Source organism: Engraulis encrasicolus, chromosome 16, assembly GCF_034702125.1.
Source record: "Engraulis encrasicolus isolate BLACKSEA-1 chromosome 16, IST_EnEncr_1.0, whole genome shotgun sequence".
Classification (NCBI taxonomy): Eukaryota; Metazoa; Chordata; class Actinopteri; order Clupeiformes; family Engraulidae; genus Engraulis; species Engraulis encrasicolus.
Genome location: NC_085872.1, coordinates 10,720,196 through 10,864,374, shown reverse-complemented (window position 1 = coordinate 10,864,374; position 144,179 = coordinate 10,720,196). Strand labels below are relative to the sequence as shown.

General features: G+C 43.3%; 7 protein-coding genes and 1 long non-coding RNA gene across 11 annotated transcripts in view; 5 read left to right on the top strand and 3 right to left on the bottom strand.

Annotated features, from left to right (window-relative positions):
• Window positions 1–1,730, top strand: part of LOC134466278 (uncharacterized) — a 1,928-nt gene extending 198 nt beyond the window's left edge. The window contains exons 1-2 of one of the 2 annotated variants that reach the window (XM_063220179.1): window positions 1–729; window positions 1,084–1,730. The exon at window positions 1–729 is cut by the window's left edge and continues 198 nt beyond it. In XM_063220179.1, coding sequence (XP_063076249.1) covers window positions 1–729; window positions 1,084–1,416 — 1,062 coding nt within the window. In that variant the 3' untranslated portion in view covers window positions 1,417–1,730. Of the gene's footprint in view, window positions 730–1,080 lie in introns of both variants that reach the window. The other variant, XM_063220178.1, reaches the window with a different exon arrangement.
• A 235-nt stretch (window positions 1,731–1,965) lies between these two features.
• On the bottom strand, window positions 1,966–8,399 carry LOC134465975 (uncharacterized). Its single transcript, XM_063219873.1, has 2 exons — window positions 8,255–8,399; window positions 1,966–4,364 (listed from the first exon to the last, which is right to left on the bottom strand). Exons 1-2 carry the CDS (start codon window positions 8,342–8,344, stop codon window positions 2,421–2,423), a joined length of 2,034 nt encoding a protein of 677 aa, XP_063075943.1. The 5' UTR covers window positions 8,345–8,399; the 3' UTR covers window positions 1,966–2,420.
• Window positions 8,400–53,036: 44,637 nt separating this feature from the next.
• On the bottom strand, window positions 53,037–54,028 carry LOC134466276 (C-C motif chemokine 3-like 1). The gene is made up of 4 exons (XM_063220177.1): window positions 53,903–54,028; window positions 53,555–53,651; window positions 53,240–53,317; window positions 53,037–53,117 (listed from the first exon to the last, which is right to left on the bottom strand). Exons 1-4 carry the CDS (start codon window positions 53,985–53,987, stop codon window positions 53,075–53,077), a joined length of 303 nt encoding a protein of 100 aa, XP_063076247.1. The 5' UTR covers window positions 53,988–54,028; the 3' UTR covers window positions 53,037–53,074.
• Window positions 54,029–63,969: 9,941 nt separating this feature from the next.
• Window positions 63,970–65,079, top strand: LOC134466275 (uncharacterized). The gene is made up of 3 exons (XR_010038253.1): window positions 63,970–64,217; window positions 64,617–64,694; window positions 64,827–65,079. It is a non-coding gene; the product is annotated as an uncharacterized LOC134466275 (long non-coding RNA).
• A 2,205-nt stretch (window positions 65,080–67,284) lies between these two features.
• Window positions 67,285–78,390, top strand: LOC134466274 (uncharacterized). The gene is made up of 4 exons (XM_063220176.1): window positions 67,285–67,475; window positions 67,582–67,701; window positions 68,024–68,727; window positions 77,544–78,390. The coding sequence occupies exons 1-3, from the start codon at window positions 67,338–67,340 to the stop codon at window positions 68,498–68,500; spliced, it is 735 nt and encodes a 244-aa protein (XP_063076246.1). The 5' UTR covers window positions 67,285–67,337; the 3' UTR covers window positions 68,501–68,727; window positions 77,544–78,390.
• Window positions 78,391–78,500: 110 nt separating this feature from the next.
• On the bottom strand, window positions 78,501–108,964 carry gpsm2 (G protein signaling modulator 2). 3 transcript variants are annotated; one of them, XM_063218583.1, is made up of 16 exons: window positions 108,691–108,964; window positions 108,046–108,077; window positions 104,206–104,630; window positions 95,479–95,700; window positions 93,488–93,623; window positions 92,573–92,712; window positions 92,065–92,188; window positions 91,064–91,179; window positions 88,094–88,249; window positions 85,017–85,125; window positions 84,295–84,424; window positions 83,412–83,494; window positions 82,786–82,962; window positions 81,823–81,985; window positions 81,294–81,511; window positions 78,501–79,714 (listed from the first exon to the last, which is right to left on the bottom strand). In XM_063218583.1, the coding sequence occupies exons 3-16, from the start codon at window positions 104,361–104,363 to the stop codon at window positions 79,550–79,552; spliced, it is 2,097 nt and encodes a 698-aa protein (XP_063074653.1). In that variant the 5' UTR covers window positions 104,364–104,630; window positions 108,046–108,077; window positions 108,691–108,964; the 3' UTR covers window positions 78,501–79,549. The 3 variants fall into 3 exon arrangements, with proteins under 3 accessions (XP_063074653.1, XP_063074655.1, XP_063074654.1); XM_063218585.1 differs by lacking the exon at window positions 104,206–104,630; XM_063218584.1 differs by lacking the exons at window positions 108,046–108,077; window positions 108,691–108,964 and adding an exon at window positions 106,258–108,035.
• A 1,015-nt stretch (window positions 108,965–109,979) lies between these two features.
• On the top strand, window positions 109,980–138,776 carry LOC134465974 (microtubule organization protein AKNA-like). Its single transcript, XM_063219872.1, has 21 exons — window positions 109,980–110,190; window positions 111,496–112,805; window positions 113,695–113,769; window positions 113,937–114,060; window positions 121,167–121,297; window positions 121,404–121,463; window positions 121,902–122,035; window positions 122,439–122,622; window positions 123,238–123,359; window positions 124,475–124,648; window positions 125,441–125,564; window positions 126,077–126,171; window positions 130,825–131,033; window positions 131,846–131,987; window positions 132,652–132,813; window positions 133,230–133,306; window positions 134,473–134,574; window positions 135,124–135,222; window positions 135,766–135,880; window positions 136,141–136,300; window positions 137,123–138,776. The coding sequence occupies exons 1-21, from the start codon at window positions 109,980–109,982 to the stop codon at window positions 137,300–137,302; spliced, it is 3,990 nt and encodes a 1,329-aa protein (XP_063075942.1). The 3' UTR covers window positions 137,303–138,776.
• Window positions 138,777–143,318: 4,542 nt separating this feature from the next.
• fndc7a (fibronectin type III domain containing 7a) overlaps window positions 143,319–144,179 on the top strand; it is a 19,208-nt gene continuing 18,347 nt past the window's right edge. Inside the window, exon 1 of the mRNA XM_063219871.1 lies at window positions 143,319–143,353. Within this exon, the coding sequence (XP_063075941.1) occupies window positions 143,319–143,353 (35 nt within the window). The remainder of the gene's footprint in view (window positions 143,354–144,179) is intronic.

Sequence of the window (144,179 nt, the reverse complement as noted above, 5' to 3'; positions counted from 1 at the left end):
ATGCGCACTCTCCGAAGGATTTTGAAAAGCATGGGGTTGTACCGAAGAAAGAATGAATCTGACCCACTTGACGTTGCATCATTTCTCATTGATCAACTGCGTGGACACGGGAGGCTACATGGATACAAGTTCCACCATCTCAACTGCATCCAAGCTGGATATGTTGTCACCCAAAGTACGGTGAGACATTTGTTAAAGTTCCTCGACCCCAGTGGTGTTGAAAGAAGACGAAGAAATCGCTTGATGCGACGTGTGTACATGAACCCTGGCCCTAATTATCTATGGCACGTTGATTCTTATGATAAATTGAAGCCGTATGGTGTGTGCATAAATGGAGCTATTGATGGCTTTTCCAGACTCATTGTGTGGCTTCATGCCTATTCAACAAACAGCAATCCCAAAATCATTGCTGGTTATTTCATGAGGGAAGTTGAGAGGAGGATGGGGACGCCGTCCAGAATTCGCGCAGATCTGGGAACAGAAAATGTAACAATGGCCGAGATGCAGAGGTTCCTACGGTGGAGTACCAATCGCAGCATCGTCAGAAACTGCTATATCGCTGGGTCCAGTAATCACAATCAGCGGATTGAAAGCTGGTGGGCTTTTTTAAGAAGTCACCATGCCCAGTACTGGATGAATCGTTTTCAGGAACTTAAGGATAAAGACTGTTTCACTGGAGACTTCTTGGACAAGCAGCTTATCTTGTTTACTTGCCTATCCATCATCCAGGTGTGTTTGGCTTAGGCCTATTTTATGTTCAACTTCTCTTAAAGGCCTATAATAATAATAATAATAATAATAATAATAATAATAATAATAATAATAATAATAATAAAATGTGTCATATTGCTACCATTATTCCCTATTAGGCCTATGAATCAAGCCTATAACACAGGCCTATCAATTACAAGGCCTGCATGGGCTTTAGAAAGAGAAAAGATCAAATATATTTAAACTACACATTTATTTAACCAGTAATGATTTTGGGATTGTGCTGTGTTGAATAGAAAAGTCATGGGTTTTCAAAATGCTGTCAATATTACACTGCAAGTAACAATTTCCATATTGTTTTTCCAATAGGAGGAACTGCAGCAAGTTGCACAATTGTGGAATACCCATGTCGTCCGAAAGAGCAGGAATGCAGTAGCTCCAAGTGGACGTCCGATCCTCATGTACACCCTGCCTCATCTATTTGGAGGACAAGATTACTTGAAACAGGTCCCTCAGGAAGCAGTGGAGGCTTGCAAAGAAGAGTGCCAACAGAGAGGACCATGTCCTTGTGATGAAACAGTGTTTGACATGTGTTGCCTTATAATGGCAGAGAACTTCTTACACTCACCTACCACAGCAGATGAAGCTATAGAGCTGTATCTTTTCCTGAGAGCATGCATTCTTAAAGACTTGGGCATACAGTAATCCCATGATAGCTGTATCTTAAGTACTCAGGATAATGAATGGTGGACATCTAAAGCACAATGACCATGTTTTTGTTTTGTTCTACTTGATCATTTTTTCATGAATTCCTGTCCTAAATCCACAGTTAAAATACCCGACATGTCTCTCGTAATATTCCGGAGCATACAATGTAGTGGGCATGCAGTGCTGTCACCTGAATACCCTCAATAAATAAGTGTTATTAAGACAGGTAAATACAGTAAAATGTATAGGGTATTGTTTAACAAGGTAGTGTTCAAATCAAGGAGTGGTTATGTTACTCAACACAAGGGGGCACACAACAACCTTAAGTTTATTATTGTGCTGGTTTCCTTCAACCTCTTTGCTTCTGTTTTCGTAAAAGTGAAATAAACCTAGACACAAAAAGCTGTTGTGTTTCTCAGCATAATATTATGGTCTATCTGAAATCAATGAAAGAATGGGACGTACAAGTGTGTACAAGTCAGTTAAATTTAATTATGTAGTAACATAAGAGTAGAGAACCTGGTTCTCAGAACCACAATGCTCTTCCTCTGAGCTCAAAATGCATACATATTACATAGAAGTTGTCACAACAGGACTAAAGCCCATGGTTGTTGACACAACAGGACTAAAGCACATTGTGCTTTCTGGGAACATATCAACAGTTAAGAATTCAATTTATCTCTTGAGCTGACTGGACTTCAAAACTCATGAACACATGAAAACAGGCTTGCTTTGTTTTAATTTGACAGATCATAAAATGCTGCGCTCCGATTGTCTAAAATATATTCGGCAACAGCTCTCAAGCCAACAAGATACTATGACTGGCGTCACTATAACAGGTAAAACGAGTTACAGGTAAAACAAGCTTTTAAAAAAAAAAGTTAAAACATACAGTAAATGCTGATAGAACTGTTAACTTTCAAACCATTCCTTTCAGATGTTCAAATATACATACCCATAATCCTCCACTATCAGATGAGATAAACTATATCATGGTAAACTTACGCAAAGCCAAATTCATACGAAGCATTGTTGGTCAGTATGTTGTCAAATTCGGTGCGTAGCTCAGGATAGGAGGCATATGTCCACGGCAGTTCCAGAACTGGGCCGCAGGTGTGTGCTACAGGCCGCCGTGCAACTCCATCTGAAGGTGTAAACATGATGTCAATATTGTCAACGCAGACAACATCCGACCCTGTCAAGAACCTTAGCATCCTTCTCAGACCAACATCATCCAATGCCCTGATGTACTGTTTCAGGAAACGAAAACTCTGGTTTTCTGCTTGAGTGGAAGGGGAAGCTTCTAGTAATTTCAAAAGCTTTTTGGTTGTTGGCTTTTTGTCTTCGTACATAAGCAGAACTTGTTGTGTGTTCCCGAATGCTTCTTTCATTGAGGCACCAGCAATTAAGGACATCTTCTCGCATGCATATCTTGGCTTTTGGATCAGCTGTTTGTGTGCCACCTTTAGAAGGAGGCCTTTCAAATTGTCTCGGGTTGGAAGGGCTGTCACATCCAAACGGTCCAGCAGGTCAATCAGCTCATCCCTGTCGTCCTCTGAAAGATCTTCTTTTAAGGCAGTAGTGATTAACTTCCTATCTGACTGATTAACAAACAGAAGAAGACTTTCAAAAAGCACATCATCTGAGACCTCATTCTCACCAAAAATGAGTGAAACTGCGAAAGCAGGGGATAAGCGACAGGGAAAATAGCTATGGTCTTGAAATCCTTTGAGTAGGATTCTGCCAATGGATTTCCATTCCTCCTCTTGCCATTTAGGACACAGAGATGGAACCCTCAGGTCCTCCCCTTCAGCTGTGTGGTCCAGAAGTTGGGTCCAAAATGCAGCATACACGTCTCTTGAGACACCATTGTGGTCGGCTCCTCTCTCATCAATGTACGTGTATCGAAGGGAGTGCTTGAGAAGAACTGAATCCTTGAATTGGGCTATCATCTCTTCCAGAAGATTGACCCTGTGTAGTTTAATTGTTATAACACATGAATCTGTAGAGGTGCCTGCTACATCATCTATAGCTGTTGACTCGGGAGCAATGTTTGCTGCACTTGTGGAGCTAGACATGCTGGGTGAGTTGTGACTTGCAGTGTCTGGAATGGTGAGTGCTGAGCTTGCACTGGGAAGTAGGACTGATATGACTGCAGTGTCCTCATTGACTTGCAGGTCAGGTTGATACAACAAAGTGTCATCTAGTTGGCCAGCCATGGCTTCCCCGAAAAAAGGGCCAATCATCACCTCAGATGTGTTTAGAAATGCTTCTGTATCGACAGGATGAAGAAGCAGCTCATCCTCTTCATGCATGCTATTCTGTATGTCTTCGTTCATCTTTGATTCTTCCCCGACACATTCTTCAGCATCCTGATCTTTTGGAATCTTTGTGCACAGGTAGAATCTCAAAACTCCCATTCTTAGTACGCTGTAGAGTTCCCCAACTGTAATAGCATCATCAAAAATAGCTTCTTCCTGATAATCTACTATGTCATGGCTAAATGTTTCAAACTTTCCAAGCTTGTTTTTTCCATCTGGGAAGAAAATGTCTTTGGCATACTGCAGTATGTCCGCCTTCTTTGATTCTTTGGGTACATCAAGGGTCCTTGTCCCTCCACCTTTGCGTTTTCTGACTTGTTTGCCTTCGTGAATCCATCCCAACTCCACTTTTCTTGTCTTCTTTTCTGCAGATTTGTTATGCGGTGCATAATGTCTTTTCTGTCTTCCGGTGGACGTCTCCTGGTTGTTGTTTTCATCATCACTCACAGCAATGCCCATTTTTTTCTTCAGTTTTTCCAACATTGAATGTTTTGCCGATTCCTTGGTTTTGGCAGTGGCACTGTGTTGCAAACAGAAGCGTCTTGCCGCAATCCTGTCTCCATACGTCGGGATGTAGTCAGCCAGAGTGTTGTCATCCAGATAATCAAGGACTGTGGCATCAATCTGTGAAGACATAATAATAATTACAACTCATATACAAGACCACATAACTTACTGTATGTACTAAGGCTGTAACGATATTGCATCGAACCGAGGGATCGCGGTACGCAGACCCACGAACCCCTATCGCGAACCTTCCTCGCAGAATCGCGATGCGCCCTTTTAAAGTTCTTACCCCTCAGTCTAGAAAACAGCAGGATACAGGCAAATGCTTGCATATGCGCTTAATGCTTGCATATGCACTCAAAGACAATTAGAAATGGGGCGCACATGAGCGAGTAACACTTCCCTTCTCCCCTCTCTCCTGTAAAATGTTCCGTCCAACCAGCACGTGCATTGGTTATATTCATTGCCGCCCACAGCAACCTCCGCGAGGCAAAAAACTTCGGCAAACGTCGGAAGGTAAAGCACAGAAATGAACAACAGACCAAGAAGGCTTTATCAAACGTGTGAAGATGTTTTTTGATTCATGCATGCGCCGATATATGTTGAGTGGAGATGGACGGTGAGCGGAGAGGGAGAGAAGGAGAGCGAGAGAGCGAGATGCTCCGCCTGACCAAATTTTAAATCGCTACGCTCATAAGGGAGTGTCTGAAGTCGGGCGAACGTTTAGGTCGATGTCATGTGGATATTAGGCAGCATTATTTCCTCCCCACATTGACCGCCTGCCTAGCGAAAGCATGCTCCATTTCAGCCACTGCATCTATTCCCGCTCTTGACAAAATGTCAAATCACAAAACCAAACAATGGACAACGTGCGTGTTGCATACTGAGAACATAACTGAGGTTCATTTCGAGTTTTGTTTGTATAAACGTGTGCGCGATGCTGCACGATCAAAACAGTTACAAAAATATTAAACATCAAAATTAAGTGTTGCATTTCTGTAAGTAACTTCATACAACATGTTTCCTGACGAAATATGACCAGTGTTGTTTTCAGTTGGCCTAATGTTTGGATAGGCCTATTACTTGGATAATGTTTGATAATGTGAGACAGTTGTTATAGGCTACCTATACTGGAACCCTGACCCTTCTCTCTCCATCTCTGTCTCTCACACATGGTCAGCATCTCAGCATGATTATGATCTAAGCCTATTAGTAATAGCCTAAGCCTATTTTTCCTTGTTGAATTAATATCCCTTATTTCTCTGTGCTGTGCTTTGATGTGAACACCTGGGGAACAGGTTGGAGTGGTAGGCCTAATATCTGCAACATCATTTAGTAGACCTACAAAATTAATGTAGGCAGGTAAATGCAAAAAGAAAGCATAGGCCTATATATAAATATAGCCTATAATTTATTTTCTTCTTATTTTTTCCCTTTAAAAATAATAAAATCGTGGGGCGTATCGAACCGTGGGTCAAATATCGAGATACAAACCGAATCGTGGGTTGGGTGTATCGTTACAGCCTTAGTATGTACACACAGAGAAATCAAAGAGGGGGCGTAGTATGATACCATTATCTTTATGAACTGAGACAAAGTGCTTATAACAAGTAAACAATTACAGTAATTACATGAACTACTTTTTGGTAATTAAATACAGTCTAATTCAATCATTTTATCTGAAATGATGGCTGAACTCTTCTATTTTTGCTCAGTGTGTTTTAAAAGTAATTGAACAAAGTCTGTTCTACTTTGATGAAGGCCTACATTTTGAATATGAATATGTTATGTAGGTGGGATATTGCATTGCTTTACGTTTAGCCTGTCTTTGCAGAGGCGAGCCAAGGTCTTTTTTTAACCACATAGCCTATTTAAGATGATTTGGATATGGATTTGGATATTCAATCCTCAAATTTCAGAAAAAAATTAATAGGCCTACAAAATATTGCAGCACACGTGTTTCAAATATCTCTATTCATCTACTGTAGTATCCAAGCCTTTGGCCTCCCTGGAGAAATTAATTCTCCAACATCTCCAACTTTGACGGTTCAAAAGAGACGTTTTTAATAAATATAAATATGTAGGTTTTTCTAATGTTATTTGGATATACCTAGGAAAACACAAAACTGGGAATGATTACCATTGCTATTTGTACCGTGTCAGACGCTAGACTGGAACCGTCACCACCAGTCTGTGCCGTCAGCTGAATCAGTTTAATTTACACGTTTTTGAGCAATGCTGTGCATGATGCGCCAAAAAGTTGTGTGGCAAAAAGAGCTGACGGCATTCTCTTTTTGGGTACCTGGCATGAAACCACACATCTTCGCAGAAACTTAACCAGAAATACCACATGACGTGTTACAACATAGGCTATTGGTTAGGTCAGGTTGGTTATGGTCTCAATTTATTTAGCTAATTGAGAATTTGGCCAGATATTAAATGTGCTTAAAAACACTGAATGTCTTTATCCCATGTTCAGACGAGACATTTTATCAACTGAAACAAAAACATTAGTGTGTAGTTGGTCATACAAATACACAGTATAATAGTGTTTCATGTCACAAAAGCACCCAGATAAGCCTCATGACGGGAATGTTTGGGCAGTGAAAGTTCTATAGAATTCTGGGTGTCATTCAATACAATATGGAATTGTAGAATCTTGCATTGCTATAGAACACATTTTTTATATATATAGAATGCTGAAAAACCCACACTCTTTAAAGGTTAAAGAACTGTGCAATAGTTCCTCACAACACCCAACATTCCAGTGTATTCCACTTGTCATAAAAGCGAGCTGTTACACCAAACAGATGAACAGTTTATACTACTCTAGGTTGCCTAAACATTGTGAATAACGGTCTTTACTTTGTGTTGACGTGATGTACCTTGAGTGTGTGCAACTCGGAACCAGCTAGGTTTCTGATGGCTACGAGTCTTTCCCCAAGTTTTAAAAATAGGATGGAGATAATAATTATACCGGGTGTGATGTGGAACTAGATTTCATTGCACAGTTCTTTAATCAGCCATAAGGCTTAACTTCTGAGTGTGTTTGTAGTGTTCACAAAAACAAGGCGAAGTGACCAAGCTCTGTCTTGCCACACGGAAGATGAGAAATGTAAACAGTGACGTCATGCACTGGTTCATATCATTCATCAGAGCCGTATATAAAGAATCTGTCATTCATTTGAGAGGGGTCTGGCTGTAGGCTTGCAGCCGGTCCACTGGTGACGTCACCACTGACCTGCTCCGGGCCAGTGTCAGTTCATTTATCGATACGGCTCTATCATTCATTTCATACTAGCGTCATCTAGTGGGCGATTAACGGCGTAGCAGGCATTGGCTATTCTTTTTACCCTACAGTATTACCGAGACGTTTCATGTTCAATGTATTGCATTCTGCATTAAAGTACACACGGGGTTATCATGTGTAGCAGTTAGTGTCCAAAATATTGCTTTTACAGCCTCCTCTAGTAAATACATTAGTGTCGCAGTGATGCCAAAAACTAGCTCTGAAACAACGCAGGATCCCCCCAAACCGTGTGCTAACAGCCTAGTAGGCCTACTTTGTAGCGATCGGTGGGCTACTGAAGTTCAGTAGTGTGCAGCCTCATGATGTGTCCGAAGTGTTGGGTCATTTTGGGGCTTGTAGAGAGCGTTTACCGAATTTACCGGGGAGAGTGCCCACAGTCCAAAAAGGACAGCGCTGGAAGCAGATCAGGCTCTGGAGGGGCCAGTCAAATAGCTAGCAACTACCCCCGTTTTTTTTATTAGCCGGTCCTTGCGGTTTAGTCATGGATTGTAGGCTATATTACTAATAATCTATGGGTTTAGTGCATGTACTTCACGTGTCAAAGCGCTGATGTAAAGGTGAACTATATTTGTCCAATTTTAGCAGGGATGCGCATTTCCACTGCCTATTGCTCGCTACACACACCTAGCGAATGGCCAGTAGTCCTTTGGCAAAAACTATAATTTCAGGACGTTTCTAAACAGTAAAATACACTTACATGGTCTTTCTCCATTCGACTGAGACAGTCCTCTGGAACACCCCGACTCCGAAGAAACCTCCAGAGAGGAGAATCCATGTTTTCAGCCATTCTCAAAACGGCTAGAGATGGAACATGGCGTGCAGTGAAAAGGGAAGCGCGTTGGTAGACTGGCTTGGCCGCCTGCTCAAAGTGATGTTTTCACGTTATAACGTTAAATATTATGAAATAACGTGATAATGTTGTATTATGAAATAACGTGATAGATTAATTTCTCAGAATAACGTGATAATTTCATACAACGAAATAACGTGATATTTTCACATTATAACGTGAAAATATTATATCATGAAATAACATGATAGTTCATGATCACAAAATAACGTGGTAAATAACACGTTATAACGTAAAACATACCACGTTATAACGTAAAACATTTCACGTTATTACATGTTACTGCGTCAAACTTTTTTTTACGTGACTGGCAGCAATACGTCGCCGTAGATTCGTACGGCGACGTATTGCTGCCAAGCATGTAAATATAGTTTGACGCAGTAACATGTAATAACGTGAAATGTTTTACGTTATAACGTGGTATCTATTACGTTATAACGTGGTATTTATCACGTTATTTTGTGATAGGAAATGATCATGTTATTTCATGATATGGTATTTACACGTTATAATGTGAAATTATCATGTTATTTCGTTATACGACATTATCACGTTATTCTGAGATATTGATCTATCACGTTATTTCATAATAAAACATTATCACGTTATTTCGTATTATGAAATTATTACGTTATTTTGTGATGAGCATTTACCACGTTATAACGTGAAAACATCAAATATGGCTGTGCTTTGACACACAGCCAAGCCAGCCGGCGCGCTTCCCTTTCACTTCATGTCATCTTCAATCCAGCCTTTACTTGAGAATGGCTGAAAACATGGATTCTCCTCTCTGGGGATTTCTTCGAGGTCGGCGTGTTCCAGAGGACTGTCTGCTTCGAATGGATCAAGATCATGTAAGTGTATTTTACTGTGTTTAGAAACGTCCTCAAATTGTAGCTTCCCTCAGTAGGGCTATGGCAGGACATCTAGTGTACAGCGAGCAATTGGACATTGCTGGCAATGCGCAGCCCTGCCAAAAATACGCAAATATGTGACCTTATATCATATATTTGACGATGTGTTTTTCGAGTTTGATCGCGGTTAAAATACAATAGAGGCATGCACTACCGCAAGGGTAAGCTCATCTGAAATGGGTGCTAGCTAGCTCCTCCAGTAAAGGGGAGCGCATGCTTCCAAGTTCGAAGACTTGGCACTTTCCCCGGTAACATCGCTCCGGTAAACGCTCTCTTATGAGCCCCAAAATGGGCCAACACCTCGGACACATAGTCATCAGAGCCCCTACACATGAACTTCAGTACCGATAGCCTATTGCAAGCGTAAACATGGATTGGGGGACCCTACGTTGTTTCAGCAATGTTTTGGCATCACTGTAGGCTAATTCTGCAGTATTTACTAGTGCCTTTAAATATAGTGTTTTGGTCACTAAAACTGCTACACGAATAGGCTAACCATCTGTTCTTCAATGCAGAATGCAATATGGAACATGAAACGTCTTGGTAATCCTAACTGGCAGGGTAAAAGAATAGAGAGACTGGATAAGATACTCCTATCGAATCTCTGATAATAGCTTGTGTCTGCCACGCCATCAATCGACCACCAGATGACGCTAGGTTCATAGTGCTCAGAGCTCTGATAGTGCTATCTCGGGCTGTATCATGCTTGTAAACTCTGATTCTGAATCTCTGACCAAAATCTTTGACCAAAGAGATATTTGGAACGTCCACAGGTGTTTAATTCACATTAGGCAACTCTATTTTGTAGGCCTAGTAGGCCTAAAGTCTGAAATATGAGGATTACCAAATGAGTTATCATCTTAAATAGTATGTCGTTTAAAAAGACCTAGGCCTTGCAACAAGACAACAGGCAAAACTTAAAGGATAACGTTTAGGTTAAATGTATAACTAAATTTATAGGCCTGCTGGATGTTGTCAGAAGAGGTATTTTGAAGCATACGTAGGCTATGTGAAATTCACAGTCAATAACAAAGCCAAACTGCAATATTTTTATGAAAATGTATCAGTTGAAAGCTACTTCTGAAATATTGGGCTTCTTGCTGGCAGAGTCCAACCAGTTTTGGTTGTAGTAGGCTAGAGAGGCTGGAAAAGTGGAAAGTTATATTGTATTTGGGCTATTGAAAATGGTCTATTACTGTGTTTGTGCATGGCGTATGAAAAAAGATGGATCAGCAGGTCGTTTAGCCTATCTAGAATATCAAACTGTTCTGGGTGCAGTTTGTCTAGGTGATGAGGGCAATGTTAACCCCCCTTCTTGCTAAGTGGACTTCGGAAGTTGGCTCTTTGAAAAAAATGCATATTCGTGACTCTTGCCCTCCACAAGATTAGAACAAAATGAAAAATATATCAGTCTAAATCAGTCTCATATTAGACCATTAAGGCTACTTAGAAATGGCGGCTATTTAAATATTTTTCCTGAAAACGACATGCCCGTGGAGAGACCTTCATGTCCGCCACCTACATGGACTGACGCCCTCTGTCCATGGTGCTGAAATCGCTGCACTACTCTATGTGAAGCACGTTACAGTTTCATGAAGGGATACAGGCTACAAAAAGACCAAACTACAATAGGCTATAATGAAGACAGACGGGGCTACTTCTCATTGACTAGACTCAGGGATGGCCAGAGCACACAGCATACTTTCAGAGGTTTTTAATTTTTTGGTGCACAAAGTGACTGAAGTTTCGACGCACCTGCGTCTTCTTCAGAGTCTTCACACTCATGCAACTTCAATAAAGCTCATTCACATGCACGACACAAAACAATAACCCAGGCGGTGGGACTATTTCGATTATATTCCTTCCAAAAATGTCTGAATGTCATAAAAATCAGTTATTTGCATTGTCTGTAATTATACCAAACGAAAAAAGTAGGCTACCCACACAGAAGAAATCAAGTCTTCAGTTGCATTAATCCTATTAATTCTTGCAAAAGGTGTATTTTAAAACACACTGAGCAACAATTGAAGTGTGCAGTCATCATTTCAGATAAAATTATTGAATTAGAATGTATTTAATTTCCCAAAGAATTATAGTTAATTTCATTACTGTATGCATTGTGTACTTATAAGCACTTAGTCTCAGTTCATAAAAATAATGGTATCATACTACGCCCTTGGTTATATGGATGACAACACTCTGGCTGACTACATCCCAACTTATGGAGACAGGATCTGTTTGCAACACAGTGCCACTGCCAAAACAAAGGAATCTGCAAAACATTCAATGCTGGAAAAACTGAAGAAAAAATGGGCATTGCTGTGAGTGATGATGAGAACAACAACCAGGAGATGTCCACCGGAAGACAGAAAATACATAATGCACCGCATAACAAATCTGCAGAAAAGAAGACAAGAAAAGTGGAGTTAGGATGGATTCCCGACGGCAAATAAGTCAGAAAAAGCAAAGGAGGGGGGAAAGGGACCCTTGATGTACCCAAAGAATCAAAGAAGGCGGACATACTGCAGGATGCCAAAGACATGTTCTTCCCAAATGGAAAAAACCACAGCATTTTATGATCTGTCAAATTAAAACAAATCAGGCCTTTTTTCATGTGTTCATGAGTTTTGAAGTCCAGTCAGCTCAAGAGATAAATTGAATTCTTAGCAGTTGATAGATTCCCAGAGAGCACAATGTGCTTTAGTCCTGTTGTGTCAATAATAAAGTGCTTTAGTCCTATCGTGACAACTTGTATGTAATGTGTATGCATTCTGAGCTCAGATGGAGAGCATTGTGGCATTATATGGTTTGAGAACTAGGTTCTCATGGTACTGTTATGTTACTACAAAATGAAATTTAACTGACTTGTACACACTTGTATTTCCCAATTTTTAATTGATTGCAGATATACCCTAATATTGTGCTGAGAAACACAACACCTATTTGTCTATTTAACTTTTATGAAAACAGAAGCGAAGAGGTTGAAGGAAACAAGCACAATAATAAACCTAAGGTTGTTGTGTGCCCCCTTGTGTTGAGAAACATAACCACTCCTTGATTCTAACACCACCATGTTAAACAACACCCTATTACATTTTACTGTACAGTATTTATCTGTCTTAACAACACTTATTTATTAAGGTATTCAGGTGACAGCACTGCATGCCCACTACATTGTATGCACCAGAATATTACGAGACATGTCGGGTATTTTAACTGTGGATTTAGGGCAGGAATTCATGAAAAAATGATCAATTAGAGCAAAACAAAAACATGGTCATTGTGCTTTAGATGTCCACCATTCATTATCCTTAGCACTTAAGATACAGCTATCATGGGATTACTGTATGCCCAAGTCTTTAAGAATGCATGCTCTCAGGAAAAGATACAGCTCTATAGCTTCATCAGCTGTGGTAGGTGAGTGTAAGAAGTTCTCTGCCATTACAAGGCAACATATGTCAAACACTGTTTCATCACAAGGACATGGTCCTCTCTGTTGGCACTCCTCTTTGCAAGCCTCCACTGCTTCCTGAGGGACCTGTTTCAAGTAATCTTGTCCTCCAAATAGATGAGGCAGGGTGTACATGAGGATCGGACGTCCACTTGGAGCTACTGCATTCCTGCTCTTTCGGACGACATGGGTATTCCACAATTGTGCAACTTGCTGCAGTTCCTCCTATTGGAAAAACAATATGGAAATTGTTACTTGCAGTGTAATATTGACAGCATTTTGAAAACTCATGACTTTTCTATTCAACACGGCACAATCCCAAAATCATTACTGGTTAAATAAATGTGTAGTTTAAATATATTTGATCTTTTCTCTTTCTAAAGCCCATGCAGGCCTTGTAATTGATAGGCCTGTGTTATAGGCTTGATTCATAGGCCTAATAGGGAATAATGGTAGCAATATGACACATTTTATTATTATTATTATTAGTAGTAGTATTAGTATTATTAGTATTATTATTATTATAGGCCTTTAAGAGAAGTTGAACATAAAATAGGCCTAAGCCAAACACACCTGGATGATGGATAGGCAAGTAAACAAGATAAGCTGCTTGTCCAAGAAGTCTCCAGTGAAACAGTCTTTATCCTTAAGTTCCTGAAAACGATTCATCCAGTACTGGGCATGGTGACTTCTTAAAAAAGCCCACCAGCTTTCAATACGCTGATTGTGATTACTGGACCCAGCGATATAGCAGTTTCTGACGATGCTGCGGTTGGTACTCCACCGTAGGAACCTCTGCATCTCGGCCATTGTTACATTTTCTGTTCCCAGATCTGCGCGAATTCTGGACGGCGTCCCCATCCTCCTCTCAACTTCCCTCATGAAATAACCAGCAATGATTTTGGGATTGCTGTTTGTTGAATAGGCATGAAGCCACACAATGAGTCTGGAAAAGCCATCAATAGCTCCATTTATGCACACACCATACGGCTTCAATTTATCATAAGAATCAACGTGCCATAGATAATTAGGGCCAGGGTTCATGTACACACGTCGCATCAAGCGATTTCTTCGTCTTCTTTCAACACCACTGGGGTCGAGGAACTTTAACAAATGTCTCACCGTACTTTGGGTGACAACATATCCAGCTTGGATGCAGTTCAGATGGTGGAACTTATCCGTGCAGCATCCCGTGTCTACCCAGTTGATCAATGAGAAGTGATGCAACGTCAAGTGGGTCAGATTCATTCTTTCTTCGGTACAACCCCATGCTTTTCAAAATCCTTCGGAGAGTGCGCATACTGACAACAATACCATCCACAGTGCTCAACAACTGAAGAATTTCACCATGCCTTAGACCAAGCTTGAAATAGAACTGAATTAAGTCCTGTAGACGAGCCATGTTCCTTGACTGAACCGGGAAGTGTTGAAGTGCTGAATGGCCAAATGTTGCATATCTCAAAATAACGTGATAATTTCTTATCTCAGAATAACGTGATAGTTGCATATCTCAGAATAACGTGGATTAGAAATTCTGAGAAGCGGTTGCGGATGAAATAATACGTCAACCGCGCACCTCAGACATTGCTGAAATGGGCCTGTACTGCTGCTGCTTAAATGAGCCTGAAGTGTTACCGCTGCTAGATGGCACTGTTGCTTATGTTGCTGGGACAACAAATAGACACGCACTTAATTTTTTTTCCCGGTTTCCCGTCATGGCTTTCCCGGGAAACGGGAAATTGTTTTGATCAGATTTCCCGGGAATCCCGGGTCCCGGGATTAAACCCTAATCAACACGTTTCAACTTTCACGTTGTGCGATGGGTGGAGACAAGTTGGGAATCGCTATAAGTTAGAGATTTTTTTTAAACATGGGCTGGCAAGATGTAAATTACCTGCACTGCTTGAAAAAGACGATCGACTATGTGCCTCAGGCATCTTAAATACTAAAAACTAATAGGCGGATGGCGGGCGGATTCGGTTTTGGAAATTGGAGAAAAAACATTAGGGCGGGTGGATTAGAAATTCTGAGAAGCGGTTGCGGATGAAATAATACGTCAACCGCGCACCTCAGACATTGCTGAAATGGGCCTGTACTGCTGCTGCTTAAATGAGCCTGAAGTGTTACCGCTGCTAGATGGCACTGTTGCTTATGTTGCTGGGACAACAAATAGACACGCACTTAATTTTTTTTCCCGGTTTCCCGTCATGGCTTTCCCGGGGAAATGGGGAAATTGTTTTGATCAGATTTCCCGGGAATCCCGGGTCCCGGGATTAAACCCTATTTTACACCATGTGACATGTCACCTCGTCAACGCAACGTCAACGAAATTTCGAAGTTTGACAGGAAATCTAACCGTCATGCAGCATTTTCCATCCAGGGTGCATTGCTGTCTAAATGCGCATATATGCGTTGACACATATCGAATGCACCTACTCACTGGCTGCATGTTTGAAGGCTTGAAGCCCGCGCGGAACCGGTGTTGATAAATAAAATCTCAATAAGAGGAGGAGCGCGGATTACTTCGGTTTTGTAGGTTTTCAACGGGTGATAAAGAATGTGGCAGTGGTTAATGCAAGGCTAGGTGTCGGTGAATGCAAGTAATAACTGTAGTGACGCTGAATGAAGTGGTGGTGGTGGAGCGAAAACGGCTTGGGCTGGACAGAGTAGGACAGCGTTGGGAGAATAATGTCAGCGTAGCTGTCAGATTCCTCGTCTGACATTTGCCAAGTCCTCGCAAATGCATAGCCTACGATGGAGTTGCCGTTTCCTAATAACGCCCACGCGATCGCAAATACCCTGCATGGATTTGACATGGATGTGCGAGTAAGTGAAAAACAATAACAAACAAAACAAAAAACTACCGACGTTATGAAAGTAAGTTCTCCGTGATGTTATTGCTTGTTTATTTTCGACATAGTGTAGGCTAGTTGCCTACTTGTCATTCCTAGCGCATGGTAGGCCTAGTATATAATCCTGGAGGAGTTTAAAGTCCTAAACTAAAGCAACAGCATAACAAGATAAGACATCATACACGTTATTGCACACGTGTGTCTGTGTCTGAGTGTGTTCTCTCCTGTCCTCCTCTCCCTTCATCTCTTCTCCTCTCCTCCCTCTCTTCTGTGCATTATCCATGGTATTTGACTTATGCTGTGTGTGAAGTTTGAATGATGCTGTGTGGAGGATGTTAAGTTTTGTAGTGTGGTTATGTGTTTTAGTGTAGCCTATGTTAAAGGTGTAGTTTGTGTGACGTGTGTTGAAGGCATGCTGTGTTTGTGTGAGGTGTAGGCCTATAGGCCCTACTGTATGTGAGGTTTGAGTGATGGCGTGTGAGGTTTTGTAGTGTTTGGGTGTCTGTCTGTGTTTGGCTGTATGCTAAATGTCTGTGTATGTATGTGGCATGTGTGTGATGCGATTCGCTGTTTTCAGAGGAAATGGAATAAAAAGTAATATAATTGAATACAATGAAATATAATAAAAACTACATTGCAAATAATGAAAATAATGGGGGGGGGTAATGAAATGGAATAAATAGAACTGGGGTGGAAATGTTTAAAATGGATGATGTGAAATGTTGAGAGGTAGACACTAGACAGGAGGTTGTGTGCTCATGTCAGTGGAGCTGGAATAGACAGGTCATCAGCTGGGAAAATTAGGCCTTTCGTCCTACCGCACTTTTCTCTGTGGATTACTGACCAGAAGGCCTATTGGAAGAAATTAAAACATGGGGCCACGTCAATTTTTGCTCAGAATTCAATATGGCCACCATTTCCAAAATTACTTGTTCTGTTTCACTCAAGAAAGGCTGCCAGACGGCTAGCCCAAGGGGCTGGAATATAATCCGCGCATGCGCGAGTTCTGAGGTACACTTATATCAAAACTTCATCACGTGAGTATGCCGCGCTACTGTACACAGTATATAAGTCCCAGCGCGGCATACTTCGTCCTCTTTAATCCCTCACGCGATCTGATAAGGTACGAATTGATACTGGTAACGAGGTGCCTACTGGCAGTTAGCTGTCCGAGAGCTGGTGACTATTGTTGCCCCTCTCCAGGCTATCGTTATCAGGCTATTATCCCCACCTTATTAAGGTGTGCTATCGCCGCTTATAGTAACGGTGGCTTCTCCCTGTAGCTTGTGCTTTCGCATGTGAAGCTACTCTCGTGGAATCCCCGAGGCGCATATCCACCTGGAATTCAACTTGAGGTAAGTAATCTGTTGTTGTGGTTTGCTCTAGGGAGGAAAGAGATTACAGGGACATCTCTCTAGCTATATCTCTAATGTTGCTACGGGCACCTTCGGCGCCGTTCAGTAGCTCACTGTGATTCTGCCGCCACTCTCCCTCTTCTATCGAGTTGCTTGCGTGCATGAACTCTCCTGCAGGACGGCCGCGACTCTTCCTCTGTCGAGGAAGTTACTCGCTGGGCTCGTTGGTTCCGCAGTGGAATAATTATCCTGTGTAACAAACTGCCGCCACTCTCCCTCTATCGAGTTGCTTGCGTGCATGTTATACTCCAGCTGCCTCATCTGACGTGATCTCGTGCTGCGCAACTCTCGGCACCGACAATCTCATTCTCGGTACCGGTGAGAGATCAACGCTGGTACCAGAATTCCACTTGAAATTCAACTTGAAATTCAACTTGAGGTAAGTAATCTGTTGTTGTGGTTTGCTCTAGGGAGGAAAGAGATTACAGAGACATCTCTCTAGCTAATCAACGCTGCCTGCCGCCGCTCTCCCTCTGTCGAAGGAGTTGCTTGCGAGCATGTTATAGGCTACTCCAGCAGCCTCACATGACGTGATCTCGTGCTGCGCAACTCTTGGTACCAACAATCTCATTCTCGGTACCGATGAGTGATCAACGCTGGTACCAGGGTCGGTACCTAGGGTGATTAGTGCTGCTACTGGAGTGTGAGACACTTAGTGCCCACCATCTCTTGCACCTCTGCTGGAACCATATCTGGTACCAGGCAGTAACAGTGCTATCAGGTTCATGCCTAAAGTCAAGGTGTGACTGAAATAATAATGATACTTAATGATGAAGTAATAATAATATTAATAATAACATTTATATATTTTAATATAGGTTAAAAAAAAAAAACGATGCCTGGATTCCAGAACTGTTTTAATTGCAACAGTAGAATGCCAGTGAAAGATGGACATACACTGTGTGTGACATGTCTGAGCCCTGATCATGCACTAGCTTTAAGGGCAGGGAGAGCGGTCTCCCCTTCTCATCACATACTCTACTGAGTAAGGTGAATAGGGCTACATGAGATAATACACCATCCTCCCAGGCGTCCACGGACTCAGGTTCGATACCAGCTACTCAACCCTCTCCTCAGCAACTGTCTGAGACCTATGATGTTCTAGCAATAAAATGGCGTCTCTGGTGAAGGGGAATTTGTCCTTGGCATCCGGTCAACAGTGGTTGATGCACCAGCTGGCTGAGCGCCATACAGCGCCACTAGGGCCTGGGCACCAGGCAGCCCCATTAGGGCCCGAGCACCAGGCTGCGCCATCAGGCACAGAGCGCCAGATGGCCCCTTCAGTGCAGCCTGCAAGGGTGTCACCACAGCAGCTGTCCCCACAAGGTGCTGATAATAGTGTGGAGCTGCTATGAGTGCAGGCATCCGATAACCTTGATGCTGGATACATAGATGGCTTAACATCTCCCCATCATTCTGATTTGAGCTCAGACCTCTTCCCCCGGACTTTGTCAGGGAAATGACGACTGTGTGGGAGCAACCAGAGGCGGCTACCCCTATGTAGTGGGCACAGTTTGCCAACATCCACGGAGCAGATAACGTTGGTTTTTGGCAACTATTTTGCGATGGATGACTATTGCTGCTCTCGTCCTCCCTCCTACAGCTCTTGTGGGGAAGGTGGCCCTGCCGCACGTTTTCTCCCACACTCAATTGGAGGTGTGGGAAATGTGTTCTCCCAGTTCTTGGGTTGTTTCAACGGTAAGGTTTGGTTACCGGCTACAGTTCAGGCGCCGCCCACCCATGTTCAAGGGTGTTCTTGTTTCTCATCAGCCAGACCCAGAGCGGCAGCTGGCCTTACAGAGGAGATAAATACTCTGTTAAGGAAAGGAGCAATAAGGGAGTTAAGTCGCAACGAACGGCGGAGTGGCTTTTATTTGAGCTACTTCCTAGTTCCGAAACTAGATGGTGGATTCCGTGCAATACTGGACCTAAGGCCACTAAACCAGTATTAAGCCCGTTGCCTTTCAAATGCTGTCACTGACCCAAATCTGTCAATCGATTCAGTGCGGGGATTGGTTCACGAGTATAGGCTTCAGAGGTGCCTATTTCCACATTGCAGTCCACCCTGCTCATCGCCAGTTTCTCCGATTGCGTTGGAGGACAGAACTTTCGAGTTCAACGTCCTTCCCTTCGGCCTATCCCATTCACAAAATACATGGACACAGCCTTGAGCCCGCTGTGTCAGAGGGGCGTCAGAGTCAATTATCTATCTCAATTACGACTGGTTAAAATGTTCCCAGTAGAGTCAGCAGGCAGGGCAGGACACAGCAATGGTAATGGAATACTTACAAATGTTGGGCCTGTCTCTCAATTCAGACAAGAGCCAACTGCCTCCCTCACAACAAATCACCTTCCTTGGAGTGAAACTGGACTCTGACGATTGTGGCATGTCTCTCGGATCAGGAGGTTATTGCCCTGAAACAATGCCGGTCACAGTTCATGGGACGGAGGAATGTGCATGCTCACCAGTGTCAGAGGCTGCTGGGCCTCATGGCTGCTGCATCCTAGGTGGTACGCCTTGGCCTTCTAGATATGGGTCCAGTGCAAAGTGGTACCTGCCCAAGTACACCCAGTACTGGACAGGGGAAAATCTGTCCCTCTGCCACCTGTGTGCCTATGAGCCCTCCAATAGTGGGCCATACCCCAGAATTTGTGCAGAGGTGTACGACTAGGCAGAATCTACCAGCGCAAAGTTCTGACCACAGACGCATCGCTGTCAGGCTGGAGGGCAGTCTTGAATGATGTGGGAGCCAGAGGAGTGTTGGAAAACTGTCCACATAAATATTCTCGAGTTGAGACTGATATATCTTGCCCTCCGGCACTTTTTGCCAGTACTCCAGAACAAGAGTGTCTTTAAGCCTGTCACGATATCCGATAAGTCAATAAATCGGACGGTAACTTTTTACAAGGACGATCACTTTTCTGGCCCCGATAAGTAACGATAAGTTATTTGCGTGGTGTTTTGTTTCCCCTCTCTCCCTTTCTCTACCGTAGCCGTAAGACTAGGCTACTGATGGCGCGTTATAGGCCAACGCAGCGCAATGACGCTTAAATGTTGGTGTAATTTTAAGTTTCAGTGCAGTTCTGGTTGAAAAAGGTGCATTGATCTGGCTACTTGCGTCTTTGAAAAAGAACGCTGGTGTTCCCGCGCGTCGCTTATAAGCCTCGACAAAGAATCAGCGCTAGAGACTAGGAGCGCAATATTCTTCCAGTCTCTGTCAGCGCATCTGCAACGTTCCTCAGAGAGGGGAATGAACAGCTCCAACACGGAGGCAAATGTTCATTTTGAAACATGCGCAGCAACCCAATATCCACGACGAAGACGTGTTTGTGCAAACATGAAATAGTGGTACCGTCGCGACAAACTTGCTCTGAGGCTGTTATTTTAAACCTCGCCGAGTTTCCCCTATTATTTCAATGCGCCTCCTACCCCGACGTTCGTTGTCTGTTCTTTTTGTAATTTTCGCTATATTTCTTGTTTATTTAGACCTAACAATATGAGTAGGCATTGTTGGATTCCAGCTATTCTACTCAAAATCTTGAATATTATCTTATAAACCATCCTTAAAACTTACTATGTGCTAACCGGAATCCTGTGTGTTCATTTTAAAAAGAATCGGAGAGCGCGGTGTCCAATTTTCGAATTAAGCCGGTTTATTGTTCCAATATAAAAAATACAAGGTCATACATTAATGTTTAAATGATTAAAGCATTGCCAGAGTTCTGTAGTTTCCATCTTACCCTAACCACCAACAGATCAGAACTCTCTATCTTTCCCTGTGCTCTTGCTTAAAACTGCTTCCTTGGGTGTGTCTGAGTGTCTGGCCCAGCCCTTGGGCCTTTGTCCATTGTAGTCATCCTGATGTTCGCTTGGTGGGGTCTGGTTCTTGGTCCATCTTCCTTTTTAACGCTTACACATACTGAAAAACAGATGCCCAAACCTCTAAGACCAATTGCCTATTCATCACGTAGAGCTTGACAGTTCCTTGTGACCTTTCTGACCTTTGAGGTGGTCAGTGTGGGGGCATACCAGTAAAGGCACTCATTAAGTATTTAGTATCAAGTTTTCACATCCCACAAACTTAAAGATATCCAAAAGTCTACAAGTCATCAGATTAATCACATATAGCTATAAAACAAAAGTATCTTATTACAACACACAAACACACAGTAGTTTTAAACATCCTGGGACACAGAGACACATATACTTAAACAAGCACACACCCACACACACAGTGGGGGCAGCGAAACTCTGGACATACACTCAAGCACACAGATAAGAACACATGCTCTCTTCTCTTACACACTCTGAAACTTAGCGAAGCATTCAATTTCTCTTAAATTCTTATCCTGTCTAAGACCATACTCCTTAGTCCAATACAAAGTATTCTATTACCCAAATAATACTTCTGATATATTTTGACTATATGACTATTATGTGTACATATTCAGTGAATTGATTTACTAGGAACATATTTTTCAAATGAGCACTTATTATTATGTCACTACATTGATTTCATTGCTAAATTATGACTCATATATCTACAACTCCCCCTTTTGGTCTGATTTAACATCAGACCATAACATAATGTCTTAAAATTTGCTCTTTCTGAAATGCAAATAGCTTATTTAATGATTGGAGTTATGTAGGCAGATGTGCATGGGTAATATATGGTAGCTATTCCATTAATTGTCACATTATTCCCTTTAAAAAATAAAAAATAAATAAATAATAATAATAAAAAAAAACAACAACAATCAAAGCTAAAACCTCATAATAAACCAACAAAAAAAACTGTCATGGATTTTGTATTTATCTTTTCGTTGTTTGAACTTTCTTTTCACCGCCTTATTCATTCTGCTATCTGTCCATCGTTCTGCTCCCCTACTTGTCACAATCGTTTTCCTTGTACCTTTAATCTTAAGTGTATGGACCAATGCACGTAATATCTTTTTGATGTGTCCCCCTCTTCAAATGAAAATAACATGACATAAAATCATAAACAATTCTGACATAAATAATTCCAGCATTCCTCATTCTGCATCCTAGAGATGAACAAAATCATATATTTAATTCCATCATGACAACATTGCAAACCAGGACGTTCTGTGAATTTGTCTTCCAGTAATGTGAAGTCCTTCAAATGTATCTGCATACGTTTCATTTGGCAACCTCATAAAATCTGCTGTGGTGCAATATTTTCTTGTGAATATGTGTTAAAATTATCCGATGTAAGTCACACTCAAAAAGAAAATGATGTGAATGAAAAAAATATATAAAATATTTGAAAAATAATTGTCTAAGCAATGTGTCAAAAACCTTTCACTTCTCATTGCAGGCAAAATACAGCCCATAACAAGCACCCTGTCCATCCCCCATCAAAGTAACCCATTATTGTCAGCTCTAGTCAATTATAATTAACTCTGCCCCTTTTCATCTGTGTGTGTACCCACACAGATTAATACTAGGAATAAAGGTGAGACTTGCAGGGGTGTGCCAAGGCGTAATTGTCCCCAAGACACACAGTGTACCAACTTGTTAGGAATGGTGGACTTTCTTGTCGCACTTCATAGAATCAGCGAAAGTGCTCTGTCCACTCATGGACAACACATACATTGCTCTATCTCTTTAAGATCTGACTGTGTCTCAGACATATGCCATAGGTTTCCCAAAAGTAGTTGGACCTCTCAGACAATAGAGCATTCCAGGCTGTTCACCTGGTTTTCCTCAAAGCAAACCGCTGTTCACACTTACAAGTCACTGGTCACACTAGTTGGAGAAGATTCAGCATGTCCTAAGGCCATGGCACACAACTGCTCCTGAGAAAAAGAAAATAATTCACCACTGTTTAAAACCCCTGTCTTGGAATACAAATGTTAAAATACATCAGGGGATGAACTTGGAGAGTGACATGGACTGTACCCTAGCCATTAAATTGAAGTGTTCGGCTTAAACTGCAATGTAAAAACTATCAAACTTTAAGTTTCCAATTTACCTCCTGCCATATAACCAGAATGAACAGTCCTTTCCCTAAAAGAATATCATGGGAAAAACTAAATTAAACAAATGATACCACAAATAAAAAAGCGTGAAATGTTAAACCCGAAGACCTGGTCAAAAATGTATCTACTTGCAGCTCTCATGGGCAGTCACTGTATAATTCTATAACCCAATGCCTTTCATTTCCACGTTTGTTCATCACAACAAAACAAATAAAACTAGATACATCAAAATAATGCTTGGTAAGGAAAGCAACAGAGAGAATGAGAATGCCTACAAAAGAGTAAAGAATAAATTAAACTTCAACTACTCGCAAACTTTGTATACTTCACACAGTCATACAGAACAACAAAAAATAAATACAAATCTAATTCAATTGCCTTATCTAAACTCATCCTTGCAATCTGAACTCAGAAATCAACTTAAAATCACACAATAATGAAAAGCAAAAGAAAACAAAACAAATTATTTCACGTATCAATGTATTGTCCTTTAAATTGAATAGGAGGAAGATTAAACTCTTTTTAAAAGAAAGAAAAACAAATTGGTTGTTGTTGAAAAGCAAAACATTCTTACCAAAGGTATGATAACAGATGGTCTGTTTTCAAACAAAAAGTAAATAAAATAAACATGAGATAAAAACATATGAAACCAAAACAAATAAATTAACAAGCTTTATGAGAAAGAAATCAGTTATGAGTTCATACTGCCCTCAAAAATCAGTATGTGGTAAATGAAAATTGCCCCACTATTCACCTATTAAGTTCAGGCACAAGTACAAAAGTACACCTTCCTTCCTAAGAATTGAGAACCATAAAATAGCTTTCTGTCACCCCACACACAAAGAATGTGGACTCACACAGTCAATCATTTTCGTCAGACACACACAATCTCTCCCCCTCTCCCGTTCACTCAGCCATACACTTCAGACTCACAAAGACACAGGGAGAGATCCACATGAAGAACACACACTCACATACAATCTGGCCAGCACTCACACTTTTTGGGCCCTTTTACACAACACAAAGACAGACAAACAGGCAACATGGTTATTAGTAAACAGAAAGTGTTACTATATTTACGGTAAGACATTAACTGCTCAGTGACTAAATCGAAGGGATATTTTGAAATAGCATCCCTGCATCTTTTTTATTTTCATGGCCATGACTACTTCAATTTAATCAAGAGCAGTTGTCAAAAACACATTTATAAAATTAAACATGTTAATTTGTTCTATCAATTAAATCACTACAACACATGCATGAGTAGGGTGACACACAAACCATGAGCATGCTGAGGTGCTGGGGCTGCTTATTGTGGGGTTAGATGTGGCTTGGGCACTGCGTGGTACCCTGAAAGACGTCGCCTGATTCTTGAATGAGTCCTGGCAACCCAGTGCATAGGACCCCAGTGGGTCCTATCACGCCAATGGTTAAACATTGCTCCGGGGTGTGATAACGGTCGTGTTGGTGGATAAGGTGGTTGTTGTGCATACCCGTAACCTCCCCCATATTCATTCAGAGTCCATGGAATGCCCTGCCACTTCATGTGGGGGCACATTCTCCTCCAATGACCTCGCTGGCCACAGACATGGCACGTGTCCCACAACATACGCCAACCAGTCTCATGCCTCCTTCTCCATTCCCCTGGACCTCTTTTCACTTGGGGGAACGGCTGTTGAACCATTTGATCCTCTGATTTGTTTTCTATGTCATTAATTCTCTTCCGAGCCTCCTCTAACTGCAGTTTTAATAGCTCAGCACGTGCTGTCTCTGTATCCTCTTTATTATCCCTTTCCTTATCCCGGTGTCTTTTCATGTTGTGTTTCAAGTGGTTTTCCCATTGTTCTGTTGTACACCCTGGCATATCAGGGTTGTCCAGCATGGCTTCCTGAACTGTCTTGGGCATGCTTGCTATAATGGCCTTTCTAAATTGATAAGTCTGCCACTTTCCAGAGCCTGGATGACACCCGGTTATTTCAGCCCAAGTGTCCTTACACCTTTTCAGAAATTCCAATATATCCTCATTCTCTTTCATTGTAAATGAACATGCATCAATGGGAATGGGGAATCTGGCTCGCATAGCTCCTCCCAATTGGGTAGCGTGTGTGGTAAAAGGCTGAGAGTCTTCCAGGTTGATGGTACCCGCATTGGTCTCTATCTGCCTAATATCATAGGGGATCTGTTTTTCCAGTATTGCCCTCCAATCTCCCATAGCAAGCTTATTACCCTGGGTAAGTTGCAAAAACTTTGCCATCCATACCCCTCCCCCCTCTGAGGGATGGGGCATTTTATCCAAAATGCCATTCATATCAGTAAAAGAAAATGGCTGGTAAACCTCCTCTGCCTTGGGTCCTTTACATATCAATGGAAACATGTGCTGAGAGACAGGTTGTGGTTGCAAAATCTCTCTCATTCCACCAACTTTCAAGACATTTTTCTTATTTGAGGTCACACAATATGCTTCTTTCTCCTTCGTGTCTGACTCCAAAAGATTGCAAACAGTTTGCAGTTTGTTCCTTCCATCTAGACTACATGTCTCTTCTTCTGCAGCCTTTTGACACTGTTCTGCAATTTCAGTAGATGCTTGCTTTTCTTCCTCTGTCTCACTCACAAAGTATGATGGCGGGGCAGGGGGCAGAGTTATGGATGCTGGGCTATTTTGTGTCAACAGGATTCGATTCTCTGGGCAAGTCTCTGATTTTGTCTGGGCAAATTCTAATGCTGCGCTAGCTAATGACATATTGTAAAGACAACTCCTTTTATACTCTAATTGCTCCAACTCAATTTGGGTATGCTGTACTGCTGTGATAAGATGGGGCAGCAGTTGGTACTTTTCAGTATCTTCTGGCACCTGCTTTTGTCTCCTCAACTCTTCCCAAATTATGTCATATTTTTCTCCCATTGTTTTCCTTTCCTTTTCAATCAAGCCAGCCATAAGTTGTTGTTTAATGGCCTCCCATTGACCCTTCACAGTGGAAGTTAACAAAGGAGGGAAGCCCTCAAGGTTACGCTTTTCACCAAATATCATTATGTGTATTTCTCTACTCTTTTCAAAGAATTTACGTCAGTAGTCTTTAACACACGTTTCCACAAAATTGTTCCACAACACAAACTCATTGAGCCTTCCTTTAAGTTTAAATCAACTCTCCCAATGGCTAACAAATGGGCAATATATGGCGACGACCATTACATTTACATATACCTTTAGGTTAATTCCATAAGGTAAAAACATTCCGTTATTGACTTGACACACTAAAGATAGCCTACACAATCACAATTTACACCATACTACCCAAACATAAAAGGTCATGTACACAAATAGCAATGCAATAAACACCAAATATTACCACCATACTTCCATTAAACCATTCTACCCAGTCAGAATCTTTTTCAATTTCGTACACTTTAACCATAGTGCTTCAATCATTTTGTTAAGATGGATACAGTAGGGTGACAACTGTCCAATATGCCCAATAGCAGTACTTTGGTGAAACAGGCATTCTGCTTACCTCTTTCAATGTGCATTTTGCTGTTATCACACAACTACAAAGTATATCATCTTTCTTGAGTCATTGTTTTGTCCGCTGCTCTCCATCACCATCGTCTCCATCACGTCGGGGTATCACCAATTGTTGGATTCCAGCTATTCTACTCAAAATCTTGAATATTATCTTATAAACCATCCTTAAAACTTACTATGTGCTAACCGGAATCCTGTGTGTTCATTTTAAAAAGAATCGGAGAGCGCGGTGTCCAATTTTCGAATTAAGCCGGTTTATTGTTCCAATATAAAAAATACAAGGTCATACATTAATGTTTAAATGATTAAAGCATTGCCAGAGTTCTGTAGTTTCCATCTTACCCTAACCACCAACAGATCAGAACTCTCTATCTTTCCCTGTGCTCTTGCTTAAAACTGCTTCCTTGGGTGTGTCTGAGTGTCTGGCCCAGCCCTTGACCCTTTGTCCATTGTAGTCATCCTGATGTTCGCTTGGTGGGGTCTGGTTCTTGGTCCATCTTCCTGGTTAACGCTTACACATACTGAAAAACAGATGCCCAAACCTCTAAGACCAATTGCCTATTCATCATGTAGAGATTGACAGTTCCTTGTGACCTTTCTGACCTTTGAGGTGGTCAGTGTGGGGGCATACCAGTTAAGGCACTCATTAAGTATTTAGCATTCACATCCCACAAACTTAAAGATATCCAAAAGTCTACAAGTCATCAGATTAATCACATATAGCTATAAAACAAAAGTATCTTATTACAACACACAGTAGTTTTAAACATCCTGGGACACAGAGACACATATACTTAAACAAGCACACACACACACAGACAGTGGGGGTAGCGAAACTCTGGACACACACTCAAGCACACAGATAACAACACATGCTCTCTTCTCTTACACACTCTGAAACTTAGCGAAGCATTCAATTTCTCTTAAATTCTTATCCTGTCTAAGACCATACTCCTTAGTCCAATACAAAGTATTCTATTACCCAAATAATACTTCTGATATATTTTGACTATATGACTATTATGTGTACATATTCAGTGAATTGATTTACTAGGAACATATTTTTCAAATGAGCACTTATTATTATGTCACTACATTGATTTCATTGCTAAATTATGACTCATATATCTACAGCAGTCCGCAAGCAAATAATGAAGATAAGATTTCTGGATTTAAATCAGTCACACCAGGAGAATGTGAACGGTTGAGCGCGCTACAGGGGAAAACAGAGGCATGGCGACTCATAACTCATAAGAATCAATGTATGGGCGTTCATAAAGGACTTTAAAGTGCGCAGAATTGCAACTTGTTCCAGTCGAGGGTATCGGGGAGGGAGAGAGCGAGAGAGAGAGAGCGCTGCCTGCACCTGGAACTTGTGCATCTGTTCGCTCTTTTGCTTTTTGCTGATGTTGAAATGCCTTTAACAGGGCTGATTTGGGTTTTGACTGACAATTAGCTAGTAACAACGTGCATTTTGGTGAAATAAGCTGTCTAAGTAATAATTTGTGAATTAACAATACCCCACCAGTAGGTTATTTTACATCACCCCATGGATAGGCCTATAAGCCATTCAGTGTGCTTGAGAAAGATAAATAACAGAAAATATTAAAGTAAGACTATAACTTACCCTAATAATAAATACAAAAAAGCCTATTTAGAGCCTATTGTGCTCCATGAGGATGTAATTAAAAACACATATATACATCCCGCCGTGATGCTTTACAAATGTGAAGGGGTGTAGGCACATTTTTATTGCATTTTTACGTCATTATATTGTTTGACACATTTCTTCTTGGAGCAGGCGTCAATCTTAATTATGCCTATTTAAACTTCTGAGGGTGCTGGCCCAAATGTTAAATTCAATGTTTCAAGAAGGAGGCCGCACCTTTCATAGCAGTGTTTTTTATTGCACATTATATTGTTTGAAAATGGCGAGAGGGACAATATTATCGATTATCGCAATAATTTCTTGTTATCGTTATCGTCTGGCAAAAATTGTTATCGTGACAGGCCTAAGTGTCTTAATTCGAACAGACAACATGTCGGCCATAGCATATGTGACCGCCAGGGAGGCCTGAGGTCCCAGGCGTTACGCAACATGGCCCGGGAACTCCTCCTCTAAGCAGGCACTCGACTCCACTCGATCAGAGCAGTGCACCTGCCGGGCACTCTGAACACAGCAGCATACCTGCTGTCAAGGGGTAAGCCACACCCAAGTGAATGGCGATTGCACCCGGAAACAATGCATCTGATCTGGGTACATTTTGGGAAGGGACACAGCGATCTTTTGCCTCAAGGGAGTCGACCCACTGTCCACTGTTTTCCTTAAACCAAGACGACGCACCACTGGGGGCGGACGATCTTCCCCCCTCTCTCCATGATTCCTGGAGAAGACCAGGAAGGAGAACCTGAGAGTTGTCTTAATGGCTCCATTTCGCCCCCATGTGCCATGGTTTGCAGAGATTCAGACCCTCCTCTCGAGCACCCCATGGCAACTCCCATTGCGCAAGGGGAGAGTTGTGGCACCTGACACCAGCCGCCCTAAATTTGTGGGTCTGGCCGTTAGAAGGGACACCCTCCTCGCTCGGGGGTTGTTATTCTCAGTTACAAGAACCTTGCAGTGTGCTAGGGCCCCATCGACAAGAGCTGTGTACTCTTAAAGATGGGCAGCCTTCAAAGCATGGTGCGAACAGTGGCATGAGTGCCCCCGGTCCTGCCCTCTAGCTTCAGTCCTGGAATTCTTGCAAAAGAAACTTGGTGAAGGCAAGTCCCCTTCAAAGCTAAAGGTTTTTCTCTCTGCAATATCCGCCTGCCATAAGCGAGTAGATGGCAAAACGCTCGGAGCTAATCCTCTGTCTATCCAATTCATGAGAGGAGCTCAAAGACTGTGCCCAAGGAGGCTTCAATCTGTGCCGCCATGGCAGTTCCACATTGTCCTCAGTGCTCTGGCGAAGCCCCCATTCGAGCCCGTTGGGAGTATCAACCTAAAATGGCTGTCTCAGAAGGCGATTTTTCTTCTCGCCATCACCTCAGCGAAGCGTATTGGAGAGCTACATGCGCTGTCCACTCATCCTGACTGCTTCCATGTTCAGCCAGAAGGCACCGGTGTGGTCCTACGCCCTAATACAGACTTTATGCCGAAGATTCTTTCAACACAGAATCTCAACCAGGCGATTGTGTTGGACTCCTACCGCCCTCCTAACTCTGAGCCACCTCATGGTCGCTCCTGATGGGAGTCCTTTTACAAGAGGTTGCCCGGTGGCCTGCTGGGCTTCACCGTCGATCTTCACAAGGTTCTATAACCTCAACATGTTATCTCCCACATCCTTTGGGAATTCGGTTCTAAGCTTGTGACAGATGGTCACATATTCGACTGTGTTTAACTTGAGTTCTGTTAACCAGTCACTCTAGCCCTGTTGGCATGTGGACATTCAATAAGGGTCTTTGACTCTTGCATTGTCCAGTGTCTTTATTCAATTGTCGTATGGTTGTCCGCCGCGACGTTTGGGCATACATATTCCAGCCCCTTGGGCTAGCCGTCTGGCAGCCTTTCTTGAGTGAAACAGAACGTTGGGTTACGGATGTAACCTTGGTTCTGTGAAGGAAAGAAAGGCTGCCAGGCTTCGTCGTCGCTCTGGACTTCGCGTTCAGGATTTTGATGAGGACAAAGTATGCCGCGCTGGGACTCATATACTGTGTACAGTAGCGCGGCATACTCACGTGATGAAGTTTTGATATAAGTGTACCTCAGAACTCGCGCATGCGCGGATTATATTCCAGCCCCTTGGGCTAGCCGTCTGGCAGCCTTTCTTTCCTTCACAGAACCAAGGTTACATCCGTAACCCAACGTTTTCATGCATTATTACATTGTACTATAAGGTGATATTCATGAAAGATTACCTACTTTCAGCACTATTCTGTCCTATTTCCTTACATACATGTTTACAAAGGTTGACTAAACTAAAACAGATGAAAATAAAGTTGCCCACCTTGCAATATCCAAAGGAATAATGATTGAAATGCACATAGCGAGTCTATGGCTGGGAAAATTGGGCCTATTGTCCTGTCAGGGTTTTCACTGTGGATTACAGACCAGAAGGCCTATTGAAAAAGATTAAAACTTGGGGCCGTCTATGTCCTCCAAAATTCAAAATGTTCACTGTTTTTCAGAATGGCAGACATTTTTCTCAATACTGTAAGGCCATAATTATCAGTAAATATTACCTTGTTTAAATTGTCCTATCTCCTTACAGACGTGAGTATAAAGGTTGTCTAGAAAAAGGCATGAATATATATATCTTGCCACTTTGAAATATCCAAAGGAATGTTGTCAAATGATTGAATTTCACAAACACAGTGGACTGCTGAAAAAAGGCATATTGTCCTGCCAAACTGTGTGTGTGCGTGCGTGCGTGCGTGCGTTTGTATGTGTGTGTGTGCCTGAGTGCGCTTTTCTCAAGTGTGTGTGGCCAGTGTGCTTCTTTACATACACTGACATAGACACAGTAGACTGTGTGTGTGTGTGTGTGTGGGGGGGGGGGTGTTGCTGTGGGGGGGGGGACCGAATGATGTGGAGGAGCGGGGGGATGAATGAGAGGGTGAGCAGGGAAGGGGGCAGAGTGGGGGATGAATGAGAGGGTGAGCAGGGGAAGGGGGCAGAGTGGGGGGTGGGGGGGAATGAGTCGGGTTGAATTAGGGGGTGGGGGAAGAATAGTGTGTACGATGAGTGAGGTGGCTAGTGTGGGGGGTTCAGGGGGGCAGAATAGTGTGTATGTGTGGGGGGGCGGGGGTAAGTTGAGTCGGGGGGGGCGGGTTGACCTGCCAAACTTTTCACATTGGGTGGGGGGTGGGCGAGTATTTTGTGGGGGGGTGGGGGGAGAATGAGTCAGGGGGGTGAGCGTGGGGGGCAGAGTAGCATGGGGGGGATGAGTGAGGGGGTTGGGGGGCAGAATAGTGTGTGGGAGGGGCAGAATAGTGTGTGGGGGAGATGAGTGAGGGGGTGGGGGAGGCAGAATAGTGTGTGGGGGAAAGACACTGTAGAGCAGGGGAAAGATGAGCGGGGGATACACGCGGGCACACACGCACGCACACTCACCCTTGCTTTATGCAAAAAAAATGTAGGCCTGAAAAACTTTTGGTCAGTAATCTAATGTGAAAAGTTTGGCAGGTCAATAGCCTTTTTTCAGCAGTCAACTGTGTATGTGTAAATCAATCATTTTCTGACAACAGGATAGGAATCCTTAGGATATTTCAAAGGGGCAAGATATATATTTACATCATTCTGTTGCCAACCTTTGTACTCACGTCTGTAGATAGGAGATAGGACAGAATTTCACTGAAAATAGGTTGTCTTTATTGATAATTATGTATGAAAGTCTGCCATTCTGAAAAACAGAGAACACATTTGAGATGGCAACCAGCTGGTGAATCTTTTTCAATAGGCCTTCTGGTCTGTAATCCACTGTGAAAACCCTGACAGGACAATAGGCCTAATTTTCCCAGCCATAGACTCTGTATGTGCATTTCAATCATTATTTTCAGCACTTTCCTTTGGATATTGCAAGGTGGCCAACTTTATTTTCATTTGTTTTAGTTTAGTCAACCTTTGTAAACATGTATGTAAGAAAATAGGACAGAATAGTGCTGAAAGTAGTTAATCGTTCATGAATATCACCTTATAGTACAGTGTAATAATGCATGAAAACAAGTCATTTTGGAAAATGGCGGCCATATTGAATTCTGAGCAAAAATTGACGTGGCCCCATGTTTCAATTTCTTCCAATAGGCCTTCTGGTCAGTAATCCACAGAGAAAAGTGCGGTAGGACGAAAGGCCTAATTTTCCCAGCTGATGACCTGTCTATAAATAGGGATAGAGCACAGAGACAGGCTAATTTGGCAGCACTGTTGGACAGGAGGGTGGTGGAGGAGGAGAGCATGGGCATGTAGCAAGGTGGACCTTTAGATGTTAGTTTTCCTAAAATAATAATCACCAAACTGATACTTGTAATTGCACGACTACGCCACTGGGGGACTGCCACCCCAGAATATATTTTGATTTCAACCAATAAGGCACAACAGGTTCGGATAGAATGCACAAGAGACGTACCTTTGTTTAAAGGAATAACAATCTTTTCTTTATTAATACAATTTAAGTCAACAGTTAAAACCCTGCGCCGCTGGGATAAAAACAGTAATGCTCAAGAACGGGGTTGGCTGCCACAGGATAAAGGGTGTCACCGAGCCAGGCTAGCCGGGCAGGTTTACTAGTCGAGAATAAATTAGTTCACCACTCGTGCACGAAACCAAGGGCCTATGGTAAACACCAGTCACACACACGCTCATAGGCTCACTACGCTATGTAAGTGATTAAATGCACAATCAGTGTGGATATCCACTACACACAGAATAAATCCGTATAATAATACACACTCAAACTACTAGTCTACTGTATGGCCCTGCCCCGACTAGAGCAGCATACAGGCCTAGAACTGTGACAGCCAAACCCCGTAAAATAACAATGTGACAAGCTGAAGCGGCGGACAGGTAAAAGAAAATCAAACAAACAAACAAAAACAGAAAGGCTAAAATATTTTGGCTATGGGCAAAACAGCGGTGAGCAGCTGCCGCAAGCAGTCTGCCCACAGAGACCCTCGACGTAGGCCTAATCTGAGGTGTCTGGAATCAGGTGAACACACACACGGATCAGTACATGTTACATACAGTGGACAATGTTTAACATGAGCTACGCATGTGACAAAGAATATTTACAAGCTCACCTCCACCACACTGAGAGGGGGGAAGCCACAAGACTGGGGTTAGACGCCACGGGAACTCTGGCTCCTGAGAATGAACAATATATGTTTAAATACACAGCTCTAGCTGGTTGCAGTCATCTAGACAAAACTGTGATCACACATACCTTGCTGCACCAGTAGCAAAGGCACCGGGCATCATCAGCGAATACCGGCACACCGGGAAGGCTCCAAAGAGCCGGTCTAATTCATCTGATTTTTATAAAAACAATAGCATAGCCACCAATTACGGATTAGCCACTGAGCGGCTACCTGAGTCCCGTGACGTCATGGGGGTATGGGAACTGCTGAGGGACACACCTTACTGAACAGGCAGTGCGCCCTGTTACAGGCAGAAAGGGACACATTTAAAAATTGCAAAGAAAATAAAATATTAATAATACTTAAATTTAGTAAATAAAATATTGTTTTTTGTGGGGGGGGGGGGGTTTATGCGGGGAGGGGGGGGGCTCGCGATAGTTTGTCACCTTTTTCAACCCTCCTGAGTTTGCAGGTATGAGAGTTAACATGCACTTGACAAACAAACAATTGTTTGCTACCACACAGGGAAGGTGTAGGCGTGATTGGTCTCAAACAAAAATGAATATAAAAAAGGCGCTTGTAGCCTTGAATGAAATAAACAAATGGTACAACAGAAAAGCGATTAACCGAAAATAAAGTACAACACAGGTAGGACTGGGTACCGAAATTCAATTCTTTGATGGAACCGAATTAAAAGTTAAGGTTCTACTTGGCATCGAAACGTGCCTTGTCTATCGGTTCCACGTTTCGGTTCCTGAAGTCTGACTGTCAGAGCCATCAGAGAAATTAGAACACAGGGAGCCATCAAATGTGTGTTTAAGCACGCGGCCATTTCAGCCAACCACAAGTGTCACAAACTGACCACGCTCCTCCTCTTCCCGTTTCGCACCTCATTAAGGATTGATAAGACAGCTGATTTTCAACCAGCTGGTTGTACTACTTGAGAAACAAAAACATGCCGTCGAAAGCGTGGCTATATTTCAGGAAAGTAGATAAGGAAGGAGCGCGCTGCAATATCTGTGATAAACTAATATCATGCAAGAATGGCAATACATCCAACCTGTTCAAACACCTGCTCTTGCATTCGATTAGCCTAACTTGCGTGCAGAGAGTTGCAGCATCTTTACAACGGCAACACAGTCAACCTCAACCATGACCTCGACTCTTCAGGAAGATGTCTCTGACTCCTTGGAAACATGTTTTTCCATGAAAAGAGCTAACTTAGAAATAACTGGTCTTGAGTTGGGGACGTACAAATGTAGCCTATTTAGACCGTCGGTTTAATTCGAGGGAACAAAGAACACAGCGACAAAAAAGATTTCCTCTATCAGGCTGGAGAATAACGCCATTGTTTACTTGAAGTAGCGGCCGCTTAAGGTTAAATAACTGTGGATTGAAAGAACATAAAAACGTTCCGTAAAAAACTGTAAAAAGCTAAGAATCTCAGCTTTCGAACAAGCCCTAACACATGTCTGTAGGTCTAGGTTAAGGAGATCGCTGGCTGTTAGGAAAAAAATGACGAGATAAAAAAATGGTTGGAAAGCGCTATTTTTTCACTTGCAACAGTGGCCGCTTACAGTTCAATAACTTTTGATTGAAAGAACATAAAAACGTGCCGTAGAAAACTGCAAAAAGCTAAGAATCTCAGCTTTCGAACAAGCTCTAACACATGTCTATAGGTCTAGGTCAAAGAAACTCAAGAGAAAGAACAATCTCTTGGCGGGGAATGCATTGGCCACGGTGTAGTACGGGGGCGTTGCCTGAGGACACGAGTGGATGGAAAATTAACTCCCTTGGGCATGGTCATTGGTCAGTGGCTGCGATGGATGCCATTTTCGTACTCCCTTGCACATGGTCAGTGGGGGCGACACCATGATGGATAATTTGTGGCCAAGTAACGGCAGCTGTTGGTCAGCAGTAATTGCTGGGGGTAATTAAGGACAGCTGACAGACATTCACGCTGTCCTATGACCTGCTCCACAGTGATTAACATTTCCGTACTCCCCTCGCCATCATTTCCTACTACGCTGTTATGACGTGAGTAAGCCCTCTTGTCTCAAGCCTCTTTGGTCTAGGTTAAGGAGATCGCTGGCTGTTGGGAAAAAAATTACGAGATAAAAAAAATGGTTGGAAAGCGCTATTTTTTCACTTGCAACAGCGGCCGCTTACAGTTCAATAACTTTTGATTGAAAGAACATAAAAACGTGCCGTAAAAAACTGTAAAAAGCTAACAATCTCAGCTTTCAAACAAGCCCTAACACATGTCTGTAGGAGAAGGACAGGTATTTTTTCCCACTAGAAAGTGGCAATCTTGGGTCTCTGTTTTGGTAAGCTGTCGACAGACTGGGTAGTAGAGGCTACATTAAACAATCATGTCAGGCACGCTTGACATAGGATTGGTACCAGAAGTGAAGTTGCACCGTACAGCAGAACAATTTTAATCAGACATGAGTAGGCCTACATTTATCAGTATCAAAACCGTTTATTATACTTGCCAAGCCATGCCGAGAGGACAACTTGCAGTATGCAATTAATCATGAATGCTGTATAGAATTAAATGCCTTTAACCCGCCATTGCTTAAGTCACGATGAGCGCCGCCTTGTGGCAGGCAGGGAAACTCATGATTTACAGACCCGTTACGCCATCTACTGGCCGCTTTGGGTAACTGCAGGTTTAATTCAGGGTTTCTAGGAACCGAAAATGGAACCGTTCTGGTACCGGAACCGGAAATGGAACCGGAACCGAAAATTGTCCATCAATACCCAGGCCTAAACACAGGCCCAATAATAAGACAGCCCACTGGCTATCTACAGCTATGGCAAAAAGGGCCTCCTGCCAATGGTGGAACTTAAGCAGGACAAAAGCAAAACAAAATCCCCCAATTTAGTAACCCAAAAGGAAAGGATCCCCACACACACAAACACAAATTGACGAACAGGCCCACACAACCACACACACACACACACGTTCACATTGCAAATGTTAAAAAGCGAGAAGGCCGTTTAAAGTGCTTTAGTGGTTGGTGCTTCAGTCACGGCTCTCGTTGTGCAGGCGGGTAGTTCAAGGTTACACCAGCAAGAGAAGCAGCACTCAGTAGAATTTGGCGTTGGCAAGAACAGCAGCAGCAACAGAGCAAAACCGGCAACACCAGGTGATTCACAACTTCGCCTACTCCCAGCGAAATTCGTAGACTTCAGAGCATCAGTGCTTCATTAGCGACAGCAAAAGCACATTTGGGAATTCACCGTGCACGACATGCACCGCTGGGCACTTCCATAGAAAAGGTTCAATCACTGGCAGAGAAGTCGCCTCGCAAAGTTGAGCATTTGCTGAGCGAGACCGCAGAGCCAAACGGTGGGGACACAGCCACAAGCAAACAGGAAGGGGTGTGACAGGAACCAGCAAGGTGAGGGGGGACGGGTTGTCGCGCCTCCAGAGTTCAAAGTTACCCACAAATACTCATGAACGGCGTGACGTTTTCCATGTGTGTTACGCCCATTTGTGGGGGAAAACAACACATGCAAGTCAATTGGTGATGTTGGGGTTTAATAAACGAAATATACGGACCTGTAGACTAGCGTTGTTCACGCGCAACATGCCGAAAACGTGTTGCGTTGCCGGTTGTTCAAATAATATAGCCAAACAGCCGTGGCTGAAGCATGGAATGTATTCATTTAGGCTAGCCAATGTAGCATGTAAGTCAATGAGAGATACTCATGAACGGCGTGACGTTTTCCATGTGCGTTACGCCCATTTATGGGGGAAAACAACCCATACAAGTCAATTGGTAATGTTGGGGTTCAATAAACGAAAGATACGGACCTGTAGACAAGCGTCGTTCACGCGCAACATGCCGAAAACGTGTTGTGTTGCCGGCTGTTCAAATAATATAGCCAAACAGCCGTGGCTGAAGCATGGAATCTGTTCATTTAGGTTAGCCGATGTAGCATGTAAGTCAATGAGACATTCGGTTTGTTTTCACCCATAAAGGGGCGTAACGCAAATTTAAGAGCAAAGTACCCGGATGGCCGTTCATGAGTATTCAGTTTGTTTTCACCCATAAAGGGGCGTAACGCAAATTTAAGAGCAAAGTACCCGGATGACCGTTCATGAGTATAAATAGGGTGGTGACGCACACCATTGGCTAAGCCCAACACAGAACACTTGACTCAGTGCGTCTCGCTACAGCAGAGGTTGCCAGGTATGTATCTTTCGCAATTAGGATTCTTTTTAGAGTACCCCCCTCCATTTTCCTATTCAACTTATAATTGTAGAACTCTTCCACAGCCTCCCTGCTTGGCTTCGCAAGTAATTTTGCGAATCTGCTGACCTCTGCCTCCCCATACAGCACTAGGTCAGCACAGTTTTCAGGCCCAGTAGACTTCTGAAGAGGCTCCAGCATTTTCACTAACTCATCAGCAGGCATGTGTGAATTGAGGTTGTCTACAACCGACTGAATGAACTGCGGCTTGCTGATCTTGCCTGCCCCCTCCCCTATGAGGCTGACACCTTTGAAGAAGTCTGCTTGAATTGCTTGTTCTGCCTTGTTTTTGAACTTGCCACCATGTACTTTAACTGAACTGAACGAACTTAAAGCTGTCCACAATTGAGGTCTCCCTATTTTGAAGTTTTAGTGACAGGCTCTGCAGCTTGTGAAAGACATCCTTCATTAGTCCTAGGTCACTCACAAAGTGGGCACTTGTGAAATACTTCAGTAACCCAAGGTACTTCTTTCGGTTCCTGACTTTCATCTTCGCTCTCTGTTTTGAAAAATCTGGCAAGAGCTGAGTAATTACACCAGACAGCCCTGAGTGTCCTATACTTGCCACCCATCTAATTGTAAAGATTTGGCCAATCCTCAGGAGCTGAACATTCAGACCTCCAGCTGCCTCTGAGAGTAATCTCAAGGCTTTGTGGGACTGAGTGACTGAACATCCTGTACAATTTGGAAATAAATATTTCAAAATAGTTGCAGTGTCCAACTGCTTTTAGACTGTCAGACACTGCCAACTCCAGCCTGTGAGCCAGGCAGTGGATGAATCTTACCTTTGGGAAATCTCCAGGACAATATGATAATTGTCTTTTTCAGAGCAAGCTTTACTTGTGTGTAACCGGTGGTTACCCTGAACCTTTATTCTGACGGGGTAACGACACTCCCCTTTCCTTCAGGTGTGTAGCATAAATCATTGCGGTGGTAGCTAGCTAGCAAAGACGCTGTGTTTTTGATGCTGTCGAGTGTAGCGTGGGCACACCGCTCTCTCTGTCCCTCCGTTTGTGGTTGAGCCACCGTACAGGAAAGGTAGGCGTCCTTCTCGGTTGGTTTATTGCTCTTTTTGGTGCATTGTAATGTACTTAGTTGTTGGTTACTGACACCATTTAACTTAATCGTAGCCCTGTCCATAGGCGGCTGGCGTGGGGTCGGCTGCTGTTCTGGGATGGTGTGTCGAGCTGGGCAAACTCAAGTGTCGTGGTGGCGTGTCTCCACTGTGTCCTTTGGGGTTGACTGCTTGCGTGCCGCTTCGAGAGAACCAGAGGTAATGCCGGCATTTTCTGTAAGAGTCTCGACGCTTAGCTCTTGACTTGTGTAGGGAGTTGTGCATTTTCACAATACACAACTCCTGTTTAATCGATTTATAATGCCGTGCCTAATGGTAACTTTCTCGTTAAATGTATGTAGCAGAGTGGACCATTCAGGTTTTTGACCAAAATATAATTCTCAATTTTAAGCTATATCCCGACTACGCCACCAGAGGGAGCCCTCTGGACACTAAAGTTAATGCACAAAGCACACAGGTTCGTAAAGAACATCCGAGACTGGGTTTAGGCAAACAGTAGACATTTTTTAATCCATCACTTCTTTCAAATACAAATTTCATTTAAAATGAGTCAAGGTGTTAAAGAGTCAAAGTTGTAGGCCTACACACACACACAAAAGTAGACGAGGTTGGCCAATGGACTTCCCCTTAATTAAATTACAATTAGTCACGGCAAACCACCCCCAATACGCTACAGGGCAACCACATAATAAAGAAGATAAAATGCACTGTAATCAAGTAGAGCCACGCAAACACTGCACACGGTTAATTACATGGGTACCTTTAGGCACCATACACTGCAAACAGGAGACTATAGGGGGTTATTCCAGATGATAGCCTATGCCGTCTTAAATTGTGGTGTGGTCTCAGACCCAAATAACGAACCCAGAGACTTGACACGGGTAATGAGCGGGACAAAAGAAAGACACCACTCTCGTGGTCAAAAGTGGGTAAACAAAAATAACAAAACAGAAAGACGGGAGCAATGCTCCTTCACCCACGGGCATCAATCACACAAGGCGCACATTCACTCTGATCACAAACTGTCCAGAAACAAAACAGCAGTATGCCAGCAGCCGATGACCCAGCAAGCACGCACATGAGATCGGACTACCTGCGGACAAAAGTAAGCGATCAACAAGCGCATAAAGAAACGGGTGCGAGAATACAACTAGAAATGCATTCTCACAGAAAATGCTGGAAGCGGGCTTGCCTTTGGGGGCAGAGATGAAACAAAGTACTATTGAGAAAACAAAGCTAAAAGAAATCTTGGAAAAACTCCATCCACCCAGTCAGAAGTTATGGGCCAAACAATTCAGCCATCTTGGATTCAGCCATCTTGAAAGTGTTGTAGCTCTGCGTTTTGGGGATATACTAAATGACATACATGGTATTTTAAGTTGGCTAAGGAACACTGCATATGATATAATTTTGAAAATCAACATGGCTTCGAGCGGGATTAGAACTCACAACCTCCATATCTGTAATCCAACCCCTTTGCCATTGATATTAAATGACATACAATACATGATATTTGAAGTTGGCTAAGGAACACTGCATATGATATCATTTTGAAAATCAACATGGCTTTGACTGGGGTTCGAACCTCCAACCCCCATATCCCTAATTCAGCACATTTGCCATTCATACTAAATGACATACATGGCATTTTAAGTTGGCCAAGGAACACTGCATATGATATAATTTTGAAAATCAACATGGCTTTGACTGGGTTTCGAACCCCCAACCTCAATATCTGTAATTCAGCACATTTGCCATCCATACTAAATGATATACATGTATGGCATTTTAAGTCGGCCAAGGAACGCTGCATATGATATAATTTAGAAAATCAACATTGCTTCGTGTGGGTTTCGAACCCTCAACCTCCATATCTCTAAAGCAGCATGCATTACCACTAAGCCAAGCAGCTAATTGTCATGCATAGTCCAGCAAGACTATATTACATTGCATTGCAGAGCTGAACAATGGACTTCTAGAATGCTTGCTCGCACCTGCTCGTTAAGAATGGAATCTTGAGACAGTGACAGTTGAAATGGAATCCTTCACTGGCTGCACCTGTTGTGATTGACTGAAAGACAGTTAGTATTGAGCCTTTAACAGGGGAGAAAATGAGAATGAGTTTTTTGTCTTTACAACATCGTTGTAAAAAAACTAAAAGGAGTTGGCACGTGTCCTTTTCACAGATCGGAGTCATGCTTGTGATGTCTCTAACAGTCTTTGAATGAAGTTTATAGGTTAAATTTTTCAGGCACAAATGGACCTCCGTGTGGGACATGCGCTGATCTCTTGAAAAATGCACTTTTCCAAAGACTGGGATTCTCCATAGAGCCAGGTCTGTTTTTTTTACAAACCTGCCATTTAAAAAGTATTGGGAGTTGGGAGATGAAACTTTGACAATTTGGAGACATCCCATAGAGCTCGCTAACAACGCGTCAACTAAACTTCTAGGTGAAAGTGTTGATGTTTTATGACCGAAAAAGCCTCCTACACTCTAATCTCTAGAGTGGCGGAACTTTGGTTCATGAAGGTTCCACCACAGTTTTCAATGGAGACCCAGGCTTTCACAAAATCGCCAAAAACGGGAAAACGACAAGAGACACGAAAAAGCCTATTAATATACGCGATCTCCAAGCCGAGCCGGTCGTTTTAGTGTTTGAACGGTGTCTCTATCTCGAAAGGCCTAGGAGGAGATCCATTTTCTATTTTTGCTGTCCCCCTGCACAAGACCAATAATAACTAGAAATGCATTCTCACAGAAAATGCTGGAAGCGGGCTTGCCTTTGGGGGCAGAGATGAAACAAAGTACTATTGAGAAAACAAAGCTAAAAGAAATCTTGGAAAAACTCCATCCACCCAGTCAGAAGTTATGGGCCAAACAATTCAGCCATCTTGGATTCAGCCATCTTGAAAGTGTTGTAGCTCTGCGTTTTGGGGATATACTAAATGACATACATGGTATTTTAAGTTGGCTAAGGAACACTGCATATGATATAATTTTGAAAATCAACATGGATTCGAACTCACAACCTCCATATCTGTAATCCAACCCCTTTGCCATTGATATTAAATTACATACAATACATGATATTTGAAGTTGGCTAAGGAACACTGCATATGATATCATTTTGAAAATCAACATGGCTTCGACTGGGGTTCGAACCTCCAACCCCCATATCCCTAATTCAGCACATTTGCCATTCATACTAAATGATATACATGGCATTTTAAGTCGGCCAAGGAACGCTGCATATGATATAATTTAGAAAATCAACATGGTTTTGACTGGGATTCGAACCCCCAACCACCATATCTGTAATCCAGCACATTTGCCATGCATACTAAATGACATACATGGCATTTTAAGTTGGCCAAGGAACACTGCATATGATATAATTTTGAAAATCAACATGGCTTTGACTGGGTTTCGAACCCCCAACCTCAATATCTGTAATTCAGCACATTTGCCATCCATACTAATTGACATACATGGCATTTTAAGTTGGCCAAGGAACACTACATATGATATAATTTTGAAAATCAACATGGCTTTGACTGGGGTTCGAACCCCCAACCTCCATATCTGTAATCCAGCACATTTGCCATCGATACTTAATGACATACATGGTATTTCAACCTGGCTAAGGAACACTGCATATGATATAATTTTGAAAATCAGCATCGCTTCAAGTGGGATTCGAACTCTCAACCTCCATATCTCTAATCCAGCACATTTGCCATTGATGCATGGCATTTTAAGTTGGCCAAGGAACAGTGCATATGATATAATTTTGAAAATCAACACGGCTTCAGGTGGGCTTCGAACTCTCAACCTCCATATCTCTAACCCAGCAGCATGCATTACCACTAAGCCAAGCAGCTAGCTGTCATGCACAGTCCAGCAAGACTATATTACATTGCAATGCAGAGCTCAACAATAGACTTCTAGAATGCTTCCTCGCACCTGCTCGTTAAGAATAGAATCTTGAGACAGTGACAGTTGAAATGGAACACTTCACTGGCTGCACCTGTTGTGATTGACTGAAAGACAGTTAGCATTGAGTTCTAAACTGGGGAGAAAATGAGAATGAGTTTTTTGTCTTTACAACATCGTTGTAAAAAAACTAAAAGGAGTTGGCACGTGTCCTTTTCACAGATCGGAGTCATGCTTGTGATCTCTCTAACAGTCTTTGAATGAAGTTTATAGGTTAAATTTTTCAGGCACAAATGGACCTCCGTGTGGGACATGCGCTGATCTCTTGAAAAATGCCCTTTTCGAAAGACTGGGATTCTCCATAGAGCCAGGCCTGTTTTTTTTACAAACCTGCCATTTAAAAAGTATTGGGAGTTGGGAAATGAAACTTTCACAATTTGGAGACATCCCATAGAGCTCGCTAACAACGCGTCAACTAAACTTCTAGGTGAAAGTGTTGATGTTTTATAACCGAAAAAGCCTCCTACACTCTAATCTCTAGAGTGGCGGAACTTTGGTTCATGGAGGTTCCACCACTATTTTCAATGGGGGCCCAGGCTTTCACAAAATCGCCAAAAACGGGAAAACGACAAGAGACACGGAAAAGCCTATTAGTATACGCGATCTCCAAGCCGAGCCGGTCGTTTTAGTGTTTGAACGGTGTCTCTATCTCGAAAGGCCTAGGAGGAGATCCCTGCACAAGAACGATAAATAATAATAAAGAAACAGGACTTAGAGATTACTATAATCGGGCCTTGCTCTGCAAGGGCCATGCTCTGCATGGTCCTTGCTCCGCAAGCCCGCTTAATAAAACAGGACTTAGAGATTACTATAAACGGGCCTTGCTCTGCAAGGGCCATGCTCTGCATGGTCCTTGCTCCGCAAGCCCGCTTAATAATAATAAAACAGGACTTAGAGATTACTATAAACGGGCCTTGCTCTGCAAGGGCCATGCTCTGCATGGTCCTTGCTCCGCAAGCCCGCTTAATAATCGATTCTAATGGTAGCCATAACATACCACTGGCGAGGCAGATAGAGATCCTCCAAACGGCGCGTCATCAGTGGGATAACCAGACACCTGCCAGATACTTGCACGGGTGACGACAGCATTTAAGATGCGCACGCCAATTAAGTATCATTCCAAAAAGCCAATTTTAAGTGGAGACAATGAAATGGCCTACCAGAATACATGAAGGGTGTAAGACCCAACAATCAGTCAGCACATCGGGATTAGAGCCGCACATCAGGACCAAAGACCAACTCCACCAAGGCTTCCACATCCCCATGGAGTGAAGGTCCACGGTCTCCAACTCCGTGCGCAATTTAGGGATCAACTGCTCAAGTTATCGTACCCATTAAATCTGCCACTGCGCAGCCGGTGTCGTGCTTTTCAAATACTGGCATACTAGTGATTGGTTCCCCATCAGTCACGAGGCACCACTGCAACATTGGGGTACTGCGCCGCTTTAAAGGCGCAGACACCCAACATGTTACATGTACATAGGAGGAGATGGTGCCTTCGACTACACTGATGCAGTGTCATTAGAGAAGGGGGGCATCACTGTTCTTTTCCCAACCTTTTGTTTTGTTTTGTCCTATTGTGTGAGTGATTCATCCTGTGCAACCTTTTCACTTTGACGTCCGATCCGAGACGAAGGGGCTCGTGTAAGTTTCACTCTAACATCCGAGACGAAGGGGCTCGTGTAAGTTTCACTCTAACATCCAAGACGAAGGGGCTTGTGTAACGTGATTCATGTATGACATTTAGTGTATTTCTTGGGCTAGTGCAATTATTATCAGTGCAATCCCTGGCAGTATCGCCAATGATCTTTGGAACAGTTTTTGGTTGCTGTAGTGGGAGACCAAACGTAGCATTATCTAACTAACAAGTGTGTGGCCAATTCAGACTTTGCCTACGGGCAGTTTTGTGTGTTTTTGTTTTATTTCTTTACTAACAGTGTTTGCAGTGCATTGTCTGCTGTTTGGTCCCCTTCTCAAGCAATTGCATAATTTGCACATTATTGTCACTATTGGTAATTGCCTCTAATGCCACTTTTGTATTGCACTGGTTCAGAATTTATATGAAATACATGACTGAGCCTGAAAGGCAGATTTTGGAGATACAGAAAAGATGAGAATCACTGAAAGAAAATAAAGAGAACTCTAAATTGTATGACAGCTGTATCTCTTGTTATTCACTAACCTGTTGCGGGGAAAGTCAAATCAAGTGTTTGATGGTTGGGTTCTCTCACCCTAACAAATGAGAGTGGCGTAGTCACTAAACATCTTAAAAACATCTAAAAATCTTAAAAATATTACGGTAAAGAGATAACGCAGGCCACATGTGTATCTGCCACGGCCAACTACTACATAGTGTGAGTTGAAACCGACCAAATTCGTCCTGAAGTCTCTGAAATAAGAGTGGGCCCTGGTGTGATTTGGATGAAAAAAAACTTTACTACCATAGTACTACACCATTATGACAGTGCAAAGGGCTTTTAGTAATACATTACAACTTGGTCATTGCCATTCTGGTAGCAGCGTATTTATAACAGGGGCCGTGTCTAACTGGGTTAATGAACTGTACAGGGCCAAACTACTTTTCCATGTTATAGGCTAGCTTGCCACCTACCTTGCTACCTGTTTGATTGCATTATTTCCTGTCTCATTCATATTAATGTCCACCTGAAGGCGCTGATGACTATGCGAAGTGTAAGTGTTGATGTAGGATTAAAAGTTTAAATAATCACTGTCCCGAGTCAGCCGATGCTTATTTGAGTTATTAGTAAGTGAACAATGACTTTCGCAACCACTTTCACGGTGCACTGTCAGAGAACCGCAAATGTAACTTTTGTCAGAGCGACCTGCTACGAGTGTCATGGGAAACACTTCTCATATGAAAAATAGCTTTACATACCGTATTCAGATCAATTGCTTGCATTCCGTAATGAAAAGCATTCTCACAGTGATGGTATTTGAACAGCATTTTTTCATGACTGTGTACGTAGATTTTGAAACAGGCATGCTACAGGCACCGCGCAAACTACGTCATCTTACATTGGGCTTCTCTCAAAACCTAGTGCAGTGCACTTCCAAATGTATCAGCCTAATTAGTCACGCCCAGTGATTGGATACTCTTTGGTGAACTCTATGGAATATCCAATCACTGGGCGTGTGACTAATAAAGAGTATCTAATCACTGGGCGTGACTAATTAGGCTGATACACTTGGAAGTGCATTGCACTACGTTTTTAGAAAGGCCTATAGACCCCTTTAGGGTTTGTAAACAGGTATGACGTAATTTGGCTGCGTGCGCACCGCTGCCTCAAAATCGCCCATGCTCCGTTCACTTGCACAGAGACTCGACAGGTGTTTTTTTTCCGAAATAAGATAACGGATGCTCACGCTAACCTCAGATATGCAGTGGGCACCACGGACACGGGTATTCCTGGCGATGTCATCAGTCCAGTCAGTAGTTTAATGTCTTGTAACAACAAACATCTCCTGGAACAGCCTCTTCCCTTTCAAAATAGCATAACAAGTGTACTTTTTGGAATCTCTATTTTTATCGACGTACACACTTCAGAACGGCAGTTTTTCTTTCTTTAGTGTCTGCACTGTCCCCCAGTATTACATACAGAATCACCACTCTCGATTTTACCCATGCCTGCAGTTCTCCTAGTGGCCGCTCTCGAGATACGGCTCTGAGCGCAGCAGCCCGTTCTTTCTGAATGGAGTCTGCACTTCCCCTAGAGTGCAGTACCACCCAGAAAAGTGGAGTCTCCCGTTATATCCTCACAATATCTCTGGTGTGTTTGAGTCAACGATGCGCACGCATTCATGAGAACATCGACTCTGAACGGGTCTATTGTGCTCCTTTAAGACGATTTTCACAGCTTCAGTTTTGAGAACCACAGCACCCCCCTCTGGAGGAGATTCTATTTGCATTGTGCTAACAGCGGATCTCAACCCTCTTACGCCTGATTTACATGGGCGCTTCCAAAGCGGTAGAAGCGTGGCATTCCATTATTTTCCGTTGGGACGCGGCAGCGAGGCGAGAGGTGGTGACGTAGGGAAGCGAGGGTGGGGGGCGGTGGGCGAGCGAGGCGAGAAAGTTGAGCTTGGCTGAAAAATGTAGCGGCACCGCGAAACGTTAACCAATGGGAGAGCTTTCAACGCCATGACGTCACGTGCGTCACCAGCAGTACTGGGATATTTAAAAATGGAGGCTGTTTTGATTTCGGTGGTGTCAAATCTGCCGGTCGTTTTTCACAGATGGTTTTAAAATAAATGACACTTGGGTTAAGGTGACCAATATATTCGCTCCTGTTTCATCATTTTTATTTGTACATACAGTGTTTGTGATTGAAGAGAGACGGTTGTTTGACCACAGCATTTGCTAAGCTAAGCTAATTTGACCGGGAAACGATGCTACGTCACCACGCGAGGCGAGCGAGCAGGTTGAGAGCGGGTGGAATTTACGTACATGTATCATATCACAGCCACAAATGCCCCTTTGACTTCATCATAAGCCTACCAATGCCATGGACATAATCATAAGCCTGCCAACAACTAGTATTTTTTTTATAAATAGACTATTGCTCCCCATTTGCAACTGAGCAACCCCCCCCCCAATAAACTATATGCTTTTTCTTTATCATATCAAAGTGTGTCTCTGTGAGAAATTAGCAGTTCACAAATATATTTCATTTTACATAGGTCTGCAGGTGTTTGCCTGTGAGTACAAGCACATAGGCCTAGTGTTGATGTAGCTGTAGTTCAACTTAGGCCTAGTTTAGTGTTTCTGTGACAGAGCACAGGTACAATATATACTTTTTAGAAACTTTTCCAAACTTCTAAACTACTTTTTCAAAGTTATCAACGCAAGTAAAGGGGAGTGTTTGCTCAGTTGATTAAGCATTTTCCATGCCTGTCTAAATGAAAGCAAAAGTAACCTTTGATATTATTTGATATTGTGTTGTGGATTTATCTGAATCGTCCTGTGACACAAGGACACAGCGAGATTTATTTTATTTGTCACATGCTGAGATTTTGTATGACTTGTTTGTTTTCTGGTTTGACAGGCTATGGGGATGGGGCGGCAAGTATGTAGAATACACTCTGTGTGTGTGTGTGTGTGTGTGTGTGTGTGTGTGTGTGTGTGTGTGTGTGTGTGTGTGTGTGTGTGTGTGTGTGTGAGTGAGTTCCCCCACGTGTGAGATGGTGTTAAAGGGGTGGCACATGATGGTGACTGGGTGTTCGGGGGGTAAGTGGGTGGAATATGCTGATTACAATACATGTATTTATATAGTATTTGTATATAGGCCTATTTGTATATAGGCCTAGTATATGTATTTATATAGCGCAGTATCACAACTATGAAGTTGATTCAAAGCGCTCACACATTCACACACCAGCTCTGGGCTACAGAGCCAATTTTCCAAGGTTCATGTGAGAAAGTTTGCACACACGCACACACCCAAGTAATAATAATAATATAGTCCTTTAAAAAATCACACTGATCATAACATAGCCTAATTTCATAACATTAAGACCTACCGGTAGCCTACTAGTGCAGGAAGACTGTAGTTCTTATCTAAAAGGCTGCAAGCTTGATTGAGCATGAACATGGTGGTAGCAGAGATACTCTAGACAGAGATAAGTCATTCTAGTTCATTTCTGGTATCCACTTTCTGTCGGGTGAACGCCCCTTTAGGAGACCTTCGGTTAGGAGACCTTCGGAGTCCTCAGGTTGAGAATTAATGGAGTCCCCTTTGCACTATAGATGGCGGTAGCTCACTTCTCGTGCAAACACCTCAAAAATAGAAGAAGAAGGAGGGGACAACGCCCCCTTAGGAGACCCAACTTGAGCACACACTTTTGCATTGGGTGGGCGGGTTTCGAAGCCTCTTTATTACTCCACCCTCTTTGGTGGTAGTAGTGGTGGGAAGGCTGCTGGAGAGCAACTGGTGTGGGCTGGACAAAACTGAAATGAGGACGCCAAATAGGACCGCATTTTGGGATTGATGTGTTAACTTCAAGTGGCAACTTGATAGGCCTATACACTAATGTGCGGGCCCAGAAAATGACAAAATTAACAAGTGTGACAAAGAGGACAGGACAAAAGGATAGAGAAAGGGTGTTGTTTGTGTATGTCTGCATAGGAACGCTATTGTCATCTTAGTTAACTATTTAATGTATTCATTTATTTATCCACAATGGGTTATACTAGGCTACAACCCTGCTGATTCTTAGTCATATTACGTCTTTGAGAGCAAAGGGAGGGACTAAACGTGGTTGGGCTTTTACTTTCTGAACGGGGCTTTCCCACTGTGGACTGTGTGCCTTTGTAGTGACATAAGGCCACCAGTACTTCGTATCCACCTCACATAGGCCTACATGCTTACACTGTGACATCATTGAGCATGGAATTTTTAGCGGAAGCAACATTCTTTTGTATATGGTGTGTGTGTGCGTGTGTGTTTGTGCGTGTGCGTGTGTGTGTGTGTGAGTGTGAGTGAGTGCAGGCTTGTGTATGGCAGGGTGGGTGGTTGTATGTGGAGTGTCAATGAGAAAAAGGCAGGCACGCAGACAGAGAGAAAGACAGACAATGCTAAGGGTGGGTTGCACCAACATATCCAGGAGTGGTTTATATTAAACAGGTATATTAATCCAGGTTTATCCTTGTGTTAAAATCACTGGTGTAGCAGACTCAAGATTCATCAAAATTTAAGTGGGGTATTAAATCTGATACTACCCATGGATTAGATTTAACCCGAGATTTGAGATAAATATAGCCTTTTTAAACTTTTAAGTTTAAGTTTGGTGCACCAACTAAAAAGTAAACCGAGATTAAATGTAGATTCAAGTGTAAACCACGGTGGTGCGACCCAGCCTTAGTAGCTGTTTATCTATTGAATGACAGTGTGTTGTTTGTTTTGCCCTGTTGCCTGTCGCGGTCATACATCTAACTTCCTCCTTCTGTGATGATGTCACAGTCAATGCATTTGGAATAAACACCTTGTGTAACTGGTTCTCCTATTAACTGTGGCATGTGTGGTACACAATAAGCCTCTATTATATGTTCTTGTTGGAGTGGCAACCCAGCCACTGCATGCTACCTCTTATCTGAAATGGGTTATGGACTTAAGACAAGGACTTTCCATGCTTAAACGAGATAAGAGATTTAGAGAATGGCAAGCGAAGGTATGAAACAATAAAAAAGCATTTATTTTAAAAAAATAAAAATTCACACAGCACTTACAAACATTGTAATATACAAATGTATATATTAATAGTGTGTTTAAAAAGCATGTGTACAACCACAATTTATTGTAATTTCAATGTGAAATTGTTTAGACAGACATGAAGGCATAGGAATGAAGTGATCTTGGTAGATGATAGAATCACTGCTTTTTGCGCTGCTGCATCTCTTCGATCTGTGAACTGCAAAATACAAAAATAGAACATGAGTTGGTTTTAGCATACACCGGATTCAACAAAACTTTATACATTAAAAAGAAAGAATGCAAAACATAGTATGTAGGCCTACATTACTGTATGGTGCATTCAAATTTTATAGACAGAGTTAACATACAGGCTAGTTGTAACCAGTAGTTGAAATTGGTTCAAAAAATAAAAGTCTAAACGTAAAAGCAGTTTGAATAGTTGCAAGTTATGACATGTGCAGAACAAACAGATAATTGGGTGACTAAATATTACATCTGTTTACAGCAACACCATTACCATGCATCTTTGGGCATCATCAAATGCTTGAGAGCCCGAGAGAAACTTACTTCAGGGTCTCGATGGCACTCTTCACCCAGGACAGTTTGGGATCCACACAGATGCTCCTGCGGTTCTGAAGGTGAAAACTGAGACAAAACAAACCAAAACAAGAAAAATAAGTAAACAATAAGAATCAAGTTATAAATATCATATAAATATCATAAATATCATTTTTCTAGCTATATGGATATTTGAAATTCAAATCATATACTCACATGACTGCATCCAATCTGCATCTTGCATTGCTGGGCTGGATAGAGAATCCTCTGATAGCCTTCATGGGTACTGTTTTATCCGTGTACATTGTGCAGCAACCTGAAAATTAAATTGACATTATTTTTAATGACGTTACAAAAAGAGGTCTAAAGTTTGCTGTTCATACAATATAGTATACAGTTTCTGATATGATAACCTGCGGCATTAGAGAAAAGCCACTGATAAGTTGCTAGTCACCACTTTCATTTAATACAAGCAGGACAGTAGCTACATGATTTCATACAGCAGTACTGTCTGCTACATTAACTCACAAATGTCCCACAAAACTAAATAAACAACCGCCATGACAACACCAGTAATCATACTCATCAGTGATAAAAACAATGCTCATAAGGGGAAAATAGCAAAAGCAATGGAGTCAGACTGGTTCTTACCTCGGCGACGAAGAGTCTTAGCCTCACTGCAGTTGAGCCCTATGGTGCAGAGCACTATCAAGGCGAGCACAGGAACGCAAATCTGGGCCATGTTGAGTGTGATCTGTGTCTTCTCTTCTCTGACTTCACTCTATTTCTCTCTCTCTCTTCAGGTCAGGTCAGATGCCTTTGGTGGTGTGACTGAGGCTTCTACCCCAGGCAGCTTTATACTTCTTCTTCATGTGGAAAGTTTTTAGAAGTGGCAGGTAGCGGGTTTTCCAGATCCTCCATGATATGTGTGAATTTCCCTTCACCCCCCTCACGAGCTTCCTACCCCTAGTCTTGACATCGAGTGCCATGAGCTGCGGACACACACAACAAGGAAGAACTGCGCACGGAAAATCCAGACATAATCTATTTTTACTTTTGCAGAGGATTGTTGCACTAAGTGATGTGACCTTCGCCACACTTGAGTGCACCTATGTTAAATATTTACACACATAAGAATGCGCAAAGCACACAAGACCCTGCCATGTTCAAGTAAGCATTTTCTGGCTCTTAAGAGATACTGTTCCCACACCTACGTAACTATCTATCTGTCTACCTGTCTGTCTGTCTGTCTATCTGATGCCTAATCCATGCTGCATAAGAAAGATATGCTAGTATATGGAATGATATTAGGTTCCCATGAATGAAGTGAAAGAATACAGTTTACAGCACACCAAATCCTGCTGAATCAGAGTTGTCATGAGTATCATGTGGCAGAACGAGCTGGACTGATTTTATATCTTTATTACTATCTGTACACACACAAACACACACACACACACACACACACACACAAGCACAAACACGTAGAACTGGAATGGTAAAACTGGGCTGTGATAAGTAATAATTTAACTGTCAGACAGTTAAAAGTTCAAGAACAAGTTTAGTTTCTCATGTTACTGTTTCTACTTGTCTGAATTAATATACACGTATGTTTATTAAGCTCTGTAATAGCACAGCTCTTCCTCACACTTCATCTTGACACACTTGCACCCACGACACACATAGCCTACACACAAACACAGGTATTATTCTCCCTAGTCTGTTATTTTTTTTTAAAAAGAGAAATTAATGTTTATGTAGTTTAATAGGCCTACCCTTAAAAATAATAATAAATTAAGTACAATATTCCATTTTAAAGATTTCAGTGTACTGTCTGCAAATATCCCCCTGATCCCCATACTGTATGCCTTTGTACCAAGGTAACATATCTGGCCTACATAACTGTGACCAGGTATATTCTTAGATGTACACACCTTTAACAAAAAGGGGGAAATTCCATAACTTCCCATAAAAACCTTCCATAATCATTTAATTCCTCATCATAGAACATCATTTGGAGCTAATTTTAACTTTTAAATTTGCATGGGTAAAATTGGCCTATTCAATACAGTACTTCCTCCTCATGTTACCACAAAACTTTCCCTTTTTCGACGTTCCCTGCTCTGCAATACAATCAGTTCTTTCAGGTCAATTGAAAAAAAAATCAGTGAGTTGGTTGTGGATGTCTGATCACTATGATCATGTTTCCTCACATTCTTGTCATCCAGTAGATAAGGCTGTGCCCAGCATTAATGTGTATGTAGAATTATTTAATCATAATAATTATAATGTAGCCTATGTTATTTATTTATTTAGCTATGTGTGTATGTATGAATGTATGTTTTGGTTGTCTTATTGATTATTTTGATGCTTACTAAAAGCATTTATAATATACATATAAATATAACATTAGTCTAAATGAAATCTGAATGAAACCACAAGTTTTTTTTCCTTCAGTTGAATTTATTTGATGCAATGAAAAAGCATGAAAAAATATAGGTATACATTTAAAAGATTTGGACAATGAGAGAAGTACAGTATTTTTTTCAAAGGCGCATTTGCCCTGCAGTCCATTGATGGGTTAACCTTTGGTTTTGTGAGTCCTCATGTTTATTACCTTAACCCTGAAAAAGGAGAAACACATATTCCATATTACACTTTGGCCAGCTTGGGAACATGTGACTTTAAAAAGCAACAACAAAATGAGCAAACTAGAGCAATGAATGACTAAAATTACAGTACTTACGGTAGTTTGACCATAATCTCCATCACCCAGTCTTGGTTGGGATCAGCACAGACCTTCCTGCCTTTAGAGGTTATCAGTCTGAAAAGACAACAGAGGATCCCATCAGAGTCTGACCATGCCACCTTGCCAGGTGTGTTTTAATGCAGCTCCACAATGAAACAATAAGGCAAGGCTACACAGGTACAGAGATATCCATTATCTTACAGTATGTAGCCTTGCCTTTTTATTATAATAAGCATAATGTTAAATCATAATGTTAATCCTGTTAATCTGTTTTTGATGTGTTAGCACTTCACACAGCAACATGCCACTTACTCAACGGCTTTGAGACGACAGACTTTGTTGTCCTGGATACGGTATCCTCTCACGTATTTCGCAGGCACCCTGTAACTGGAGTACTGGGTGCAGCAAGCTGAAATAAAGTCAGAGGATGGTGTCATTCACACGCACACTTGGCTGCAATGGAGATAAACACAGTGGCAGATACATTGACAGACAGACATACTGAGGGACAGGCAAGCAGACAGACAGACTGACAGGACAGAGAGAGAGAGACAGGACAGAGAGAGCGACTGTTACTGGCAGCTCGACACACAGACCGTCAGATCCTGTAGGCGGGCAAGCGTATAGTTAGGCAGACGGGCAGATGGACAATAGTTGCACCTGGACGTGCGTCTGCTTCATTGTAGAGGAGCCCCATGGTGATGAGAATGATGAGGGCCAAGGCAGGAACAGGAATCTGGACCATGTCTCTCTGAGCTGCGCTCTCGATCTACAGAACTCTCTCTCTTCAGCCCTGAGCGGTGTGAGGAGAATCACACCTAGCAAGCTTTATAACCTTCTACACCAGAGATTCCCAAACTGGGGTTTGTGCACCCCTGGGGGTGCGTGGCCTACCACAAGGGGGTGCGCGAGCTGAATAGAGCAATGGCGGATATGTGCGTTTTTATACAGCATTAATGAAAATTAAGTAGTTTGTAATTGTATGGTGAATTGTGCTTGAAGAAACATCCAAGTCTATTGGAAATTACTTGCATAACGTACAATGATTTGTGCAGTGAAGGCATATTTGAGTGGCCGTAACTTAAGTACACTAAAACATTCGCTTAGGGGGTGCGTTAACCACATTGAAATGTACAAGGGGGTGCGCAAGGAAAAATGTTTTGGAACCACTGTTCTACACGTATACAGGAAATTTAAATCACAGAACCTATTAAACCATTCTTCGGGGTCTTCCATGGTGACAAAGAAAGTTCTTGACCCCTTTTTAGGTATTTGCGGTTCTGTTCCGATCATCACATAGCATCATGGTTTAATATTGATTTTAGTACGCCAACATGTTGTTCAATTATATTACATTGTTTTTATATAAACAATGCACGACATGTTTGCACGTTAGAGTAAACACAGCCAAACGTGAGGTTGTGTCATTTTGGCTTTTGTGAAACCATTCAAGTTTTCACAACATTTAATATCATTTTGTAATTGTAATTAAATTACAAGGCTACACTGATGCAAGATAAAACTTTAAAAGTATCAAAAGTAAAAGAGCAGGAAAGTACATGACTAGCTGACATACAACAAATAATAAATAAGTGACATGTGCGTTATAGCCTACAGTAAACCAAGACGTGTTGGTGTTATAATAAATGGTGCGGCACAATGGTTCACACAAACACACATACAGGAACGCATGCATGCACACACACACACACACACACACACACACACACACACACACACACACACACACACACACACACACACGTACAAAAATACATTTAGCCGCAGCAAAGTGAAAATGAGGTGAAGTATCTATAAGGAAAAGCAGTATGACTGATGAAGCTGCTCTGAAGCACATCAAAGGCCTAATCCTGCCCTGAGGGTACTACGCACAGTAATAAGCTGTGGATCACTTTTTCTGTTGTTCTAGTATATACAGTGAGTCCAATATGTATTTGATCCCTTGCTGATTTTGCCCGTTTGCCCACTAATAAAGACATGATCAGTCTATAAATTTATGACAATATGTATTCAAACATGGAGAGACAGAATATCTAAAAGAAATTCCAGAAAATAACTTAAAATAATATATTTTAATTTATTTGTATTTAATTTAGGCTAATAAGTATTTGACCCCTCAAAGAAGATAAAGTGCTTTGTGTCAGATGCTTCTTTTAGTTGATGAAAATGTTTGTGCATATAGTAGAAAATATTTTTGCCCATTTTATTTGCAGATTATCTCCAAAACATTAATAGTTTGTGGCTGTAGCTTGGCAAATGGGAGGTTCAGTTCTCTCCATAGAATTACTATAGGGTTAATATTTGGAGACTGTCTAGGCCACTTCACGACTTTAATATGCTTCTTATTGAGCCACTCCTTCGTTGCTTTGACTGTATGTTGTGTATTATTGTCATGTTGGGAGATCCAAAAATGGCCCACCCTTCAGTGTAGTGGTGGAGGGAAGAACGTTTGCACTCAGGATTGCACATTACATGTCTCCCTCCATCCATTCGTTGACGATGTGAAGTTGTCCTGTGCCTTGGCCAGACAAACACCCTCAAACCATAATGATACCACTTTTCATGCATGATGGTGAGGAGGGTGTTCTTGGGATCATAGACAGCAGTACTCTTTCTCAAAACACATTGAATTGTGTTAATGCCAAACAGCTTGATTTTGGTTTCATCTGACTACAGCACCTCCTTATCATATCCTAAACCAGCCTGATGTCCGTTGGCAAACCTCAGGTGGGACTGCACAGGTTCCTTCTGAAGTAGAGGTACCATGTGTGCACTACAGGATTTTAAACCTCTGTGGCATTAAGTTCTACCAGTAGTTTTCTCAGTGATTTTGGTCCCAGTAGCTTTGATATCATTGACTAGTTCATCCCGTACAGGTCTAGGGTGCTTTCTTTCTGTTCTCATGGTTATCAAATCCCTACAAAAGGTCAAATCTTGTATAGAACCCCAGACAGGCTGATGGATAGTCATTTTGTATTCCTCACATTTTGGAAGAAATGCATCAACAGCTGGGTCATTAATACCCAGTCTCTTTCTTGTGGCTTTGCAGCCCATTTAATCTTTGTTCAGGTCTAAAATCTTGTCCCTGATATCATTGGACCACAAAATCCCACATAAAGAAATAATTATTTGACATCAAATAATGTGTGTCACAATTATTAGCACCCCTGGTGTTAATATTTTGTACAACCCCCTTTTGCCAACAAAACAGCACCTAATCTTCTCCTATAATGTTTCACAAGATGGGAAAAGACAGAAAGAGGGATCTTCAGCCATTCCTCTTTGCAGAATCTCTCTAAATCATCCAGAGACTTGGGTCCTCTCCTCTGTACTCTCCTCTTCAGCTCACCCCACAGGTTCTCAATGGGGTTGAGGTCAGGGGACTGAGATGGCCATGGGAGGAGCTTGATTTTGTGTCTGGTGAACCATTTCTGTGTAGATTTGGCCATATGTTTAGGGTCATTGTCTTGCTGAAGACCCAGTGACGACCCAGCTTCAGCTTTCGGGCAGAGGGCAACAGATTTTGATTTAAAATGTCCTGGTATTTCAAAGCATTCATGATGACATGCACCCTAACAAGGTTCCCAGGGCCTTTGGAAGCGAAACAGCCCCACAGCATCACTGACCCACCCCCATACTTCACAGTGGGTATGAGGTGCTTTTCAGCATGCGCATCTTTCGTGGTACGCCAGACCCACTTAGAGTGTTTGTTGCCAAAAAGCCCAATCTTGGTCTCATCTGACCAAAGCACACGGTCCCAGTTGAAGCCCCAATACCGCTTGGCGAACTCCAGACGCTTGCGTTTATGATTGTGAGTGAGGAAAGGTTTTCTCCGTGCATGCCTCCCAAACAGCTTGTTGGCGTGTAGACAGCGCCTGATGGTTGATTTGGAGACTTTGTGACCCCAGGATGCTACCATTTGTTGTAATTCTGTAACAGTGAGCTTTGGAGATCTTTTGATTTCTCTTACCATCCTCCTCACTGTGCGTGGTGGCAAAATAAACTTGGGTCCTCGTCCAGGCTTGTTTACCACTGTTCCAGTTGTTTTGAACTTAATTATTCCTCTCACAGTGGATATGGGCAGCTGCAGTTGAGTGGCAATCTTCTTGTAGCCTCTGCCTGACCTGTGAAGGTCGACGCACATCTGCCTCACTTGTATGCTGTGTTACTTTGTCTTTCCCATGTTTAAGAGTGGATAAGAGAAATGGCCTCGGTGTCACGTCATATTTATACCCCAGGGAAACAGGAAGTGATGAATTACTAATTAAATGTTCCTACATACTCTGGTAAACTTTGTAAACTACTGTAGAAATGACAGAAATGCTTCAATTATATTTATTTCCTGGAAATTGTTAAGGGTGCCAATAATTGTGGAACAGGTGATTTAATGAAAAATAATTATTTTTCAGTCAGGGATTTTTTTATTTTCTTACAATTCATTTGAGTTGAAGGCTACATTTTCCTACAATTTTCAGTGCGACAGTATTCTTCTGCAATAAACACTGAATTTATTTTAAGGCTTTTAACACATCTCAACCAGGGGTGCCAATAATTATGGAGGACACTGTATATTCACTTAAGTTATTTTCTGGATTTTCTTTTTGATATTCTGTCTCTCCATATTAGAATACATATTATCATAACATTTATTGACTGATCGTGTCTTTGTTAGTAGGCAAACCAACAAAATCAGCAAGGGATCAAATACTTATTTGACTCACTGTAATACAGTCTTCCAATTGGTCACTGTACAGTCAGCACTGAATATTTTATCTATTCTGGCCAGGAAACAGGGAGGTAATTTATATCTGAGTGCTGCTGGGGTGTTGACTATTGGCCAGCGCTGTTAGCCAGCAAAGAAACCTGCTAGTTGCTTTCATAGTGTTGAAAATGACACTCATGTCGTGACTCGTGACACCATTCTGTCATGAGACCCACGTGACGAGAGTTTTGTCATCTGTGGAGCCGATAGTGACAATCTGCCCTCCACATCAGTAATGCAGTAATTGCATTTGTTGTTGAAATGGATTGATCTGCAAAGAGTGTGGTAACTGAACGTAACAAAATAGCCACCTGTTAATAATCTACCTAAAACTAATGTACTTAGGCTGGACAACAAGAGCATTTTAATTTTAAAGTAATTTTACCCGGTTTGGAGCTCTGCGTAGGTACTGCGTTTTTGCTTAGGGGTGTGTAGGGAGTGCAGTCATAGATTTACACATGTACTGTAGGCCTAGATGGTGTTCTGGGGTTCGTTTCTCGAAAGCTTCTATGCTATCGTCGTTAGCAAAGTCTTTCGTACGAACGACTCAACTCTCTCTTGACAGCGACGCTCACCACTAAATCCAAGGGAATGGTAAGATGGTCTTAAGACGGTTTTAAGACGGTTAGCAACGACAAGAATCGAGAAAAGGACCCAAGAATAGTTTTGTTGGTTTGTTGTTGTACCTCAGTTTTGCAGTTTTACTTAAGTGCACACAGTGACTGCTGCAGTCATAGATGTAGACTGGGAAGCCAACATGCGGGAGGGTGGGGTTGGTGGGGGCAAAGATAACAATTGTCCCAGGCACAGGAAGTGTTGGGGCCTAAAATTGGGTCCTCATTATATTGCACATTACATGTTCTTGGTGAGGGCCCTATTAGTTGACTTTGTCTTGGGCCCAGGCAAGGCTGTAGGATGATGTGTAGGAGCACAAAAGGGGGCGTTTGGGGGCTTATGGTGAGGTCAAGGGGGCGTTGGGGGGCATTATGATGAGGTTAAGGGGGCGTTTGTTCAAAAAGGTTTTGAACCACTGATGTACAGGGTAGTACTCAGCACACGGGTTTGTGGAGAGTCAGTGCTGAATGAATGAGCTCCTGTTATCTTGATCTTGATCTACTGTGGTGAGGAAGTGTGACATTCTGTCGCGTGTATTGGGACGGTGGAGTCCAACTCTAGTAATCTACACATACTGCACACATACGCGCACACACACGTTTGTGTGTGTGTGTGTGCGTGCCTGAGTGTGTCTTTTTGACTATGTTTATGTGTGTGTGACAGTGCAACAGACGCAGACTTTCTATGTACATAAAACAACAACAAAGTACATGCACTTGGAATCAGTATCAAGTGCCAAGTCTGTGTTTGTGTGTGTGTGTATTTGTCTGTGACAGTGTGTGTGTGTGTGTGTGTGTGTGTGTGTGTGTGTGTGTGTGTGTTTGAAAGAGAGACAGAGAGATATGAATCTGTAACCTTATTGATGTAGTGTGGGCCTATACGCAAAACAGCCAGTCTGACAATTGTTAAGTATCAAGTACCAATCCATGAAATGAGATTACTGTAAACAAAGTCAGGTCATGAGAAAATAAATTATCTGATCCAAATTAAAAAAAAAACTGGCATGCCCTTCTTTAGTGGCAATGACGGGAATATTGAGTTCATATGAAAGGTTCACCACCGCATCACTGCATCACTGCACACCAACTCTCGTGCCTTTTCTAGGTCATAAGAGCATGGTTTTGCTTTCGGGGTACATATCAGAGGGAGCAAGTGAATCTGCTATACCACAAAATAGGTCATAAGACTTTTTACAGTGCAGTTTCCCCCCCTCAGACCCACACATCTTCTCATGACAGGGTTTTGGTGATGTGATGGCTCGGAAAATGCTGATGTGCATGTTCTACTTTTACTGTGGAAGTGGTTGGGGGGATATAGGTGGGGGAGAAGGGGGGTTGATACATTTAAATGTTTAAACTCCAAATTGCCAGTATACATACTATTTCATTTTAATTACACTCACAGTATTTGCCTCTACTGTAACTAAACAACACTAATTGAGAGGAAATCAATGAAAAATGGCAGCAGTCTGATCGTCCTACTAATGTGGTTGGGGTACTCAAATACGTACACACTGTCTTGCTCAAAGCTAGATTTTTTTTTCCGTTAGTTGCTTTTTATTTTATCTCAATCGTTTAATGAAATCTAGCTTCTATAAGAGGCCCCAAGATCCCCAAAGATCAAAGCCTTTAAAATGGTTTACTGCTGTCCTCAAAAATATTAAATCTATAATCAGGTATAGTTATGATCCTGTTACAGTGTCATCACTCTTGTCATCGCCTCAGTTGTCCCTCATTCGGAGTTTGGATTCGTGTTTAGTGCTCTTTATTCAACATGAGGGCCTTCATCTGTAAAGGGTTTACCAAGAGTCCCTGGTAAGTCAGCCTGCACATCATCATCCAGTTTGCTAACCTGTAAAAAGTAGGTCATAATATTGACATAATGCAACTGTACAACTCGGTTGGTTTCATTTCATTTATTTATTTAGGCTATTAATTCATTTATTTACCTACTCACTTATTTATTTTCTGAAATAACAAATCACTTGCTGACCATGTTTCTTCCTGAACTGCACTGTCCGAGGGCATTTCTAGTTTCCCATGGGTTACTCTTGAAACTTTTCTCATTACATCCAGAAGGTTCAATTGGAATACAATACAGTTACAGATGCAAAAATAAAACCTGACACATCTTAAACAGTGATGATTTTTTTTAAAAACATGAGTGGTAATATTTTAACACAACTAACTTCATAGATTGAAACATGAGTGTCATTATTACTCTGTAATGTGTGTGTGTGTGTGTGTGTGTGTGTGTGTGTGTGTGTGTGTGTGTGTGTGTGTGTGTGTGTGTGTGTGTGTGTGTGTGTGTGTGTGTGCCTGCGTGCATGCGTGCCAAAAGGGCAAAAGGTCTTTATTACGTCTGTTGGATTTCCCATGAGGAACAATGAGGATTATGACAAGCTCTACACTGATAACACTGCACATCACACACACAGTCTAAAGACTAAGAGAGGTGAATCTGATAACTGTGCATTACGTAAGGGTTAACGTTCGGCGAGAAGGTCGCTACCGTGGAATAGCAGCACCACAGAGAGAATCTTTAGACCCCGACGCGGAGCGGAGGGGTCTTGTTCTCTCTGAAGTGCTGCTATTCCACAAAGCGACCGACTCGCCGAAAGTTAACCCGCTTATTATGGATATACTTAAATGATTCACACATGCGGGGACATTTCTTTAGACCTATTTAATGTTAAGATTGTTGCTGCGCAAAACAAAACAGTGCCGTTGTGGTCTGTGGAACACCGCTAGGCAACAGCTAGGTAGGCTAGCCAGGACAACAGGTGTTGTCTATCACAGCAGCTGATTAGAGTGACAAAAGACCGGACCCCCTGCGGAGTGATATGAAACATTCGCTTTAGCCACTGACTTGTATACAAGCCATTGGCTTTAGCAGTGAACGTCTTGTTGCCATTGACAGCGGTAGCCAGGACAACGGGTGCTGTCTATCACAGCAGCTGATTAGAGTCTTGTTGAAAAGTCGCTTTAGCAGTGAAAAGTCTTGTTGCCATTGACAGCGGTCTGTTATAGACCAACCCGTCCGTTATCGAAAAATAACAGACGTCCGAACGTTGGGGGGCCCCGTTGAAATGAATGGAGCATTCGACAGATGACGTCACAACCATATAATAATCTGAGTTAAAGACTTAGAAAAAGTGAGTCTGATAACGTCCTCTACCCCCATCCTTGTTTATTTTGGTTTGTTTGTTTCCTCTTACTTGTCACTTGCGTCTGTTATAACATGCTATTGCAGAAGCTTCATTTGACTGTAAAAGTCTTGAGAATAATCACCCAAATGACAGTGGATGTGTGTCATGAGAGGATACGACAGAATAGAATACATGCTATTATCAGGCCTAAGTGTTGTGTGGCCTGACTCAGAACACTAAACTGGTTAATAAACACCCATCTGGTGTGACTCAATGAACAGAGTAAAGTCACTTTATTGATAACCAGAGGGAAATTAAGATGTCAAGTAGCTTCCACAAATACACATAAAGCCCACACTGACATATTTCAAGAAACATTTGGCAACTCTATATTTTTTGAATAACAGCAGTTTAAAAAATAAGCCACTGGAATGACATTGTGCATAAGTGCATTAACGGCGTAACACTATCAGTGACCAGAACCAGAGCAGGTGTTGTCAATTAAGGGTTTCATTCTCAACAAAAAACTGTGTTGTTGAAAACTTTTAGTTAAAATATCGTCTTGCTGGGTAACAATGCAGTCAGTTGCTTGGCTTAGTGGCTATGGTGCTGGTTTGAAGATCAGAGGGTTTGCGAGTTCGAATCCCACTCTGACCCGGGCTGTATTTCAGATTTTATTATTTACAGAGTTCCTTAGCTAAGTTAGAATAGCATACATGTTTTTTTTACTATTTAGGGTAATTTAGTATTTTCTGTGATAATGTAGGCTAGTTGTTTAAGCTCTCAGATGTTTACTTGTTTGTCTTTAATTTTGTAAGCTGACCTTAAATGTCTTTAAAATATCCTATAACTATTCAAATACTGAAATACTATTTAAAAACACTAAAATATGATTTATCATCACAACTATGGAATGAAATAACAAGTGATTTTCCAAAATGCTTGCAAAATATGACAAGACTGTGAAGCATCTAAGCCTGCTGCAGTGCTCCAAATACACAAACCACAAGATAGATTACAATCTACACACATTTTGAGTCGCTGAGTGATATTGAGAGAGTGCTGTACCTATTCGTAAATGTTGAATATAAACAATAACTGTTACTCTACAACTGAGGGAATTGGGCAATTCTCCAATTGTAATTTGACCTGGACAATTTCAGGAAACGTGAAAACTGAACTATTGGTATACTTAGTATTCACATTCTGACAATGACTGAAGATGTTGGCAGCGATCATGCTAGATAATTAATACAACAATTTTGGTATTTTTCCAGACCAGGACAAGAAAATGCCATTTTCATCATGGAATTAGCAGTGGAAATGACATTTCCTCACTTTTCCTCCAAAATCTCATGCTAGCTAGCAGTCTTTTATCTTTTACCATAGCTTTAGATGATCACAAATTGCAACCAACAAACTTCATAAATCACAAAATCAAAACATATTTATTCCTCTCATGAAATATATCGGTTGTGATGATTCATTTTTTCCAAGTTCCCTTTAATAAGTCAAGTACGTGGGTGAAATAAAATACCTATTATGTATGAAGGTATGTATATATATAGTTAATTTTCAAAATATTCGCCAAATGTATTTGGAGAATCACCCTATTACCGATATGTGTTTTGAGCAATCAATATTTCCATGAATAGGTACTAGGCCTATCTAGAAATTACTACTACCAACTATTGCCATGAATGTTGCAATCTACCATTTTGGCATCACTTCATTAAAATATACTTCAATACTCATCATAAAAAAATAATACAATTGTAACATACCAAGTCAAATATTTACTGATCTTATCTCACACACAGCCGTAGCTGTCAATCAGGCAGTTCAAGAGACCAGGAATTTACACGCCTACGTTGCGGCTTATGTGGTTGATGTTTGCCCCGTGGAAACTTTACCCGACCAGGCAGGATTTTCCCCGATAGCAACTACTTATACCGCTGCATCTCTAGGTGCCACCTATCATCTATCGATCAGCCTTCTGATCTAAGAGCAACTTGTAGCTCATTCATTCATACATCCAGCAGTCATCTGTGTGTGAAGCGTCTGCCTTTGCCTGACTTGAAGACATGGCCAAGGTTATGTTGTCTCTCTGTGCTCTCCTCTGTCTTCTGCTCGCCCTGACCTCCGTGGGGGAAGCCAGTAAGTAGGACACGCGCTTTCACATCAGCCTGCTGAGTGTGTAGACTAAACCTCAACACCATCTATCTCGTCTGATATGTTTACAACTCTGAAATATGCGACATGGCAAATGAAATGAATGCATTCTAATGTGATAATTTATGTGTTGCAGAACCAGCTAAACCTCCTACTACGGCATGCTGCTCACAATATTTCCAGCATCCTCTACCTGTGGAGAAGATCGTCTCTTACACTGTGGATCGCCCTGGAAGGTGCCGCCTTGATGCAGTCAAGTGAGTTGACATCACTGTCTTGTTATGGGAGCAATAGCAGAGCTCTGGCACTAGTCCTGCTGGGGATTACAGGTGTCACATACTTCCCCATTGTCTGAGGTGTGGCCTGCATACTGTAGCTACTGTGATTTGAAGGAAGTGCTTTCATTACCTGACCAATGTAAACAGCAGTTTTACTGTGACACTGACAGCAGGGGAACTGAACTGCAGTATATCTGCTCACCATAGCAAGCAATATAGGAGTCGTATTGATCAGTGTGTAGAGCATTCATGCTTAGTAACTGCATAATGACATGAGAGGGTTTTTACTACGATGACCTTTTACTCTACGTTTGAAACTTTAACAGCATTTTTGATGGTGTAGGCTACAGCTGACATATCCTCCCCCTTTTTCTCCAGGTTCACAATGGTTAGTGGCAAAGTCTTCTGTGCCGATCGAGCTGAAAAATGGGTGCAGGACGCCATGAAGACATTCAAGTAAGCAATTTTTCACACTGGCATTATACACCATTGCATAGACTTATTGAATAATCAATACATAACCAATGACAATGTCGTCTTAAAGTTAGCTATTCCATGACTAAAACATAATATTTCCTCTTTTCGCAGAAATGGAAAATCAGCAGCCTAACCTGCTTACGACCTGTGAAGTTCTCCAGAACTGCCCTCTCTACATCCATGCGATGTGTTCTGTAGCTCAAAGAAGCTTTATTTTATTTTATTTTATTTTTAAATGTAATTGTGAACCCATTTTGGGCGGTAAAGAAAATGTATATGCATATATACAGTATATATTGCAATACAAGGTGGTATACCGTATCTCATGTGAGTGATATTTATGTTAATATTTCTAAGAAATACAAAACTGTAACTTGATATTGTTTTTTTTAATAAATACAATTCTAAAGAAACAAAACCTCGAACATCTACTTATTTTTCTTTTTTCTTTTTTTTTTTTAGAAATTATAGCAAACCAGTTGCATATTAACATCGTCATTGAATGGTAATTTGTTAATTTTTGAAGATGACACTTAAGTGTCAAGCACTGAGGGTGATGAGCACCAAGGGGACACTAAGAAAATCCTCCTCAGAGACCTGTGAAGAGATCTGCCCTCATAGAGACCCATGTATCCTACAGGTACATGTCTCTGTGATCTACTCTCACAGCGTTGGGCCTCACTGAAGGTGATCATGATTTTCACTTCTGAGGTTCAGAGAAAAGTAGGTGAGGTTTTCCAGCAAAGGTCAGAAAAGAAAGTGTGTAGGCCTACAGATAAATTAACCACTAGCCAGGTGTGCCAATAATTTGTAAATAATTTGCCTTTGTCGAGGTGTTCAGTACAACTTGAATTAATTACCATGGAACAGACCAGTCCAACCAGGAAAGTCCATTGCATAATTCAATTCCGTTCACAGCATCTACGTATACTGTCGTGTAGCGTGTTGAGGTAGATGTTGGTGGTGGTCTTGCGATCATATTATATGGCGTCCTGCTAGCAGCTATGGCAATGATTTGACTGAGAGGCGTTGGAGAGGTGGTCTACTGCAAACCCGGGTGGCCTGGTATTACAGTGCAGTGAAGAGGAAGGAGGCCATCTGCTGGTGAAAGTTGGTAGGGGCCTACTTTTGTGTTAGACACGACACAAAAGGGCAAAGGTCCAAGTCATACAGTAAGTAAGTCTCATCAGGAATAGTTATGATCTTGTTACAATGACATCACATCTGAACCTCAGTTGTCCCTCATTCTGGGTTTAGATTTGTGTTTAGTACTCCAGTACTTAAACATGAGGGTCTTTATCTGGCTTTTGCCAAGATCCCCTGGTAAGTCAGGCTGCACATCATCGTTCAGTTTGCTAACCTGTAGAAAGTAGGTCATAATACATAATGCAGCTGTCAAACGTGGTTGATTTTATGTACTTATACTAATTAATTATTACCACCCCCGAGGAGGTTATGTTTTTGGTCCCGTTGGTTTGTTGCTGGACACAACAAACGGAACAAGTCAGTAAATTTGGATGGAATAATGGATTATTATGTTATTTTAATCTCTTTGCTTGTAAACATCTAGCCTGCCTATTTTGGACAACAGATGGAAATGAGCCTTTTGGCTATAATATGCCACATTTACATACAGCATGTACCTGTATGTATGTATATGTTCATTAATGTTCAATGTCCTGAAATATAAAAGTAAAGATAAGTTAAGTAAAGATGGAACAGTATTTTATTATAGCTCTTAGACCCTGCTACATTGAGACAGACTGGGTGTCCAATACATGGTTATAATTCCTCTGCCCTAAACACCCTCAATTCCTCGGTTCCTGTGTTCTCATTCCTCCTCCTGTGTGGGACACAGAGGCGGAAGGAATCAAGGGAGGATGGAAGAATCAGGCACCACGTGCACTGCCTGGCTTCGGCAGCATCTTGCCTCCCTCCCCTGTCCTCTCTCCTACATCCTACGTATATAGCTTGATGTCCTCCTTGATGCCATTGAGACTTGAGGCAAGATGCTCGAGGACACAGCACGAGGAAGTAGGCTATATTGAAATGTACCCCGAAGCATCACTTCTGCAACAGTTCTGCTGAACAACGGTGGCCAAAAAAAATATTTTTTGACAAAGCTTGGGCCCAGCCAAAGCTGTCAGCAGCCCTGGATGTAGGGTAGGCCCAGGCTACTAATTAAACATGTATAGCTACAAAATAGACAATACATATAAATTGCACATGATAGGCTATGACACATATTTTAGATATCACATAGCCTACGTTTGATAATGCTGTCTTCAATTCAGTGTTTAGCACCTGGACTTGGACCAAACTATCTCTGTGGGAATATTCGTGACGGCGCATGCAGAAGCTGTCTGCACAAAGCGCACGCGCAGTGCGTTATTACGACGCTTCCTCTCTGGCATTCTGGTTAGTTTGAAAATTTTACAGAATGCATTGAAATGATGGAGTACGCATAGGCTACTCCACTGCTTCTGCATGCGCCGCCACGAACGTGACCAGTGTTTGCCAGCCAATCGCTTTTAATAGCGCAACTGTCGCCGGAGTGGCATTGGACCGCCCACGAGATTTGACACTTTCTGTTTCGTTTTGGTTCCCGTTGCACCTAAAACAATGGCTAAGAATACACTACCACTGCTAGTTGTAACTGTCTTTCAATTTGTGTCTTTTTCAACGGGAAAAGACGATGAGTGGGTTGACTACACGGACATGCTCAGATATGATTCGGTAAAGCAAAGTATGACAGGACAGGTAGGCGCGCAAAGCATTTGTAAACTTTGGCCTTTGGTGGTCAGTCAACCACCCAGCACTAGGCCTAAACACTGCTTATTAACGTTTATCTCTTTTCTTCTCTAAGGATGATCCTTGTGCCAAGTGCTACAAAATGCATGGATTATGGGCACCCCTGCTGATTTTAAAACATGCTCCGCCTGAGGACCTTGTAAAGCTCGGTCTCACCATATTGTTTATTGTTTTGGTAAGTAGGGCCTACCCTTTCACATGGCAGAATAAACCCATGCACAATTCATATGCACATGGACACAAGTTCGTGTACGTGTGTGATTTAATTGACACATATAAAGCAATGCGTAATAATGCCAAATAAATATGCACTGGCTTGGATTGGAAAGCGGTGGGGACGTTAATATGACAAATTGTCTGGGTATGCTGTTTTTTGCATTATGTTTGTGAAAAAAGTGGTGGGGACGACCTAGGTTTATCTCAGAAGTGGTATGGACATGCACCCACCATCCACACCTAAAATGCCACCCGTGCGTAATGCGCTGTACTCATAACAGGTGCCTATAGTCCTTGGAGCCCTACTCCGGAGATGGGGAAGCCAGAGCCCCCACCCCTTACCACCTGTAGCCGCTCCGCAGCAGATGACCCAGAATGCCGATGACAGCGAGGAGGACAGCGAAGGAGAGGATGACAATAAAGAGGCACCTGTGCACGGCGATCAAATTCAACATCAACAACAGATCAGGGATAATCCGACGGAGGCAACAGGGCACCCTGAGCAGATGACCCAGGATGACGATGACAGCGGAGGAGAAGATGACAATGAAGAGGCACTTGTGCCCGGAGATCTAAATCAACCTCAACAGATCGAGGATAATCCGACGGTGGCAACAGAGTCCCCTGAGCAGAGAGAAGAGATGGACAATGACAATGCACCCGATGCAGCGGGAAACGAGTCAGATGCTGAACAGGGGGAAAGACCTAACATGGGAAATGAGCCCAAAGGAGGTGAAACACCTGTTAGTAAAAAATGACGGAATTAGATGATTGGTGACCTTTCATGTGTTAAACATTACGGTAGGTTAAAAAAGATGTCCTGGAAATGACATAAAAGTGGTTTGCCCAGTCAGACTATGGTAGCCTAGTAGGCTATACCTGCTTAGGCCCATCAACTGTACAAGAGCCACACATAATGGAGTAAGGGCCCATGCACAATGGCAAAACAGTTGATAAACAACTATCATTGTTTATTTTATAATAGGTGAAACGGACTCAAGCAGGCACAGGAGGCGGACTTTCTTTGGACGGCAGTTTATTTCCTTAACAGATCAGAATGGGCATTACTGCAGCATCCGAGCCAGGGAATCGCTTTTCTTTTGACTCCAAACATTTTAACACAGCAATGAAACAAAATACAATTCACCACTGGAGACATACCTTAACAGATCAGAATGGGCATTACTGCAGCATCTGTACAATAAAAATAAAAGTAACATTAATTTCACGAAGAACCGTATGCAACGTCATAGTTCCAGAGAGGGAGAGAGGCAAGCAGAATGCTCAGGCATGGAATCATTGCGGTTCGGAAAACCGATCAAACATTCAGAATTCTAAAGTACCATGCCACCAGAATACATGCATATACAGTGCCATATAACAGTGATACATAGTAGAGGTAAATATGATGTGAATTCTCATGCATACTTGCATAATTCATCCACAAAACGAACACTATGCTAACACATCTACTGCAGGTGTAGGAAGATGCTAATCTCCCAAAAGATCCTCGTGGTTAATAGAAAATGTAAATAACTTTCTTTACAACTTAGTAAATTTCCTGCATATCCCCACAGCGTGTACACAATTACATCATTAATAAGATACATCAAGTGCACAGTTTACATTGCATTTTACGAAGAGGAAACAATAATTGAAAACAGAGCACATTAAATAGTAAACTTACCCGAGCCAGGGAATCGCTTTTCTGACTCGGCTACGGGAACCCCAGAGGGTCAAAACGCAACAGACCTGCAGTTCTCCGAAGTGCCACAAGGTGTCTCCAACGAACAATATTCTGCTCAATAATGGCAAAACTCATAAAAACTATATATTTCTCAACAGCATTTTCAACTCTGTTACACCCACCTCCCCTGAATTTTGCCAAATTAGAGCAGCAGCCATAAACTACATGCAGAGGGAAATCTACACACCGTAAGGAGGGTCGCCAAAAACTAGGGCAGCCAACCACAAGGTATCCAAGGAGGATGACATGGAGGAAGATTAAAGAATCCCACCAATCAACTGGCAGCAGGGTGCCTTCTACACCCCACAAGACCCACCCCCTCTGTTTCTCCAAGGCCACTACAAAACAAAACAAAAAAAGAAGTGGAATAAGACATAGAGTTCATAATCCACAGTGGGGAAAACTAAGCTACAGAGGACCTAGAAATGGTCTGCACTAAGGGGTGTGTGTGAGAAATGGCCTGTCGTGACATTGTGTGTATCAGTCTGTTAACTGGTTTGATAATGCGACCAAACCTAGATCTCAGCCGTGTGGGGAAACTGGGATTGTTAGACAACGGACCTGAAGCTACTGTGTCACTCTGTGTGTGACTAACATCGGACCTGTGCGTTGTTACTGACTCCCTGTCATTGTGTGTGTGCGTGAACGTCTCTGCATCTGAGCCACAATTAATGGACATTTTTCTTGAGTCACCGGTAGCAACAGTGTTGCCAGTGTCAGGTGCCGGTGTATAGATGGGGGCAACGGACTGATCTTCTGTGCAGTCCACACTCAACTCCATGTCACTAGAGACTCCTTCACTCTCTGATCTCCCATGCAAGCTCTCCGGGAAGGGCGACTGAGCAATCCATTCGACAGTTCTTCTCGCACTGTTCGTCGGCTCTGGGACAGTCGACTGCTGCGCACTGTCGCTGTGCACCTGAAGTTCCAGAGTAGAGTCATGGCCAGGATATTCAGCATGTTCGCTATGCAAGGAGCTGTTCTCTACAGCAGATGAGGCCCCATGTGAATCTGAGAACTGAGGAGAGGGTGAGGAATCAGGAGTGCTTGTGCCACCCACGGGCAGGAAATTCACCAGCATCAACAGGTTACGGTGGACGACCCTCTCCTGTCCAGTGATCGTGTCCTGAATTTTGTAAGTGTGAGTGTCACTATTTATGTTTACAACAGTGTAGATGGTTGATTCCCATCGATCCGCCACCTTTCTCTTCCCTCTTTCTCTCTTGTTTGCAACAAGTACACGGTCACCTACAGCAATGGTTGGGCCTTTCACCCGTCTGTTGTAGAGCACTGTGTGACGTTGTTGTTCCTTTTTGGCATGTTCCTGTGCTATCAACATGGCGTCCTTCAGATCTTTCTCTAGGGACGCAACATACTTGTCGTAACTGACTACATCAGGATCGTTCAAGACTGTACGAAACAGCACATCAACAGGCAAGCGTGGAGTACGTCCGAACATTAAATAAAAAGGGGCATACCCTGTCGTCTCATGAACTGTGCTGTTGTACATGAATGTCAGTGTCTGAAGTCGTCTTGGCCAAGTGACTTTGTTGTCTGGGGTAAGGGCGCGGATCATGTTGCCAAGAGTTCTATTAAAACGTTCCACACTGCCATTTCCCATGGGGTGGTATGGGGTGGTGTGAGACTTGCGCACCCCAGACAGCTGTAAAAGCTCCGCGACCAGCTCGCTCTCAAAGCTTGGTCCTTGGTCGCTGTGGATCCTCTCTGGGAGACCATACACACAGAAATATTTCTCCCAGAGGACTTTCGCTACCTGCTTGGCTGATTGGTCTCGGCAGGCAAAAGCTTGGGCTAATCTGGTAAAATGGTCAGTTATGACCAAAACGTCAACAGATTTGTTGTGAGAATCTTCAGCCGACCAGAAGTCGATACAGACCAGTTGGAGTGGCCTGGTAGAAGTAATGCTTTCCAGGGGGGCCCTGTCAACAGGTTCAGCTGTCTTGCTGACAATGCAACGTTTGCAATTGCGGACATGGTCTCTCACATCCCTATCGAGACTGAGCCAAAAGAACCGCTGCCTGGCAAGCCCGAGACTTCTGAACTGTCCCTGATGACCAGCATCCTCATGGACACCCCTCAGGACGTCAGCTTTAAGAGAGCCTGGGACAACATATTGGTGACGCTTGAACTTTGTGACTTGGTCCCTTGACAGTCTGTAAAGTATTCCATTACTTAAGACAAGTTTCTCCCAGTGCTTTAAATACCGTATGACTGTAGTTGATTCATATGCTCGCTCTCTCCTGGAGGGTCTGCGACGTCGTTCCACGTAGTGCAGGACACGCGAGAGAGTTCTGTCCCCAAGTTGCGCATCACGCAGCTCCGCCTCCGTGAAAGCAGGTAATGAATCTTGCCCATCAGGGATCAGTTGCGGCACATGATGGAGGGCCTCAATAGCACGTGTTCTAGCCCCAGTCTCCCATTGGTTGTGCGACTGCAGAAAGGCAGACATTTCGTCTGTGCCAACGGACATGGTCTGGACATGCAAAGGGGCTGTAAAAGGGGATGTGTCAACCTGGCCAACACCTTGATGTGAATCGTCATGACTGGAGCTGCGGAAGGTGTCTTGAACAGAGCCGCATGTCACTCCCTGGACTTCAGACAGCAGACTGTTGTATGGCTCCTGGAGTAGCCTGCAACTGATTCTCTCCTTCACGAAAGGCGGACGGCTACAGGCATCAGCCACCACATTCTTTGGGCCAGGAACGTATTTAATGTCAAAGTTGTAGCCGGCTAACTTGGCAACCCAGCGTTGCTCACAGCAGTCCAGTTTCGGCTTCGTCATGATGTGAGTCAACGGATTGTTATCTGTCCACACTGTGAACCTGTGACCTTTTAGCCAATGACTGAACTTATCAGTGACAGCCCACTTCATGGCCAGGAACTCTAAGCGGTGTGCTGGGTAATTCTTCTGTGACTGTGACAGTGATTTACTGGCAAAGGCAATGGGTCTCGCCCTGGTCTCTCCCTCCTTTATCTGAGACAGCACAGCTCCTATGCCATCCAGGGAAGCATCGACAGACAGCATAAGGGGGCGACTGAAATCAGGGTGGGCCAGGACAACTGATTCGGCCAGTGACTGTTTCAAACTTTGGAACGCTTCTTCCATTTCACCAGTCCAGTCCACAGCACTCAACCTCCTGCTCTGGGTTCTGGCTTTTGTCGTTGTTTTCCTGCCTCTTTTGCACTTCTGACCAGACAAGAGAGAGAAGAGGGGCTTGGCAATGGCAGAGTAATTTGGCACGAAGTGCTGGTAGTAATTGACCATCCCCAGGAAGGATCTGATCCGTTTTGCTGAGGGAGTCACTCCATCTGCTTCCATCAGGTCCCCACGTGACATCTTCATGATCCCCTCAATCTTACTGGGGTCAGTGGATACACCAGTCTCATCTACGACATGCCCAAGGAACCTCACAGATTTTCGTAGGAAAAAGCACTTTTTGGGGGCTAACTTGAGATTGTGACTACGCAGCCTGCTGAACACCATCTCCAAGCGTTCCAGAGCACTTGCTTCATCAGGGGCAAAGACCAGCAGGTCATCTAAGTAGCAAAGCAAGCTTAAATAATTCTGGTCTCCAAAAATGCACGTCATCATACGCATAAAACTGCCAGGGCTATTGCATAGACCTTGTGGTAAGCGATTGTACTCGTATAAGCCCATTGGAGTGGTAAAGGCAGAGTATTTCTTGTCGTCTTCATGAAGTGGCATATTGTAAAACCCGGACGTAAGGTCCATGGTGCTAAAAAGTGCATTGCCACCGAGAGCACCCAGGCAGTCGGCCTGATGAGGCAAGGGGTGCGCATCTTTAAAAGTGCGCTTGTTCAACCAGCGAAAATCTGTGCAGACACGGAGATCTCCGTTCTTTTTCCACACCAGCACTAGAGGAGATGCGTACTCACTGGTGGATTTCCTGATTATCTCCTTCTCCTCCATTTCATTCAGCACCTGACGAAGCTTCTGATACTGGCTTGGCGGAACCCGCCTGAATGGGAGTCGAAATGGCCGGTGATCTGACAGGTGAATGCGATGAACGAAGCCTGTTGCCTCTCCACAGTCGAGATGGTGGCGTGAGAAGATATCATTATAGCGGACAACTAAGTCCGTCAGCTTGTCCTTGCACTGCTCAGTTACATCACAGGGGGCTAAGTCAATGTCAGTCAATCCAACTGATCGTAATTTATTGTCAGCAGAGCACTCAACGTTTGCAGTGGCAGTTCTGAGGGAACAACTGGCCAGGGGAACGTCAGTGGTGGTGTCGTCCATGTCCTCCAGTGCAATGCAAGGGAAAACATCAGCCAATTTGGCATTTCGTCTGACCAGGACGGACTTGTCAGAGGTGTTGATGACTTTTATTGGGACCCATCTGTCTTGCCATAGCGACGTGACCATTCTCGCAACGAGAACACCTCTTGGAGCTGAGCGGCATGTCGTTAACTCTGTCATAACTGTGCTTCCAGGGGACACTGCAGTAGACCTGGGTAGTCTTCCCCATAGCAGGTACTCACGGCCAGGCTCCAGGCACACAGCTGAGTTGCTCCTGACAGTGCCTATTCTGTAGGGGACATCCTCACCTCTCCAACGGTCCAGACCCGCTAGCATGGACAGGTAGCGCTCAGACTCTGTGTCTCCAGCAGGGCAGGGTGCCGACACAGCCTTCCAGTAGGCATCACAGTTCTTGTATTTTTGGAGAATGTGTTTTATGACATTAGTGCCCAGAATCAAGTCATCATGCTGGCCTTGTACAACAAGAGTGGGTACCTCAATTTTGCAGCCATACACTTCCATCTGCACATGCACAGCTGACTCAGGTTTGACACGACGACCCCCACAGCCAATCAGTACGACATCTGTGCTGAAATGGTCTTTCGATGTTACCACCCCTGCTTCTCTAAGTCTCGTCACAGCATCTTCGCTGATGGTACAGGCCATGGAGCCACTGTCAAGCATAGCATTCAGCGTCACTGTTTTGCTAACAATCACAGGAGTGTAGAAAAGACTGTCGCTGCCATTTACAACTTGAGTGTTCTGAAAGATAACATTCTTAGAGTCAGTGCATGAGAGCTTGCAAGCTGCATAAATGTTTTCTGCATCAGAGTAATCATCAGAGCGGGAGTTTGAATTACGACCCATACTGCCTCCCATCGAATACAGGCCATCTAGTTTCCCGCAGGCCGGGGCTCTGGGGCAGGCATGTTGCATGCTGCCTTCGTATGACCAGGAGCGAAGCAGTTAAAGCACAGTCTTTCTGACTTGCAGTGGGTGACAGTTGAGTGCTTACTGTCATTGCAGACACGGCAGGCCTTCTCACGACGGCCACCTTGGAATCCACGACCACGGGGGGGACCACCACGTCTCTGTACTGTATTCATCATCTGCTCCATCATGGCCACCATGCGATTCAGAATACTATCCTCTGACGCCTGACTGTTCTGAAACACAGCTGATGTGGGAGAACACATGGGTGGGCAGTGCGTCTGACTGGGGGGATATATCTGACTCTGAGCAGTGATGGGAGGGGGGCACGGCATGTGATAAGTAGGGCTAGCAACAGCGGCAGCTGGCGGGGGAGAGAGACTGTGGGGGGTGGAGTACTGAGCATGACTCTGACCAGGCAAGGGCTGACTGTATAATGCTGCATCGTGCTGCATGTCAACAAGAGTGGCGGTGTGACTCTTTACCTGCGCATCACTACGTATCTTGCCAGAGGATCGCTGCTCTCTCTGATAGTCATCAATTCTCAACTGGATGTCTTTTGTATTCCACTCCTGAATAGGCTTACACTTAAAGATTGAGGAGAGCTCGGGGTCTGAACAGTGCTTGACAAACATGCGTGCCACCTCCTCACTTTGGTTCTCCATACCTCTGCCTTGTCTGCGGAGACCATCAGCAGCCAGCTCAGCGGCCTTGTTCACTCTCAGCCAATAGTCGACTGGACTCTCCCCGGGTTTAGGTAAGGTGGAGTAAAAGTCTGCCAGCGGGAGGCATGATGAAGAGTCACTGAAATACTGCATGAGCATATCATAGATGAGCTCAGGTTTCTGTCTCACGTTTAGGCTCGAATCACTACGCAGGGCAACTCTCACAACATCTTTTGCTTTGCCCATTAACTTCCCCAATATCTCTTCAGCCTGCTCTTCCACAGGACATCTCTGTTTTCTGAGATAAGCTTTCATTATGTCAATCCAGTCCTGGACAGGGTACTTGTCAGAAGCGGCACCTCTGAAGAACTCAGGCTCTTTGTCTGATTTTACATGTACTGTGACTTGTGAGTCTGTCTGCGTAGCAGTGTGAGAATCAGAGCTTGTGTGTGTGACTGATTACATCTACTATGTATTACTATTATGTTCCACTGTATATGCATGTATTCTGACGGCATGGGTGCTTAAGAATTCCGAATGTTTGATCGGTTTTCCGAACGTAATGGTTCCATGCCTGAGGATTCCGCTTGCCCCTCTGTCCCACTCTGGGACGATGATGTTGCAATGTTGCAAAGATGACGATCCATGAATGTAATGCCATTTTTATTTTAATTGTACAGATGCTGCAGTAATGCCAATTCTCATGTGTTAAGGTATGTCTCCAGTTGGAAATTGTATTTTGTTATATTGCTGTTAAAATGTTGCCAGAAAAACGATTCCCTGGCTCGGATGCTGCAGTAATGCCAATTCTCATGTGTTAAGGAAATAAACTGCCGTCCAACGAAGGTCCGCCTCCTGCTGCTTTATTGAGTCCGTTACACTGGCCTGACCACCCAGGTTACAACTTAACCCTGTTCCCCTACCGCTGTCAGCTACTAATGGAGAAAAACCCACCTCTTTCCTATCCAACCCATGTCCCACAACACCACTAACACTCCGCTGCCACAGACCCAAACCACCCCTACCCATTTGCAAAACAGGAGTATTGAACATATTTGGCTCATCACTATGATCCGCTCCCTCTGCCATACTGATATCTGCGTTGTGTTTAAATCAAAAGAGAAGAAGAGGAAAGAAAAAAATAGAAAGAACAAAGAGGGAAAAAAACAGTAATATGAGATATATGAAAACAACTCTGACCAAACTTGATCTCGCACACTTGAGCTGGAAACTCAGGCAGCATCCACGGTGATCGGCGTCAGGCTGATCCAGATGATCGACAGGTCACGGCACCAGTGAAACGGACTCAAGCAGGCACAGGAGGCGGACTTTCTTTGGACGGCAGTTTATTTCCTTAACAGATCAGAATGGGCATTACTGCAGCATCCGAGCCAGGGAATCGCTTTTCTTTTGACTCCAAACATTTTAACACAGCAATGAAACAAAATACAATTCACCACTGGAGACATACCTTAACAGATCAGAATGGGCATTACTGCAGCATCTGTACAATAAAAATAAAAGTAACATTAATTTCACGAAGAACCGTATGCAACGTCATAGTTCCAGAGAGGGAGAGAGGCAAGCAGAATGCTCAGGCATGGAATCATTGCGGTTCGGAAAACCGATCAAACATTCAGAATTCTAAAGTACCATGCCACCAGAATACATGCATATACAGTGCCATATAACAGTGATACATAGTAGAGGTAAATATGATGTGAATTCTCATGCATACTTGCATAATTCATCCACAAAACGAACACTATGCTAACACATCTACTGCAGGTGTAGGAAGATGCTAATCTCCCAAAAGATCCTCGTGGTTAATAGAAAATGTAAATAACTTTCTTTACAACTTAGTAAATTTCCTGCATATCCCCACAGCGTGTACACAATTACATCATTAATAAGATACATCAAGTGCACAGTTTACATTGCATTTTACGAAGAGGAAACAATAATTGAAAACAGAGCACATTAAATAGTAAACTTACCCGAGCCAGGGAATCGCTTTTCTGACTCGGCTACGGGAACCCCAGAGGGTCAAAACGCAACAGACCTGCAGTTCTCCGAAGTGCCACAGGGTGTCTCCAACGAACAATATTCTGCTCAATAATGGCAAAACTCATAAAAACTATATATTTCTCAACAGCATTTTCAACTCTGTTACATAGGCCTATATAGCTTCATCCTTTGTTTTCCCCGCAAATTAGTATTTTAAATCATTGGCAGCACAGAGGCAATATCAGAACAGGGGCAAGGAGCAATTCCACAATCCACAATGAAGCTGAGGGGCCCCACACATCTGTAGCCGAGAGGCGCCAGGTAATCTTAATCTGGCCCTGACGCTGGTCCCGTTCTAGAACTATAAGGTGTGGAGTTAGAGACATATTTAGTTTTTTGTAAGTCTGTGCAAGAGACAGTGGACCAAACATGAGCAATGGCGATCTGACCCCCGGTTGGCATGGGCAACTGCAGTCTCTACACCGACAGGATGATTGACATAGTGAAGTCAGATAATGTCCTATGGTGTCTGCCCAAACTCGGGACAATTCAAAAGCACATTCTGTCAATTATGCTGTGACATATCAATCAAGATACTGTACTTGTGGACATCATGCAACTCCAAACCAAAGAAGTGCCAAGTTTTAATATGTTAAACCTGGGGATAATAAAAATGTGAACATTGAAGGCAGAAAACACTGGTTTGACTGAATAGGAAAGTGTTAACCACAATGTATCAGGGTGTGACATATTACTCATCATGTATACATGAGTAGAATGTTACTTTGTTAATTTTATTACGTTTCTATGTTTATTTTATGTTCTCTTCAGAGAGAGTGGGGAAGTGTGTGAACTGTGTGGTGTGGTGTGTGTGTATGTGTGCGTGTTGTTGATTTACAGTATTATTTTCATTACGTTGAACACACTGGTCGTAGTCACTTTTCTTTGTTTTCAGTGAGTGCCTTACTGTATTCTGAGACTGGTGCGTCTAAAAAAATAAATATACTAAGAATTCAAGTTTAATTCTCTGGTCCTTTCATTCCCCTGCAACATTAGCTGCAAACGATTCATGCAACTCCACAGAGTATGTCATTTGTACGAATTGATCATGCCACCAAAATAATAACCAAAATAATAACACTTGTGTACACAAATGAGGTTTTTATTCCCCATTGAATGTGATTCGAAACATTACATACAAAAGGATATCAGGTGCTACACATGATGGAGGCCATTCTTTTACCAAATACATCATATAATTTTCTCTCTGCTAAAACATAGTATATAAACAATTAAAAAAATAGAGTTACAGAGCACAGTACCCGTCTAAAATCTACACAGATATGTTGGGGATTAAAAACAATAAGAGCAAAGGAGTGGCAGTATACAATTTACACGCAAAAGTAAGTGGATGAAAACAAGATTAACAAAAATAAATACAAACAAACAAACAAAAACTGCAGTCATGTATCTAAAGATACACTTAGGGTAAAGAGTGAAATACTAGGCAGTGAATATGAAAATAAGCGAGTGAAAACTGACTGACCAGTTTCCTGAACACTGTTGCAATACAGGACTGTTCAGAAATGAAAGTCAAAAGATGGGACCTGAGTTTGACGTCAAAATAAAAAACATTAAAAGACAAGATTTCATTTTCATAACATTTTCCACTTCAACTTCCTCTGAAATCTTGTAGCTCTGAAATTCATCCGACCTATACCTCCTCAGTCAGCAGCTTGTGCACCCCAATCTAGTTTTGGGTCTCATTGCACACTTGCTGAATACAAACTGTCTCGGTTTCTGTAGTGGAGCAGTAGGTAGCAATGCATACGCAGAATATGAGCATAAGAGTCTGTTTGTAAAGTGGGGCAGTGGAACTTGGCAAGGGCATGGATCAATCTAATCAGTCCGTTTGTCTGTGGTTGTGTGGTGGTTGGGCAGTGTTGTACCATGCCTGATGGGCACAAATGAATCTCCCCCACACCCGTGCCCTGGGTGTGATTAATCATGGTTTTATACAAGTCCATGATGTTGCTTAAAACAGACACATACCTCCCCCCTGCTGGTTTCTAAACAAATTGCACCCTGGGCCGTGCCTGCTCCGTGGCCTGGTAAGGGAATCATCTATCGTCATCATCGCACCTACACCCCCACACTGGCTAACAGTCCCGAGTCCCTACAGCTGGTGGCAGCTGGCACTGGCGGGCAGGGTGACGCGTTGCTCGTCCATGCGCTTGGCCTGGGAGCGCATGATCAGGCTGAAGAAGTCCTCATCCGGCACCGTGGGGCCTTTGCTGGGGGGCGGAGGGGGCGCACACCGCTGGTCATCCAAACGTGAGCCCTGCAGAATGATAATGATGATACATTTTATTTGTAGCACCTTTCAAGGTACCCAAGGACACTTAACAGTACACAAAGTGAAACTAGTAGCATGTTAAAACAGTAGTAAGGTAGGTAAACAGAAGAAAGAAACAAAGGTCAGAAAACACAGCGGAGAGAAGGAGGACATCAGTAACGTTAGTAAAGCGCTGTCTATGGACAGGCGAAATGAGGGTACCGCATGTACATACAGTACACTCTAAATACACTCTGCATGTACACTCTGAATGTACACTCTGCATACAGTAGGCTAGCTACACTATAGGGAGGGGGAGGACGGAGAAGGAAACAGATGTTTTGGGTAGACATTTTTACTGAGGGTATACGACATGCCTAAAGTGCAGTCGGGCCAACAGAACCTTGCCGCTGTCTGTTCCCGCACCCAATCTCGAGCCGGCTGGTGTGTTCATGTGACAAGTCGGAATGCTCGGAAACCAGAAAGTTGATTGGCTACGCAAACCCAAAAATACTTTTTTTTCTGTGACAACAGCAGTGTCCTCCAGTTAACAAGTGGTCACATAGGGAAAAGTTCTGTTTTACAGGCAAGCACTTTAGTTCAGAACATAACTGGCGCAGGATTGGCAGCGGCACCATTCTGTCCAGCCTGAAAACCGTAACAGTGAGACTGTTGAAGTTCAGAGATTGGCACAACTCTTTTGATTGATGAACACCAATGGGAAACCAAAACAAAATTACTCTCTATGCCACATGACTAAGACCTGCCTCCTGAAATACCTGTTGTCTTTTCTCATTTGTATTAAATGTCTGTTGAAGTCAAGCTAAATTAAGCTTTATTCAGAATTAAAGTGAGTTCATTCTGAATTAAATGTCTCATGTAAAAGTAGCCATTAAAGCATCGACTGATTACTTGGGAAGACGATCAACATTTTTTAAAGGGATTTTGTACATTTATTACTTATAGGACAGTCGAGAGTATGACAGGAAGAGAGTGGGGGAGAGAGACGGGGCGGGGCTGGCAAAGGACCCAGGCCGAACTCAAACCGGGTTCACCGTAGGCATGCAAGGCAATGCAAGGGGGCTTAGTATGCGTGCGTACTAGGGCTGTAACGATATTGTATCGAACCGAGAAATCGTGATACACAGACTCACAATACTGTATCGTGATACAAGGAGCCAGTATCGAGATATACCCTTTCAAAGTTTTGACACACATCAGTCCAGAAAACTACCACATGATATCAAGTGATGGTGCTTCCAAGCTTCAAATCATCATAACATAATATTTTTTTAAAACTGTAAATTATTTGTAGCCTCTTGTAACCTATTTTACCCACAATCTGTCATAGTTTTATTCATAATTTTATTTTATAACATTGGCAAATGAGAAATCGTGGGGTGTATCGAACCGTAGGTCAAAAACCGGGATACGAACCGAATCGTGAGTTGAGTGTATCGTTACAGCCCTAGTGCGTACACTATCCCACTATCCCGTACACTAGGCGAACACTATCCCTCAGAGGGTGATTAATGGACTTGACAACGTTGCCTAGTCTGGCTTAAGTAAGGATCCTCTGCTATACCTGGCACTTGACCAGCATGTCGAAGAACTGGTCGTCGGGCTCGTTGTTGTCGGTGCTGGCCATGAGGTGGTTGAGCATGGCCTGGTTGCCCTGCTGCGACAGCCTCAGCCCGGGCAGGCTTCCGCCCGTACCCGCTCGCTGGTCGTCAAGGCGACGGCCCTGCGTGCTCGCCACCAGGCTGAAGAAGGGCTCCTGGCAAGGAGACGCCTCCGAGAAGGCTGCGGAGAGAGAGAGAGATACGTTTTGCTTAGACATTACTGGGACACGGTTATGTACTGATATTACTGTTAGTAAACCAGGGTCCTGTACCACATGCTCCACATACTGATGATAACGCTTAACTTATCCCTTACACAGTTGAGAGTTGACAAGAGACAGTGTTTGTTTTTTGACACTTGGCCATACTTTTTACTCATCAAAGTCAATGGTCTAACTAACAATTCTAAAGAAACCTGTGACAAGAATGTGCAAATATTAATTAATTAATTAATTCCTTTAGTTCATTGAGCCACCACGCCCCCCAACTCACATTTTTTCATGGCGCTGGGATGTGTGCGGGTGGGGCTGGAGGGGGCGGATGCGCTGCTCTTGCGGTCCTGGATGGAACAGCGCTGGTCGTCCATGCGGTTGCTCTGGAAACGACTTAGCAGGTCAAAGAAGCTCTCGTCCCCGAGCGTGTCCACACTTGCCCTCTGGAACACACACACACACGCGCGCGCACGCACACACACACACACACACACACACACACACATCAACGATGATGCGCATGGATGCAGGGCAGCACACAATTATATAGAAGGAACTGTTGAGGTTATTTGCCAGCTTATAAAATCTACATGGACCAAACATCTGCAAATATTCACTACAAGGGCTAGGTTAGGCTTTATTTCACTGCACCGTTACTTAAGTACAGTGTAACAACATGTGCACAGTACTGGTACTGTTCCTTAGGTATAGTGAGTATCGTGTATGTACTACTGTACATAACATTTCCTGTTGATGTACATATAGTTACACTAAAACAACACAACATAAACCCAAAAGGTGTTTCCCAATTTAGTCACTCAGTTGAAGATTGTGCACATCCGAGATTAATCTGGTGAAGACAACAGTCAAAACGTAGTGGAATAGATAGAAAAGCAAGGGAAGAGGGATTTTAAGTAGAGATGTACAGGATCCAAGATCCGGTTCCAGATCCGGCAGGATAATAGGGGTTTTTCAGACTATCCGGATCCGGTTCCAGGATCCAGGATCCGGTAGCCGAGGCTTTTAAGTCAAAATAGTTTGAGCCAACGTGATAAAAAGGGCCCACGTGTGTGAGTAGGCTATGTGTTTCAACCCTTTCGTAGGATCCGGTATCCGGTTCCGGATCCGGCAGGATCTTAAGCAGTGGATCCGGTATCCGGCAGGATCCTAAAAATCAGGATCCGGTGCATCTCTAATTTTAAGTGTGTGGACTCCTCATTCCGAGACCAATTCAGTCCCTCACCTTCTGTGGTCCAGGCGCGGTGTTGTCCAGGGTGTTGCTGCTGTCCTGCAGCACTTTGGTGGAGCCACCCTTGTGCTTCTTCCCCCGGAAGCGGTTGACAAAGAAGAGCCGGGAGGAGGACTTGCCCAGGCTGGGCTTGCTCTGCTTCGTTAGGATGTCACTGTTCCACTTCTGGCCCTGTGGAGGAGACGTGGAAAAAAAAACCTTGTAAAAAGAGGTATTGCACACCGATAAAGTCTTTTTGAGGTGCTGGGCTCTTGTGCATTCAAATATCAAAGCAAATAAAAAAGGTGCAACACACTCTGCTCCATGTTTTATTTGAAGGGACATTTCGGCCGTCTGGCCTTCTTCAAACACAAAACATGGAGCAGAGTGTTAAGCATCTTCTTTGAAAAACAAAAATGCCCCCCACACACCTCACTTGTCAGGTGCGTTGGACAAGACTCCAGAGGTTATCAGGATTTTTTTGTAAAAAGGTCCAGACCAATTAGTTCAGTGCTATCGATAAATCTATGAAGCTTTAGGAGGGAGGTTTACCCACTCTACTAGTTGGTATCTGTTACACTCACCCCCCTAAACCTCACCCCCGTCCCGGGTCTGCTAATGTTGGCACCCGTTCCACTTACGTTGATGTTGATCTTGTCTGGAGTTAGCTTCATCAGCTCCAGGTTCTCCATGCTGTGGCGTCGGCTCATCCTCGGTCGAGCCCCTAAAAGAGGACCAGTACTGGAGTCAGGAAACAAGAAAACTGTACCAGCCTCAACTTACTGTGTTGCCTCATGCTGCAAGGCAGTGTCTCACATCCTCTCTTATATTCCCCCTGAGCCCACAAACGCCCCAAAATGCCCCCATTACTTCATCATATCCTGATAATAACACTATCCTCAACCAATGTGACCGTAATCAGCCACACATGCAAACATTAAAGTGAAAGTGAGTGAAAGCCCATTGGGAAACTCCAACTCCCATTGTCATTGTGACACAGCACTCCACAGCATACAGTGCTCACTGCACACGGCGAAATTGCATTTATACCTCACCCGTGCAAGGAGGCAGCCCTCAGTGGCGCCCCATGGGGAGCAGTGCGGTGGGACGGTACCATGCTCAGGGTACCTCAGTCATGGAGGAGGATGGGGGAGAGCACTGGTTGATTACTCCCCCCACCAACCTGGCGGGTCGGGAGTCGAACCGGCAACCTCTGGGATGCAAGTCTGACGCCCTAACCGCTCACCCATGACTGCCCATATAATAACAAAGTAGATGTATGGTAAGCATATGGGCTGAAAAAAAGCAGAAAATGTGTGTACATCAGTGACAGGTGCTGGCCAAAACAAGATAACTTAAAAGAAATAATAAATGTCCGCAATGCTGTTCTATGCTGCCAAATATTAAATGGCACAACGTTTTCGATGCTCAGTCAAAGGATCAGTGTTGCTGTTACGGACATGTACTGTAATATTTCCTCTGAGCATGTGGGCTAGTCAGCCTCTCCATGTAAAAGCCGGTTACCTGCGCGGTTGTAGTCGATCTCCTTGTTCTCGGACAGGACGGAGTTGTTGGTGCTGTAGCTGATGCCGAGCACCATCTGCAGGTCGGACACGTTCATGCGCGCCGTCAGCTCCCCACTGCGGTCACCCGTCTGAAGCACACGGAAGAAGAGATAGACGCCCAGACATTAGATACAGTATACACACTTTGTTTTTCATCCAAAGCCAAAATGATTGGTAGTTGCTAATCTTACTAGCCAAATACACACTCCCTAATGGGTCAAAGTGACTAGTAAGTTGGTCTTTTCTTGCATATGTGATGTGTGCAGGGCTCTAAATTAACACCCGACAACCCGGTCAAATGCTGGTGAAATTTCAGTTTAGTCATTAGAAAAGAAACAGCTTACTAGCCACTTCGACCCATTAGTGATTAGTGAGTGTATTTTTGGCTTGTAAGATTAACATACGAGCCATTTCGGTTAATTTAGGACCCTGAATACAGTATACACACATCACATATGTATACACGCACGCATGCAATGATACACGTACACACATACACGCGCGCGTGGTCACAATGACAGTGATCCACATAGGGGTCCTCATTGGGGCACTGTGGAGTCTGTGCGCATAAAGTTTTACGAAAGCTGCATTTCTTACTGATCCAAGTGCGAGAAATAGACACAGGTGGTTACTTGCATCCCGGATGAAGAGAGGTGGGCATAATGGGGGAAAGTTGAATACCTCTTTGCATATTTCTAGATGTTTCTCTGCAAAGTGCATGGCTTGGTCATGGTTGCCCAGGGCGGTGTGTGCATTCCCTAAACTCCAGCAGGCACGACCCTCCCCGATCCTGCAGAGACACAAACAAACATACATAGAGTAGATTAGGACCCTGATTCTCAAACTACTGGTGGCCGCGAAGGTACTCCAAGTGGGCCCTAAAATTATACAGATTCATTGGGAAGGGTGGTGGGTGTTCACTCTGGGGTCACATGACCCTTTTGTCACCTTATAGGTGAGGCCTTGCTCCTGATGACAAAGCCCTGATGAAGACCAGTGCGGTCGAAACATGTTGGCTTTTTTAATCATGTTTTAGCCCTATGACAATAAAGGCTTTTTAATGGACTTCCTCTTTTTCACCAGGAGTTGCCTGGATTTTTCCCTTTTTTGAATTGAACTGATCCCCTTCATCCAAGAGCACCCAACAAATATACTTTAAGAAGATACTGCGACTTGTTTGAGCTACCAGCCATTTTGTGTTTTACTGGGCCCTGAAATTATTTGGTGAAACTCTAAACTTGTTGTTGTGTTACTGTTGACTATTCATTTGAATTGTACCGTTTAGTGGGCAGAGATGGGCCCTGAAATTTCAAGTGGGCTGCAAATTGGAACCCGTAAATGCGTAACATGCACATAGTATGTGGCTACTATCTGTATGGCCTCTATATGATAAGGTTTAATAATGACCAAATCAGCATTGAAGGAGTCTGTGTGTGTGTGTGTGTGTGTGTGTGTGTGTGTGTGTGTGTGTGTGTGTGTGTGTGTGTGTGTGTGTGTGGCACCTGACAATGAGGGGTTAGGGCTAACACAGCTGTGTTTTGAGGTAAGGTGTGTACTGTGCATGTGTGATACGGCACCTGCCGTGGAAGTCTTGTGTGATGATAAGGTGTTTGAAGTGGTAGTCTATTTTAGAGTTCTCAACGGGCCTGAAAATGTCAACCCGACCCTACCCGGCCCGTGGCTTTTAAAGCCCGAGCCCGATGTTACCCGACACATCACTTGGAATTATCTAACCGAACCCGGCCCGAAGCCCGAAGTCGGGGGTCAGTTTCCCCACGTTATCCTATGGAGAATGCCGGGTTGTGGTAGGTCTTTAAGGGCACTTATGTGCAGTAAATTGCATAATCCACTTAAAAACCTAGTGAAAAGATATTTTCCACAATAGAAACATAATATGAAATGGGGAAACTTGCATTCTTGCTATTTAAGCAGAATCATCCACAGCGCGATTTCAATAACCGCCTCATGCTTCACCGCAACAACAATCTATTCACCTTTTTTTGACTTCTAAATGTAGGCTTACTACATTTCCATCCCGAGTAGGTTGACTTCTAAATGTAGGCTTACTACATTTCCATCCCGAGTAGGCCTATCTGATTAAATGTAGGCTACGTGAAGCCCCTCCCTCGTTTGTTCATATGCGCGGATGAGATGGAAACCTGGCTGTGCCTGGCTGTTTCATAAAATTTTGGTCGGCACACAAGGTTTTGGACATACTAATTTCTAGTGGCACCTGGGCTACGGTTGGTGCATTGATCAGCCATATAGCGAAAAAGACATAGCCTAGGTGAGAGGATGAGACCTTCCTCGGCTGGCGAGCGCTCCGCATGTGTGTGCGCGCGGTTCCTTCCCTCCCAAGAGCCGACAGTTGCTTACAAGTCAATTTGAGCACGAAAACAGCAAAGACAAGGTGATATTTCATTCAAACAGGGCCTACACGCTCCAAATAAAACATTGGCTGGGGGGATTTTCAACCAGACCGCAGCGCGAGCAGACAGTCAGTGTGAAAAGCCAAGTCTACCGGGGAAATCGCCGTCTTTGCTGCCGCTCGCTTACCATAAGTGCATGAGCCATTGAAATAGTGAAATGGCATATCGCAACAGCACATGCGGATTAGCCAAATTATATGCAACAACGTCGCCAACAAAGCGTGGATTTATGTTTAATACGCATATGCCAACGTTGTGTGAATACGGGGAAAGGATAGCCTAATTTGAAAGCCACCTTTCCATAGTAGAAGACCGCTTCAGTTTCGTTTCACCTCATGGGGAAAGCATCCATGCACTGCATTTGCTGAGACTACTAAGCATAAAGTTAGCGATCAAACTAAACATATTGGTTGTTGTCATTACAGCATTTAATAGGCTACTATGGCTGTTGTTTAAAATAGCCATTGGATTGCCAACCGTCCCTTGTATTAAGAAACAAAAGTATGGTTCCATCATGAGCTGACATGGGACTCAATGTCGTTATAATTGCATCTAAGATTTTTTCCCCCCGTTTTTTCCCCCCGTTACGGGACCCCTGTCCAACTCATCATCGCTGTGATGTCATGTTTGTTTTGCGTTCCGGTACCTTGTAAGCTAATTTACAAATTAAGCACTGCGCAACGTTGCATGCAGCAGCCTGCCAGACTTCGTTACGCAGGCCTACATAGGCTATATTTAGATAGATAGGCCTAGCTTTACTGACCCATCAAGGGGAAATTCGCCATGATTCACGGTAAACAGCAGAACTGACTTTTTTTTTCACTGGGCGGAAAAGATTGAGCCTGCGGACCGAACCGACCCGAGCCATATGCTTATATTTTCCACCCGAACCCGGCCCGAACCTACGGGGCCCGTCGGGTTTGTCGGGCTGACCCGACCCGTTGAGAACTCTGGTCTATTTGAGATGTGTGAGAGTGTGTGTGTGTGTGTGTGTGTGTGTGTGTGTGTGTGTGTGTGTGTATGTGAGATGCGGCACTTTTCGTTGAGGTCTTATGCAAATGATGAGGTGTTTGAGGTGGTAGTCTATTTGAGATGAGTGTGTGTGTGTGTGTGTGTGTGTGTGTGTGTGTGTGTGTGTGTGTGTGTGTGTGTGTGTGTTGCGGCACCTATCGTTGAGGTCTTGTGCGATGATGAGGTGTTTGAGGTGGTAGTCTATTTGAGATGTGTGTGTGTGTGTGTGTGTGTGTGTGTGTGTGTGTGTGTGTGTGTGTGTGTGTGTGTGTGTGTGTGTGTGTGTGTGTGTGTGTGTGTGTGTGTGAGATGCGGCACCTGTCGTTGAGGTCTTGTGCGATGATGAGGTGTTTGAGGTGGTAGTCGATGGCTCTCTCGTAGTCGTGCAGGAGCGTGTAGGTGTTGCCCAGGCTGTAGCAGGCCTGAGCCTCCACCGCACGGTCCTTCAGCTGACGAGCCAACTGTAGCGCCTTCCTGAATATCACACACACACACACACACACACACACACACACACACACACACACACACACACACACACACACACACACACACACACACACACACACACACACACACACACACACACACACACACACACACACGGGTCAGAGTCAGTTGGACAGACAGGGGACAGACAGACACAGGAAGCTACAGTCTTGAGCAGATGCACCACACATTACAATAGTTACTGTTGAGGTGAAATTTCATGGAATTCATAGCAGTGGCCATACTTCCAGAATTAGCATTAGATGCAAATGACTTTCCAGCATTCATTTCTCCTCAGCGTAAACCACGCATACCGAAACATGCACACCGTGCTGCTACACTACTGGAGCAACAGTGTCATTAACTATAGCAGTCACCAGTGGAAAAAGTGAATTTAAAATATTATAAATCTATTTGGCTTATTAGCTCATAGGGATGACACACTATTCACACGCATACCGAACCGTGACATGCAAACCGTACAATGTCCATGGCTCAACTTCCCCCCCAAAAACTATATCTTTTAAAACATTTGCATTTGAGACCAACGAGGAAGCCACTATTAAAACAACACTAGTTTTATAAGCCTATAACGTAGGAATACGACATACAGTGCCCTCCATAATTATTGGCACCCCTGGTTGAGATGTGTTAAAAGCCTTAAAATAAATTCAGTGTTTATTGCAAAAGAATACTGTCACACTGAAAATTGTAGGAAAATGTAGCCTTCAACTCAAATGAATTGTAAGAAAATAAAAAAATCCCTGACTAAAAAATAATTATTTTTCATTAAATCACCTGTTCCACAATTATTGGCACCCTTAACAATTCCTAGGAAATAAATATAATTGAAGCATTTCTGTCATTTCTACAGTAGTTTACAAAGTTTACCAGAGTATGTAGGAACATTTAATTAGTAATTCATCACTTCCTGTTTCCCTGGGGTATAAATATGACGTGACACCGAGGCCATTTCTCTTATCCACTCTTAAACATGGGAAAGACAAAGGAACACAGCATACAAGTGAGGCAGATGTGCGTCGACCTTCACAGGTCAGGCAGAGGCTACAAGAAGATTGCCACTCAACTGCAGCTGCCCATATCCACTGTGAGAGGAATAATTAAGAAGTTCAAAACAACTGGAACAGTGGTAAACAAGCCTGGACGAGGACCCAAGTTTATTTTGCCACCACGCACAGTGAGGAGGATGGTAAGAGAAATCAAAAGATCTCCAAAGCTCACTGTTACAGAATTACAGCAAATGGTAGCATCCTGGGGTCACAAAGTCTCCAAATCAACCATCAGGCGCTGTCTACACGCCAACAAGTTGTTTGGGAGGCATGCACGGAGAAAACCTTTCCTCACTCACAATCATAAACGCAAGCGTCTGGAGTTCGCCAAGCGGTATTGGGGCTTCAACTGGGACCATGTGCTTTGGTCAGATGAGACCAAGATTGAGCTTTTTGGCAACAAACACTCTAAGTGGGTCTGGCGTACCACGAAAGATGTGCATGCTGAAAAGCACCTCATACCCACTGTGAAGTATGGGGGTGGGTCAGTGATGCTGTGGGGCTGTTTCGCTTCCAAAGGCCCTGGGAACCTTGTTAGGGTGCATGGCATCATGAATGCTTTGAAATACCAGGACATTTTAAATCAAAATCTGTTGCCCTCTGCCCGAAAGCTGAAGCTGGGTCGTCACTGGGTCTTTCAGCAAGACAATGACCCTAAACATATGGCCAAATCTACACAGAAATGGTTCACCAGACACAAAATCAAGCTCCTCCCATGGCCATCTCAGTCCCCTGACCTCAACCCCATTGAGAACCTGTGGGGTGAGCTGAAGAGGAGAGTACAGAGGAGAGGACCCAGGTCTCTGGATGATTTAGAGAGATTCTGCCAAAGAGGAATGGCTGAAGATCCCTCTTTCTGTCTTTTCCCATCTTGTGAAACATTATAGGAGAAGATTAGGTGCTGTTTTGTTGGCAAAAGGGGGTTGTACAAAATATTAACACCAGGGGTGCTAATAATTGTGACACACATTATTTGATGTCAAATAATTATTTCTTTATGTGGGATTTTTTCCCCACTGAATAAATGCACTTGTATTGAAGGTTGGATTTTTCTCTTTTTTTCCATTAAGGTCCCATATTATTTAGAAAAAAAATAAAATAATTGGAAGCTAAAAAACACATCTCAACCAGGGGTGCCAATAATTATGGAGGGCACTGTAAGTGACATACTGTACGCATGATATTGCTTGTGTGGAAAGTCTGAGTCTATCTGGCAGCTGAAAGAAGGCTTTTGGAATGCTCACACAGCTCGCATCAGCAGAAGAACCGAACAGAATCGAAAAACCGGGGCCTTGATGTCGGGATATGGACCATACCTTGAATTTTGTTAACCGTGCCACCCCGATTAGCTCAGCCTTACTAACAATATAATATGGCAACATGCATAATTCTGGTGGAGTGGTGATTCTACGATGGATGGTTCTGGTTTTACAAGCAAGAGACCATTCAGCTTGGCAGTGGTGAAAAGAGGCTGAGGGTGACTTTCGACTTTTAAGAGCTGAGCGGGGGATGTTCAGTCTGGCAGGCGGGGGCAGAGAACCTCATTACAGGCAGATAGGGGTGAATGTCACACTCTCACACACACACACACACACACACACACACACACACACACACACACACACACACACACACACACACACACACACACACACACACACACACACACACACACACACACACACACACACAGACAGACAGACAGACACACACACCCTTTGGCTCTTACTTGTAGTGTTCTGCTGCCACATCAAATTCCCCCAGGAAGATGAAGGCGTTGCCCAGGTTACAGTAGGCTCGTCTCTGGGCGGCCCGGTCTCCAAACTCCTTGGCTATGAGCAGCCTCTGTGGAGGGGAGACAAGACTTTAATATAAAGTGGAAGAAATTGCACAAACGTACGTACATTCAAGTAAATAATAAATGTCTGCAACACTGTTAATGCTCCAAGTTCTTTAATGACACAACTTTTCAGATCTTAGTCCTTCATAAACATCAAAATGTAAGGTCAGTAATGGCCTAGCAATCAGGTTTCGCTTGTTCGCTTGCTTTTGCTTATTTGTCTTGTTTAATGAGTTGAAGGAGGTAGGTCTGCACAAAGGCAAAATAAGCTCATGCCTGATGAAGATCCAGGGTGATCGAAATGTTGCTTTTTAATTAGATTAAGTTTATTTGGAGTTTTATTTTTGGAGCTTTATTTTCTGAGATTATTTGGCAGTGTGCAGACCTACGCCTTAGTTTCACACTATTGTCTAGCACCTGCAATAAGGGTTTTTGGATGAGCACACCCTACCGAAAACAACTTGTTTGATGAGTGACACGACTTTTAAAAAATACAGTACATTCACACACACACACACACACACACACACACACACACACACACACACACACACACACACACACACACACACACACACACACACACACACACACACACACACACACACACACACACACACACACACACACACACACACACACACGTGTTTCAGTCTATGAAGTTATATGTGTTTCAGTATTATCACTCATGTTTTAAAATATCATCACTGTTTAAGATGTGTCAGGTTTTATTTTTGCATCTGTAACTGTATTGTATTCCAATTGAACCTTCTGGATGTATTGAGAAAAGTTTCAAAAGTAAACCATGGGAAACTAGAAATGCCCTCGGACACAGTTCAGGAAGAAACATGGTCAAAAAGTTTACATGCAGTTCATTCACACACACACACCTGTTCATGGAACGCTACAGCAGGTCGGAAGTTCCCCAGCAGGTAGTGCGTGTTGCCCAGGTTACCGCAGGTGCGTCCCTGTGCGGCTCTGTCTCCGAGCTCCCGTACGATGGCGAGGTTCTCACTATAAGTTTAACAAAGAACAAATATACACGCACATCCATTTGAAATTAATGTTATTCGGAATTAAACTTTATTCCGAATAAAGCGAGTGGTTTATTTCTCTTTTAAGTCTGAATAACTCTATTCCTCCGTCATGTATAACGCATGTTAATTCCTGTTTTAAATACAAATAAAACTAAACTCAAAAAACTAAAGGTATTTGTCACCACAGCCAAGTGTTACCAGCATGTGGTTGGTTGGCAGCTGCCAATGTCAGATGACTTGCTTATCATGTTATCAAACACAATCAGTAGGACTCATTAGCTGAGAAAGCCATTAATGTACTCTCTCACACACATCCTGCAGGGACATGTGCATATGCACAAACACCACAAGGTGGACTCACTCGTAATAATCGGCGGCTCTCTTAAGTGCTGTGACGACCTCTTCAGGAAAGTCTCCGGGCTCAGCTCCACTCCAGCACACACTCTTGCCCTTGGCATGGTACACGTTCCCAAAGTTATAAAGTGCTCGCGCCTGCCCAACCTGACAAGACATAAGTAGGGATACACTTAGAGACATGGGTTTGATAGTCAAGGACAGACTGACTCTTTTGGTACTGTTGCAACATGTTTTGACATGAAAATACTGTTCCACATAAGTTATTTGTCATACTGTATAGATTTGTACAGACAAATCATACAGTGTACATCATATACTGTACAGGCATATAAGTAAGTGGTGTACGAGTTATGTATGCACTTGTAAAAGCCTTATTCTTTATAACTCTTAGTGCATTCAAGTGTTTGAAGTCTTTAAACTTTAAAGGGCCTATGTGAACTTTGCTGCAGAGAAAACAGAAACAACAGGTCTCTACACCTATCAAACAACACAGACTCTCTGGTGGTCTCAAAATAACCTGCTACTCCACCCCTGAGTGGAAAAGGACTTAACACCATATTTACTCTGCAAAGGAAATCTGAGCCTACAGTGTACAGTGCACACGCAAATATAACTAGCTGGTTGCCAAAGGAAGCCTTGGAAGTTTCCTGATAAATTATATACACACACACACACCACAATGATTGTAGTTGGTGACTAAAATGCACAAAAATACATATTTTTATGTACGCAAACGTGGCTCTATTTAAACTCATCTATACTTTTAAGAGTCCAAAACTGTATTTATTCTCGAAATGTGTTTACAGAAAACTTTAGAACATAGTTCAAGTTGTCCCTTTATTTCAAGCATTTGTTCTACTTTTAGACCTCAAAACATCCCAGATGATTTTCATAAACAAACAGCACAGGAATCCCCCACCTTATCGTTGAGGTCCTGGGCGATGTCCAAGTGCCTTTGACAGCAGACAATAGCTTCTTCAAAGCGACCGAGTGCCTTTAATGTGTTCCCCAAGTTCCCGCTGGCTTTGGCTTCCCCAAGTTGGTCCCCGATGGTCCTGTAAAGAACAAACAATGGAGGTTATTTTCACAGCGAAAAACAAAGGTAACCTCAGTTTAAGGTTAGAAAAACTGTTCACATGCAGAATTGAACAATTGTAAGGATTATGAGTGACCGTCTCTCTGCTTCATCAATGTACTTTGCATGGAATCTTTCTTAATTTTTATGTTTCAAGCCTTGCAATTATTTCACTTATTTCACTTTTGTGGTATTTCTCGACGCAAAAATGGTAAACTAAATTTGGTGGCATAGAAGCTTGCTCAGCCAATGACTTTGTTTCATCCTGTTAAACTTCCCTCCCCCTAAATTGTTGTGTTGACTTGGAATGAAAAAAAAACCTGTTCCTTATGTATTGAATTATTCTTTTCTCTTTTATGTAATATATAGACTGAGTTGAATTGCTTTTATGAGGGTTATTTGCTTAAAACAAAGAAACCATCTCATGTCTTCGCAATATTTTTTTTATACGATTACGCACACACATGCAAGCACGCTGAGCCCATTTCAAAATAAGCAACGAGGCAGAAAAATGGAAAGTTCTGTCTGAGCGTGCACCCTCCGATCCGAGCAATAAGGTCCAGAGACCTGCCCAGGTTATTTCTGAGAGCCAGTTTAGTCAGTAGCCGGAGTATGTTTGCTCAACGCTAGCGCAATAATACAGGATATAGGAGTCTCATGGAGCTTTTTGCAAGGAAAAAGAAGGACAGAATCCTGAAAGACTGAGTGTTCAACGACCTGAATAAAACTCCAGTGCTGAGGTGCTCTCTCAGTAAATCCAACTAGGGAGTTCAGATATAGAGAATAGAGGATGGTGAGTTCTGTGCACTCTCACACAGAGCCAGTGGTACGGAATATACTGTAGGCTGAATATAAAAAGCCTAACACAGGGCCAAAGGTGTCAACCTTGGAATCAGAACAGAAGCTATCAACAGCGGAACTCAAAACTTCTGCTTCCCTTTTCTGTCCTTTCTTCTCCCTTTTGTTCACTACGATCAGCTGATTCAGAGCTGGTTAGATCAAATTTGTGTCGAGGTTTTAGTTTCCTAAACCCGAGATTGACCCCTCTGCATAAGGGAGGTTGAGCAACAACTCTGACCAGTGTTGCTACCACTACGTAGGAGTAGGCCTGTACATCCAAACGTCTAACATGGCCAGACGGTCAGATTGCTCCTGCTTTTTTTCACACAAAATCGTCACAGAAAATCCTGGTTGGCAGACTTTTTAAAATCTTATTTGTGTCCGTTTTATCTGGTTTGCACCATGAAGGCCTTCCTTAGAGTGTGATCTGTGACCATGTAAGCACTGATCTGGTCATTGTGAGGTAATGATGTATGTGTGTGTGTGTGTGTGTGTATATGTGATTGTAATAACATTGTACTTTTCAGGGTATTGGTTACAGTCCCTGGAGCAATGTGGGGTTGGGTGCCTTGCTCAAGGGGCACCCCGGCCATGGATGGAGGTGTAGGGACTGATCAGGTGGGATTCAAACCTCAACCCTCAGATTGGAAGACCAACTTCCTAACCACTATGCCACTAGTGTGCACATGTGTGTGTGTGCTGGTGTGTGTGTGTGTGTGTGTGTGTGTGTGTGTGTGTGTGTGTGTGTGTGTGTGTGTGTGTGTGTGTGTGTGTGTGTGTGTGTGTGTGTGTGTGTGTGTGTGTGTGTGTGTGTGTGTTGTGAGTGAATGTGTCAGAGAAAGAATTTAAACCGCACATTGGAGACTGGTCAAACGCAAATTCAAACTTCTGTGCCAACCCTGTTACATAGATTTTTGACAATTAAGTAAGCTTACACTTGACTTGACTGACTACACAGCGGCTGCTCCAAGTGTAATGTAATGGTGTGCACCTACCTGGTGAGTGTGAGGTCGTGGCGGTGGAACTCCAGGGCCTTGGCGAAGTCGTGCAGGTGGAAGTAGGCGTTCCCCAGCTGGCTGTAGACAGCACTCAGCACCTGCAGGTCCTCCGTGCCCACCTGGATGGCCGCCTCGAAGAAGGAGACCCCCGAGTGGTAGTCGCCCAGCTTGCAGAGGCGCTCGCCCTCCAGGGCCAGCTCCAGGCACGAGGCCTCCATCCTGGGGAGGAGAGGGGTGGGGGTTGCAGGATGGAGAGGGACATTTGTCAATGCAACAACACCCGCGAAGATGACACACACACACACAGGCTCACTTTTCCATTCTAGGGTGGGGGACACACACACCACAGACAGTCTATGATTTGTACATGTCAACATTACACATCAAGACAGACGCTACGCTACCGTGTAAATTTAGCATACATCATCTGCAAAGATGACACACACTCAAGGTCACTTTTACATTAGGGTGGGACACACACACAGACACGTAGACAGACACACACACACACACACACACACACACACACGTCAGTATACACAAGACAGACACTACGATGCAGTGTAGCATCTCCAACTAGGGATGTCAACATTACACTTAGACAGACACAAACACAAACACTACAATGTAGTTTAAATGTAACCTAAAGCTAAGCATTGCAGGCATTGAAGAAAGATGTACAAAATGCACACACACAAACACATCATATATCTCTATTCTGGGGAAGAGAGAGACAGAGGGGTCATTTCACGTGAAATCAGACACTTTGGGACCCGACCGACCCGGATTTCAATCATACTTGGTGTGCCTTTTCAGTAGCAAGGTAGCACCCCAGAACTGCATTGGTTTGAATCTGACACTAATATTAAGGGAGAAACAGACTAGGAAAGGTTCACATGTGAGGGTAGGACACTATACATTCAGCCTTGAATATATCAGTCAGTGTTAGTCACAAAAAGATGCCTGTGGTGTTGTTTGAAAGCTCTTTTCTGGCTCTACATATTACACACAGTCACCTTGGAATACAACTACTCTCAGAATATGAATTGTGATAAATTGAAAAATTAAAAATTGAATATCTAAAAAACTCATATTTTAAAATGGCCAGTTCCTTGTCCAAACGTAGCCGGCAATGTCATGAGCAGCACCTAAAATGCTGGTGTTCGGTTTGTTATTCATTTCAGAGAGAAGTTGACTCACAAATATGGCATCATACAGACCACTTACTAATAATATGGTAATACCATAGTAGCATCACATGACAAAACAAAAACAAAACAAAAATGGTCAGTGTCCATGGTCCCAGGTTTCAGAAACTAAGGCAGATGTCCATTTATACACACCAAATGATGATATGTGAATGTTTGAACATTCCTTCTCTGTGTACCTGTGCCATCTTCCCTTTACCGTACTTTAAAGAGATAATCAATGGCTACACTCTCATTTTGTACTCTACCAGTGCATTTGAAGCAGCAGCTGTGTCTTTTGTAGATAATGTATAAGTACGTCCCGTTGCAGTTACAGGTTCCACTACCAGAAGCACATCCTGATGATCCATGACAAGTCTATCTGGTCTGAAGGGAAAAGTGAAGGATGGAGATGGCCCATGAGGATGCAGGAAGTTCAGTTTCACCTCTCCAGTGCTCGGCATACATTCCTCAGTACATGCTAGCCACCAGTGGCTATCATATACAGCTACAACATACCCTTTGATGCTTGAAAATGTAACACGTTCCTTTACTGAGCTCACTCTTTCAACTCTGCCTTCTCTGAATGCTGAAAATGGCCTAACTTCCACTGTGTCCATTGACAATGGGCAGAAGCTGTGTAGTTTTTGAGTACCTGGAATAGTTCTTGCAGATTCAAACCTTTTCAAACAGGTTCTCAGCTTCATGATGGTACATCTCTGTTGTGGCAAACTGGCAATGGATGTTCTTGACATTATCCTTGACAAATTCAAACAGTTGGTATGGCGTTACAATTTAATTGTCAATAGGACGTTGCAGACTTGCTCGTGCAGCAAGCCATTTAACTGTCCCTCCAACGCCATCACATGGACCTTTGCCATGTGATGTGGCAAAAAAGTGCCACTCCGCAGGTATGTGAAAATCTGCCTCGTGGTGGCACAAATTTGTTGTGTTTTTAAGGTTCTTATATTGTGCACCACAGCCATCAGAAAAAATATAGGATCTTCTTTGGACGTTCTGTCATTGATGAAGTGTCACTGAGGAACTGAATTAGGAGCTTCTGAAACAGATGTACAGCAATTGTATCATGAATGTTGCAGTCTGAAATAACAACAAAACAGATTTTTTTCCCAGTTTCAACTGATCTTGGTAGTAGCATACAAATGGATGGATTGTGGCCTGCACTGGTTGTTCCAGTGAAATGATTGAATAGCATCTTGAATTACAAAACTATAGTTTTAAAAACGTTCCTGGTTCAAGGGAGTCAGTCAAGGATAATGTCAGAGAAGGCAGAGTTGAAAGAGTGAGCTCAGTAAAGGAATGTGTTACATTTTCAAGCATCAAAAGGGTATGTTGTAGCTGTATATGATGGCAACTGGTGGCTAGCATGTGCTGAGGAATGTATGCCGAGCACTGGAGAGGTGAAATTGAACTTCCTGCATCCTCATGGGCCATCTCCATCCTTCACTTTCCCTTCAGACCAGATAGACTTGTCATGGATCATCAGGATGTGCTTCTGGTAGTGGAACCTGTAACTGCAACGGGACGTACTTATACATTATCTACAAAAGACACAGCTGCTGCTTCAAATGCACTGGTAGAGTACAAAATGAGAGTGTAGCCATTGATTATCTCTTTAAAGTATGGTAAAGGGAAGATGGCACAGGTACACAGAGAAGGAATGTTCAAACATTCACATATCATCATTTGGTGTGTATAAATGGACATCTGCCTTAGTTTCTGAAACCTGGGACCATGGACACTGACCATTTTTGTTTTGTTTTTGTTTTGTCATGTGATGCTACTATGGTATTACCATATTATTAGTAAGTGGTCTGTATGACGCCATATTTGTGAGTCAAATTCTCTCTGAAATGAATAACAAACCGAACACCAGCATTTTAGGTGCTGCTCATGACATTGCCGGCTACGTTTCGACAAGGAACTGGCCATTTTAAAATATGAGTTTTTTAGATATTCAATTTTTAATTTTTCAATTTATCATAATTCATATTCTGAGAGTAGTTGTATTCCAAGGTGATTGTGTAATATGTAGAGCCAGAAAAGAGCTTTCAAACAACACCACAGGCATCTTTTTGTGACTAACACTGACTGATATATTCAAGGCTGAATGTATAGTGTCCTACCCTCACATGTGAACCTTTCCTAGTCTGTTTCTCCCTTAATATTAGTGTCAGATTCAAACCAATGCAGTTCTGGGGTGCTACCTTGCTACTGAAAAGGCACACCAAGTATGATCGAAATCCGGGTCGGTCGGGTCCCAAAGTGTCTGATTTCACGTGAAATGACCCAGAGATGAGTGTGAACAACACAGTCACGCAGATCTCTGTGACACTTGGACAAATTCTCTCTCTCTCTCTCTCTCTCTCTCTCTGGTTGGGACAGACACAGATACGGTACATGTCTCTCTGTCATGAAACACATAGTAGACGCATGTCATGTCAACAATGAACTACAAATCCAATCTCCAATCCATTACACCAGCACAACTCTATCCCGGGATAGTGACACAGTGCATATTACTGTCCCGCCGCACTGCTCCCTTTCGGTCGCCTTGCATGGGTGTGAGGCATAAATGCAGTTTCCTTGTACCGTATGCAGCGTGCACTTGTGTGCTGTGTCACAATGACAATGGGAGTTGGAGTGTCCCAGTTGGGCTTTCACTTTCATAACACACTACAGCTGCAACTCTATCTGGAGATTGAGATGCATGTCACCAACACACCTACGTATAAACTGCTACAACAGAGACATGACAGATAGCAGCAGTTCAACCCAAGAAATTGAAAACCGCAACACAACTGTATTCCAGGATGTTATGTAGAAAACAGTACACATCATCAACAACAAGACACCCCCACAAACTAAAACAATGATTGGCTTTGTCTTCATCTTAAAGTAGGCTTTTATGATTTAGTCTGAGTGACAAATGTCAATGTCAAAAGCGGACACAAATAGGCAAGGCAGACGAGTTTTCTCTGGAATTTCCTGACACTTTTTGCCATACTGTCGCAGTTATCTTCGCAGGCCGGATCACACTGTCAAGTCAGGATTGCACCACTTTAGTTCACATTTAAAAGCAGTTAACTTGGGACAAGCAATGAGTGATTTGTTTACTGTATTCATTTGCATGTTCATACGTTTTAAATGTTTCATGTCCTGCTAGGGACTGCATATGTAAATTAACCTGAGGCTAACATGGTGCCATGCATGAATTTGCAACACTTAGGTTTTAATTCTACATGGTCCCTAATCAACTGAAACTGAACTGATGATGAATCAGGCTACTCTAACTTACTGGTCAAAATTCAACGAGGACGGGGGCCATTGTCCAAAGACAAAACAACAAGACTGTAAGCCCCGAACTTGAACTTGAACATGAACACTTGGATATGCAGCCGGAGTGGCAGCATTCTTTGCTGTAGAGAACGTGTGTCGTTGGGGTGTGTGGAGGGGGTAAAGCAGGCTGAGGTCAGTGGTATGGGCTACGTCAGGTTAAGCAGTAGACGCACAAGTCCCCTACTACACATCCATCCATACACAGCACTGTAATGTAATTCTGGAGTGGAGGATACATGAATGGAGGAATATTTTGAGTTCTAGTGTCGCCTGGCAACGCCAGCCTCTTGGTTGAATTGCAATGCCAAGTCGCAGGCTATTCAGAGAACGTTAATCACAGAAATCAGGAAATAAACAAGGCAATGATTTTTCACAAACGAATTGCAGCTTCTAGACCTATATACATTTATATACACTAAACATGAGACGACAATTTGATTTTCGACTGCACAATCATCCATACTTTTACACAGGTTTAATCACAAGCTCACAAACGCCCATTTATGACATCAGTCTGTTTTCATAACAGCACAGAGAGAATCATTATTTGGCTTTGGCTCAACATTTACGACACATACAGTTCATTTATATTTACAGGCCCTGAAGCCACTCAGTGAGGTTTGGCAATGCTGCTTTGAGTTCAAGCGTCAGGTCCATTTGTCATGTTGGCAGGCAATGCTGGCCATGACTCAAGAAGGGCTACTTCCAAAAAGCACAACCACATGGATCGCCACTTCTCCTTCCTGTAACTTCAGTATTTTAACTCGAACCACACCCTGAGAGAGAGCAGGCTAGTGTACTTAAAAACAACAGTTCCTGGTAATCACAGCGAGTAAGTGAATACACTGCAGTTGTTATGCAGTTGTTTCTCCATCTCCCTCCTTCCTTCACAATCTAGACTTGCATGCTTCCTGTGGAGATGAGTGGGCGAGACCCAAAATGATAGGCTAGTGTTTTCTGAGGGGGCCAAAGGAAGCGCTTCTGTGCCTTGACGCCTCCGCCACTGCGACTGCTCACCATTCGCCAGTGCCATAGTCGTCTGGAGGCCGGGCCAGCACGCCGAATTCCTCAACTAATTAAAGCATCCAAAACCCCAACCACCAGCTCAGCAGATCTAAAAACAAAACTTTGTGTGTGGGTGTGTCAAAGGGAGATGTGTGGAATGCATCTATTTATTTATTTTTCTGCAAATAAAAGGGTAGGGTGATTGCACCTTCCACTGGAACCTGGAGAGACATTTCAGTTGATTGGCCAGTGTGTTCAGAGGGCAACTCTCTTCATTTTCTTTTTATTTTAGAAATGTCTACTACGGCCTACGTGTATAATGCTTCCAGAATTAACTCTGTGCAGCCTTAAATCACCTTGCAGGCCCCTCACAGAATGTACGTAATCTTATGGCTGTCACCATGGAGGATGGACTGAAATTTTGCAAAGTCTAAAACTTGAAAGCTGGCAACTGATAAGAAACCTAACTGACAGCCCTGGGTCCCATTTTGAAAACGCTCAGTCTCCACAATGAAATTCAAAGTGGTATCCATACTATCCAATAACCCCTCTCTCCCAAGAGCTGCCAGGGAAGTGAACACTGACTACAGTTGTAAAAAAAATCTGGGCTGGTAGTTGATGCTTTGAGACAGCATGCTGCACAAACCATTGACTTCATGATCCGCTACCGACACTACCACTGTTATACATTAGCGGTTACCAGAATGGCAATGACAAAGTCGTTGTAATGTATTACTAAAGGCCCTGCGCACTGTCATAGTGGTGTAGTACTAAGGTAGTTCAGTTTTTTTCAGTGACTATTACAACATCCCAGTGTGGGACGGTGCCTGGTAAGGGGCTACAGAGGAGAATAAAATCTAATGCCATTTCTGATGTAAAATCATCAAAACACACTGACCCACTGTCACAAGGTGAAAAAGACAACAACTAGCAAAATAAAAGATAAAAAAGACATTACCCCTGCCAATTCCTTCTTCTACATTACATGTGCATAATGCATGATTAGAGAAAGGGTCTTCACATCAGTGGGTTGCAGGTTTGAATCCCACTTTTAACTCTCCCTACACCTGCACCCATGGCCAAAGTGCCCTTGAGCAAGGCACCTAACTCCACATTGCTCCAGGGACTGTACCCAATACCCTGTAATAAATAACTGAGTCGCTTTGGATAACAGCATCGGCTAAGTGTAGTTAATAAGGCTGTAACGATACTGTATCGAACCAAGAAATCCCGATACACATCAGTCACCATACTGTATCACGAATGATACAAGGAGGCAGAATCCGGATATGCTCTTTCAAAGTTTTGTTACCCATCAGACTAGAAAACAACCACATGATATGAAGTGATAGTGCTTCCAAGCTTCAAATCATCATCATTATTACATTTAAACTTTCTTGATTTTATTTTATAATGCTGGCAAATGTGAAATCGCAGGGTGCATTGAACCGTAGGTCAAAAATTGTGATACGAACTGAATTCTGAGTTGAGTGTATCGTTACAGCCCTAGTAGTTTAACATCATGTATCAAAGCTATAGGCCCCTACCTGCTGTCCTGTGGCTCTGGCTTGACACAACTACACCAGTTTGGCCACCTCAGAGGCATCTACACCGGATCAGGTCTGCCCACGTTTCCCTGAAGGCAGCGAGCGGAGCGGATGCTTCCAGCGAGACCACTCTCCGGCCCGACGGCACCCTTGCAGAGGCATACCTAGGCTTTCTGCAGCATCTCTCCGCTCTACTACATATCGCCAACCAACTCAACGCAACTCAACTCAGCTCAACCATGTTCTTCTTCAAACGGATTGCAAGCATTCTTGAGAGCGTGGCTAACTGCACACGGAAGCATGGCTGGCCTGACCGACACAAAACCTGTGGTGCTTAAAGTGAGTCGACGTGAGGCCGGGGGGTCTGTTCTGTTGCCTGCTTATTGGGGTTTTAGCCCTGCGTTGACCTTCAGAGGGCAGAGCGGTTGTTGGTGATAGGGCAGTGGAGGGATTGGGGAGGGCTGAGCTGCCCGTCAGCGTTTCGGGGGATAATCTAATCTGTCCCCGTCCACTGGCCCAGTCACCTGTGATTACCACAGTCTCTGTCTCTCCCTCTCTACCGCTATCGCTCTCCTATTGACTGTAAAAAGTGTCTTCGCAGACAATGTTGTACTTTCGCTTATAAACAACTGTTGTAGTACATCTTTCTGACTTAAGAGAGAATAGAAAAAGACTTGAAATATCCCTAAATATGGTATAGGCAATAACATCTTATCTAATTCAATTTAAATCAGCACATTGGTTGTAGGCCAGGTTAAAAACAAGAGTTATCATCATAAGCAGTGGCCAGATCATTCTTATAGATGAATAAACATGAATAAGCAGAATTGTCAGATGATTAATTAGGGAAATCAAATCATTAGGCTGCATGTTGCAGACATGTTTCTGAACATGACTACCTGAATAATATAAACAACATTTACAATGATGCTTTGAAACACCTGTGCATCACTAAATACCACCTCATCATTGATCAAGCCAAATACATTGTCTGACAACTCAATTAATTTATCTTACAGCTACAAAAACTATTGAGAAGGGGCTTCTTTTTGTTAGGAGAGGTATGAATAATGTATTGAATAAATACAATCTCTCATTGACAGCCCTTTGAATCAGACTGCCAATTTGATCTCCTGCTTAAATAACCCAGGCCTTATTAATGTTGAGACTGAAGAACAGATGTTCGCATTAGAATACAGACAGGAGTGGGCTTGGAAAAAAGAACAGAAAAATGAAATAAATCATAAATATTTAAGTGGGGCATTAAAAATGGAGGGGGGAGTGGGGAGAGGGACCCCTGCGTGATCATGATGCCCCGCAGACCAGCACCTGGCACAGCCCCATCACAGCAGTTACACAGGACGACACAACAGGCGACTGTAACCATGGATATCAAGTACAGCTGACTCAGACTTTTCTCAGGTTCAGGTCAAGTTGAACAAAATTCTCCCCGTTACTTTATGGCTAAACTGGCCTCAAGCATGATAGAATCCCTGTCAGGGAAGAACAACGCTGTTATGAGTGATTTGTGTGAAATCAAAGTGCCATTAGATCACTGGTTTGATTTGGCTTGATAAAAACTCACACTACTACAGTAATAATGATGACAAGAGCTGCATGCCTACCTGTAGCGGATGTGAGAGGACTGGTCCTCACTTCGCATGCTAAGCATAGAGCCATTGGCCTCCATTGAAGTGCAAAACAAGGGCGGATATCCCGGAGAAAGTCCCAAAAAATGATCAGACATTTGGCAAAGGGAGGAGGAGACGTGGAAAAAAGACATGGGAAAAGAGGACTTCTGGCTGGTCCGGCCCAGGTAACATTGGATAACTTTTTTTTCTTGCGTAGAAAGTGACAAGATGGTGCTCTAATATTCCCTGTTGCGTACAGATGTATCCTCCAGTGGTTTCGGAGATTGTGCCCGCCGGAAACCCCGCGCGGGCGGCCTGAGGGATGATGACTAAAAGAGTGGCGATTCTTCACACTCCTGCGTCTTTAGCTGCGCTGTGTGTTTAGTGTGCTTTTTTCTGTCTCTCTTCCACGGCTCTCTCTGTGAAGAGAACACAACATGCTGTGTTTGAAGCCTCTTTCTGAGTGCCTTACGCCATGGCAACACCCACCAAGCAGTGTGCACAAGCAAAGCCAATGGAGCCAGCTCTGTGAGAATGTGTGTGTGCGTGTGTGTGTGTGTGTGCGTACAGTGAGTGAGTGTGAGTGTGTGTGTGCGTGTGTGTGCGTGTGCGTGTGTATGCGTGTGCACGTGTGTGTGTGTGTGTGTGTGTGTGTGTGTGTGTGTGTGTGTGTGTGTGTGTGTGTGTGTGTGTGTGTGTCAGAATCCTGACTGTGTAGTGTGTATCTAGGCATGAGATAAGTCCACGGAGGGGAAGCAGTGAAAGTGCATCTATGGCTTGTTTGCCACATCTCAATATTTCCACCATATAACCCGCGCCTAATGGCCTAATGGTCTAATGGTGGGCACTATAAAGCAACTATTGTTCTAGCCACAAGAAATGGGAGCATGCTGCAGGATTAGGGGAGGGGAGTGAGCAAGTGAATCAAGTAAATAGAGCAAGGATACTTTTTCAGCTACTAAGGACAGGGCTTTGCACTTTCAAACCACGTACTGTATAGTAGAGGTGTTAAAAAAGACAAAACTTTTTTTGCATACATCACCTTCTCAAACAAATAGAACTAGAACTAGGCCTAGCCCAGGCGATCTAAAATTACATTTGTACTAATCAGACTGACAGCCCATACCAATATGAAAGCAATTGATTTTATCTTTTTTATGTACCAAGTCAATGAAAAGAGTATCCTCACACTGGATCTACTTTGTCACAGTACACAGTTACACAGTTTAAATAGCTCATTACAGCTTGACATTAAAAAGGTTAGACTGATGAGTCATGAGCAGCCTAATCCAGTGGTTTTCAAAGTGGGGGCCGGGGGGGTCATGGCAGGTTGGCAGGAAAAACTAAACAAATAATTGAATAAAATGAATAACTTAACATTCCAAAATAAACCAAACATAAGCTAAACAATATTGCCTTTAGCTATGGCAAGAACTATATTGTAATAACTGTATAACCTACTGCATCTCTGAATATTACCACTATTATAATTATTATTTGATGGTATATCCCTGTGGGGCACTGACTCACAGACATAGACTATGGTTGTGAAAGGGGGTGCAAAGAAAAAAATAGTGTGGGACGAGTTGACCCATGTAAGGGGGGCCTTGACAGGAATCTACCGGTATATGGGGGGCCTCGTCATGGTAAAGTTTGGGAATCCAAAGTTTGGGAATCCCTGTCCTAATCCACAGTAAAGCTTCATCGTCTTGTCTACAGAGCCCCAATGCACCTCTGCAGCCGGCTGGCTGGCAGGGATAAAAATCTTGGGGGGAAAAAACGAAATAGAGAGTACAGCCAATAATGTCATGGTTCATAATTAATACCACATGGAAGGCCTATAGACAGCCTGCAGTGAAAGAGACACATAGAGAGAAAGAGAACGAGTCAATCTCTGAGTCTGTGCAGTGCCGAGCCGAACAGGGACACACCCATAAAGTACTAAAGTATATGCACACATGAAGCAGGAATTACAGAACTTTTTTTCCTGGCAGCATGTAAAGTGTATGCTACAATGTTTAAAAATGAAAAGGTTGTTCAGCCTACCTGTGCGTTACTGTGGATGCAGAATGGGTGCAGATGGGTAATACCACAAGAGTATGCATTTGTAATGGACAAGCTCCTAGACCTGCATTGAGTGACCAATACTGAGCTCCCCAGCAGGTTGCAGCATTATTGTATTAGCTAGCAGGTTATCCCGTCCCCATTACACCCACCATAAGCAGAAGCAAACCGGATGCTGTTTATTCAGGCTGAATAAGGCGCAGGTGAGCAAGCACACACCCAGTGAACCAACAGCAAGGGGAAAATGACAAGAGTAGTGTAACAAAGGGAGATTATAAACTGGCTGAGGTAGTTTTGTCAGGAATACAGCCACCCAAATGAATCCAGTGAGCTCATTGGCCCCAGCAAGACGGGACATGAATCCAGCGAGGTGACTAACCGCCACAACCTTGCGGTTCCAAAGCCAACAACAGCCCCTAGCGTACAACAGGTTAGCGTGGTAGTGAGAAATAAAATGAGACTAATAATAAATCTAAATAAACTAAATGAAAATAAATAAATCTGCATCTGGGGTCTGTCTCACATCTGTCTCAAGACTTACAATATTTTATTGCCAAAAAGCAGAGCTAGTAGCAATTATATGGTAGCTCAGTCCATTCTAAAATGTCTGAATAAGGCAAATAATAAAAGGTGTCTTAGATCATGAATGATCAGTAAAGTACCACATTGTGTAGTCACAAAGCTGGTTAACTTGTGTCTCGAGGGCCGTTTGCGGCTCTTGAGGGAGTCTTCTTAACCAGCCCCAACAGTTTCACTTGACATATGACATGTTTTGTAAAACAAATGTTAGAAATTACATTTGCAATAGAATTAAGTTATATTTTCAGGAAACCTAGTAAAGGTTGGGTCTGTTGTCCAGGTGAACGCCTTCAGTATGGGCCTAAAGTGCAGCCTGGGGAAATCCTGGTCTGTGTTCTTTGAACGGCCCTTGGTTGAATTTCTAAAATTTGAAGTTGCCCCTCGAGTGAAAAAGGTTTCCAAACCCTGAGTTAAAGCAACACAAAGTAGTTTTCATCTCGAGTCCCCAACAGGTTTGAGGTGGAAGTGTTTCTCACAGAAAAACAAACACTGAGTAGCAGACAGACATCGAGTGGCAGAGTCCACTGCTCTGAACTCATATTAGTGTGGGCAGTGCAGTCGTACAGGACCACGGGAACTAAACATTATTTAAAACTCACAAAACGACTTAGTGTTGCTTTAATTTAATACAGTGGGTAAAACATACCAATGGGTGTCTTGCAGTAAGGTTTCATACATGAGATGTAGTGCCTTAGTTGTGATATCTTCTTTTGATGAGGATTAAGCCAACTACTGTACTCCATCATCACTGACTTGCCACTTCTGCCAACGAGCCAGTAGATGAAGTTATCATTCTGGATTTTTAAACTGTACAGTAGAGTGATATCAGGCAGAGGGTTTGTGAAAGCAATGTGAATGTACCGTGCGATCCACACCAAACAGTTTTGTGGCCATTGCTTTTAAGGAGACCTTATCATTAAGAGTATTTTATCTGACCACCATGATTATTATTAGAAAGAGGGCCCCTGAGAACAAGTCACTGGCAATGCAAAAGCCTCCCCACCACCAAAGTAGTAGCCTATTTGTGCAACCAGTCAATAATCAGGGTCGTGGTGTTCAACAAGAATGCTGAGAAGGGTCTTGGTCAAAGATAGAGCTCCAGCACTACCATCAAAAATTCTACAACATAGAGCTCCAGAATTTTTGGTCTCGGAAAAGCAATGCTCACATGATACAAAACATTCTACTTACCTAAAGTAATGCAGCTTGAGAGTTCTAAAGACCTAAATGAAGAAAAAGTACATTAGGCTGGCCAAACTGACAGAGGGTGGTAAGTTGCTGATAAGCAACATTAGGCAACATCAGGAAACATACAGGATCCGACTGCATTATGCAGACTGGCCATACTGACACTAAAGAAACACGAGCAAGATGACAGATGAACTTACAAGCGATAACAATGTGAAGCTATTGAATATGTCTACATTCACAAAATAATGGATGGTTATTTTCTCGTCCTAGAGTCTAAACCGATTTTCAAATTACATTACGTTATTCCGTGTTTATTTTAAAAGTCTTGGCTCATGTGAAACACGTTTTATGGCCACATCAGATGGAAATTGTAACGGTAAATCGTTTTTTTGACAGAAGCAAGCCATAAAATGTTCTTTGGACAAGTGAACCCCTCAGTTACCTATTGTCTACTATTGAATGGATGTTTCTACTCAGCTGATGACACCCGAGTCCCCAGCTAAAGGAAGTTACACCGCAGCAACTATACTCTACTTCTTTGGCAGTTGTCTCCGACATACTGAAGCTAAAAACGGGTTGAGTCTACTCCTTGTGTACCCAAGCATACAGACAAAATGCGTATTGCCACTATGCCATGACACTTACCAGGCGTAAACGTTAAAATACACTTCCCAGATGCTTCTCACGATGTATTTCAAAGTCATAAATTCCACAAGATGGTAGAGCTACACATTTCACTCTTGAACAACTCACTTGTGTTTCAACAACTCCACGCCACCGGTCTAAACACTTCGGTTACTTAGCAATTACTATTGTACCGGTAGGTAATTTCTTCCAAACTAACCGATTCTCAATTTCATAAACTTCTTGCTACACTACGATTAAAAAACTAGACCAACGTAACCTTACGTTAGCCTATCATGAGGAGGGCAAAGTGAAGAGTTCTGTTGTTGTACCACCAGCCAATCGGATCGAGTAATTCAAAGATAGCCACGCCCTAAAATAACTCTCCTTTGACCAATCAAATTTGAATACACTATCTTTCAATGGCAGAAGAAAACTGAAAATTAAGTACTGCATGCATGGGCGGCTAGTAATAAAGAAAGTCTGATAACTCTTTATAATAAAAATGTGAAATGCAGTTTTTGTTAGCAATGAATTTTATGTCCATGTGTTCAAAATGGCATGCAGAAAAATGGTGGCGTCGTTACCTAAGCAACCAAACTCCTCTCTGGGACACCTTTGCCTATCTTGTGTCGCGTCCAGACGTTCAGCGATGCAGCAGGTTGTCACTACATTATTGATGGAGGTAATAGTAGGGACATTCACTTGTAGTTTGAGACGCATGTAACTTAGAACTATTATAATGCCGAGGTACTTGGTCACCTCACTTGAAATGTGTGTATGGAGTAGATCTGAAGGACATATCCTGGCAGAAAAAGGATGGAGCTTTGTTAACTGTAAGTTGCTACACGTACGTGAATTTTCTGGCGATAGCATCAATGGCTTCGCATTCGGTTGCTCTTTATGCTTGTCGTAGTCCTGCGATAGTGGTGTTTTTTTCCCTAATCGCAATGTCTCTCTGAAGATGAAAGCATATGGCAAAGTTTTCGAGAATTGTCTGACTGTAATATTACTTTGCCAAGCCCAAGCATGACCTAAGAGACCTGAACATACGGTATGCATGTCAAATGATCCTTATTTAAAGACTGGCAGTAGTGTACTAGCTTGTTTGACACTGTCACATTTCAATCCACTGCAGACTTTTATGAACCTAACAGCAACCCACAGGCTGTGTTGTTGGCACTATTACCTAGTGATATTGTTTACTCTTTCTTGTTGCCTAGACATGAATAGTCAAGGAGTTGAACCTCACGACATTGTTGCAAGCAACATAAAGGGCGAAAACATAAAGCAGTGCCTAAGGTGAGAGCATGGATGGATCTGCCGACAACCTGGATGACGAGGCTGAGGCTGAAGAGGAAAGGCCACTGTCAGTGTTGTGGGAGAGGTGCATTCAGCAGAGTATAATCGTCGACCTGAGTGACAATGACAGTCTTCATTTAAGCGACCTACAACCAGGCTCGTTCACCATTTGTCTCAATCAAGACTCACCAGCATCAGATGCAAGCCTGAACATCAGTGGTAAGATGCTTTGTGTATCTGTGGATGTGTGTATTTGTGCAGTCCAGTGATAAAGAAAACTTGCAGCACCACATGGGGAGTGATACACTATGATGATGTCCTTACAGTAAAGGAAGTTACTTTATGAAGTAAAGATACTAAATTGCCCCCAGGTTACTGTTGCAGTGTTTTACATACTAAAAGCATAAGGCCGTTTTGCCATCTCTGTCACTAGTCACACTGGAGGTCTACAATGTACTATATTCCCCCCCTTGTTATGCTTTTCAGTTCTCTGGTGACCTTTTCACGATACTTGTGTCATATCTCAATGGGGCAGTGTCGATACTAACAAGAGACACTACACACTATCAAGTGTGTCATGATATGGATTTAGGCCAAAGCCTTGACTTATTCAGGATTAGTAGAATGAAGTGAAAGTCCCACTGGGAAACTAGTGTCATTGCCGTTGAGATAACGCACACAGTAGTACACACAACAAATATGCCTCACCCATGCAAAGGGGCAGCCCGGCAAGTGCCAAGAGAGAAGTGCAGGGAAGAGGCACAATGGGTTTAGGGCATGTCATGGAGAATGGAGGATGGGGTGAGCAGTGCAGCAGGATGTCATACGGGGAGAGCACAGGTTATTCACTTCCCCCATCGACCTGCTGGTGACCCTGAGCTAAGTTATGCTCAACTCCCTAACCGCTTGTCCATGCCCTTCTCAATGCTTAAAGCAATAAATATGCCAAAGAATTGCACTGTGCACAACCACATTATCTTACCAATACTATATGCACACAACCACATTATCTTACCAGTAATGTGTGTGTGTGTGTGTGTGTGTGTGTGTGTGTGTGTGTGTGTGTGTGTGTGTGTGTGTGTGTGTGTGTGTGTGTGTGTGTGTGTGTGTGTGTGTGTGTGTGTATGGCCTTTTATTTTACACAAGTGTAATGTAATGCATAGGACTCAATCAGTCCTTACAGACTGCATTGCTTCCTCCACTATTTGGATCTGTAATGCTGCCCTACTGATGAGATCCAAATACAATTATTAAACTGTGTGTGTGTGTGTGTGTGTGTGTGTGTGTGTGTGTGTGTGTGTGTGTGTGTGTGTGTGTGTGTGTGTGTGTGTGTGTGTGTGCAAAAAGTAAGCAATATTGAAACATATTTAGAACAGCAAAAATATGTCTAATGACGCAGATAAAAATGGTGATTAATATTTTCTTTAAATCATCATCTTCACAATAGTCTTACTGCTACAACTGGCTTGTCTAAACGACAAATGTATAATAACACTTCTTAACGTCTCCCCTTTCTTATTTAAGAAAACTCAGAGCTGGACAGTTCAACCGAGGTAGAAGACGAAGCCACTGAATCCAGTGTCACTTCGACCAGTGGAGAGTCGGAGAGTGGCAGCAGTGGCATTAGACACAGTGGCACACACGTGTCCCAACCAGTGGGCCAGACACCAGCAAACCTGAAGGAGAAACGTGTGTGGAGGTATGAAGACGATCCTGCTAACACCAGCGATGAAGACCAAGAGGACCTTCCTTATGACGATGACCTGCTCGCAAGCCAGTGTCTCCCCGGCTCCCCTCGGGGAGAGACCTCAGAGAAACAGGAGAAAGCCGTTCACAGCAACGAGTGTAAAAACACAGATCGAAAAGCAGCCACTGATTTCAATAGCCTTTGTGCCTTAAACTTGAAGGGGGAGACTGGCAGGGCGGTTGCCAAGTTGCCGAACCCACAGGCTGCTGCTGCTGCTGTTACTGCTGTTGCTCCTTCAAAAGATGCTGACGCAGCACCCTGCATTAGTGGTGAAGAGCAGGCTGCACTTCAGGGGTTGCCAGGAGAGGCTGCCGCCACATCAAAGCAGCCTCAGCATGCGAGAGCAGGCACCGCAATCTCAGACCTCCTGCTGCGCCACTTCACACGAGAGGAACTGCAGAACGCCACTGAGCTCATCGACGCCGAGACGCTGCCCGAGGTCTCCCTGATGGAGAGCCTGGACGACACTGTGGTGAGTCTCGTCTCCCAGCACATCTTGCGTCACGGGCCGGCCGACTGTGGCCACAGCGCCAGAGGGAAACACAGCAGCCACTGTGAAGCCGAGGAGGAAGTCGAAGAGGCAGAGGTGGAGAGCGGTGATGATCGCACGGTGCTGTCCGAGCGGGTTGGAGAGGTGTCGGTGAACAGCCAGCGGGCACCGGGCACGCAGAGGCAGCCCAGCCTGGAGGAGGAACACTGCTCAGCACGCAGCCAGAGCCCCAGCTCCAGCCCCCAGCCAGCCAAAGAGGAAGAGGACTCCCCCCAAAGGCCCCCCTTAGTCAGGACAAGGTCATTCACTGATCTCAAGTACGGGCAAGGTCAGGTGCATTATCGCCTACCGGACTTCTCCAAGGTGGCCCCTAAGGTAAAAATCCCCAAGTCCAGTGGTGGGTCGCGGTCCGTGTGCCCCTCGCCAGGTATCCAGAGGGTCCAGTCTTCACCCAGCGTGCTGGCCAAGTCCTCAGCCTCCCATGTGGCCACCATGGCGGTGATCAGCAGAGTGCTGGAGGACATCATCCAGCCCAATGACAGGGCGTTCCTGTTCAGGGACCAGGAGTGGGACCAGGGCCCCGCTCCTCAGTTGCAGGTAACTGTTGCGCCATTAAAGGATTGCAATGGTTCACAATCAGTGATCCCAAACGTGTAATGGCAGAGCGTTTCTGACGCACTGTGCTGGAGGACAAAGCACCAGAAGTGTTGTGCCATTGACCCAGTGAGACACGGCCCCTGTTATTAATAAGCTGTTACCAGAACGGCAATGACCAAGTTGTAATGTATCACTAAAGGCCCTGTTCACTACACCAATAGTGGTATAATAATATTTTAGTACTGTATAAGTGTTTTCAGTGACTATTACAGTGTTTCACTGGTGACTACACGTCATCATTATCATTATCACAGTCATCAATTTTGTTTCAGCTTTGGTCCTTTTGGTCTAGAACCTGATTTACTGAGATACGTTGTTTTATGACGTGGGTTGGCACAATTGTTACTTTAAAGGGATACTGTACCTTTTCTGGAAGTAAGCTTATTTTCCATCATCCCTGCAGTTTAATAATTGAGTTCTGCCTTTCTTTTGTTCTTCCACCCATTCTCTTCCACTCATTATCTTTGATGATAGGCTACTTCTAGTTGCAAGCTAGCAACTATCATTGAATCTTATTGGACCAGCTAGCGACCAATACGATTCAATGATAATTGCTAGCTTGAAGGTAGAATTTGCATTGCCAGTCTCAGAAAACAGCTGGAAGAACAGGAAAAAGGTTAAGATAAATTACTTAACTCAAGCGGAGGTGTAAAATGAGTTTATTTCCAGAAATGGTACGGTATCTCTTTAAAGTTTACAGTACAATTCTTCATCTTCATGCATCTTCATGCAGGCTTTCAAACTTGTGAATAGAATAATTCAATTAGCTGTCTAGTTTAGCATATGCCATTTAATTTAAGACCTAATGTGTATCAAATTTCAACTGTAGGTGGAATATGACAACCTCGTTGCCATCAGTGCTGAAGCAGACAACCTGGTTGACCGGATGGTACAAGGAGATAACGTAAGCCTTTGGATTCATACACAAAGCCTCTGATTAAATTTCACATCTAATTTAATTAAGTTGACAAGCTGGTGGAAAGATCGTTTTTTTCACATCATCAAATGTTCATCGTGAAAAAGCATGTATTTGGTGGCTCTTGATGATCTTCCCTTTTTTTAATCCAACAGTTCAACGTTGTCAGTGAACCTTCACTCAACACAGGCGAGACTGATAAGAAAGAAGTGAAAGGAGTGCGGAGGGATTCCTGTGAAATGCGAGCAACTGAACAGTCCACCCAACCATCTCTAACAGGCATGATACTACCCTCCCTCCTTTCAGGCCTCTCTCACTAGTGGAGTGTGCATGGGCACTTCCCTTACGATTCGATTCTATTACAATTACGATTCAGGAGGTAACAATTCGATTCAATCCGGTTCAACGATGCATTGCAATGCATTACATTTCTACTGAATGCAAGGCAAAGTTTTCATCCGCCATAAGGCTATACAAGCAACCAGCTCCTGAACAACATTTAATTGGCTGTTGTGTGTATCAGTCCTGCAGTTTTTAATTATTTTAAGTGCTTTAATTTACAGTGAAGTTGCTCTGGAAATGCCCTGGGAAGTAATTGAAACTTGAAAAAATGTGCCACATCATTATATAATTTTCCCAATCATTTATTGAATTGTCCTGCCCGCATTGCGATGCATTGCCAAATCGATTATTGTCGACACCACTATCTCTCACCATCCCTACTTCCCTCCATCTTGCCATTCACACACATTTCACATTCTTCCTTTCTTTCCTCCAGTCACCTCTAACAGGCATGGCACCATCCCTCTCTCTTTCTCCTTCCCTCTCTTGCCCCCCCCATTCCCTCCCTCTCCGTCCTTGTCCTCTGTCTTACATGGCACATCTATTCTGTATGACAGTGGTTTTCAAAGTGGGGGCCGGGGACCCCTGGGGGGCCACAAGGGCATGCCAGGGGGGCCGCGGCAGGCTGCTAGGAAAAATATACTAAAATTAGATGAATAGCTTAATAAATTGAAAAACGTAAGTAAGCCAAAAATAGGCTAAACTATCCCAGTGGGGAATCATTTTCTTCTTTACAATGCTTATGCATAATGCTTTCTGTAGTACTTGAATGGCTTTGAAGTTGTAAAACCAGGTGCACAGAAAAAATAGTGTGGCACAACTCATGTTAGGGGGGCCTTGACTGGAATCTACCGGTATATGGGGGGTCTTGTCGTTTGAAAGTTTGGAAACCCCTGCTGTATGAAATTCTGTACCGGTGTCCCTGACAACAAATGACAGGAGGGAAATGGAACCCGTGTCGAGGAGGAAGGCTATAGTGGAGCAGTTAACTGCCCATATACCCCATAATAGTTCACTTTGGTATGCAAGCATGAAAATTGGCACACGTGTTCTTTAGAATGCACTCTTTCAGCAGAGGGCGTTGTCCAAGCAAAAATCCAAGATGGCCGCCATTTTTTCAAGATGGCCACCTTCTCCAATTGAAAATAAGGTCAGAAATAGTTCACTTTGGTATGCAAGCATGGAAATTGGCACACATGTTCATTAGAATGCACTCTTTCAGTAAAGGGTGTTGGCTGTGCAAAAATCCAAGATGGCCGCCATTTTTCAAGATGGCTACCATCTCCAGTTGTAAATAAGGGCAAAAAATACTTTCCTTAGGTATGCAAGCATGAAAATTGGCACACATGTTCATTAGAATACACTCTATTGGCACAGGGAATTGGCGGCGTAAAAATCCAAGATGGCCACCATTTTTCAAGATGGCCACCCTCTACACTTACAAATAAGGAGAGGAATAGCTTACTTAATGATGAGAGTTTGAGATTTGGCACAAATGTCAACTATGATCAATGTTTTGAAAGACAGGCATTGGTTTCAGTAAAATCCAAGATGGCCGCCATTTTCAAGATGGCCACCCTTTCCACGTAAATAAGACCAAGAATACTTCGCTTAACGATATGAGCATGAAATCTGGCACAAATGTTCATTGGAATCCACTCTTTCAAAAAGAGGTGTTGGCCAAAGGGAAATCCAAGATGGCCACCATTGTTCAAGATGGCTTCACTTTCCACTTGTAAATTGTAAGGCCAATAATAGTTCAGTTAAAGACGCAAGGATGAAATTTGGAACACATGTTCATTAGAATCCACTCTTTGAAATAAGGACATTGACCATAGGAAAATCCAAGATGGCTGAGATATTTCATGATGGCTATCATCTCAACTAATAATTCCTAATGTTGCCTGCTTTTAAGTACAGTTACTTCCATGGAAAAAACATACATACATCTAAAAAAGGTTGGTTGTTTTTGACAAAACCTTGTCAGGTGGAATATAAAAGGACCAGGCAGGTCCTAGAGTTACACTTTACATCTGCAATTTCACTAGGCCTTGCACGCAAGATCAAGCCTCTAGCATTCACACTTTCTACACTTAGCAAACTCTTCACAACTCTTTGCAATGGTTGCCTTCTCCATTCTTCATCAACCTTCTCCCATCTTCAGTCAGCTGGATTTGTAACTTCTGGCTGGCAGACTTGTCTTAACCTACACCCAGCCTGCTTGACTTGTTGCATCTTTAGTGTGATGTATCAGTTCAACTATTGTTTGAGGATTTTCTTCATATAGTCTTGCCTTGCCTGGCAAAATGTTTGTCTTGTATCATCAATACAATCTGCAGCACTGAACTTCCCAATCATGAACACCACTACTTTCTACAGAACCCTAATGTCGTCCTCCTCAATGTTCGGGGAGAGATGGTTACTGGAGTGGCCTCTGTAAAACTGTGGTCTCCTTTTCTTTTTAAAATTTCATCAGTGGTTTTGAAGACTGAGACCACATCACAACTTGCGAAAGCATTAAAGAACAACATGTCTTTGACCTTCTCTAGGCCAGCAGTCCTGTTAAGGTGGTGAATGTCAATCAATCAAAGGCTCTGGCTTTGAGCACACATCAGCCACAGCTGCTGCACATGTATGCTTTGCTGAGTGGGGGAAATTGCCATTGGCACAATGGCATGGACACATATGTGGCAATTGGCTTCCTCTTGGGGAATATGCATCTCATTCAGAAAGATGTTTTTTTTGGCGAGCCAAGTGCTTCAGTAAATGTTATATTGTAAACTTTACGTAACCAAGTTTGGTGTAGACATCTGAACAACCAAAAAATAAACCTGCTCTAACTTGGTCAGGACACTCTCAAAACCATTACAGTTCTCCTGGTCAAACCTTTTGACCACAGTCAACTCAATGAGAGGTGTAGGAGGTGGTGTTACCAGTATAGCATTATACCTGGATTCCAATGGCTTTCCCTTTGTAAACACGGTGTAGTAGCAAGGTCAAAAGGAAATAGCTGTGGGTTCCCTCAACTGGTCAGCAAAGAGTTAAAAGGACAGTCACTACAATACACTTGACTTGTCTGGGGGTGAGAAAGTTGGCTATTCTGAGGTATGTTGGCATTTATCTGTGGATATGTCCAAGACTAGTTAAAATCCAGAAGATTGCTGAAAACTGGTAAGTCTTCAGGGCAACTGGACATCCCATTGCAGAGTTGAGAATATCTCAGACAGGTGCAAATGCTAGCTTGGTGTAATTTAAGGAGATTGTTGTCAACTTTCAGAGGGTCCAAAAACAACTGCCACCACTGACCATCGACGGTGATGCTGTGGAGAGAGTGAGCAGCACCAAGTTCCTTGGAGTGCACATCAGCGACGACTTCTCTTGGACCACCAACACTACATCACTGGCGAAGAAGGCCCATCAGCGTCTCTACTCCTTGCGCAAACTAAAGAAGGCAAGTGCTACACCCTCCATCATGACAACATTCTACAGAGGAACCATAGAGAGCGTCGTGTCCAGCTGCATCACAGTGTGGGGAGGAAGCTGCACGGAGAAAAACAGGAAGACACTCCAGCGTGTTGTGAACACAGCGAAGAAGATCATTGGAGTACCACTCCCCTCCCTGCAGGACATTTACACCGCACGCCTCACCCGAAAAGCACTGATGATCATCAAAGACACAAGCCACCCTGCACACAAACTGTTCAGCCTCCTGCCCTCTGGAAAGAGGTACAGGCGCCTCCGTTCCCGTTACCACCAGGCTTGCAAGCAGCACGATGCATCAAGCAATCAAGATACTGAACACTCAACCCACTCTCCCTTCACTGTCAGCCTCTAGCCAGCCAGGCCACTGACAACGCTCCCCCCCCTCATCCCCACCACCATATCTGCGACTGAACATTCCACCTGCACTACTACATCTGTGACTGAACTTTCAACCTGCACTAACTCAAAACATACACATGCACACACACACACACACACACACACACACACACACACACACACACACACACACACACACACACACACACACACACACACACAAGCACACTGCACTTTCTGCACTAAACCCAAACATACACACACTGACACACAACTCATACTCACACACATACACACACACACACACACACACACACACACATACACAGGTACACACACACAGACGCACAACGCACTTTCTACCTGCACTAAACACACACACACACACACACACACACACACACACACACACACGCACACACGCACACAAAACACATACAAACACACACACACACATACTGCTGCTGGTGTATTTAATAAAAACCTTTTTTTTTAATTATTTATTTCTTCAAATGCTACTATTACTATGTCAGAACGCTATAAAAGACTTTTAGAAAAAAGCACAACAAATACCTCCTCTTAATGTATGTTCTCTACAAGTCTTCTGTTGTCCAGTCTTGCACTTTAAATGTCTGTATGAGCAATGTCTACGTCCATACTGTCTATGTCCATGTATGAGTACTGTCTATGTCTATACTGTCTATGTCCTTACCTAGATTAGTCTATGTCTGCATGGGAGAGCAAGAAACGCAATTTCAAATTCTTTGTATGACCAGTGCATGTAAAGAAATTGACAATAAACTTGACTTGATTTACCCTGCCTTATGAAGTTTAACATGTTCATTTTAGTCTGTCTGATCCTTCTACACCTGTACATATTTCTGATAAGATTCGCATAACTTCAAGTGTTTTTTGCCATGCCAAAAAAGTTTGCTATTGCACGATTTTTTTTAACTTTGATTTATACGATCATGCTTTTCGTTTTTCATGAAGTAATTATAGATACTACAAATCAGTTAACTATAAGGAATCATTGATGGAATGAATCCATTTTCCATTTTCCTTTGGCCAGCACCCTGTTACTCAAAGAGTGGATTCTAAAAAAACATGTTGTGCCTAATGTCATGTTCGCATCATTAAGTCAACTAGGCCATCACCGTATAGTATATGCATGAAAAGGGTGGCCATCTTGAATAAGAGGCAGCCACTATGGATTTTTTCCATGGCCAACACACTGTTTTGAAAGAGAGGATTCTTATGAACATTTGCCCCATATTTCATTCCTGCATCATTGAGGTAAGTATTCTTAGGCTTATTTACAAGAGGAGAGGGTGGACATCTTGAAAAATGGCAGCCATCTTGATTTTTTTGTGTTTGCCAATGTTTTTGTGAAAGAGTGCATTCTAATGAACACTTGTGCCTAACCGCATTCTTGCATCATTAAGTGAACCATTCTTGGCCTTATTTACAAGTGTAGCGGGTGGCCATCTTGAAAAATGGTGGCCATCTTGGATTTTTATGCCGCCAATGCCCTGTGCCAATAGAGTGTATTCTAATGAACATGTGTGCCAATTTCCATGCTTGCATACCAAAGGGAACTATTTTTTGCCCTTATTTACAACTGGAGATGGTAGCCATCTTGAAAAATGAAGGCCATCTTGGATTTTTGCACAGCCAACACCCTGTACTGAAAGAGTGCATTCTAATGAACATGTGTGCCAATTTCCATGCTTGCATACCAAAGTGAACTATTTCTGGCCTTATTTTCAATTGGAGAAGGTGGCCATCTTGAAAAAATGGCGGCCATCTTGGATTTTTGCTTGGACAACGCCCTCTGCTGAAAGAGTGCATTCTGAAGAACACGTGTGCCAATTTTTATGCTTGCATACCAAAGTGAACTATCATGGGCCTTATCTGCTCTGCTATAGGTGTCGGGTGACATGAGCTCCATCATGTTACATTCATGGCCATATACCCTTCATAACAGAAACGTGAGAGGAGCGCCGCAGCTCTCTTGTGGAGGCTATCGGAGCATGTAGCTGGACCGCCTCTTCCGCATGACTCGTGTTTCTCTCATGTGGTGCCCAATGCGACCAAGAATGATGCGTGTTGGGGTAACCGGGGTACATACAGTACAGTACAGTCGCCTTCATTTGCCTGTGAATCCCGAGATCCCGACCTTAAACTCGGGGAAAAATAGCCTGCGACGTAATTTCAGGTCAGGGTTTTTTTTACGTTGATCTGGCGCGGAAGGAGCAAAGCCCGATATACCCGAGTACATGTAATTTCATGCAATTTGCGCCATGGCCATGGTTGCTGCATGTGCTCCTGTTGAAACAACAAACTTTATGTAACTTCACAATATGTACCTTACAATCATTTTTCACAAAGGCAACATGTACTGTTGTATGATGTGTTTGGCATTATAATCACAATGTAGTTCAAGATAAAACACACACATCAGCAAACAATTCCCTGACTATTTCATTTCACTGAATTTAGCCCTCTGTTTGTAGCAACAAATAATAACAACAACTGCAATAGGCTCGTGGCACAGTGATTGGCTCTGGCACATTGTTCAAAGGTAGAGCCACTAGCGCGGGTTCAACCAGAAACCAGAATTGTCGTCAGTGCCAGGGTTCTTTCGGAGAAAATGAAGGTAGCATTACACAGCCTGGGTACCGATCATGACATCATGACACCGACACCCACCCACCACAGCTGGAAACACTGTGTGTGTGTGTGTGTGTGTGTGTGTGTGTGTGTGTGTGTGTGTGTGTGTGTGTGTGTGTGTGTGTGTGTGTGTGTGTGTGTGTGTGTGTGTGTGTGTGTGTGTGTGTGTGTGTGTGTGACTGTGTGTGTGTGACTGTGTGCTATTCCAAACCATACTTGGCCGTACTTGATTGATTTCATGCGTTAATTTATTTAACTTTCAAAAGTGCGGCAATATGGAAACGTTTAGGCACTGTGGTCAACACTGGGTCATTAGTAGCAAAACTCAGGATTAGTGTGTTTTATTTTATCTGCATTGCCTGAATTGTGTGTATGTTACCGATCATGACATCATGACACCGACACCCACCCACCACAGCTGGAAACACTCTGTGTGTGTGTGTGTGTGTGTGTGTGTGTGTGTGTGTGTGTGTGTGTGTGTGTGTGTGTGTGTGTGCGTGTGCGTGTGCGTGTGTGTGTGCGTGCGCATGTGTGTGTGGTTATCTTAGGGCCAGATGAGGACTTGGCCAAAGCCCCTGAGCCCACCACAGCACCTCCCCTTGACAAAACCAAGGAACAAAGTGAAGGGGACAAGATGACTTGTGATCTAATGGAAATTGTTTGTCAGTTTGGGCAGAAGGTAAAGCAGGTTCCTCAACATATTATGTATTTACATTCATGTAAAAGTAGTAAGCCTTTTTGGTTGTTTTCTGTATATAAGCATTACATTTTCAATCTTTTCAAAGGTTGCAGAATTCAAAAACGGAGTTAGCGCAATGTGCACAAATGTTGAGGAACAGCAAATGGTGAGTGCATCATGTTAGTTTCTTCTTTTCTTCTTTTGCCATTTTTTGGTCATGTCTTTATTGATTATTTTAATTCTGTTCCACAGTAGCCTACCTCACATCTCTACTCTACTAACAGTAAAAAAGAAATGCCAAAGACTGTGTGTTTAGTCGAAAAGTAGTGCCGATTTTTCCACCAAATAAATCACAGATATTTCTTTTTTGCTTTCATAAGGAATAAACCTATTTTCCACACACGGCGCTCTCTCCCTTTTTGTTGGTGCATCTCTGACATAGTCAGACAATGTTGGGAATAGATTGCACTAAATTTACACTGATGAAGGCTCTTGTTGTTGCCAAACCGTCTGCCTATCCCTGCAATGGATGAATGAAAGAAATAAAAGAAGAGGAAACTCTGAGTGATCTAATGACTAAACGTAGCCACTGTCTTTTATTCAGGTCTTCAAAGGAATGATGGATGCTCAGGATCAACTAGAGAGGAACTATATGGCTAAGAAGGAGGAACACAGGGCTTTGGAGAGGCAAAACTACATGGGCATTGCCAAAAACACAGGTCACTTTGATCCTGACAGGTAAGAATTTAATAAGATCACATCTTCCACAGCTACTGTGTTTATGTACACATTTTCTCTCTAACCAGTCACTAATCACTAATATCAACACCGCACACAGCCGATTAATGAACTTGAGTGAAATAATAAGTCATGTAACAAATTCCCTGCCAATTGTTTAAAAATCCTGCACTACCTTCAGCTACACGCACAGTGAGAAGTTAAGAGTCTGATAACGTCGCAGTCACATAGTTACATGGTTGGGTGAGGAGCTTAGCTGTGATGTGCCCCCAGTGCCCCCCCAGCCATGTATTTTCATAAATCGGACTGTTTGTGGGCCCCCTATATTCATGTGGCCCTGGTGACTCAGTCACACTTTACCCCCCCTTGAACGACACCCCTGTGTGCATGACTGTGTCGTTAGACAGGTGGAGGGAGAGATATTCAGGATAGGCATGCTTCTGGAGGATGTTAAGGAGCAGATAGACGCAAACGTCTGTCAGAGCTTCTCCCCTCCGCTCTCCACCTCCACCCCTGTGCCTCCACCCCACCACCACCAGCACCAGCACCAGCACCACCGCCTCTCCCCACAGCCACCACTGCCTGAGGTAAACCTCCACAGGCTTCCTGCCTTCTCCACTCTGTTCCTGTCTTGACCTCCCCTGCTATATACTATAGACATCTACTGTATGAGTGCATCCCAATATGCGGACTCCCGTACTCCCTTGCTCACTTGCCTGCTTGTGACTTTGTGATGATGTCACAGATGACGACAGAAACTTAATTCAATATCTTGAAAGCGCAATTCTAATGTCATCTTCTCATTTGAAATATCAGGATGATGAATGAAGAACAGTCCCCCAAAAGTTGTTGTGGCTAGGCTGACAGCAGGGAAACTTTACGGTTTTCTCCACGGAGGTGGGGCGTCAGCAAAACATTAAGGCCACAAGCAGAAGTGGAGGACGGGAGTCTGCATATTGGAATGCACCCTGTTTTTCTGTTTCCCTGGCACCGTCACTAACCCTTTCTAACATCACTAATGGTCACTCCATCATTCACACAAATCAATGAATGTACTTCATGCAGGGGGTGTTTGTTTGCCTTGCCAAAAAAAAAATCCATGATTGTGTGTGAGGTGGCAAGACAGACAGGGTAGCAGGTGTTTTGTGAGGTTTGAGGCTACAGTGAGCCTCTTGCCCTATCCTGACGGTGTCGTGTTTCAGGATCTGATGCCAGGTTTTTCCATGAGTGCTGATGGACGACTGGAGGAAGAGGAAGGCAGTGGAGGGCAAACAGAGACGGACTACACGGTGGATCACACCGGGGATCACAGCATCAGTCTGCAGTAAGCACACACTTACAATATGTAAACACTTACAATATGTGGACACCTGGGGGCAGCTGTGGCCTCATGGTGAAGGAGATGGGCTTTAGATCAGAGTGGTAAAGTGTCTTACAGTATTTTTCATGTTAGGCGTTGTCTTGCTTTAAGACATATTAAAGACAAATGTAGCTAAGCTAGTGAAAGTCAATGGATCACTGTAGCATGTGTGATCCATTGACTCTCACTAGCTTACATACTTACAAGACTAACGCCTAACATGAAAAATAAGAGACTTTACCAACACAGGGCAACGATTTTAACAGTATTCAGCACCAAAATAGTGGTATACCCTTTTAAAGTGAATACTATGGTCCTTTCTGCAGTGGTTCCCAAACATTTTCTGGACGGTCCTAAGAATATTTTCGCAACCCTCCACCTCCCATTTTCCAAACGCAAACACATATTTTTGTTAAACTAATGTAAATCACAGGAAAGGTAAATACATGTATCACCCATTGAAGTGAATATTGTTATTAACAATGTATGGAAAGATTATAAAAGCATATATCCAAGGTTTTATGCAAACAGTCCCTTCTGTCCGCGACCCCCTTAGGAATCTCGACCCCCAGTTTGGGAACCACTGGCTTTCTGCAGCTCAGTGAACTGACAAACTACTTTATGCCTTATCCTGAAAGCTTTACTGCAATTTGCTGTCCAGACTTGCATAACTTTTTTTCAAAAAACAAAGTTAGCTCTCTCTGCTAGAGGCCTTGGTGAACTGTCAGCTACTATTCCCCTTGTCGCAGGAGGACACTTATTCAAATAATGGAAAAAAGTATGAAAAGAAGAATGGGGTTGGCTAAACATGAGAAAGTCTTGTTCTGTGTTGAGTCACTGGAGCGCAACAGCGGGGCCTATCAGATGCGGCCCTGTAAAGTTGTTTATGGCGGCCCGCTGTAAGTCGAGAACCGCTGGCCTGTTTAGGCGGCACGCGGCACATCTTCCCATTGGGGTGATAGGGTTACCGGGACGACGGGGCTGGGGACAGTGTGGGTTTCACCCGTGACGAGAGCGACCCGTGTACCGACCAAGCAGCTTTCGTTTCTCTGTTTTCCTCCCGCCTGCGCTTTGCTCAGGTACTCCGACACGTCCTTGGAGAGGCCAGAGACCACACATGCCTCCAGTGCGGGTGAGGAAGATGAGGAGGAGGAGAGGCAGCGTGCTCCAGCTGAGGATGAGGACACCTGCATCCCGGTGCTGGCATCTTCTTTGAGCTCTGAGGCCAAGGACAGGCTGTGGGACACTGGCAGGTGAGAGATAGAGTGTGTGCCTCTTGCGTGCTTTAAAAAAAAAGTAAGTAAGAGTGAGGACGCTTAATGACAATGGTCAAAATGTGATCCTGCTATGAAAGAAAAAAAATCAAAGGAAAAAAAGGATTTTGAGTGTGCAGACTCCTCACTCTAAACTTACAATCAGCCTTACAGTCCAATTACACTCTTGCACCTTTTCCAGAGAGACCATGACCGTTTTCTTTTTCAGTACTTTGGCATGTTTCTACACAACTTGTCATTAGTGGGAATGCTACTGATATGCAGACAGCGGAAATATACATGTTGGCATGTTCATGGAGAAAAAAGGACATGTTCCTGCAACCAAAAGTTACTGTCTGTCTGTAGTGAAACATAGTTTACCCTCTGGATTCTGTAATCAGATGAGGGGGACTAATCCTGCATACTACAAAACATAATGTTACATACAGAGACATTTTGTAGTAGAAATACCGGGTAATATGATGAAACTCTCTACTAGCCCCATAATGCACGTCATACCTCCAAGTTCACTACCATGGTACTGCACTACTATGACTTAACACAGGGCCTTTAGTAATGCACTACAACTTGGTCAGTGCCATTCTGGTAACAGCAAGTTTATAACGCCGTGTCTTAATGGGTTAAGCTTTGTCTGATTGTGTGGATTGTTGTGTGCAACAAAAAAGCTTTAATGCATTCATTCATGGATCTTGTTTTATAGCTGTTTACTAGATAGCAGTTAGTGCCATTTGCAGGTACCTCATGCAGCATTTCTGTTCCATCCTTATCCAGCCCTGGTTGGAGGAATCCAGTGAAAACTGTGTGCACGTTCAGTGGCAGGCCACTAGGGGGAGCTCTCTCCTCCTCAAATGAGAGCGCTGGAGACCCCCTGGACCACGGCCTGTGTTCTGTACAGGTAATGTACACCTCAGTGTGTGTGTTGTTCAACTCGGGCAGTTACATAAGCATGGCTATTAGTTCAAGGCATTATAGGGCACTATAGAGATACCACATGCACACTGACAGATAGGTGGAAACAAACAAGAAATTGTGTGGGATTCTGTCGTAATGGTGTGTCAGAATCTCGTCGTTTCATATTTTTTTAACGTGGCTCTGTCAGGATGTTTTATGACTTATAGCATATATAGAGATTATTTACCATGTTAACAGTATGTGACTTCTCATCGGCAGTAGTAGTATACAGATAATGCATGCATACTGTGTGTGTGTGTGTGTGTGTGTGTGTGTGTGTGTGTGTGTGTGTGTGTGTGTGTGTGTGTGTGTGTGTGTGTGTGTGTGTGTGTGTGTGTGTGTGTGTGTGTGTGTTCTAATCTAATCTAGTCTGTGTCTTTGTCTCTGTGTGTGTGTGGTCATGTTTTTACTGTATGTATACTAATTTGAATACCTGTATTTCTTGCGTATGTTCAGAAGACTAGAAGCCCTGAGATAGACAGTGGACTGGGAAGCACTGACCGGAGCAGGTCAGCTTCAGGACAGTCCCAACCACAGTCACACACAGAGAGGTACACACACACACACACACACACACACACACACACACACACACACACACACACACACACACACACACACACACACACACACACACACACACACACACACACACAAACAGCACCACCAACAACAACCACACACATGGTCATATTACACACACGGTCGAGCATACTAACAGATATTACCTCAACAACACAGGAAAACATCAGCAAATAACCTTGCTTTGTTCAGGTCAACTCCTACTGACACAATAGTTCACATGCGCGGGCACACGCATAAGCACGCATGCGCACTCTCTCTCTCTCTCTCTCTCTCTCTCCCTCTCTCTTTCTTCCTTATCACACACAAATACAACATCACAGAAGGGGATGCCCACGTGCCTGGCTCCCTCTCTGGTTAAGAGTCACAACAGGCCTTTTGTTTACCTGTGCCCATTCTGCCGCCAGTGGCTGTCTCTGACAGCGCAGGTAATGATAGGGTATTACCACCCGTACTGATGGACAGCTCAAGACAAGGGGACAAATCATGACAAATGTAGGAACCTGGCCACGCTGAGAGTTCAGCAAGCTCACAGAGCCACTACTGGTGTCCTAGACTTCCATCTTACAATTAGGGCGTTAAATTACTAACATGGTTAAGTGATAAACCAAGCTTAGTTAACCGACAGGAAGTGGTAAAACTGCTAATAGATATACCTGCAGGCATCATTGAAATGAGAACTCCAGGCTCTTCTATTAGATGATTTACCTTAACCTAGTTTACTACTGAACCAGCTTCTTGGTATACCGCCGGATCCGTGTTGTCAATGCTCATTGAAATCACTGTGTTATTTATATAATAATAATAATAATTCATTTTATTTAAAAGCGCCTTTCAAAAAACTCAAGGACACTGTACAGAGAGAGGCAAAATAAAACAAGACAGATAAACAGATTGTAAACAAAAAATAAATATATAGAAAATAAATTAAAAAAAATAAAACAAAATACAGTTAAAGAATCATAAAGAATAGGCTAATTGAAATAGATGAGTTTTAAGTCTTGATTTGAACAGGGGTAAAGACTCAATGTTGCGGATGTCAGGGGGAAGCGCATTCCACAACTGAGGTGCAGAGCAACTGAAAGCTCTGTTCCCCATGGTGCTGAGACGGGCAGAAGGGACAGAGAGGAGAATGGAGGAAGAGGAACGGAGGGGGCGGGAGGGAATAGCAATATGAATGAGATTAGATAGATAAGGAGGGGCAAGATTGTGGATAGCTTTGAAGGTGTGGAGAAGTATTTTAAAGTGAATTCTAAATTTGATAGGGAGCCAGTGGAGATGTTGGAGTGCAGGGGTAATATGGTGACAGGAAGGGGTTTTAGTTATGATGCGGGCAGCTGAGTTCTGGACCAGTTGGAGCTTGTGGAGAGATTTTTGAGGGAGACCAAAGAGGAGAGAATTACAGTAATCAATGCGAGAGGTGACAAGACTGTGTACAAGAATGGAGGTAGAATGGGAGGTGAGAGAGGGGCGGAGACGGTTAATGTTGCGTAGGTGGAAATAAGCAGACCGTGTGATGTTGTTAATGTGGGAGAGGAAGGATAGAGAGCCATCAAGCATGACACCCAAACTCTTAACTTGAGGGAGGGGGAGACAGGAGAGCTATCAATTGAGAAGGAGAAACTATTTGCTTTGGATAAGGTGGATTTGGTGCCTATAAGTAGGACTTCAGTTTTGTTCGAATTCAGTTTCAAAAAAATTGGAGGTGAACCAGGATTTGATTTCAGAAAGACAGGTAGTGAGGGAGGGGGGAGGGAGAGTGTCAGAAGGGTTTTGCCAGATAGATAGAGCTGGGTGTCATCAGCATAAGCAATGGAAATTAATATTGAATTTGCGGAAGATATTACCAAGGGGAAGGATGTAGGTGATGAAGAGGAGGGGCCCCAGAACAGAAACCTTGAGGCACACCAGAGGTGACAGGGGAGGGCTTGGATTTAAAAGACTTCATTTGAATAAATTGAGAACGGCCAGAGAGATAAGAATGGAACCAGTCAAGGGTGTGTTTACTTATGCCAATTGAGGAGAGTCTGTGGAGAAGGATGGAATGCGAGATGGTGTCAAAGGCTGCACTGAGGTCAAGGAGAATGACAATAGAGAGTAGGCCAGAGTCAGCAGCCATGAGCAGGTCATTAGTGATTTTAACTAGGGCTGTTTCTGTGCTATGTCGAAAACCAGACTGGAAGTGCTCATAGAGGGAGTTAAGAGTTAGATGGGAATGGAGTTGAGAAGCTACAATTTTTTCTAGAATTTTGGAGATGAACGGAAGGTTGGAGATTGGGCGGAGGTTGTTGTAGTCAGAGGGATCAGAGCCAGGTTTTTTTAGTATAGGGGTAACAGCAGCAACTTTGAACAGAGAGGGTACAGTACCAGTGGAGAGTGAGGAGTGGATGATGGCAGAGATGAATGGGAGGAGAGAGGGGAGGCAGGATTTGACAAGGGTTGTGGGGAGGGGATCAAGCTGACAGGTGGAGGGCGTGGATTTGAAGATGAGGTCAGATATTTCAGAGGAGTCCGGGAGATGAAAACTAGAAAATAACTGGTGAAGGGGGAAGAGATCAGCGGGGGAGGGAAAAGATGGGTTGCAGATCAGATGTTGGTGGATCTTATGGATTTTTTCATTAAAAAAGTCCAGTAATGAATTGCAAGTCTCAACTGAGTACATATGAGCAGGGAGAGGTGGTTTAAGGATGTTGTTAAGCACAGAGAACAGGGTTTTGGAGTTGCCTTCATTGGCATAGATTAGAGTGGAGTAGTAATCAGACTTAGTTTGAGAGATGCAGTCCTTGTAGAGTGATATATGAGCTTGGTACATTTCTTTGTGAACAGTGAGACCAGTTTTTCTTGCACCAGGCCTCAAGTTGTCTGCCTTTGGATTTCATGGTCCGGAGTTGAGGGGTGTACCAGGGGGCAGTTTGAGAAAAGGTGACAGACCGAGTTTTAACTGGAGCAAAACAATTAAGGACATTGTGAAGACCATTGTTATACAGAGTGACTAGTTCATCAGGGGAGGAGAGATTATTAGAAATCAGAATGGTTTCAATAGAGGTAGAAAGGGAATCAATGTTAATGTCCTTAATATTACGGAACGAGATAAGGCGAGGGTCNTGATGATGGAGAGGTGGAGAGTGACATTAAAGGAGACAAGGAAGTGGTCAGATATGTGGAGGTCATCAGCTGAGCAGTTGGAGGGGGAGAGACCAGAGCAACAGATTAAGTCCAATGTTAATGTCCTTTAGTATGGGTGGGAAATCAATGAATTGCTGGAAACCAAAACTATCTAGGCAAGAAGAAAAGTCACAAGTAAGGGATGATGGGAATTGTCAAAATGGATATTGAAGTCTCCAAGGAGAATTATATTAGGAGAGAGGGTGGAGAGGTGAGTGAAAGAGAGCCTAATTCGTTTAAAAATTCTTTGTGTGGCTTAGGAGGGCGGTAAAGGGAAGCGATTATGGTGGGGATGGGTCCGGGCAGTTTGCAGGCAATGCCACTCCAGTGAGCTGAAAGAGGGCACAGACAGGGCTGGACTTTCCAAGTCTCGCGGTGAATTATCGCGAGACCCCCACAGCGACCGGAGCCACGGGGTTGAGAGATGTAAACACAGCCATCAGGATTACAGTCATTAAGTTGCGAGAAATCGCCAGGTTGTTGCCAAGTTTCAGTTAAACACAGAAAGTCAAACTTACGGTCGGTGAGGAGATCACGAATGAGATGGCCTTTGTTCGTGAGTGAGCGGATGTTGAGCAGACCGAAGTTAACTGTGGTGTCCTGTTTAACTGATGCGGCGGCGTTATCTGTTGACCTAGCCGGTGTGACTAGTACATTGAGGTTGACAGTACGCCCGGCGAGTCTGCGGGGTCGACGAGTGGTGGACCGATGGATTTTATGGCTGTGGAGTCATCGAAGTTGAAGGTCCGACGAGATCCCCGATGTGTGTATCTCCGTCGAGGCAGGAGGGCGATGTCCGAATGCAGGTGTAGCGTTGGAGGTGGAGGGACAGCCAGGTAGCCACGTAACCGAAGGAGCTCAGCAGCAGAGTATTGGAGCAGACCAGAAGCAGGATGGTAGAGGAGGCACAGTACAATCCAGGCGAGTAAAGACCAGATAAAGTACTTGTCCAACCGCATTGTGAACCGCGACAGTCATAAAAGCAGGTTCTAAAGTTCCAGGGTTGGTTAAAAAAGTAAAAGGCTCAACCGGGTAAAACCGGAGACAACATCTGGGAAAACTCACGACAGAGCAGAGCAGCCTTTTTTAGATGACGAGCAGACGTTAAAACGTCTAAAACTTGCAGATTATAATAGAAAAATATGTCAAAAATAAAAAAAGAATGATTGAACGAGTAAAATCTATCACTTCCTTAAAAACTTAATAAAAATAAACAATACCCTAGGCGGAGCGGCGCAAGACTCGCCAGCGTCCCCGTTGCTAGGTGATTAGTGAATCTGGCTGTCATGTCCACTCACAGACATTAGATAAAATCTCATCAAGTTGTTTTGTCTGATTTTTGTATTTGTTTGTTTTTTGTTTGTTTGTTTGTTTATGCATTTGCTTTATTTGTTTTTTGTTGTTTTGTTTTGTTTTGATTGATTGTTTTTGGGGGGTTTTGTTCGCATGTTGTGCAGGCTGCAGCTCCTCTCCGGCCCAGGTACAGGTAGCCCCCTCACCACCAGTGGCTCCGACAGCGAAGTGTCCACATCCCACCTGACAACCACCGTAGCCATGGCAACCTCAGCGACCTTGCTCCGCCCTCAGCCGCTCCACATCACCGCTGGCGACCAATGGCTGAGAGGCGGTCAACAGGACAGGTCAATCACACGGCAGGATCAGGAAGGTAGCTGAGACCATTTAAACAAACACATTAAATGTTCTTTAACAACCCTGAATGATGATGCCATAGTTTTTGCTGGCTTGAAAACTGATATGGATTAGATTGGACTAGATATCCAGATCTAAGCCATACAAGCCAGTGCAAGTATTTCTAAGGCTTCATCCTTCTCTCCTGTCAGTGTGATTTGGGCATGTAGGATGAAGCAATACACTGGAAACAAATGTTTTTATGTAATCATTTTAAATCTTGTAAATGACAGTTTGTTGATTTGTTGTATTTTTCACTTGATATGCAAACAAAAAAGGATTATCATCACAGAAATTGCAGACTGAAGAGTATGTTCACTTGTATGTCATCAGGAAATTGTTGGGTGTGCTTTTATGGCATCAAAATGAAAAACTAGAAATGCACTCAGAGAGTGTAGACCTCCGCCAAGGAAGTTGTTTGATAGAATATTTGACTATGTTACACCCTAATTTTTTCAAGTCTTTCTGCCTTGTTATTTGTGGAGTTAGAAACAACAATTTACACTATCCTGCAATAGTGAAGAATATATATTTTTTAAATCCTGCATCCGGATCGTTTTGTCATTTCCAACAATTCCACAAAATGTCCTCAAAATCCATTCATAAGTTTTTGAGTTATCCTGATGACAGACAGACAAACAAACAGACAGACATTCCATCGCGACCGAGAACATTACCTCCTTGGCAGGTGTGAAAATAATACCTTTTCCAGAATATCTATTTTCAATGAGCTGCACCTGAAGGGTTTATGTATGTCAAGCACATAATACAATGACTTTGTTCTCCCAGCAGGTGGCGCTTTCAGCCCTGAGCAGCTCTCGCCATTCAGCAGGGAAGGACGCCCGTCCAGCTTCTCACGTGTGCCCAGTAGGGTGAGCACACACAGCCTGCCGCCCAGTGAAACCCAGCCTCACGTCTGCACCTGCCACAGGTGAGTCAGCCTGAAGAGCTGCAGGTCAACAGGACAGGTCAATCACACAGCAGGATCAGGAAGGTAGAGGAGACCATGGCAAAGTTGTTCCAAGTAGAAGAAGAAAAGAATAGTTTTAAACAAACACATTAGATGTTCTTTAATATCCCTGAATGATGATGCCATAGTTTTTGCTGGATTGAAAACTGATATCCATTGGAGTAGCATTGGACCAGCCTGAAGAAGAGGTGCCAGACAGCCCCGAAACAGTACCAGGCATTTAGCTACTGGCAGGCAATATAATGTGTCAGGGATAGTTTTGCAGCAAATGAGTTTTGCTTTTGGAAGGACTTTCTTTGTTTGTGCGTGATTGTTGATTGGCAAATAACTCTTTCACAACTGATTTCACCTCTGTAAAGTCATCTAACTTTAAGTAAAAGCCTTTTATTTGCTGCACTTTAAATGGGAATGTACTACTCAGTGTTATGCTCCACACACAATTTCGTTGTCTTTTACATCTGTGGAAACCCCCACCCCAGAAGTGCCCTTGAGCAAGGAACCTAACCCCATATTGCTCCAGGGACTGTATTCAATACCCTGTAAAGAACGGCAAGTTGCTTTGGATAAAAGCATCAGCTAAGTGTAATGTACGGTAATGTACTGTAATGTATCTCATCTGCTCCAGTGAGGCCCTCCTGGCGCTGCAGTGCGAGGTGGCCCACCTGAGAAGAGCTCTGGAGGAGCGCCTCTCCCACCTGCCCCACTACCCCCAGCCCAGCTCACGGCCCAAGCAGGAGAGGAGGAGCAGGACCCGGCCCAAAGCACAGCACCGACCCAGCTCCAGCAGGTACTGCGGAAATGGCATTTAGACACTATTACACTGCCACAGTATGGTGAAACCAGCTGTCTGTTGAAATTAGAACTGCCCCAACACTAGTATGTTTTGAAAAAGAAATTAAAAACAGCCTTATTCTCATCTACCTTTGATAAAGTGTATTCCTCTTCTACTCTTTTGATAATAGTATCTGTAATATTTTTCTTCTTTTTCCTTCTCAAGCACATTGAATGGCAATTATGTATGATAATGTGCTATACACATACTTTTGCTATTGGTATTGTTACTGGTACATAGCACCACAGCAATGTGATTCAGACCAACTCCACAAAGACAGCTACCGGTACTGTAGAAACTGGTGGTGAGGTTGGTTAATAGTTATATGCAGAGGACATCAGGGATGTTGTGTGTTTTGTGTTTTTATTCAGGGGCACGAAATCCAACCCTGGCGGCCTCAAAGTGGATGACTGGATCTCCTCCGATATGGACCGAAGTAAGAGCAAAGGTAGAGGATCATTAGCCAGGCCGCGCCCTCCTAGTGACGCAGCACCTTTGGCGTTGCAACTAGTCAGGTCAAGAGCAATGCAAGAACTTTCTGAGTTCCCGCAAATACGGGAACTCCTTTAACTTTCTCGGGAAGCAAACAACCATAAGCAAACCAAGGGAGACGGGTCAACCATGCCGTTTGAGATATGTTAATTGTTATGCTCTTGGTCAGACCAAGTCTTGAAGAGATTTGAACGTCGATGATAATCAGGCTAGAGGATCATAACTAGATTCCATTAAATTCAAAATATATTAAAATGTGTACACAAATAGCTTGCTGTCTTGCTGTTCGGCTTTATACTATTTTAACCTTGTGAGCGGAATTTTAAACATTCAAAAAACATAATAAACATTCTATGAAACAAACATTCTATAAAAAGAACACTACAACAATGCAACATTCATTCTAGAATTCCAAAATTCTTTAGATCTTTCATTGTCCAAACATTCGAATCACACATGGTGTGATGGTTGCCTGGTTAACACCAGACCTAATCACAAGTGAGATTAGGTCTGGGGAGTTGCCTATGTAAATTCCGTATGGGACCGGAATACTTGGCTATTATGACACACTGCCCTGCTCTCTGATTGGGCAGAGAAACTGTTAAGGTCGGAATGCTTGGCCATTATGACACAGATCCCATGATCTTGTACGTTATGAGTCATCCTCCCCAGACTGTCTTTCAGATCGAAACGATTGTGTAGAACTAAAGGCAGTATGGGAGTTCCCAGGCTAGTGTGATGGCACATCTTTGAAAATTAATCTACTCCAAGTGGCAGTGGCAAACCCTGTAAAGTTCCCTCTTTCTGAGCTGAATGGCTATCGCTCTGTTCATTTTCGATGCTGGGGACATGGGGAAATCACCTATTACAGAGGAATGCTAAAAGCTAAAACAGGGCTCCTTATGTAACCTAATTGAAAGGCTGCTGTACGGAACATGAAGACAAGGAGAGACCATGTCTAAAGCATTGTGCGTGTGAATGTTGTAACAGAAGCTGTGTGTGTGTGTGTGTGTGTGTGTGTGTGTGTGTGTGTGTGTGTGTGTGTGTGTGTGTGTGTGTGTGTGTGTGTGTGTGTGTGTGTGCGTGTGTGTGTGTGTGTTGTCTGTGGGGCCCCATGTGCAGACAGCCGGAGCTCCGAGCTCAGTGGGAGCCTGCAGAAGTCACTCAGCAGCACGTCAGGCTTCCTGAGCCCACAGAGGAAATCCCAGATCAGCTCGCCCACTGGTCAGACTGGGGGTCTCTCTCTCTCTCCCTCTCTCCAGCCCTGTCTCCATCTCTCTCTTTCCCTCTCTCTCTGTCTCTGTCTTTCGCTCTGGCTCTCTCTGTCTCTTGTCTTTCGCTCTGGCTCTCTCTCTCTCTCTCTCTCTCTCTCTCTCTCTCTCTCTCCCTCTCTCTGTCCCTGTCTCCATCTCTCCCTCTCCCCCCCTCTCTCTCTAACATGCTGCCTTCTCCCAGACTTGTCTGAAAGATTTAGATAGCTATTGTAATAACTATGTTAACAGTGTGAGTTTAATATCAATGCAAAACAATCAAGAACCAATGAACTGAGTTTAAACAAAAGTAAAACAAGTAAAATACAAAAGTTTATAAATATTTATTTATTATGAATTTACATATTACATATTTATATGTTGTGTTTTGTATTTACATTTTATTTAAGTTACATTGTGTTTACATAGAAATATGTAGCTTTAAGCTATGTTGTCATTATAAGTTCCTAAGTTTGACCTAAGCTGTCCCTTTGTCATATAAGTTGTCTCTGGTTCCTTCCAGTGTCGGGGGACAGGCAGTGGTCCCCAGACCTGCCCCTCTCCAGCTCCACCAGGGACGCCAGCCTGAGGCAGGACCATTGCCCCAGCTACCTGCAGCCAGGTAGTCTCACCATTGACTCATTGAATGCTGCTACGCCAAATCACCAACAATCATTTAGGTCAGGGGTGGGAAACCTTCAAATATGGGTCAGGCGCAACAGCATTTAATGCCATAAATTAATTAGTACCGGTAATTGGTGGTAGTCGATATGCTGAAATCTGCTTCTAAGGAGCTGTTTCCACATAGCAGGATATTTTTAAATGTGGATATTTTTTCTCCTGGTTACATTGGTTTTTGCCTTCCGTTTCCATGTAGCAGATTTTTTAAATCCAGATATAAAAAAGCAGGCTTTAAAAATATCCTATTTAGGGGGCTAAAATGCATTTGTTACAATGGAGTATTTATTTTTATCCGCATGTTGCGTTTACACCTAAACAGGAGAAAAAAAATAGCAGGCTTTAAAATAGCAGGCACAGCACAGGAAACAGCACCTTAGATAGCCCACTAAAAACAAACAAAACAAAATCCATACAATGGCGTTGCGATATCCTGCGGTGTGCTACTGGTGAAACGTCACTGATCCCTAATATACTTGTCTCACAGATGAAGGGGTGAAGGATGTGTATGCTAGGAATCGGGATCTGGCCTTGTCAAGGCAGCCTCTCAGCAGGCCCTCTCCACAGCTCAACTACGACTCCTCATGCAGCCTGCCCGCAAGGTACAAGACTTTTGCTTCTCTGACTTGACGGATATACTGGGCTGATTTGCCTTTTTTGCTCGTTTGTTTGTTTGCATGTAATCCACATTGAATTCCGCTTTAAAAAGATAGCCTTACCTTACATTTCTAACTTGGTTCAAACTTGAAATGAGTCCTAAAATACACAGTCATTGAGGAAGCTGCAAGGCTACTGATGATAAAATATACAGCTCCATGGCATGTTAAAGATACACTGTGATCTGTGTGTTACTTTATTCCAGCTTCAAGGTGCTGGAAGGCCAGTCCAGTTCCACTCCTTACCAGAGGCGGCGCTCTACCCAGTCAGACTCAGCCCTCTTGCCAAGCAATGGCTACCTCCCACGGTCATCGCTCTCCTCTCCCAGGCCAAGAGGCTCAAGAACAAAACACAGAACTAGCAAGGTGAGTACTTCTCAAACGTGTTCTTACAACTACCTACGTACATACAGTACATGCACAACCATTCGGATCTGAAAGACAGCGTGGAATCTATCCCTCATCGAGGGTTCCCGAACATGGTCTCCAATCGGAGAACAAGGAGGCGTGGAAATAGCCTGGGAACTCCCATACTGCCTTTAGTTCTACACAATCGATTCGATCTCACTTGTGATTACGTCTGGTGTTAACCAGGCAAGCGTGGAAAGTCGATGACTGCAGATTGTTTGAATAGAAAATAGAAAATGATACACATTTGTAACGCCCAATAAACAGCCGTCGTCAATTGTAATCCACACACCCCCTGCTGGTTTTACATTAGGCAGGTCATGAAAATACCACCCATAAATAAAGTAAAAAAGGTGAGTAAACCTGTTATCAGCAGCAGTAGTAATGGGAGCGGGGCAATGCTGTAACAGTGTAACACTAAGCTTGCATTGTTCAAATACTCTAGTCAATAGGAACAACAGTCATGTACATTATGCTCTTTCACATATCATACATACAGTTTCTTAAACAGATTCAAGGTCCAAATTTGACATACAAAAATATACACTTACATTAAATTATAATACATAAAACAAACATACTGTCCTCACACACAAAGTTGCATATTGCACGACACAAGTTCATGTGTGAGTTGCCAAGACAAGATCAGCAAGGTGGCATATGTGATGTTCATCCTTTACCCTTCCTCTTCTCCCTTCCCATCCTCTTAATCATCTTAATTCTCCTCTTGTTTCACCCTCTTCCTCCTCCTCCTTCTCCTCCTCCGACTCCCTTCCTCAGGAGGAGGACATCAGCAGGACGCTGGACAAAGCCATCGAGGCAGCGCGCAGTATGAAGCGCACCACCGAGCGCATGGCACAGAGCCTTTCAGCCGACCTCACCAAGGCCGAGCTCCAGCGCAAGCTCAGCGGACTCCACACCTCTCTCCCCTCCGAGAGGAGGCCCAACGCCGACTCCTGAACACCACGGCAACCATCCCTGAACACCTCAGCACTGAGGCCTGAACATGTCAGCAGGTGCTGGAGTCTCTCATCAGTTTACCCTTCTGATGCTGCTGTGCTGCGTCCACATTACACATTACCGGGTGTGTCTCGGTCCATGTGTGCTATTGGACCGCACTTTTGAGGGGGATTTATATATTTTTTGTTGTTGTTTTGTAGACAAAGCTGTTGAGAGACGGCCTAATCTAAGGTAACCCATTGGAGGAGTTACATGTTTTCATACTTAATTTAATAAATAATTTCACTGCAATGTTTTTTTTTCTTCTTCTTCCAAAATAAATGAGCATTTTGGAATATTTTATTCAGCCAATGCTGCTGGGAATTTGGCAAAAGGAAGGAAGGTTCCGTGTTTGAACCATTGCACATTCTGGAACAGTCACAAGATGGTGCACTCATCTTGTTCTCTCTCGTCTGTTCCCACGGGACCTCCAAGCACTGTCTCCAAGTGAGCCGCTGCTGCCTCTGCTACCCTCACCGACAGACCACAGGCAGTGATCTTGTTCAGTGCTGACTCTCTTCTTCGTGACACTTTGTAACTAACCTTGGCAACATATCACACAATCAAAAAAATAACCATCTATACTGTATGTACACCTATGATCTGGCCGCATCCTTGGCAGAAGTGGGTCACATTTTGAACTTGATACGTAGCGAAACCCCCGTAATGTAGTTGTCAGCCTGTGCAATGACTTTCCCCTTTCCCCCCGTAGCTAACTTACACACCTGACACCTCACCTTGCCTTCCGAAGGCAACAGCACAACAAAATAACCAGTGATTGAGTTTCTATTGAGTGCCTTTGTTTGTGCATCTTTGTCCCTGGTATTACAGCCCCTGTGGTGTATGGCTCTGTCTACTTTTTTTTTCAGAGATAGTGTTTCTCGTGTTGCCGTCTCTTGGTGTTAACAGAAACATTCTTCGGTTTTACTTCTGATTGTCTGGGTAGCAGGTGATACCCCCTGACGTGAACACACAAACACCATTTTAGCTATGTAATGCATTTCAGTGGGGGGAACAACTTTTTCTTGCTTTTTTTTTCCTTTTTCTTTGTTTGTCCTGAGGGGTCGAGAGTGGCTGCTATCTCAACATTGGCTCTTGTTGTCCTCATGCTGTTCTTGCTCTCAGGGAAGGTGACGGGCGGGAAACTGACCTAACAGAACACAACCAGGAACTACTACTACTACTAATATTGACCCCACTCTAGTCTCAACAACCATGCCAGGCATTTCACTGAGAGTAAGTGGCAGGGACTGTGTCTTACAGACATAAAACATTGCATTTTATTTTTACTTTTTTTTGTTACAATTTTCATGACCATCTGTGATGATTAAATGGGATGCCTTATTCTTTAGAAAAGCAGACTGGGACTGTACCAGCTGCATAGAATACAGGGTACAAATCAGTGTAGCATTATGCAACTGTGGAGGAAAATTACATTTTGAAGAGTTCAGATGCAAAACCCCCTAAGTGCCTTTTCAGAAAATAATCGTAATTCATTTTTATTTAATATAAAGCTATCAAAATTGCATATTTTTTATTTTATTTATGTAATATAAGTATTTATATGTATTATCAAGTACATGAATGTAAACCAAACCAACAACAGGGTTCTCTAAAAATATAGAAGTGCAGGTCTTCAGAAATGGAGTTAGGGGGTTTTGCATCTGGACTCTTCATTTGTTATTTCATCCTCTAGTGGTCTCATAAATCAAAGACTGAATTAAATAAAGATGAAGTGTTCTCAACCATGCCGTTTTTTTCTTCTTTTAAATTGACCATTCTTTTTGTTTTTTAGTGAACCGTTTTTGTCCTTGATTGGTTACATAACCGGCAGAAACGTTGGTAGACGGAAATACACACGTACACACTCACAGCCCCGGCTAGAGCCTTCCTGCTTTAATCATAGCCTGAAGATGATGATCGTACAAATTAATTGGATCCGCTCTAGCAGTGTCTTGCTGAGCGATCTGGTCTGGGCTGTGTCAAGGTGCTGCAGACACTGTAACCCGATGTGTGCTGCTCAGGGCAGGAGTCGTCACAGGTGGCAGCTGCACAAAGGAGGGGAAGTGAGCACAGGTGGAGACAGAGGTCAAGCAGCAACTTGTGGGCCCTCTGTACAATCAGCTCCAATAGACATTCCCACTCCTCCACCCCCTGCCCTCAGCCATAAATCTTCAAAAATCAGACAGTGTGTGGGCCCCCTAATATACTGTACATGGGGCCCTGGTGACTCAGTCACACTTTACTCCCCTGAAAGACACCTGTGCGTGGGGGGAAGGAGCATCTTGGGTCCTGGTTGTGGACTGGGCCTGTATGTTGCTGTGGTGAGTAATCTGCCCTGTGGAGAGTATAGAGGCAAAAACCACACTGCTCTGTCAACCACTTAGAGGTGCACTGTGTAGGATGGTAGCTATTGAACTATGCTGCTCATTGAAACTGCGCTGTCTATTGCCAAATATTTACCAAATAATATACAAACCTTTCCAAATATTTACCAAATAATAAACCAACATTTCCTAGTGTGACGAAAGTACAGTTAGTTTTGCAGCTAAAAATGACTATTTCTGGACATTCAAAATGGCTGACTACAAAAAAGATCCCCCTTTTCATGTATGAAAAGCCCAATTTTCTCAGTTATAATGAATACTTAGAATATGAATCATGGTGGTGTTAAGTATTTGTTAAAAAGGTAACGTGTGAATGGGCAGCATGAAATCTGGAAATGAACTACTAAAAATATTACACAGTGCACCCCCCATGATTCTGATCAGTGATGACTCTCTGTGAGCAGAGCTGTAAGAGATTAACATTAAGTAGTGGGATTTTGGAGATTTGGTTTGTTGTATTATATAATATTAGGTAGTGTAAAGTTCTCAAGGGTGGATGAGCTTTATTTCTGAACTTTGAAAGGTGGATGAACTTCAATCATTTTACCATCCTTTATCACTTTGCGCAGGTTGAAGCAAGCTCAACCAAAGTCATTTTGTCTCTCTTCTCTCTCTTGGACTTTCCTCTCTCTTATTTTAGGGTGCTGACCAAAATAAAGAAGGCCTATAACTGAAAAATAAGAGAAAAGCGTGAATTAACTCCCTGTAATGAAGACCGTGTCGGGTCCAAATGAGTTCAGTCCTAAAGTGGAAATTGAGCTGCCAGGGGAAGACCACTTAAACCTGGCATTTACAGGGGAATTCCAGCGTGTCACCTTTACACACCTGAAACTTCTGCGGAGAGCTGAGATAACAAAAAGATAATTTCATTTCAAGAAACACAAAAAAAGAATAGAAGTCATTATTTTGGTGTAGAAGATAATTAGACACACACATGGATTTCATTATATACTGATGCACAGGATGGCAAACAATAAGTTAACAAATAATGGAAGATATTTGGTTGATGTTTGTAGCCTGTACGAGACAGTGATGACGCAATACGGTACAATGATTGTGTATAAGCTGGTAGAGCCATGCAGATGATGTGAGTTTGTATGCCTTTTGTTGTCCTTTGGCAAGGATGGCATGCTTATTTGGAAATCACAATACAGTATTGACTCTGAGGACATGACTAATAAGCCCCGGGCAGAGTACAGTCGGGAAACACAGGTGTCATGTTTAGGGAGCATGGACTTAAAACCTTTAAGAGTGTGGGTTTTTGAACATTCTATAAAAATAATGCGTTCTATAACAATGCAAGATTCTAAAATTCCAAATTTTATTGAATGGCACCCAGAATTCTATAGAACTTTCACTGCCCGAACATTCCCGTCACACCGGTGTGACGGTACATTTTTAAAGGTTAAGCCTGAGGTTTTTTTGCTATGGATATGCCAATCTTTTGTTTACCTTGTAAATCTCACATTAGTCACATTAGTCATCAGAGCCCAAATTTCTTCCGTTTCACTTTTTTTTCCGCTTTCCCATCATCCTTGGCCGTGCATCCGATCCCCCCCTCCCCCTCCTTAACAGGCAAATTCCCACCAACTTTGTTGTGTGGCAATAAACACATTTTGTATCTTGTATATCTGAGCCAAGTCAACCATTGTCATGTGAAGCAAAGTTTCCTCCTATAGTGCCTGCCCATCTCTGAGTAATGGTATCCCCTCTCATGTCGTGCCCCGCTCCTGTTCTACCTGCTGACGACCCATTCACCGAATAAGCCACCTGGGAATACCAGGTGATACCCATTGTGCCGGCGCCGAGATCCAGTCCACTCCCTCCTCTGGCCCTTGTCCTGTAGTCAGGGTTGGATTAAGATGGTCTGGGGGCCCTAGGCTACAGGGTGCAATGGGCCCCTCCGGAAGGCAAATATCGCGACAAATTTTCATAGACGTGTGTCATAATCACAAGCTCGGAATTAAGGATAACATGTCTACCAACTGTACTCAACATGACAGATGAATTCTTCAATATCGCATCATGTCACAATTCTGTACTTTTCTACTTTTGGCCAATCAGGGGCCCCCTAGCAGGTGAGGGCCCCTAGGTTGCAGTCATATCTAACCTGTGCACTAATCCAGCCCTGCTTGTAGTGACCACTGGGCAGCAGTGATAGCAGGATGTCCCACATTGGGCTACATTGTGACAGGTACGTATCTTATCAGATGATCACATGGTGTCTTTTCACTCGAAGTGGCATTGCATAATGAGTCACACACCCACCTGTCAGCTGGTATTGACACCCCAAACACACATACACACACACACACACACACACACACACACACACACACACACACACACACACACACACACACACACACACACACACACACACACACACACACACACACACACACACACACACACACACACACACACACACACTACCCTGCCCCGAATTTCACTGCCCTCCCTGCCTCCAATGGTAGGCCTATGCCTTCCACTGGATTTAACTAGACAGTACACACTTATTAAGTGGGGTATTGCTGAAATTAACCCATTAAGACACAGCGTTATGAACTTGCTGTTGTATGGCAATAACCAAGTCGTAGTGTATTACCAAAGGCTCTGTGTTATGTCATAGTATTGTAGTACTATGGTAGTTAACCTTTCCATGACTATTACAGCGTGCCACTGGAGGTACGGAGTGCATTAAGGGGCTATGCATGTTTTTTCTTTCTTTTTTTAAATTTTAATTTTGGGCAGCTTAGACTTGGAGAAATGGCTGCAAAATGGCCATTTGGTGTTGTTTTGTGTTGCGTTGTGTTATAGTGATTCATGTAAGCAGTGAGGCAAGTCCGCAACTTCTGTCAAAGTCAGCGATTATCTTTGATGCCTCTTTGTTTACTCTGGCACTAATAAACAGACAATAGGGCCCATTGCTGAGGAAACACTATCTGGGGATGTTCAGACCCTCCCTGGTCAATGGAACACAATGGCCCTAATGTGTGTGTGTGTGTGTGTGTGTGTGTGTGTGTGTGTGTGTGTGTGTGTGTGTGTGTGTGTGTGTGTGTGTGTGTGTGTGTGTGTGAGTGTGTGTGTGTGTGTGTGTGTGTGTGTGTGTGTGTGTGTGTGTGAGAGAGAGAGAGAGAGAGAGAGAGAGAGAGAGAGAGAGAGAGAGAGAAATAAAGAGAAAGGTCAAGAGGGAGAGTGAAAGAGAGAGTGTGTGAGAGAAAAAGAGACTGACAGAAAGTGTGTTTGGTGTGTGCGTGCGTGCGTGCGTGCGTGTGTGTGTGTGTGTGTGAGAGAGAGAGAGAGAGAGAGAGAGAGAGAGAGAGAGAGAGAGAGAGAGAGAGAGAGAGAGAGAGAGGGAGAGAGAGAGGTTGCTTCATGTGTGTGCGTATATGTGTGTGAGGGGCTGCTTCGTGTGTGAGCATAATCAACATATCAGCATGGATATCCCCCCTGAGACCCCATGACAGGTGACCTACTGTCACACAGAGAGCCCTTGTGTTCCCATAGCAACAGAACTGGAGCAGGCGAATCACAACACACCTGTTCCAATCGCCAGTCAGCGATGGAGCAATGAATGGTTAGGCGCCATGCTCAAGGGCAATTCAGAGTCCGGAAAGGAGAGGTAATGATGGGATTCGAACCTGCAACCCTCTGACAAGGCTCATCTCCTTAACCATTAGACCATGGCTGCTTCAACAGAACACAGGCTACCCCACTTGGAACTAGGCCAAAGAGGGGGGACTAAAACTGAACTTACGTAGACTGTGCCAATGTACTTAATTTTTTTATTATTATTATTAAAAAGGCCATTAAAACTGAAAAAAAACGTTCTTTGATTTCTTTCATAGTTTTCGTTTTTGTTGGGCACCTTTTAATCGTGAGTGTGGTGTAATTTGTTTACATAAAAACACTCTAACCCTACTTGGTATCTGCACTAATGTTCTGTATATTTCCTGTGGACTTCATATCTGCTAGTGATGTATGCTCTGATTACATCCTCGATTGTGAGTTGCTTTGGCTAAAAGTGTCTGCCAAATTGAATGTATAGTTTGGTTTATTTGATAGGGACAGATACACATCATGCAAGCCCAACAGAATAGCATCATAGCAAGTATAGCCTTGGCTAATTCCCAATGCCAATTAATGTAATTAATGCAATGTAAATCGGTCCCTGGAACTGGGAGTGAAAGTAGATGGACAGAGGGCCAAACTGGAGTAAAGAGGACAAGCATGCATCCCATTACCTCCACATCCACTTTGTCTGGAGTGAACTTCAAAAAGCGACAGTTAGGGGTAAAAATGAGTGGAAGTGATAGAAATGGGACACAGCTAAGACTAGAGTAGTACGTATTTACATGTGTAAACAGACATGTCTAATCTTCTTATCTACCGGTATGTCAGTGAGATTATATTCATGGCAGGGTGGCATATGTTCACGAATAAAGTCA

Bases quoted from the DNA above. Each gene is read 5' to 3' on its own strand.
- LOC134465975 (XM_063219873.1), bottom strand. From the start codon at position 8,344: ATGGCTGAAAACATGGATTCTCCTCTCTGGAGGTTTCTTCGGAGTCGG. The intron at 4,365-8,254 runs GTAAGTGTATTT...ATGTCTTCACAG, and splicing joins GTCGAATGGAGAAAGACCAT to ATTGATGCCACAGTCCTTGA.
- LOC134466276 (XM_063220177.1), bottom strand. From the start codon at position 53,987: ATGGTCCAGATTCCTGTTCCTGCCTTGGCCCTCATCATTCTCATCACC. The intron at 53,652-53,902 runs GTGCAACTATTG...ACTTTATTTCAG, and splicing joins TGAAGCAGACGCACGTCCAG to CTTGCTGCACCCAGTACTCC. The intron at 53,318-53,554 runs GTAAGTGGCATG...TTGTCTTTTCAG, and splicing joins TGTCGTCTCAAAGCCGTTGA to ACTGATAACCTCTAAAGGCA.
- LOC134466274 (XM_063220176.1), top strand. From the start codon at position 67,338: ATGGCTAAGAATACACTACCACTGCTAGTTGTAACTGTCTTTCAATTT. The intron at 67,476-67,581 runs GTAGGCGCGCAA...TTCTTCTCTAAG, and splicing joins AGCAAAGTATGACAGGACAG to GATGATCCTTGTGCCAAGTG. The intron at 67,702-68,023 runs GTAAGTAGGGCC...TACTCATAACAG, and splicing joins CCATATTGTTTATTGTTTTG to GTGCCTATAGTCCTTGGAGC.
- gpsm2 (XM_063218583.1), bottom strand. From the start codon at position 104,363: ATGTCTTTTTTCCACGTCTCCTCCTCCCTTTGCCAAATGTCTGATCAT. The intron at 81,512-81,822 runs GTGAGTTGGGGG...CTCTCTCCGCAG, and splicing joins TCCCAGCGCCATGAAAAAAT to CCTTCTCGGAGGCGTCTCCT. The intron at 79,715-81,293 runs GTATAGCAGAGG...ATCATTCTGCAG, and splicing joins ACATGCTGGTCAAGTGCCAG to GGCTCACGTTTGGATGACCA.
- LOC134465974 (XM_063219872.1), top strand. From the start codon at position 109,980: ATGGATGGATCTGCCGACAACCTGGATGACGAGGCTGAGGCTGAAGAG. The intron at 124,649-125,440 runs GTGAGAGATAGA...ATCCTTATCCAG, and splicing joins AGGCTGTGGGACACTGGCAG to CCCTGGTTGGAGGAATCCAG. The intron at 133,307-134,472 runs GTAGAGGATCAT...CCCCATGTGCAG, and splicing joins GGACCGAAGTAAGAGCAAAG to ACAGCCGGAGCTCCGAGCTC.